This window comes from Boleophthalmus pectinirostris, unplaced genomic scaffold (genome assembly GCF_026225935.1).
Source record: "Boleophthalmus pectinirostris isolate CB_2022bp ecotype Guang Dong unplaced genomic scaffold, ASM2622593v1 HiC_scaffold_8, whole genome shotgun sequence".
Classification (NCBI taxonomy): Eukaryota; Metazoa; Chordata; class Actinopteri; order Gobiiformes; family Gobiidae; genus Boleophthalmus; species Boleophthalmus pectinirostris.
In genome coordinates this window covers 27,584,657-27,728,835 of record NW_026571515.1, presented here as the reverse complement: position 1 = coordinate 27,728,835, position 144,179 = coordinate 27,584,657, and the positions used below count along the sequence as shown (strand labels likewise).

The 144,179-nt window shown below is 38.3% G+C and overlaps 6 protein-coding genes across 7 annotated transcripts in view; 1 reads left to right on the top strand and 5 right to left on the bottom strand.

Annotated features, from left to right (window-relative positions):
• clstn1 (calsyntenin 1) overlaps positions 1-18,686 on the bottom strand; it is a 41,166-nt gene extending 22,480 nt beyond the window's left edge. Inside the window, exons 1-2 of the mRNA XM_020929483.2 lie at positions 18,438-18,686; positions 564-686 (exon numbers count right to left, since the gene is read on the bottom strand). Of these exons, the coding sequence (XP_020785142.1) occupies positions 564-686; positions 18,438-18,519 (205 nt within the window). The 5' untranslated portion in view covers positions 18,520-18,686. The remainder of the gene's footprint in view (positions 1-563; positions 687-18,437) is intronic.
• Positions 18,687-49,210: 30,524 nt separating this feature from the next.
• ctnnbip1 (catenin, beta interacting protein 1) lies at positions 49,211-74,234 on the bottom strand. The gene is made up of 4 exons (XM_020929994.2): positions 74,077-74,234; positions 64,695-64,809; positions 63,643-63,733; positions 49,211-51,543 (listed from the first exon to the last, which is right to left on the bottom strand). Exons 2-4 carry the CDS (start codon positions 64,788-64,790, stop codon positions 51,485-51,487), a joined length of 246 nt encoding a protein of 81 aa, XP_020785653.1. The 5' UTR covers positions 64,791-64,809; positions 74,077-74,234; the 3' UTR covers positions 49,211-51,484.
• Positions 74,235-74,440: 206 nt separating this feature from the next.
• On the bottom strand, positions 74,441-93,507 carry pik3cd (phosphatidylinositol-4,5-bisphosphate 3-kinase, catalytic subunit delta). Its single transcript, XM_055165501.1, has 22 exons — positions 92,507-93,507; positions 90,395-90,623; positions 89,600-89,835; positions 88,945-89,121; positions 87,504-87,659; positions 86,550-86,639; positions 84,021-84,242; positions 81,613-81,709; positions 81,202-81,332; positions 80,891-80,941; positions 80,641-80,808; positions 80,391-80,512; positions 80,133-80,276; positions 78,917-79,016; positions 78,603-78,769; positions 78,123-78,232; positions 77,795-77,873; positions 77,533-77,700; positions 76,447-76,570; positions 76,102-76,247; positions 75,883-76,015; positions 74,441-75,604 (listed from the first exon to the last, which is right to left on the bottom strand). Exons 1-22 carry the CDS (start codon positions 92,651-92,653, stop codon positions 75,467-75,469), a joined length of 3,135 nt encoding a protein of 1,044 aa, XP_055021476.1. The 5' UTR covers positions 92,654-93,507; the 3' UTR covers positions 74,441-75,466.
• A 1,617-nt stretch (positions 93,508-95,124) lies between these two features.
• On the bottom strand, positions 95,125-101,699 carry tmem201 (transmembrane protein 201). Its single transcript, XM_020929730.2, is given in 12 exon segments — positions 95,125-96,272; positions 96,820-96,942; positions 97,257-97,559; positions 97,680-97,742; positions 97,908-98,104; positions 99,814-100,014; positions 100,089-100,359; positions 100,362-100,419; positions 100,504-100,683; positions 100,763-100,957; positions 101,024-101,144; positions 101,490-101,699. Coding segments are annotated over 12 exon segments (1,920 nt in total). The 5' UTR covers positions 101,600-101,699; the 3' UTR covers positions 95,125-96,174.
• Positions 101,700-102,318: 619 nt separating this feature from the next.
• Positions 102,319-108,320, bottom strand: foxl2l (forkhead box L2-like). The gene is made up of 3 exons (XM_055165916.1): positions 108,208-108,320; positions 103,923-103,944; positions 102,319-103,346 (listed from the first exon to the last, which is right to left on the bottom strand). The coding sequence occupies exons 1-3, from the start codon at positions 108,318-108,320 to the stop codon at positions 102,465-102,467; spliced, it is 1,017 nt and encodes a 338-aa protein (XP_055021891.1). The 3' UTR covers positions 102,319-102,464.
• Positions 108,321-138,128: 29,808 nt separating this feature from the next.
• On the top strand, positions 138,129-141,069 carry her9 (hairy-related 9). 2 transcript variants are annotated; one of them, XM_020929764.2, is made up of 4 exons: positions 138,129-139,702; positions 139,812-139,907; positions 140,000-140,087; positions 140,195-141,069. In XM_020929764.2, the coding sequence occupies exons 1-4, from the start codon at positions 139,592-139,594 to the stop codon at positions 140,731-140,733; spliced, it is 834 nt and encodes a 277-aa protein (XP_020785423.1). In that variant the 5' UTR covers positions 138,129-139,591; the 3' UTR covers positions 140,734-141,069. The 2 variants fall into 2 exon arrangements, with proteins under 2 accessions (XP_020785423.1, XP_020785424.1); XM_020929765.2 differs by having other exon boundaries at positions 138,130-139,702; positions 140,198-141,069.
• The last annotated feature ends 3,110 nt before the right edge of the window (positions 141,070-144,179 follow it).

Sequence of the window (144,179 nt, the reverse complement as noted above, 5' to 3'; positions counted from 1 at the left end):
AGCATACTAACTGTGCCACTCCACTAGGAGTCCCACAGATGAAACAAGATTTTGATCTGAATTTCAGATCAGAGCTAAATCCTAATAAAAATTGAATGTGGGGAATGTGTTGGAGGTTCATTAACACAATTGTAGCCCAAGAGTGAAAAGAGTGAAAGTTCAAGATTTTATAATGCAGCAATTCTCAGAAGATAGTCATCAGCACAACTTCAGTTAGGAGAAATAAACAGGACCAAAGCCATAGACTGTGTGGGATTATATTCAAATCATAAAATCACCTGCTTGTCTGGAATATTTAACAATATGGCATTAAGCTTCTATCTTACTTGAATGTATTATATAAGGAGATTTTATTGCTAATAAAAATAAGCACTCTTAACACTTGGCCTGATGGTGAGATCTTATGTATTCAATAGTCCTTTACCAATTAGTACCCATTACGCAATTTATCTGTTTTTGAGATGAGATCAAAACGACCCTCTATAAGAATTGTCACCTTCTAACCTGTCAAAACTCAGAACCATTTCAGGTCATCTTTAATTGCCTTGACCACCATCTCTCACCTGCGTAGCGGAGTGGAGCATCCTTGTCGAGAGCAATAAGAGGGGGGTCCAGGAGCACTTTGTCATCATTCTCTGTTACGATCCCGTGGTACGTCGTTTCGATCCAGGGTTTGTGCTTATTGACTGTAAAAAACAACAGGAAAGGGGAGAAAGAGTCAGCATCTGTGTAAGAAGGCTTCACTAATTACCCATGTCCTGAGGAAAAATGTCTGTATCGGCAAAGTGCTTCCCTCACTAATGAGCAATTCAACAGCGCTTCATAGACTTTCAAACCTTAGACTGGGGGGTATGAAAAAGTCACAGCCACTTTATCAATGTTATTGTCAATTTGCACGATATCTCAACTCGATTACACTGCACATGAGATAGGATTGTCAAAAAAATCTATACACAGATGCTAATCGATTTCAAAACGAGATACTTATTTGAATTATATGTATCAAATGAATGTATGAATAAATTACAGAAATAGGACAACATTAAACCTATCCTTAATGTTTTCTAGAATGATCTTCATATATCAGACATAGTATAAATTATAAAATATACTATTACTTTATGTTGAAAATAGTTAAATGCTCCTTTTAAACATAAAACTGAGTACTGAAAATCAACTTTTAAATTCAGTTAAAGGTGCACTGCTCAACTTTTCTTGTCTCCATGGAGATGTTATTGCTTTGCCTGGAATGTTCCATTGTATGACATTAAATATATCCATCTAGCATTTATTCATAAAGGATGTTTAAAAAGCTCAAAATTGAAGAATTCCTTCTGTGAATGAAACTCTCAGGTGATGGACCCTCCCCTAGAAATGTGACAGTACCATTTTTAACTATTTTGACAGGTATGAATATGAAAACAGTGTACAATCTAATCAAATCCAGTTTTAGCACTCCCAGATCAATTTCTTCAAACAAATGCATTTTTTGGATTTTCATTTTGAATGTGGGGTTTAATTTTGACCATTACCACTTCAACACAATGTGCTCCAATACTTATGAGCCATTCCTTCCTCGTGTAAACAGTCTTTACAATCCCAACAAAAACATTAGAAACAGAGGGAGGTTGCTGAGAAAATCACTAGTCATCTTAATGTCTCTTCTCATTACTCTTCAATTTAAATCTTGCCTCGTAGTGAAACGTTAATTACAAAAGGCACATTTTTCAAGTTGATTCATTGCCCCAGCAAGAGTTTCAGGCGACAATCTGTGAATATATTTTAAAGTTAAGTATCAAAAGGATGAAGACAGTCTGTGGATATGGCTTTCAGGCTGATTTATGGAGTGGAAGCCGGATTATTTGCGGCACTGTTTACTCCTTAAAAAAACATGGTACAATCTGCAGAGCTGAGCAGTGGCCTGCGGTGAAGATACAGAAAGCATTGGTGAGTGACACATCTGGGCTGGCTCAGGGAAACAGCAGAGGCAAAGAGAGAGATGGCGGCTCTGAATGTGGTTTGAGAGACAACACACATTGAAGACTGGAGGACTTGCAGACAGCAGGTGGGAGAAGACACTAGGACCTCACAAAATGTAAAAGCCACACAAGGGGAGGATATAAAAGAGTGTGAATTATTATATTTAAAAAGTGCATAGTATAACTTTCCTGGTGAAGAGTCTATCACCTGTAGGCCTGTCACCAATGATTACTATATCAGCTTATTGTACAGTATATGAAAGCTAGAACACTATATTTTGAGCCTCAGTATTTATTGTGAGTAAAATTTCTTTGCAAAAGTGGGAAGATTGTTGCCATTTCTATGTGAGAAAGGTAAGATCTGAGCTGTAGAGAGTAGAATAATTCTGCTGTTTGTTGTAGTAGCTCATGTTTTTTTTTTTTTTTTTTTTAAGCGGTTTACTGGGATTACTGGCCTAAAGTAGTTTCAAATTATCGTTTATCGCAAAATTTTTCTGTAGCTATATCTTGTGCTTTAAAATTTGTTATGGGGACTATGGAGACAGGCCTAGCAACCTTCTTGTTTCCATGCAAATGTTGTTGTTTTGTTTGGCATTTTTAAGAAAACAAGCAGATTGAATAAATTAATAAATGCAAGAAAATGTGAAATTCCATCCAGAACAATATCATTTCAAAGAAAATATATGTTCATTTGGCAAAATGGCAAAATGGCCTATAATTGTCTTTTTTCTTTGTGAATGATGGAATGTAAATGACCAATTCAGGGCGTTACAGTAAATCAAATTCTATTCATGACAAGGCACATTGTGATTTGCATTGACAATTTTACTCTAATTATTGCTGGATTACAGTTTGTGGACTTTAACAGCACAGCCTAAGGACAAAAGCATGACATAACTTACAACTCAGCAAAAAATAAATATCAGATCTATCAAAAGCGGTAAATAAATGGCTCATTAATGTTACAGAGGGGGCATTAGTTCATAATTTATAGTTTTGCCATTTTAGAGAAAGCTCAATTTAAAACTTCCTGTTGCCTTCAGCTCATCATTACTGTAAAGAGAAGAGACATACAGTTTTCAAAGGCACCCTACTGACATAACAGAGATAAAACAGGACTGAACAACAACTGCGGATGCATTGCTTTGAAACTTCAGATTCATGATTATTTAATGTTGGGATGACTCTACTGGCACATGCTGTAGACGGCACTGTACTGTACGTGCGGTTATATTCAGTAGTGTAGAGAAATAAAGGTGTGAACAAACCACTGCAGGGACTGTGTGCACGTAATTAACACTTATATAAGAGTCCAGATGGAGCATAATACAAGTTCAACAAATCAAATAGAGGCTTTTGTCAGTATATTCTTGATTAGCTTGGACTGGAGCATGCTGTATGTAATATACTGCTAACAAGCTATTAGTGTTGTTACAATACAGAAAATTCAAGAGTTGATTTCTATACTCAGGAAAAGGCTTCATATGTGATATCAATTTTGATATCACATAAATAATAAAAAAAATACTCTTTTTATACAAGGTCTAGTGTCATTTTCAGCCTAAAAATGTTAGTATATGGTCTTATGGTCCATTCTAAAACCATTCAGGAAAGATCCAATTCTGTCATATTTAAGTCTCGAAAGCTGCAAGATCTAGTTTCAGTATGAGCTTCATTATCAGCTAGAGGCCATTTGGGTTTCAGTTTGACAACCCCAGAAGTTATCAAACTAAACGGTAAATGGTTGCATTTTTATATAGTGCTTTTCCACCTTCAAGGCTCTCAAAGCACCTTGACAATAAAACAGTTTCAAATCATTGGTGACATTTTTTGTTTCAGTGCATTTGGCCCTGCCTGGTTTCTGGCACATATTTACTCCATTACATAACCTGCAATCAGTGCTATACACAGAACCAAAACATTATGACCCCTGAGAGGTAAAACAATATTTCTATGGCAACTGCATCTGTGGGTGGGACACTGTACACAACAAGAGAATTATTTTTACAGAAGAGAATAGGTGAACCAAATATTTACAGTTTGGTTAACAAATTAGCAAACCCATTGAACTATTATCATGACTTTTCCTCAACTTACATCATTCCATTAAAACATCTATTGTGATTGCTTTTGTCACTAGTGCAAAACCAGTTGAAAATAGCAGACTACAATTTAATGTCTGTTTGCCAAATCCAATTTCACCAGAGCAAATGACTCGTGACGCCTCATTACTTAATTTAGAGTAATTCATTATGATTATATGATCAATGGAAATTAATTACAAGCTATTTGCTCTGGATTGGTATAATATGATCTCCATGTAATTAAACAGCACATGCATCTTCTCTAGTGGTTTATTTTTAACCACAGAAATTAAATGATGATAAGTGTCTACAGTTCAATATGGCTGCAACAATTAATAAGCTAATTGTGACAGAGCATAGGCGTATTTTGAGAATCATAATTGTTATTCTAAAACAATATGAAAATACCATTTCTGTTTTTCATCAATAGTGCGCTTAAATAACCATATTTTGATCTTAATATGGTCGATAATGTAATAAAAAATGTGAATGTACAACAGGAAAAAAATTGAAAAAAAAATTATAGTTGACTAATCAACTGCTAAAATAATCATTAGATACAGCCCTACAGTGTGTCTTGAAAATCATTTAGTCCTGTAAGTGAGGCTAAGTGTGGCGCAGCTGCTGTGGTTGCCATTTGCAAATTGATCAGGTCATAAATCTAAGTCTTTGCTGAGCCTCGTCTTGTGAGCGGAAACCTTTAGACAGATTGCCAGCAGCACAGACAACTACAGTAATCTGCTTTAGAGTCTGGCACAGTCTGAGCCTGGTCACATGTAGGCATCAAACCACCAGCAGAAACAGGGGCACCCAAGCAGCACCATCCTGAGACAGCATTTTCACAAGCCCCATAGGAATAACACTGCGCCAATAGTCACTGCTTGCCATAAATTACTGTCATATTAATCAAATACTGGGACTACATTATACATTTTTCATGATGAGGATAATAAATATTGTACTACCTATTCTAATTCTGCAGAATTTGAACTGAACTTGTTTTGACAACTCTAATGGAAATTCTCGGGTTACAATACACATTAAATAGGACTAAATATTTTAATACAGTTTCAATTTCAGTACAATTTTCGATGACAATCTGTTATCAATGTGCTAAAACATGTCCTTAAATGTATTAATCGAGGCTTAAGTATCAGACAAATGTGAAATGACTTTAAATGTATCCACATATGACACTTGATTTTCTAATTTTGCATATCTTCAAAACAACATTCACAATATTCTGTATTTTTCGTTAATCAGCCCACCTCTACCTATAAAATGCAATCATAGTATAAATGTTATACTACTGAGGAAAAAGACTCTTATTGAAAATGTATATTCAGTTTCAGCCAAGATCAAATAAAGCCAAACGCTGATAGGTTTAAACTTGAAAAGTAGTCTGAGAAATGTGGGGCAGGTGTGCGTAAGGATGAAGAGAGCCAGGCCCTGAAGGTCTGTGGTGGATTCAAAGTGAACTCCACTGCTCTGGAAATCAAAGCCTCTTTGAGCCGAGCGTACTTCTGTTCAAATCCAAATCTAAAACACGACTTTATACAAAGCACCACATTTTCACAGACACACTGTGAAATCGCCAACAAGAGCTTTCTGACAAGACAGCTTCATCCTCCTCCTACAAACCTGTAAAGACCAGGAAAACAACCAGAAACTTTGTAGATAGACAAACAAGAACTCTCATCAGATTCTATATTTGCTAAATTTCTTGTAATTTTCAATTTTCTAAACATTTAACATTTTGTGGTGAGGGAGCTACAAGATTAGAACTAAAATATGGTGGGATTTAGGTTTAAAGTAATCCATACAAACATCTCAGCAGAATGGAGGGCTTAACGATATTCAAACACTGGTAAAGCAATTCATTAAGACCAAACTGCAAGCATTAAAGACTCAATTATAAACCAGACACACTTAAGACTTTTACATAAAAGCAGTTATTCAAAGAAAACCTAAAAAGCAACCACTGCAAAACTAATTATACCCTGTTAGCAAACAAGGACAGCCTCCTATCATGCCTTTGTGGATGAGTACTCACTATCTCAAAGCTGTGCCAAAACAAGTAATCTTATGTCTGCAGTCAATACAATGTGTGTGAACTCAAAAACCCTGTCATTTCTGTTTGAGAAAAGAAACTGTCAAAAGCGACCACCCCATTCTTGATAACAAGCATGAAGCAGACACTTCCACACTTTGCTTTAAAAGTGTAACCTCACATGAACTTTCAACAAAATAATATAATAATAAAAACAGCTTTTAAGAGAGTAAAGATGACACTCATACAAGATATAAAATGTCTCATACAAGATACAGCTCTAAAAATGTGCACCGCCACTATGGGCCACCCAGACCCAAATGTAAAGTAACTGTTTTGTGGTTTATTCTCAATACTTGTCAGAAAGTTGAAATTAGATTTTTGTTGTTGTTTTGTTTTGCTGTCTACAATTTTGCAGCCCTAAATGAAAGTAAATGCATATTTGCCCAGCTGTGTCAATATATTCTTTCAACACAGTATTCAACAGAGGTGCCGCATCAGAAAACATTAAAAAATGATACAAAATTTTATTTTAAACTCCCATGTGAACAGTAAGGAATGTGATTTTCTCCTCATTCAATCATTCAAACCTGTCCTCAGGGGACATAAGAATGATGACTTATTAATCAGCTTCACCTTCCATCACACCTGAGGGGAGAAAGAATATACTAAAAAAGCAGACCTGAGGTTAAAATAAAATTGATTCAAGAGACCTGTAAATCAAACTGGCTACATAAAAAATACATCAACAGAACATGGGTGGATAATGGACATTGCTACCTTGATAAATACACTGCTGCTATGTGGTATAAAATTGGTATTGTAAAATAGGCGTCAATAGCTCAGTTGGTATAGCGTATATCCACTAACCCACAGGTTGGTGGTGCACTTTCAGCTCTCACAGATGAATTGTGGTGTTGTTGTTGTGTCCTTGGGCAGCCCACCTTGCCCCTAGTGTCTGAGTACAATGGTGTGTGAATGGTTGAGTGGTTCCTTGAAGGATTGAAGTGCCTTGGAGGTGGAAAAAGGCTATATAAAAATGTGACCATTTAATATTGTGTACTACATCCTATATGCTCAGAAACAATAGCTACAGATGGTAACCTTCTTAGACCTCGAAACAACAGAGGAGCTGATTTTCAATCCTGTTACAGCAAATAAAGCCAATGCAATTTAATCTGATAATGGGATGCACTGATTTCATTCACTGACAACAAGGTCGAGTGCAGAGAAAACTAAAGGAGGGCTGCCAGGAGCATGGATCTTTTCACAGTAAGCAGACTGTACCAGACCACAATAAGGAGCACTGTAAGCAACGGATCATAAGTTTGAATTAAGTCATGAATCTCAAATGAAAAATGTCTACAGGCTGTATATTTCAAAGACAGAAGTGGGTTGAAGGGTTCACGCACAAGTGGATCTCTAAAATAAAACATGTTTTACAGCTATTTCAATAGAACCTTATGCACTTTATGAAAACTGATGTATACTTAAAAGGACTAGCAACTAGAGACTAACAGAAAAGGAACATACAAAAACATAACATCAGCGTGTAAGCCAATGTGGGCTAATTTATTCAAAACGCATAATTTGCCACATAAAACCCAAAAATATTAAAATTATGGACAAAAATACAACTACACCATTAAAAATCACCTGCTAGGGCTCATGTTACAGTGTCATCACTCTTTTATTTTCCCATAACTATTTTGCATTTACCAAATGAATCCAGATCTGAAAGCATCTATTCACAAGAAACCCTAAAAGCAATCACTGCAAAACTAATTATGTCCCATTAGTAAACAAAGACAGCCTCCTATAATGCATGTGTGGACATGTACTCACTATCTCAATAATGTGCCAAAACAAATCATCTGATATCTGCAGTCAAAACAATAGATATGAACTTAAAAACCCTGTTATGAATGCCCTGTTAGAATCATGTTACAATATCACACTTTTTTCTCATATTTACTTTGCGTTTGCCAAAGTTCTCCCAGTAGCATCCCTCATGCTCCTGTGGGACTTGTAAATTGTCTGGTACATTGGACAATGCTCTGCCAACGCTGTCAGAGGGTTGCCAGCTCCTTTCATGTAGCCCCAAAAGCCCATGGTAACATATTGACCAGTGAATGGCACACAGAAACAAAAGAGCTTTGTAGTATCTTTTATGGAAGCTTAACCTATACAGTTTGACCTATTAACCGTGATAGAGAACTTCCTGCGGGAATGTAAGGCCCACAATAGTCCAGTTAATCCTGAGATCCAACACGACAACAGACACTAAACACCGTATTCACCACTTTACACAAACAGTGACTCACCTTTAGAGTATGTTAAACAGCACCTACTGAACAGGACTAACAGCTACACATGTGGTTATGTTATACGTAAAAAGACATGAGGATTCCTGTATAAAGACTTTTTATATAAACTGAACACAAGGTATGTTTTGTAGGGCTCTTGATCTTTAGTCATTCAGTCAAGTTAATCAGTTGATGGTGACATGGTCGACCAAAATGCATAATAATTGACCAATAATTTTCTTTAAATTTTAAGGCTTTACATGGGTCAACAGCAGGGTCTGTAGCAAGTTGGCTGAAAATCTGCAAGTGAATTGTGAGTTTAGGCTGCATTTTCTCAGGTAAACACAAATTTTAAGGTGTTTTTCCATCATAGATTAACATTTTTACCATGCTTCTGTTTTGTAATTTTCTGTACTCAATTTACAGAAATAAATGTCACAACTGAACCTATGGAGATGGAAATGGAGATAATGGAGTTATTTCCCAGTCAACAGCACAGATACACTGATTGCAAAGACAGTACAAGTGTTATGGTAGGGTTAGCTCCAGGTCAGGAGGCAGAGCAGGTCGATAGCACTGGCAATCAGCGCTTAATTGCAAAACTGACAAGATGAGATAAACCAACAAGTGACATTCAGAGCCATTAGGTCATCTATAAACTGTGTTCTTTTAAAGAAAGCTATTTAGTTTCTCAATGCTTTTCACTGACAAACAAGACTAAAATCTCTACTGAACAATCAAAGCAAAGGCAAAGGCAATGTCAAAGTAACTTAAAACAATGGTCAATGAGAATGTTAATGCCATGTATTATAACCCTACACCAGGATTTATCCTAAAAACATTCTTAATTGTTTTTAAAAATAGCAAAAGGAAACACTTTACTAGTTAGTTTAGATCTATAATGAGTTGTAGAAATTATTCAGTCAACCCTCTACAGTTCAAATCTTTTTATTGTACATAAAATAGCAAAAGGTTTAATAGTACAAAGAAAAAGTAGCCACGAAAAAAAAACTGAGACCCCAAAAAAGGTAAGTCAGTATAGTAATTATCAGACAGGCCTAAGCTTAACTGCTTTGAGTCTAGACTGTAGGGACTATAGCTTCAAACAAAACCCACGGAAATGACTAATAACGCATATTTTGCACGGACAGTAACGCTTGGCTCCTTGTTGTTTAATGCTTACATAACGTATTGAAAGATTTAATGACTTTATTGAGATAGAAGGTGACATTGTATTTTTTTCTCCAGAATATTATGGGGAAACATGGATTACTTTTGTCATAAGTGGGTCAAAATCCCACTAAACAACTTGTACACTTTGAAGACCTGCCATCCTCTCTCATGTAACTGTATGCTTGTAACTGTAGTCCAGCATTGAGTGAGTTTTTGTGGTCTGCCTCATTATTGTAGGGGCCTAAATAAAGGCTTTGTGTTGCCAGGTTGGCTCTTAGAATGCTCCTATTTGCTGCCACAGTACAGTGAGGAGGAGAGGGACAGAAGAAGGGAGTGTCACAGCTCCAATGGCACACTGCAGACCGCGAGGTGTTTCCACGGAGACGAGGAGAAGAGCTGAACAATCTGAGCCACTCAAGCCTCTGCAAAAAGAGCCACTTCTGTACAGCAATTCAAGACAATTTCTACTGTCTGTGGACACTGGATATTTTGATCATTTAAGATGTGATTCTAGTGTAGTTTGGGGATAGTAAATGATGCTTTGCACAAAAGTAGTATAAATATAGAGTACAGCATAGGAGTAGAACATTTTCAAAGTTTTCAGGGCAGGACCATACAAGACAATTTTTAAGTGAAAACAAGACAATATTTAGACATGAATAAATAAGATACATTTTGATTAATTTATTTTTTATTTATTTTCCTTTTTTATCAGAAAATGCTGTATATCTTATGCATTATTTTCTGTAGTTGAAAATCAGATATTAATCAATACTAAAACTAGTACTGAAACTAGATACTCATTTAAGTATCAATACTGCAAAAAAAGACCACATGGTATAATACATTAATACTATTATTTTGTGTTGAAAATTACCATTTTGTCTAAAACACTTTTAGAATGAGGTATCTAAATTGATATCAAGTATCAAATCTATTCTATTCTATTAGTATCAAAAAATAGTATTGAGATTAACATTTTAATATCATGACAACATTATCCTAAGATACAGTATATTTTTGGCCACATACATTTTAGATTTCCCTTGTGAATCAATACAGTTTGTGTAAGTGTTCTTTTTTCCTCTCAAATTAACTTTTAATTATTTTTTTATTTTATTATTTATACTATTATTTGACACACTACCCAAATGCTTATCACCATTTTCTAATCCAAACTGGGCACATTATAAGTCCAAACTGCAAATAATCTTAAGCAACTGTGACTAGGCACCATATGCTACCTCCTTATATAAGAAAAGTTGGAGTCAACACATTACACAGGTCTGTTTCTAAACACACAGACCCTTCACAGGGCTTTAGCTCAAAATATCCTACTTGGACAAACAAAGTGCAGCCTGATCTGTGAAGGTATGTAAATCCCAGTTTGGGTCTGGCTCAGAAGCACAGCTGACCTCCTCTTCTCTTGGTGAGATCTTGGTCAAATCATTTTCTGACACCATACTTTTATTCTTGATTGAGTCATTTTACAGTGTAACCATGCTCTTCCTTGAGGAAAGGTTTTGGCTACTCTTCCACTGTGTATAGTTCTACAAGTGACAAAAGCTTTATGTCAGCAATCTTAGATATCTGATAACTGTTGTTTCTTGCAACACCCCTTCAGGTATGGTTTAGTTTTTCTCATTTTTGAGGTATATCCTTTGAAAATACCATCATTTGTGCAAAAGTTCATGTTTTGTCATTCCAATTAAACTTTAAATTATAAATCAGAAGTTAGGTCTGGATGATGATGATGATGATGATGCAATGAGTTTTGAGTAGTAGTTTACCCAAATACTGTTTTACCTTTACTTGAGTAATTTCTTGGACCACTGAAGTAATATAAATTTTAAGTAATGATATTTTAACTTGGTTATAATTTTGGCTACTTTGCGTACCTCTGACTAAAGCCCCCAGAGGCAGGCACACTTCCCTGTTTGTCTATCATTTACAGAGCTTGTTTCGGCACAGGCAGATCAGACTTGGGGCAGTTCAAACTTGTGGCCCTTAAAAGAAAAAAAATAGCCCTCGAGGCCCCTCTCAGCACTCAAACAGGAGGGCCTCTCAGTTTCTCTGCCAAGTAGCAACATTTGTTTGTCCTCCACGGCAGCTCAGCAGCAGACACACCCTCCACGTCCCGAGACGCGTCTGAGGGGGTTGGGAGAGCTGCTGTGGTGTAGTGCAACTGAATCAGGTCTCTGTGAAGCACACAAAGGGCCACAGTAAGGGCCAGGCTCCAGCTGACCTGCACATTTAGGGGCAGGTAGCGCAATCTCCAATTACTCATTTAAAAATGTTTTCTCAAATTCAAGCAAAAATGCCTTAACTGTTACCTTTTTGGGGCCACTACAGAAACATTGTCTTGTTTACTTTTAGTTTGTACTTTTGCACCAGATCAACTAATAACATTTTATTCTCATATAACTTTTTTCCAGATGCTCAAAGTCAAGTGTTTTCTTGCTGATATTTTTTAAATATGCTTTTTTTTTTTTTTTTTTCAATGTAATGTCAATGTAAATGTTTAGCTAATGGCGATTTCCAAAACAGAAAATCTAATATTTAGCCCAGCCTGTGAGCAAAAATATGATTATATTTGTCTAACCTTGTTTAAAACACGGTATGTCCTATTAGGCATTCATCTGTGGCTGACCTGCGGCTCTGGTCTGCAGGTAACGGCCTGCTGTTACCCATTCCTCAAGCTAATGTCCTTTTTCTCACATTAGCACAGAGGCAGCAGCAAAGCAAGGCTTTGCACTGTCTCCTCTGGAAACAAAAGGACTCATGGGAAAACACAGAGGCCACATAGGTTTGACTTTATAAATCCTGTGGGATGTGTTTAAACTGCACTGAAGCATGAGTCTACATCACTTCATCACTACTACTGCAATATTATGAGGTTGCAAAATATTACCTGTGGCCAACACAAGCCTGTCATTATGTATATGAGTGGGAGGAAGTGTAAGCTGCATTCAGTTGCAGTTCAAAACTACTAATAAATATTCATAAATTATTCATAGTTGAGCTATTTTCAAACCACAAACGTATGCAAATGAGAAATACAGCCTAGATTTATGATCAGTGTTTACAATGCAAAGCCAGAGCAGAGATTTCTGTCTTAATGAATGTGTCTTGATAACTACAATACCAATTGTTCATGAAGATGTATTTAATATTTCTTTGAACACTGTGGCCCATAGGCTTTATTAGACAGGGCAATAAAGAGTGGCAGACATTCAGCCAATTGTTGCTTGCTAAAAACATTATAAATTCATTCTTATTGTGAGGCTCTGTTCTGGGCTGGTAGTGTCTCTTTGGGACTAGATAACCTTAATGACACACTGTGGAACATTTCAGGCCAAGAGCACCTTTAAGTAAGGATTTTAGCTCTGAAGTGAAGTCAGTATCTGGGCATTTTATCTTCACCCAGGCAGCAGAAATCTACTGTTTTTAAGGGACATTATTATTCCTTGTAATAGTATTTGCATAAAACGTAAATGTGATTCTTCTGAACTTTCTCATCATCTGGCAGCACGACCCATTCTTGACAGTTCACTGCCTCCTTTCAGACCTCAAAGGCACAAATGAGCACAGAGTCAGGGCCGACCCCAATCCAGCACAGTCTTCTCAGGCCACAAAAATCACTGTGCATCAACTTCAACAACCTCTTTCCACCAATTCACAAAGATTAGTCCAGATCCTTAAGAGGCTTGCGAATTGTGATCCTTCAAACAGGGAGCACATTGTGATCTGCTCAGTCAAGAACCCAAGCCCAAAGTGTGGACCCTTTGTTCTGATGACTAATCTGACTATAAATATGGAAACTAATGCAACTGCGAACTTATAAGAATCGTAGTGATAAAGGAGTTTTTCACACCACAGCCTCTAAAATATGTAGAAAATGTTTTCTTTGCCTCAGTAGCAAGTCAGTGAAACAGCTGGGTCAAGACAAGTTAAAATTCATTTCCAAGCATGCTTTGACTGTCAAAACGTTATAGTCAGCTAATGTCACACTATGATGTAGTAGTCTGCCAGAGTAATACTGTACTAAACCATAAATATAAACTGAAAATGTGCTTTAATTAATCTTTTTCTTAAAGAGGGCTATTTTACTTCTCTGGGCTAACACAACATATTTAGATCACCATGTTACATTTTGTTGTTTGGAAAATCCTATATTCCCCGAAAAGAATATACTAACATGTTTTATAAGTTTCACTTTCATTTTTGATACTTTGATTCTCCCCTCCTTTGCTCTCTATACTAACATACAAGTTAATGATTGGAAAGAGGTAGTTTGGGACCAATGGCTCTTTGGATACTGAAAAACATCAACTTTTCATGTAGCTTTTTATTGACTTATCTCTTATTTATTGGTCTATCTGTATTCTGTATTCTGAATCATCTTTGCATTCTCTAACACAAGCTGTCTCACCTTATTATTACGCATTATTCTTTCAGTAAATATTGCCCCATGCTACTGTGACATGCGGCTTTACCTGCTGAGGAGTTAATAACGCCGCTCTTATCTTTAACTACACATAGCTGCACGACATTTTCTATAAAAACACAATTTAGCTGTGGACTCTGAAGGAAATTATGGCTTCAAAACTGCAGTCTGGTCTTGTGGAAGATAAATACAGCAATTATTGGAAATTTCATGTCTGACTTCTTTTATCCAATTCAAATAGACTTATGCATTAGGCTCACTCACTGCTGGCGCCTTTGTTTTCAGATAAAAACAAAGCGCTTTTTAGCATTTTTACACTACATGTCACTAGTCGCTTTCCACAAAAATACATAACAAATAATCAATAAAAGCATTAACTCACTAGTGTTGTAACAAAACTCACTTCTAATTACCAAGATGATAATTAAAAAAAAACACTACACAATAGAATGTAATTTTCAGCATTAAATCATAGTACTTTCTTTATATTTGGTCTGTAGCTGTGTAATCCCTCAGTCGTCCAGGCAGGTTCCATAGTGGTCCATGGGCGTATCCTACTCGATACCAAAAATACAATACCCAAATTCTGTTCAATGCTACAACTAGTATTGAAATATATATATTTACTCTATATACTTATTTGAAAAATTATCAGTAATGAAAACATAACTTAAATAGCCTGTTTCCTGAATAGTTTTGTTGCCTTGATCTATGAAAAACTACAAAATAAAAGAAGCAACAATAACTTCAGTATTGCGAACTCAACCTTGTTCTTAGTAGGAAAATCAAGTTTTAGTATTGTTCCATCATTATGTAGAAAAACAACTGATTGTGAATGGTGGTATGCAGATATGCAGAGAGCCGCCTGGGAACAAAGCAGTTATTGTCAGCTGTGAGAACTCGCATAGTTTAGAGTTTGTCATAACATACAAGCTGCATGACATGGGCCACAATGACCGCCAACAGACTGACGGATAGAAATGCAATGGTGACAAAAGGCTCAGGTTACTGCATCGTGGTGGTTTACAGGTTTGCATGCAAGCTATAATCACACAAAAACTTATGGGCAAAGCAAAAGTTAAAATCTGATGCATTTTTAAACTTTAAATTAACTTTCATTCCCCTGTTCTACTGTTAAGTCTACAATGTACAGTCAAAAGGTTGGACACACCCTCTCAATCAATGTTTTTTTTTCTTTATTTTCACTACTATCTACATTTTATATACAGAAGAAATCAAATATATCCTAATACTACTATTTTTTTTTTATTTTATATTCAAATCCTCAAGGTATCTGCCCTACCTTTTTTTTACTACATAACTTCATATATCTTGTTTCATATATTTGATGTCTTCTGTATGTATTTAAATGTAGAAAGTAGTAAAAAAAATTAATTTAACGAGAAGGTGTGTCCAAACTTTTGACTGGAACTGTAGTTAAAATAGCACTGTGTGTGTTATACTCCAACATAAACTAACCAATGTAACAGTGAGATCAAACATGATTCTTGGCCATTTCCTGGGGTACAACAACCAATTAGCATATGCCTCTGATTATGTAACTGGGACAAAACACAAAACAAAACAGCCATGTGATGTTTATGAGAACTATTGTTGAGGGCTGTCAATGGAACAGTGTGGGGTTTAGTTTAAATGCGTGGGAATGGCCAGGCTTATTTACCTCAAATTAAAGCAGCTGCATTACCTGTTTTACAAAAAGGAGTAAGTACGTTAATCTAACTACAAGCTCTCTTTGGCACATTGCTTGTAGGCTATTAATACAAATTTTTGGCTATGCGCACAGCTTTAGAAGAGCTTTTTTTACTCAGCAGGGTGGACAGCCAATGTGGTATCAATCCTACACTGCTTATGGCTCCAGCTTCCTGGTTTGGAATAGATAAAATCGTTCTACCCCAGTTTCAATAATAGTTAATGAACATAATGCTGCCAATGCAATATATGAAAACTTTCAAGAGGCTACAAGGAAGGTACTATATTGTCTATTAAACAACAGTTCTTTTTATGCTTTTCTCTTTTGTTTATACCTGCTTAACATGTTTCAGCAGCTTCCTGTACAGTACACCGACTCAAAAAGGAAAAATCTGACCTTTCACAACCTTTCTCTTGCAGTGTCCACCTGTTTTAATAGCATTTCAAATGGTGCAGTAATCCAAGTGAACTTGTGTGTAGGCTGAATATACCATGCATATGTTAAATAAACCCCAACAAAGGAAGCAGGGCCCCCAATTTGCTCTAGTTGGATCAGTTAATGCGATGATGAATGAGCCACGAAACTTCCAGGCTGCCTGCGTCTCTTTGTGTGAGTCTGTGTACACACAAGAAGCCAATGCAAAACTAAAGGCCTGGAGTTAGACTGGTCAAAACAGGGCATCCGCCAGCTGCCTTAACAGGGCAGGGAGGTCAAAATGTGGACAGTGGTGGGACAATAGACAGCAAGGGTAGAAATCAATAAAGAACAGGAATTGATTGGGAACATTTAGTGGAGGAATGAAGGATGAGGCGTGCCACTGGTGATGTATGGCTGCTCTAGTTCTCAGCAATGACAGAGAGAGGCACTGAAGAAGTCATGAATCAAACAAAGCAAACTATATGACACTAATCCTTCCTTATGTAAATGTTTTTAAGAAGAATAACTGTATAGTGAATTTACAATATGATAAGTATGTTTACATATTTTAGTGTATGTTTCCTTGGGTTTTTCTTGAAGACATTAAAGCAAATACCATTTTTAGAAAGCAGTGATTTCACTTTTTTGTGCCCTCTCATGCAACCCTCTTCAGTCAATCTATGAATACTTAACCTCACAAGCAAAACAGATCATTAACTACAATAAATACAATCTACAATGCTGCCATAAGATGATTAGAAAGAAGCCAAAGACAAACTGATATGATAAATCAATGTGAATTAGCTTTGCAATACAAATTTCAATATTGTGTGGAACCCTGGACACAATTTAAGAAGATAATATCTTGAAAGACATAAAAAGAACTTCAAATGGTTTCCTCAATAATTGCACGTGGTGACCTTTGGATGATTGAAGATAAGCTGCCACCAACCTGGCAATTTCTCATGCCTTTGCAGATAAGAACGTAAAGCCCAGCAGGTGCACAATCAACGCACACAAATTGTTACAGGATAAAAAAGAGGACCTGAAACACTGCTAGCATTAATAAAAAAGAGACATAAACCATTGCACTAACAACACAGTGGCTCTAAGGTGCATTCTCTGCTTCTGGACTTAGCAACGGGGAAAAATATATGGATGAAACCTAGAGAGTCTCATTTTTCACAGGAACCATATAAGTTTCACGGTGTTATTTCATTCAAGGGGTGTGACAGAAATACTGAAAAGCACCACAGTAAATCGCCTGCAGCATGGGGCATGCTGAAATGACCAGTGACTCAATACTCACTCACCTGCCTCTCCACTCCCTGAATAATGATATTAACAAACAGACTACATCAGGTATAGTTTCTATAAAATTTACTATATATAGGTGAAGAATGACTATAATAACCAATAGCCTACAATAGTGTTTAAAGTGTACTCTGCAGCAAGTAAATCCCCGGTTTTGATCATTTCAGTACTGTCCACTTATAGCTACAGTACAATGTATAGAAATAGCAGGAGGGTCCCTCAGAAAATAGTGGTTTATGTGGTCATGTAAGCCCAGACATGACCTGCCACTGATGCATTATGCTTAAGCCGGTGGTGATCACATCATATATTTTTAATCCAGCGACAAAAAACAGAGGCTTTTGAAGGGGATCATCTGCAATGCGTAGCCAACCAGCGCTGCCAAGCCAAAGCATTATAGGCCTATGCCTCTACTACTGTTTATAAAAATAACCATACGTAAAGAAGTAGGAAATAATGGAGAATATAAACATTTGTATAAAGGCATTTAATAATACAGAATACTGCTACAGAGTTTTTATAAATTATTTCAACTGGTGGAATAGAGAGAACGATCTGGAACCAAGAATAGACTGGATGATACGAGAGGTCATTTGGTGAGCTTGAATTATTTTTAACGTGAAGAATTAACAGTTCCAAAATAAATGTGGCCCTCGTATAATATAGTGTATGTAACCTCCTATTTATGTGCTTAGCCTGATGATAAATTAAAATGTTAAATTGCAGCGAGATGCACTTGCTGCGGACTGGCCACTCTGCCACATCCTTGCGCAGCGGACCATCCCTGAACAGGTTCCTGAACACGCATCCCAGTTTCGACCCAATAATACCAGCGCCAAGGTCATAATAACGCAGTTTATATCACTGTTATAGCAGAAATGTCCTCCGCGCTGCTATCCCACAGGACAACAGGCTAACCCAAGAGACAAGGCTATACAAATCTCCAGCTTAGTTACCTTTAGCCGCCTGCGCCGCGCATAACAACAGTCCGAGGACCAGTCCAGCGGATGCAAAATGTTTATTCCCTCGGAACCGCATCCCGACTTCGAGTTTGAACCGCGGCGAAGTGGAAACCGATGCCTCCTTCTCTCTTCTCCCCCTTCAGTCAGGATAGATGTGCCGTTTATAAACCAGAAGAATAAATCCGGGAGGTGCGTGTGCCTAAGATGGCCGTCGTGCTCAGTGCCGCTCTCCTCTCTGGTCTGTGCTCCAGCTTCAATCTGCGCTTCTCACAGGTTTGCAGGCTGATGCATTCAGGGACTGGGGGAAACGTGGGTGGCTTTGAGTAGGCTCCCTCCAGAGGCTATCCCCGGCATGTAGTGGCAGTGACGTATGACCCAATCCAAACAGACATATTGGCTTGCAGTGGATAGAATGAGGGAGACTTTAAGGAGAGGAACTTAGGTAAATAATGTCTGACTATTATTAGGCTATTATTATTCCCTCTTAGGTGTAATTGCATAGGCCACATTTGCTACATTGTATGGAAACAATAGCAACCATGGACTAAATAAGGGCACTATATTAATCGAGAATATAATAACCCTGTTACATTTGATTTAATAGAGAGGCTGCGTTCTTCAGAGGTCTGTGGCAGAAGCCTATTTTAGTAGCGAAAAACAATTAGACTATAATAGAAAGTGCAGTTTGGCTTTAGCAGTGACAGTAGGCCTGTATCGCTGGGTCTAAATTACCCTAGTTATACTGAAGTGCCTTAAATGCAAAAATAACAACACTTCAAGTTAAGCATTTTGTATGTATCTTCTTTCATTCCTTCAACACTTTATTCAGAGCTATAATACAAACAGACGCTCCAAATTCTGACACCAACACTGGCACTTGAAAGCAGCGTGTGTCCAACGATGGCTCGTGACGTCAATAGTGTTATTGTGGGAGCGCGCGCGCACAGCTCGTGCAGACTGGGGGGTATTTCTGAGACGGGGGCGAGGCTGGGGCTGACATGCTGCTGCTGAGGCTGAGGGAAGAGCTGTTCACCCATCTCTAATGTGAGGCGGATTGACATGCGTAATGTTGGACTGTGGTTTGAACTGAGATGGACCATTAATAAACAATTTTTATATGAGGTCATTTACAGCTGGGCTGTCACCTTCTAAATTACAGTCATTTACCTTCTCATTGTGGCCCCAGGGACATTACATTGCATTGGCCACACTGCAATGATAATAATCCGTGCATAGCTTTCAGCTTTATTTGGTTTGTCTCTTTGGTGATTACAATAGTAAATGTGGGCACTGTAGAAATCTGCATAATTTGGCTAAATAAAGCAACTTGTGCAACTGGGAATGAAAGTACAACAAAACAAAGAAAGTATTCTATTGAACACTTAGTAACTGTTCATTTAATCGTTCAACACTCTGACTCATCTATAGGTAATTTCTGAGTTAGATTCAGAACATTTAATTTAAGATATAAAGTAATAATTAAAATAGGAAATTGATTCATCACTCTCTCTGCAGAGTGCACCACAACAATAACAGATGCGTAGCGGTGTAGTGAGGCTGTGCATTCTAAGCAGACAGCAGGTTGTTATAATCAGGCCTCACCCGGATAGCAGCGCCCTGAAGGGAGCACGGCTGGTTGTGTCTGCATCATGTTTTTTGCATAACCACGAGTCAGCCTTGATATGGTGATCCCACTGCTTCACTATCAGCAGAGTAAAATGCATCCAGGTCACACTGTGTGGAGGCAAGAGGAGGAACATTGAGAAGAAGACTCCCAATAATAGCATTTATTTTCATAACAGGTAGAGGCGAGGAGAAAATTCAGTTTGTCGATTGGACAAAAGTTAGTTTGGTTGAAGACGTTTCGCAGCTCATCCAAGCTGCTTCTTCAGTTCTGGTCAGATGCTGGTGGACACTTCCTTATATCTGCAGGGAGGAGCTAACTAACTGAAACTAACACACCTACTTGTTTACAGTTTCAGTTTGTTAGTTCGGCCTATTGACCTGTACAGGGTGTGGGGTCTAATTAGCAGAACAATTCATGGCCATAATGGAGTTTCACACCTCTGGACCTGACCTAGCTACACCTACTGTTCTCTTGTTTGTTTTGATTTAGTTTTGAGGATGGAGTTGTAAATAGGAGATAGATGGTGTCTGAGGCCTCCATTTCTGTTTAGAGAAGGATTCTCTTTATAACAAACTCCATGGTATGGTATACCCAGTGATGGTAAGTATACACTGAAAATGTAATTAGTTACAGAATACTGAATATCTGTATTAAAATGTATTCTCATGCATGGTCCAGTTAGAGTAGTGTATTTTGAATACTTAGAATATTTTTACATCAATTTACTTTATACTATAGAGTAAAAACATGACATACAATTACAAACACCTTTATTTTTGTTGTTATGTCTAATTAGAGACAAAAAAGTCACCCATGCACACACTGCAAGAGCTGTGAGTACAGTTCAAAGCCAAAATTGCATGATGGAGTACCATTATGTATTTCTTTTAATTTAGGAAAGTAACTGTAACCTGTGGTAACAGTAACCTAGTTATCACTAACATACAAATATATCATAAAACAAAGTTTTAATTTAGATTATTTTTGTAATTTTGTTAATCTGGGCCTATTTGAGATCCATTGTCCAATATCCTGAATTAATCTGACGTCTAACTGGTGGCTGGTTGGCATCCCAGCAACTCATCCCACAATGTGTTCCAGTGCTGAGTTGTGAAATGCATGACTTTGAATTAAATTTAGCACAGTATATTGTGGCTACTAAAAGCCTCTTACCTCAGACTTACTGTTGCAGTCATTAACTACAAACCACACTGTATGGCTGCACTTACAGTATGTATGCCACAATGAAGTGACCAGTCTATAAACAGTGAGAGTATCCAAGCTGTAGCTGATCTCAAATACAATGTCTGTTTGTTCCCCTTTGGCAGGACATGAAGTGAATGGTGAAAGCCCCTAACACCACCAGCTGAAGTCTATGGGACGGAACTGTCATTATCCCTTGAATGGGACACAAAAACAGGTCCAAGACGATTCAACGAAGAGGTGAGAGACGTCACAGGACAATTAGAAGGGTGTTACTTCCACTGGAGCATTCTTCCCTGCTCTGAGTGGCAGATGTCTTCAGTAGTTTTACAAGCTGGTCCCATTGTACAGATGTGCTAAAAATTTATGGGCTATAGATGTTCGCAGGTGTTTTGTTTTCAGTTTGTTTAGCTGTCAGTGTTAACACTTTCTCGCAAGGTTTTGGGGTATTATACACTATTTATTCTTTATTTATAATTCATTCACTTTTTAGTATATGCAGCATATTTTATAGCATGTCCAAGTTTATTTCTTTTCTGAAAAGCAACCGGAATGGTTACGGTGTCCCCTCTGCTTATTGGCTAAATAACTCAAAATTCAGCATACAAGAATTCATTGTAATTGTAAATGTACCAGACTTCTAATTGTTATTAAAAAAATATATATTTTATTTGAACATTTTACATCTTAAAGGTGCACTGTGTAACTTTTCTGGTGGAGGGGCTTTGCTCACTATGTGTCTCCATGGAAATGTTATTGCTTTGCATGGAATGTACCACAATATGTTATTAGATTTGGTCATTTACATGAAAACAAGCATGTGACACCACCACGCTAAGTTACAGGCCAGATCTATGGAAAGGTGACTCACAGTAAGAATGCATGTATTTCAAGGTGAACAATAAAAGCAACTTTAACTGAATGAATGCAAGACGAATACTTTTAATGGCGAACTGTGGAATCTTCCAGACAAAGCAATAACATCATGACAGAGACAAGCAGGTGGCGGAGCCTTCCCCCAGAAAGTTACACAGTTACACAGCACAGCACAGTTACACAGCATCTTTAAGAAAAAAATCCTTTCTATTTATTCTTACATTATACAACACACTCAAATAAAAAGCATGCACAAATCACCAACCAAAATGGCAAGGAATCTGGAAATACTGAAAACTGTTGTGTCTAGTGAACACATTTGAAGACTTACAGAGGATTTTGTGAGCTTACTCATGTAACTTCCCACCTGCCCAGCTCCTTTCTCAGCAGCCACCCACAGATGGGGCTGGGAGCAGACAAGGTGGGGGTGCGGGACTGTGATTTTGGGACTTTCTCTGGGGGCTCCTGCAGTCTGTGGGTGGCTGCACCAGACGGACCATGACGAGGGGACATTATGCTAAATTAACATGACTGACCACTGCTCAAGACGCACTCTTAATCAACCCCTATTTCCCCTATATGTCTAGACTAAAATTGCTTCCTTATCTTACACAGTTGGATTTAAGATCTTTGTTAGCTGCAAATTGCATCTTAGGAAATGACCTTATTCTTAATAGCCCACTTCTTTTGATTTTGTCCCTTTCTCATTTATCTAACGAGGAAAAGCACACCATTTGAAACCTGTCTTATAAATCTCGTAAGCCCCAATTTTCTATAGACATTTGTGCTGAAAGATTAATTTTACAGAGGGCCAGCTTCAATCTTTTTCGCCTGGCTGCTGCTGTCTGCGCTCATGAATACATATTTTAGAATCCTTTGGCGACTAGAGGGAAATTAAATCTCTTTTCAGAACTTGTGGATGCTATCAGACCATTTTAAACTGGGCGGTTGGTCTGTGTGCATTTGGCTATATTCACAAATGAACCGTGAGTGGTGAAGTCAGCAGTGGCGCACGGTTTAGCCGGTTTAAAACTTGATTGATTTCCTTACTCTTAACTTGCTCTAACTCATCCAACTCCCTCCCTCCTGTAGTTTCTAGAAATGTTAAATCTTCACAATGCAGCTTGCATACTTACTCATTGTGATATGATTCCTTATTTTGAAAAGCTTAACTCATTTGTCTTAATTAGTGCTTCCTGACAATTTCCGCAGGTTAACCGCACAAGACAAGAATTTATCATTTTGAGACTGTTTTAAAGCTGTGTCCATAATGAATAATGAAATGACTCATCTATCTAACTCTCAATGTTATCTTTACGTGACTAAAGTTAGCACCATTCAAGGAATTGGAATTGGACCGACACAGGAAGTGAAGCAAGTTCCCCACTTTCTACAAGGTTAGGTGTTACATTTCTTCTTGAATTCATACATATTGTAAGATACCTCGCCTACAGTCTGTTCAGTCAAATTAGAAGATGGCGCAGGAATGACATCTGACTTTAAAAACTTAAAGGGGCAGTCCGGGATTTTGGACATAGGACCTCATTTCCTAGCTAGCCAGAGTGTTGGAGGCATGTGGAGACACTTTTTAAAATATTCCATGCAGTCCTTGTATTTGTAGAAGTTGCTGGTACTAGGCTAGTGCATGTCAATGGCCATAGTTAACTTGCCACTAAAAACAGTCCACTCCGCACAGCACCCGAAGGAATAATTTTAGAAGTAAAACCAACCTTGCATTTGAAGGATTTATGTCTGAGCAGCAGCAGCGAGTTGTACTTCCTGATAGAAAGACTGACAGCCGCAGACTGATATCACCTAGCACCTACCTTAATAAAACTCCACTGTCTCTCAACATGCGACGATTCATGCAATGCAAGGTTAGTTTTATTTCAAACATTGATAGTCTGGCGTAATAATTGTTTTGCTTCAGGTGCTTTGTGGAGTGTGTGAGACTGTTTTTAGTGGCAGGCTAACTATGGCCATTGGCATGAGCTAGCCTAGTACCAGTGACCTCTGCAAAGGCATGGACTGGATGGAATTTTTTAAAAGTGTCTCCACGCATCTCCATCCCTTTAAAGGTGCACTGCTCAACTTATAATGGAAGCTGCTTGTCTCCATGGAGATATTATTGCTTTGCATGTAATGTTGCATGAAATTAAACATATCTATTTAGCATTTATTCAGTACAGATGTTTCTATTGCTCAAGAACACAATAAAATCCTTCTGTGAATAGGGTCTCCCTTGTGATAGATATGTTTAATCTATACTGTGGAACAGTCTAGACAAAATAATACCATTTCCATGGAGACAAGCAGGTGGCGGACCCTACACTAGAAATGTTATGCAGTGCACTTTTAAGGAGCAGTTATTAACAGAGAATGTATTTCACCTCTTTGTTGTTGATAGCATCTTTGCAATGTCTCGTTTAGTTTTTCATAATTAATAACCAAACCCATGCTTGCTCTTATTGCTTATTCCCAAATAAGCACACATATGAATCATTTTGAAGTTGACAGATGGAGCTTTGGAGCTTTGTTCATCACAAAAACCCCACAATGCATCAGGGCACATGAACAACACAGATTATGTCCCATTCAACACGATCACATCAATCAAGGTTGCTGAAAACAAAATCAAATATCAGTGCTTGGAAATTCGCTCATAGAACCACTTTGTATTCATTTTTCCCCATTTCCTGCATGACCAAATAATATGAAGAATGTGCATGATCTAAAATTAAGGTTGGGGTCCACATTAAACCATGGAAAACTATGCAGAGAAGTGAGTAGAAGGCCCCACACTGTCTGGGAATGTAACCTGGAATCTTCTTGCTGTGAGCTGGAAATGCTAACCCTACAATCCCCTCACTAGAGCCCATTAATTGAGTCCTAGATTTCAGTTCTGAATTCCTGCAGATGGCTTCAAGTTGCCACGATGGGCTCCTTCATTTTGAGATTCGTGTTTTAAGACTTTGACCTTTGACCCCTCCAGAAGGTCACCTCTGACACGGCGCAGGGAGGGGTCACGTGGGGGTCACACAGGGGTCACACTCTCTTCTGCTCGTCTTTATTTGTCTGTGAGAGTTTGGGGCTGGGCCTGTCACCTCCAGTCTAATCACTCATGTTTGACGAGCGGCACCAGATTCCCAGAGACTTTTATTTTGAAAGGGTGAGAGCTGGCAGCTGCATATAGACATCCCACTCTCTGAAAGTTCATCATGATAGAAGTTTGTCAGTTTTTCTTTAATTTCTATTTGAATTAAAGTTAGTTAAAGGTCATTGTGTTGTATATTTTCCTTACTGAAGTGAGAAATGTCATTGTATAAATTAGCAAGTTTTGTGAAAATACTATCTGGAGAATCATCAGATATGTACCTTTGTTTTGATCCCAAATAATTCTGGTGGAGGGTCTGGCATCTGATTTTTTTCCTTAAAGATGTTATTGCTTTGCCTGAAATGTTCCATAGTAGCATTATATGTATCTGTCTTGCATTTATTCAATTACAGGTGCTTTTATTAATGCTTAAAAAACATGGGCAGGGTTGTCTCTCCACAGATTTGATGTGTAACTTGGCTTGATGGCGTCACTTTTTTGTCACCATGGAGACAGATATATTTAATGCAATAATATGGAGCATTCTGGACAAATCAACAGCATTTCTATGGAGACAAGGAGATTAGGAATGCAGTAATTGCATGAATGAATTTTCAGGAAATTATTAATTTTGTGTGTATTGTGTTATTTTTTTATTTTCTTATTATCCTGTTAATGTATGTGTTGATAAATGCATTGGACAGATGCAAAAAAAGATTCATATTTTCAAGTTGAGTTTGACGTGGAACATATAAAAACGTGCTTTCATCTCAGCATATAAAGATAATAGCATACATCCCCCACTCACCACCCACGGCCTAAAGTAACAGCCCCCATGTCACTATTAAATGTGTTCCTTGTGTTTGTAATTGAAATGTGCTTGCCGTATGCTTGCTTCAGAGGAAATGTGGTGTCCAGACTGCGGATGTGAGACTCCCTCCTCATTCACTTTGGCTCGAGAGTGGGCTGACAACAGACAGATCAGAGGTGGTCTCAAATACAGAGTCAGGGAGGTGAGTGTTTGGAGCATTTGACTCAGAGGAGCAGGCCGACCCGCAGGAGAAGCTGCATAAGAGTGTGTTACATCAGAACGTCATTACATGGCACTATTCATAGCAGTTGGGTGTGATGTTTATGTAACTATGTAGCTATTGTGAGGACTGTACTGCACTTCAATGGGGAATACTAGTACTGTACTTCATATACTAATCATTATTAATCTAGATACTCGTTTGAATCATTGTATCAATACTGAATAAAAAGGCCAAACTTTGGCATGTCCTAAATTGGTTTAGATTAGCCTTGATCTAGTACTCTACGATAATTTTAAAGAATACATGTAAATGGTCATATTTTTGTAAAGCACTTTACATCAAGGAACCCACACAGACATTCATATATCAGTGTACACAGACAAGGGTTAAGTGTCTTGCCTAAGGACACAAGGGCAGTATTCAACTGTGGGAGCTTGAATTGCACCGCCAGTCAGTGGCTCTGACCGCTCAACCAATGATGTTTATGTCGAGAGCAGGATTACAAACATTCTGACAACACAAGAAAATGTCTCTTGACTTGTGCTGAAAACTATTGTATAAAAAAGTAGTGCCTTTAAAGGGACAGTTCGGAATTTTGGACACTGTGAGCCTCATTTCCTAGTTAGCCAGAGTGTTGGAGACGTGTGGAGACACTTTTTTAAATATTCCATCCAGTCCTTGTATTTGCAGAGGTCACTGGTGCTAGGCTGGTGCATGTCAATGGCCATAGTTAACCTGCCACTAAAAACAGTCTCACCCACTCCACAAAACACCCGAAACAAATAAATTATTACACCAGACTGTCGATGTAAATGTCTGTGTTGATAGAATAATGTTTGAAGTAAAACTAACCTTGCATCGCATGAATCGTTGCATGTTGAGGGACTATTTTCTCAACAGTAGTGGAATTTTACTTCGCTGATAAGGTAGGTGCTAGGTGATATCAGTCCTCCGCTGCCAAGCTTTCTATCAGGAAGTACAACTCGCTACTGCTGCTCAGACAAATCTTTCAAATGCAAGGTTGGTTTTACTTCAAACATTATTCTGTCAACACAGACATTTACATCAACAGTCTGGTGTAATAATAGATTTGCTTTGGGTGCTTTGTGGAATGGGTAAGACTGTTTTTTAGTGGCAGGCTAACTATGCCCATTGACATGCGCTAGCCTAGCACCAGTGACCTCTGCAAATACAAGGACTGGATGGAATATTTAAAGAAGTGTCTCCACACGTCTCCAACACTCTGGCTAAGTAGGAAATGAGGACCTATGTCCAAAATTCTGGACTGTCCCTTTAATCATCATTGTGATATAAACATCACTGAGAGGAGAAAGCCTTTTTTACTGACACTGAAATAGTTTTAAAGTTGTATACTGTGACAACACTAATATGGACTAATAGGGAACAACATTTTGGGTAACAAGAAATGCTCTCTGATCTGCGCTCTCAGTTCATCATGTTTCCAGTGGTTCATCCTTGGGCAAGTTTTCTCTAAGCTTTTAGTGAATCTTGTGGAAATTGGTAAAGTCATTTTCTACACATTCAGGTTTCAATGCGGTTACACTGGATACAATTACATCTATGCTGCCCCTTATCCACCAAAACCCCCTATACACCCACTGCAATACACCCTTAATGATACTTATTTGTCCACTTCCTCTTTCCTGATCTCTCCCCTGGTATAATTTAACAGTTTAACCTCAGCCTGTGGGACATAAACAGCACCAGAAATCACTGTAAGTCTTATTGGAGTAAATCACTTGCACCTATTAGCTTTAGCTTGCTGATTATGGCTCCATTACACTGCCTGTGTCGCTCCCTGGTTGGATATCATTATGTTGTTATCCCAGTGTTAACCCTCCATCGTTTACAATGGTATACAGCAGACAGGAGGTGGAAATACCCAGGTCATGTGTAATTAGGGTTCATGATCCCACAGAGGTAACATGATATGAGCGCCATAAAAACAAAATGCACTGCAGGAACGGGGCAGGGCCCAGGGTCAACACTGTTCCCACTGGGTCTGAATAGGTAGTGATTTACAGTAAACTGTCAGGATTAAGGTGCTTTGGGAGAATTTGCCAATGTAATTCAATAACATAGTGGAGTCTTTGCAATAAGTCCTTTGAGATCTAGCTACTTCATTTCCAAAGGTTGTTTGCACACTGTTTACATTGCATTATGGACCACCTCTTATTATTGATATTCATGGGTTTCAGCGTCCTGTTATATACTACATTTTTCTACATTTTTAATTCTCTCCATTCAAAAATGTTAAGGTTTTGTTTTAAATTGTTGTGAATTGTGTTATGACTGTTTGAGATTGACTTGTTTAACAGCACAAATCATTTCCCATTTTGTAGTTCCAGGTAGTCAGTACTTTCTGGTCAGAATGTGTTAAAACAAAGTTCAGATTAAGTCTAACTTGAGTAACAGAGCTTCTGACACAGTAGGGCTTTCAGTTAGCTTCACACCCCCAGGAATTTTTGATGACATCAGTTGCAAAGTGTCAGTAGTCAAAATCTTCCTCACTTTTGACACAGAAGACAGGAAACAGCCAACATGAGCTGTAGTTTTTGCTTACGATTTTTCCATTGGAAAATAAACCTTTCCTGCTTATAATCAATCTACAAGACACATTTTAAGGGATGCCTATTTTTCACCTGTCAGTGGTCATAATGTTATGGCTTATTTGTGTATATTAAAATCTTCTTCAGAAAGCATGGCTCATCTAATTTAAAATAAAATTCATATCATGGTGTTTAGAGGTGTGCAAAAATATTGAAGTATCGATGTATCGTATTGTTTAATTTGATGATACAGTATCGATATTGTGGGCTGCTGTATCGATATATTGCCAAGAGTATTTTTTGATAGATTTTACTGAATTATTTTGTTACAGTGCTACAGTTTTGTCATTTGTTCAAAGGAAGGAAACTCGCTGATGTGACACATTTGACATTTTCACTGTTTTGATGATTAAAATGTTTGTGTTTCATATTCACTTTGCATAAGAACTGGTTTAACAAAGACTTTTAGTATCACATCCACAATTTAGCCTTTATTTTTTATTGAACCGTATCGAATCAATTTGAAATATAATGTATCGAAATGAAAGGGCACTGTATCAAGATATGTATCATATCATGGCTCATGTATCGAGACAACTTCTCAGTGATAGCCAGCCCTAATGGTGTTACTTTTAATATACTGTTTTCAATGACAGATAAACACATCCATATCCAAGACATTATGCCTGCAATTTAGTGACTCCCAATGGCCATAATTGAGTTGCTCTTTGATCCGTCAAGGCTTGAGGTCATAGTGTTGCCATAGAAACAAGTTAAAATCTCTGTTGACCTTAGCTGTAAGAAAAGTCAATTCATTTACACAAACTATTGAGCAGTTACACGTTCTAAAGCTGTCTTATAAAATATTGTTTGGTAAAGCTAACGAAATGGTATGAAGATGGCATCCATTAACCAAGGATTTTTACAGTCAAATTTCAAATGACATCCTATAATTAATGGAAAAATGCATGTAAAAAGCACATTTCTGTTGTAATTTAAAAATAAATTAATAATAATCCAAGTCAGTATAATTTTCTTTTTTATAATTCCTGTGAAAGTACCAATGTGTGTCTTGACATTTTTGATGTTATAGATTCTGAATACAGACTGTAAATATGTATGCATGTATGTAACTGAGACCAAAATAAAAAAAATATATAAAAAATAAGACTAAGAATTATATCAAAAAGGCATATATGGGGAGCACAAAATGTATCAACCAAAAGATTTCAGACCTTTCAAATCTCATCTTCATTTTTTGACAACAGTCTAATGGAGGATTTGGCATTGACCACATTTCACACCATATCATGTTTTAGCTTCGACTTTATTATATAACTAGCAGAAACGCTCTGGTCACGTACACATCCCCAGGTGTGTGAGGCGTGTTTGAAGAAAGCAGCAGATCTGGTGCAGTGCATGTTAATGTCGGATTAAGATCATATTTAGCGAGCAAAGACAAACTCTCTCTCATCTCTCCATCTCTGCCTCTCACTGCTTTTCTCTGACCTTTAATTATTGATTCTCCATCCTCCTCTCCTCCAACTCTCCGCAACCACTCCCCATTTTCAGGATTCTGCAGCTGCTCATGCAAACCTTTTAATCAGACTGGTGGGATGTGCATAGTAATATAGCGTGGATCACAGGGATTTCCATACCTATAGGGGAGTGAGTCATATTATGCAGCTTTAAGGCCACAGTAAAGCAATATGTGACGGTGTAATGCAATACACACACACAGTTTTGGGAAGTGATGTCATTGAGATGCACAATCGATGGTGCAAGACGATCCTGAACAGAAACACCATCACACTGGGGTAGAACGAGAGTAGCCCGAAGCATGACTTGGACAACAATTGTGTATTAGCATGCAAATGTAAAGCAGTCAGTCCACCTTTGAAACTGTCAACGACTGAGGCTTAATTTTTTGTTAGACTTTTAATCAGAATAAAATTTACAGTTTATAGATACAATAGTTTTGTAAAAGATCCACAGTAAAGACAAACAGATAAAACCAGTTCTATGTATTTAAATTTGATCCTTAAAGGTGCATTATGTTAACCAGGCTGGCGCCACCTCATTTCTCTCCATCGACTAGGTCAAGAATCAGAATATATTAGATGGTTTGCAAGAACCCCTGAAGTTATAGACCACACACTGGTCAATCAGTGAAGAGCTGTGAAGCCATGACATCAAACTCATTGCGCCTGTCTGGGTCCCTTTTTTGGTATAGCACAACAGTAAACAAAGCGGTCGAGATGGATGTAGACAAAGCCATACATTCTGTTTTAGCAGCAATTCCCAAGATCGAGGATTTAAAGCCAGAACAAAGAGAATGTTTGGTGAATTTTATCAAGTGGAAAGACATTATTGCCCTTCTTCCTACGGGATTTGGAGCGTTACATATGTCACGACCAAACAGGAAGCGATTGGTTAAATTAAAAATGTACCCGCCTACCATTGAGCGAACAATTCTAATGCTGCGAGGTCAGACGGTTTCCACAAAGTGAATCTGATATATGATCCACTTGCTTGTATCCATGGAGATAATACAAGATGATGTTCCACGGCATTAAGCTGATCTATCTCCAAAAACCAGGTGACACCAAAAGATATAAACCATATTTTTCAATTCATTTATAACAGTAGAACATCTTTAACTAAATAAATGCATGCAAGATAGATTGATGCCATACTGAGAAACATTCCTGGCAAATCATCTCCATGAAAACAAGCAGGTGGCTCATACATCAGAATTTACATAGTGCACCTTTAATAATCAAATTTAAATATATATAGAACTGATTTTGTCTGCTTGTCTTCATGGAGACATAAAAGTCACATTGTACACCCTTGACAAACAAATTATGCAATGTCATATTTGTTTTGTTTTGTTTTATTAAACCGTGTACATCCCACCAGAATATGAGAAAATTAACTTAGCATCTTGAACCACCACCTGTGTACTTCCACAACTCAATTTCAGCCTGTCTTCCTGAGTCTATTTTTCGTCCTTCTCCACTTGCCTCCATATTAAAATTGCCAGTGGCCAATAGCTGCAGTGTCAGCAGGGGGGGACTGGGGAATGTAATTCATATCCACTGTCACACCTCTCCCCCCGCCTTCACTCCAACCCCCACCCCTCCACACTCAGCCCTCAGAGGAGACAGGCAACTCTGAGCCCAGCAGCACAGCACCTCCCGGGCATCAATAATCCAACGCTCATTAAACGCCTCACACTGACGGTTTTATGCAGCTGCACCACTCTCATTGGGAAATCACTGACTTCTCTGCAGTAGAAGTGAGAGAATTACAATATTTAGCTTTAAGTATTACCCAGAATGAGAGTGTAGATGCTTAGAGATGTGTGTTCCAGCCATCAGTGATTTGGGATATTTTCCATAGCAGCAGTAGCAGTAGCAGCAGCAGCCCGATGGGACCCAACTGTAAATAGACTGTCACCGCACTGTTAGGAGGTCTGCAGGGAGACCGAGGAGGCACTCCAGTCAGTTCTGTGGGTTGGAGACAATATAATATATTCCCGGTGGTTTCTTCTGCAAAGCTACATACAAAGATTGGTTTAAAAATGAGGGCAAGAGCAAAACTACATACCTAGAAATAGCAGTGCAAGTATCTTAAAAAATACATAAGCAAGAATTCAAATTAATGAAGAGGGTATTGTGGGAATCAGCGTTTCAGTTTTATGTAGCTAAGACCTGGAATAGTCTTCCTGAAAATGTGACAATTCTGACAACGATTAAACCCAAGCTCAAAACAGTTCTAAACCAGCAGTATATGAAACTGCGCTCTTCTCTTTTAATGTTAATTTCATGATGATTATTTATGTTTTAATATGTTTGTATTGTAACTTTTGATGTGTTTCTTCTTCTGTAAAGCACTTTGAATTAATTTGTGTACGATCTGTGCTGTACAAATCCTTACCTATGCTGTTTGTGCCATATAGTAATTCTTAACATTTTTATGAACAACATAACCATTGGAGGTTTTCAGATTCTAGAATCAGGTAATCTTATATTCCCAGATGGGGTGGAAGTGGGGGAATGGGGTATCTAAAAGGTAAATATAGGTACCCATATTAGGTCCATTTCTAGTGACTAAATCCTATAACTCACTATATTTCAACAAAAATGTGCATTTTAACTACTCATTTTAACTTTTAACTTAATATGATTGGCCTGTAGAATATTGTGATCTGAAACCCATAAACATGTTCATTATTTGAAGTAATGGTCATCAGCAACAAACCTGCAGCCATTTCTGCTCTTACTAATTTTACTCCTAAAGCTAAAACAGGACGGTGACTCCTGTTAGTTACTAGTAAACACACACTGATGATGTCTTCCGATTACTGCCAGTTCAAAATAGCTGTTTGCGTAGACCTGACCCCAAAATGGCTCCCTGCATACCCCATGTCTCCATTAGTGTAATTCTGTCCTGCTATAAGCGGCAACTGTCTCAGTACAGGACAGTCCTGGGATAGTCCCTGGACAGCTGCTACTCACTGAATGCAAGGATAGTGGCTGAAGGCAGGCTGATTTTACAGTAAAAACACAAAATTCTACCTCACATTACATAACATGACTGCTTTGGTACAGTCCTTGTCATACACATTATTATTAGGCTGAAATAAATGTATGACTATTGCTACCAAAACACTGACCCTCAAAAACATAGACACTTTTAAGGTTTAGAGTAATGATAGAGTAATGTTTAAACCAGTGAAAACTTTTAGTAACTCACTTGCTTCTCCTGTATTTTGTGTTTCAGAGACAGACCAAACTAAAATGGTCTTATTCTAATTAAGATATAAAGCTATTTTAATATTCCTTAAAATATTGTAACACCTTCACAAGTGTAAGAAATAGGTACAGCAGGTCTTATCAGTGTATATCCTTGCCTGACCTGTGCTGTTATCAGTGTAGATTTATCAACACTGTATGATATGTGTAAGGGGAGCTCCCTGAGTCATTGTTCCCATGGGTCCTGAAGAGGTTGGGCTTTGATCTCCATTCATGATTCACTTTGGACAATTTCATCTGCTGTTACCGTGGCAACAATGCCTGGAGTTGGACGTCGAGCCCGCATCGGCATCAGCACCGCCACCTCCACCTCCTGTGTGAGCATAATAAGAAAATCCATCATTCATAATTCTACAAACACATTTACTCGGCTCTGTCTCTGTCAGTCATCACTCTTCATTTAAAGTTTGAGATAGTTTTGCTGTATTTTACTGATGATCAAGTCAGACTGCATGTTTTTTTCCATATTTTTATTGACATTGTTTTAGATGAATGCAAGCAATATCAGAGAACTGTCTAATGTATGTAAATGTAATGAGTGTATATATATATATATATATATATATATATATACAGGGTGCCACTTGGAGATGTGGAGTCAGAGACCATTAACATAATTTTGCCATAGGCTGATCTGAAATGGAAATTTTTCACAATAAAAGTGCAATATTTCCATTACTAGTATAAAAATCGAGAAACAAAATAACTTTGGTTGGGCCACATAATTATCCAAGATCCATAATCACAACTAATGCATATTACAGGAGTCAGTTTCTGAGTTAAACCAATAGTAAAATAGGCACTACTTTAATCACTATAATCTGTATTTGTTTGTATGTTTGCTAAGAGTTTTAACTACATGCTGGTTTGTCCGAAATCAAGCTCTAATCTCACCGGTGTATTTGAACACAACAATGTTGTGCCACTCATCAATTCAACTGTTGCATAAGAGCCACTGGTTCATTACAGATGATCAGCTCCATCGACCTGCTCAGATGTTTGGGAAGTGACAAAGGCATGAGTAACAGCCGAAATTAGAATGAATAAGTAAGATATTATATTATTAGTAGATTATTTAGTCTGGTCACAATATAACAATGAAAAAAAGAGGCAAGGCTTTAGGCAACTTGGTGCACTGTAAACCTATAACTTGGGGAGTTGTCCAAAACAAATTAAAGTTAGAAAGAATAATAATTACATTTTTCAATTTTGCAACAAGTCTTTTATCTTTGGCACAAAGCTAAAAATTCAAATTAACATTCAAAATATTTTCAGCGAGGTTCAGAAAAAGAACAACAAAAACACCTCAGATCCCTTTAAACATGAATCTATTTTCTCAACATCACAGTAAGCTTCATTCTTGTTTATTTTGGATGACTCCTTCATTGCATTTCCCCCTTGAGGATAGTTATATCACTTTTGCTATTATCCAGGAGATTGTGTTCACTATTGAGTTGTTTCTGACCCGGGCAGAGCAGGGAAAGGTCACTGATGTGGCCATAGTCAGCAGCTCTCTCTGGGACCTGTAGCGACCTGTAGGACAGTGCAGATTTCATGATAAAACACTTCACTTCAGCTTCAGTGAAAATGCTGAAAACATTTTTATCCAGGGTATCAGTTGAATAATGAATAAATCTCTTAACAGATCAAAAACTGAGTTTATTTGGTTGGAATATGAGTTTGTTGACCACGATTCAATAGTTTTCGTCTCCTAGTGCTTTGAATGTGCTTTGGAACCGGACTGTACATATTACAGTTTATTGTTAGGGTTATGGTACAGCACTATACAAGAATGACATTTATGGTTAACCCTAAAATTAATTTTGAACTTTTTCTAGTGAGTGTAACATTGCATGAAATATTATGTTTATCTTATGTACTTCTGTTATGAAGACACTATTCCTTACCCACTTCTCTTATCGGGGTATCACTGTCATCCTGAGTGAGTGAGCAAGTCTTAGTAGAACCATTTTGTTTTATTTATGTCTTAGAGGCATAGTGTGCATGAATTATGATAAAACAAAAATAGTGATCTAACCTTGTTATACATGATTTTTTGGGTAATTCACCCAGCCATAGACAAGACGTTTACCACCATCATTCATAGAGAAAACACTGTATAGCTGTAATGATGTGGCGTATTTGAAAAGGCATGCCTTTGCCCGTCTGTGGTAACATATTGAAGAGTTTATATTTGTGGTTTTTACAGTTTATCGACTTTTAAAGAGACGTCATAAATTCTGCTTTGAACTGGAGAGCTTCAAGTGTGTGCTCATGGATCAATGCCAGACAGATGCTGCTGCGGTGCAAACTCCGCTGGGAAACTACTTATCACTTCATGCTTTTTAAAGCCATGATAACCCACTGTGCTCCTGCAGCGGCTACTATGGAGAAAAAGTTTGCTTAAAGATCTAAACATTAAATCAACTTTGTTTGCAACTAGACTGTGTGCATGGTGTTTTAATAGCATTGTCTGTTGTTCATAGTCTTTTTAAAAAAAATTTTTTTTTACTAATTTTAGTGCAAACTAGACATATTTGCTGCTTTCTAGTCAAACATTCAAAAACTGAGTGGGTGTTGCGTCTAGTGGCCACTGCAAGTTCAAGTACTATGTGACATCACACTGTACTGGCCTGGTTTCCTTTTACAAACACCTGGCTGGAGTGGTGGATTTGAAGTGTGGATACCTGTTAGACCAATTGAGCTGTTCCTTATACCTCCAGACCCCATCCATCACCCTCTTACTCCCCCTTTTAGTCCTCCAGGTACTTCCACTGTTCACCTCCTCTGTTTAAAATTATTGTGAGCTGAGTTTAAGTGTTTAGTCCCGCTTTAATTCACTCATGTGCCTTCCAGTTCTATTTGGGGTAAAACTCCCAATCCCCGGTTGAGTCTTCAGAGTGCAGCAGAAGTGTATAGTCCCAGAGTGATCCGGCGCTGTAGACTCAGACTGTACAGTTGGCTACACCACCTGGACCAGTGCTACTGCTCCATCTCCACAAACACTGTCTGAGTCCTTGTCTCACAGCTCAGACAACAGCTTCAGTTATTCTAGTCACTCAGCACCAACCCTTTAGATGCACTATAGTCTAATGTCTGGTGCTATAATTTATAACATACATTAAAAAGGCAAAATATGGATCTCTAATTATTCAAGCATTTATAAAGCAGCACCTGCAAGTACTGTGATTTCATTTATTTAGATGGATAGGTCTTGCAGTACTTTAAAATTAAAGACATGTACCAATTTTGTTCTTAAAACATCTTACCATTCCGGCCTATTTTTTCCTAAAATGTCTGACTAAAATGACCCTCAATTCAAACTGAATCTGTTCCTGAACCCTTTGGAGCACAAACAAATGGCTGGACTCTATGTGAAGCTGAGACCCTGTAGTTTTGCCCTCTGCTGTTAGATCTATTCTAATTTTAAGTGGAAACGAGGTCTACACAAGGTAATTCAGTTCTCAGATCCTGCCTGAATTGTTAATGGGTAAATATAAGAAGAGGTATAGCTGGTGTCCCTGGGGATGATCTGATAGACATTAGACAGAGCATTTGTTGGGATTTTGACAGTTCTCATATCAGAGCTGAAGAGTATCTCATTAAAAAAAAATATTAAGAACTTGTAATTAGGCAAAAAAAAAAAGTCAAAGTCCAGGTGGAATTAACATAAAAGTCTTTAAATTTTTGTGATTTTTTTGGGTTATTTTTTATGTGTGGGTTTGGAGTACAAACAGGGAGTACAAACTGGTCCAGATTTTTCACAGAATGTTTGATTTAACTGAAAATAAGTTGGTTACAGAATTCTGTTAATGTTTTACATGTCCATGAGACTGAGAGGTCCCTTTTATCAAAAGATGAACAAACAGAAATTAAAAAAGAAAATGATCAGGGCCCACGCATGTTCTCTCACATCACGATCTCAAACCAGTTGAATATTTCGTTTTGACTGACCTCTACTGAGATGGCCATTACAAAGTGTATTATTTCCCACAGTAACAAGATTACCATGCCTTTTCAACCAGGAAAGTGATTTCATATACAGTAGCCATGTTGTCTCCAGCGCAGATGCGGATCACAGGTGACTGCTGCTGTCTTCTTCAGTAGGCCATCTCTCACTTTACCGCCCAGTTCAGAACATAATACTATAAGGCAGACCTCCTGTATTTACAATTAGGGAGGATTTGGTTGGTTTGTTCCCACGACGACCTAATCATCAAAAGTTAAATACAAAAACAGACATTTTCTTACAGTTATCCTACGCACTGTGCTGTAAACCCATTCTCTCACAGTAGCAGTATAGAGGGGGTGGACGTGTTGATCTGAAAAGCATTGCGGAAGTAATATTCTGTCAGTCGTCTATGCGCAGTAGACAGTTGTAGCAGATGTGTCTCTTGGAGCTCAATGTTATAAATACAATGGCAGAAGCATGTCTTATTTTCTATACCTGACTGGTTTAAAATGGGATGTGCTTTACAGATGACAGCTGAGAACAGTCCACTGAAACTGCTGCAGCAATCTGCTTTAGTGAACAACTGTCTTCCCGTAGTGATTTCACTTGAAAATGATACCTATAGGGTTTAAAGGGCTCATATTATGCCATTTTCTGATCTACGCTACATGAACTAAATATGATTAAAAAGCTGAAGAAAATTGTAAGTTGAGAAAGTGATTCATGCATGTCTGAGCAATCTTTACTCACTTATTTTCCAGAGGCTATGTTGCCGATCAACTCCCGTTTTCACTGGCATCAGTATATGCTCACTTCTCTGTACTTACTTCGTTCTCCAATTTTGTTTTCTTAATATTCGTAGGACTTGGCAGCATCGCGTAGTCAGAATGAAAAATTATGATGCATTATCTGCAGCTATCCATAGGAGGGACTACCAACTTCTCAGCTCTTTAATGTGATGATGTTTATTGCAATTTCTGCTCTCACTGGGCACTGTAGTTTTCTAAAGTGGAAGTCAGTGGGTTTGCTTCTTTTATTGTGCTGTTTTACATGAATATTATGATTTAAAATGTGCAAACTGGAACATATGGATTCATAGGTGTCAGAGACTGTAACTATATAGCAAGGTTAAGCACAACATGCCTTCTTGAAACAAATTCAATCTTTTTTTTTTTTTTTTGGCACAGGATCATTGGTCCAAATCACCCCCACCACAAAAAGTTACAGAGTGCCATTTGAAATGCCTTTGCTATGTATTAGAAAAGGCAGTTATATCCTGATTATTGCCTTACATTATGTACAGCAAGGTGTTTTCACAAGTTTTTTTTTTTTCACTTTTGTTTTGCAGCAAATGTGATAAGTGCCATTGCAGGTGTTGAATAATTGTCAGAAGTGGTATTCAGGTGTAATCACAGGTGAGATAAAAGTTGTTTTTGTTCATGAAGATGAGTCTTCATATAAAATGTCATTCGCTGTTGGAGTTAGAGGAAGTTCAGTGTATTGTTAGTGTCTTTATATGCATCAGTAAACTGTATAAAGTATTGTGGATTACTGGCAGCACCTGTGTTTATTTAGTCTGGTCTATTGGTTAGAAGCCAGAAGGCAAACACAAGCACAAGCAGAACCTGGATGAACCTGTCCACATTATTGCCTGCACAAGGGGATGTGGTCACTTAGAGCCATTTCATCTCAAATAATAGAACTAATTCAGGGGAAGGATGTGGTGAACTTTTTTCACAAATTGAATGCACATAAATCAGGTATTAAAGCTATCTTTAACAAACTTGTCAGTTATAGTTTAGTTTAGTAAGAAAATACAGTTATTACAAACAAATGAAGATGTGACTGACACAAAATAGGCTGAGACATATTTTGTCCTTAATACAATAACTGCACATACTGACAATAGGAGAGAACATTTTCAAATGTATTTTCAAATTTATAGAAACAATTTTGCACCAAGTAATTTGTTTAAGAAAGATTCTTAGCAGTGGTGGAAGAAATGCTCATTTTTGTTGTGAGTAAAAGTACAGCTACAGCAGCAAAAAAAAAAACAAAAAAAACTCAAGTCAAAGTATCACAATAAAAAATTAAACATTTAAAAATGTATTTAAATACTAAAAAGTATTTGGTGCAGATTCTCAGATCTAACAAGTTTCAAATGTAGTGATTTTGATACATATATATATTTTCTTTGTTCAGAGCCTTTTCAGCAGATCTCAAACTATAATAAAAATACTTCAGTTCTGTTTAAAAATGTAGTGTTGTATAAAGTACAGATACCCTCGCTCAAATGTAGTAAAGTAAAAGTAAATAGTTCAAATCTATTTAAGTAAAATACAGCTAAAATGTATACGCAGCACTTTACTATTTTTACTTCATTACTTTCTTCCACTTATTATTAGTAAACTGGCTGTCAATAAAACACATTGTATAAGAGCAGACATTGCATCTGAGGCTCTCTCATCTCTCCACACCAGCACTGGTCCACTGCTGAGCCTCATTACTAATACATGACAGCATCAGCAGCAGTGCTATAGACGAGAATACCCCCCTTTAAAGTCTGCTCTGCTCTGTCTGTCTTATCTGCCAATACAAAACACACAATACACACTACAGCAATGTACATCTGAAGGCGTCACTCTCTTTATTTGGCAGCGAACACAAACAAACTTCACTTGTGTTGTCTACAGCTGAAGAACTGAGTCTGTCCTCCGTTTCATTGTAGATCTGAGCCTGAGCAGATAAACAGAAAAGTCTGATTTGGACATTTTGAGACAGCTTTGAGTTAGTTTGCATATTATAGCTAACACTAAAGACTACATTGTGAAAATGGATAAAATATATAGAGATTTACATGTGTACTATCAAGCCTTTTCAAGCAAGGTAAACTGAAGTCTGTACATTTTTAATTGTAGTGTTCTATATAGTATACTAAAAATGCTGTATAAGAGTAATTTCGTCTAGGGGTGTCAAGATTATTCAGTTATTTTTTTAAAAAGTGAAAAATATTACAAAAATCATAAATAATTTCATTGCAATATTGTCCTAAATATAAAGTGCTTTTACTCGAGCTCTCAGATAACGTTGTTTCACAATACTGGTTACCTACTAGTACCTGGGCAGACACACCCACCTCCTTTATTGATAAATACAAAGAGAGGAGAGGCAAACCTGCTTGAGGAATGTTATATTAGTCTCTTAGAAAATGGCAGAGAAATTAAATGAATAATTTCAGTGTTGTTTGATGTCAATAATTGGGAGTAATCGTTATTCTCTGATGTTCCTTCTCACAAAAATTGTAAAACCAAAATTTGATATCCCTTTAGACATATTTTGGCAGCTGTTTTTAAAATTTGTTGTAGACTCAAAAATATGTAAATACCATCCTGAATGTTAGTATTTGTATTATAGCTCTGTCCTTTCCTGCTCCTGCCTCTTCTGCCCTGTCCCAGCTCAAATATAAAACTATGGTTGAGTCATATAAAGATGTAGGCGGGACTGTTCTCTGGCTCCTGGTGTTCCTTCTCTGTGCTCTGAGCTGTTTCGGCCTTTGAAGATTAAAGGTGCAGATATTTCTTTGACTTGATCCATTACAAAAACCCTTATGTCAGTTTGAAGAGAAGGAGTTGTTCCATTTCGTGGTTAATGAGCATCAAGAGATATGGAGCTCCTTCAAGATAATAAAGTAATCCATTGAAATGAGTATAAATTATAATAAGAAACACTTGGAAATTACTGAACAAAAAATTTGACAAAGGAGCTTCCTATTTTCCCATTTTGAGTAGCAGACCACTTCAGTTTGAAAAATGTGTTATCTTATCCAAAATATCTTGCAGGTCAGTCTGTTTCTTTTCCTAGTCTAATTTTCTTTCAACTAAGGATGTGCACGTAGTCCAATTTTAATCAAATCAATATCTAGTCATTTCTGCAGCAGATCCTGAGGGAGAAAAAGTGTTGTTTTTTAAAAGTATAAAATAAGTTGTATCTAAAATTGTGATCTGTCAATAAAAAGAACATAATCAATGATGATCCATATATATATTCAGACAGCGCAAATTGTCCCTCCTCCAACTGAGTTTGAGAGCCCTGGACTAGAGGGTAACTTTCTTCTTAAATTCAAAGTATTCTTACGTGCATAGGGATATGGGAATACTAAACACACACAAACCTTTAGTATTCATCATCACCAATTATGTCAAAATGAAATAGTGTCAGTCACCAAAATGTAGTTATTTTAAAACCAATGATAGTGATTTTTCAGTTGCTTATCCTAAAATAATTATTTTTTAAATTATGTTTAGTAATATGTACGCTGTACGCACATACAACACACACGTTTTCCACACACATGAATGCAGATGATCATTAATGCTGACCTAACCCTAACAGATGCATAGTGATGTTTTTTGTTTGTTTTTTTTAAATGCAAAACCCACAAGAAACAAAAGACCTAAATGCCATTAATCATGAAAATAGAATGAGATGAAGGCAAAAATTACAACTACTTAGCACATATATAAAATTCAATTAGTCAATTATGAAATTATTGGTGAGGTTATATTTCAGTTCTACATTTAACCATTTCATGACATACCTGCAAATCTCTGACGAGATGGTTAATGGCTTTGAGTCTTCATCTTTCCACTGCAGCTTTAGGAGATGCATGTGAACCAGCAGCAAGACACTCACCCTAAAGAAAATACAAAAAAAGAATGTATCATTACTCTTTTTGACTAAATGGCAATAGCATCTTAAGACATTGTATTGGTATGACGTCATACTTGAAGATATTTCATTTTTCCAGAATGCTACTAACCTTTTGACTAAAATTATTTTAATAATTCTCCACTTGATACAACATTCTACCTCAACACACCACACAAAGGTGTGCACGTTTATAAGCTATTACTAAAAGAAATGTGAATACAGCAAATGAATGCAGCCCCAAAAAGTGAAAAACACAGTGAAAACTCAGAAGAGCTAAGCTAACGAACGCTAACCTGCCCTTCACCTCAGTATAGACCGTGGGTGCCTGTCACGGCCATTAGATTTTCATTTGGAAATGGGGAATCAGTACCGGGTGCAGGCAGAGATAGGGCTGTGTGAGATCATGGACCCACTGTTTGTGGTCCACTCGAGATGGAGCAGAGGCAGAGCGGGGTTACACCCTTATCATCAGAAGGCCCCCTAGTCAGAAAGCCCACTAGTCAGAAAGCCCACTAGTCAGAAAGCCCACTAGTCAGAAGGCCCTGTAGTGAGAAGGCCCACTAGTCAGAAAATCATTACCTCTTCTATTGGTTTGTCAGCAACATTTCTCTTGAACAATTGAATGTATATTTGATGAAAGCAACAGGGAATAATCCCTGGATATCAGGGAAGAATTTGTAAACTTTTGGATGTATACCAATTAAAAATGGCTGCAACATCAACATTTTTAGAGATATTGACAGGAAAATGCATAATCATGCATAACAGCATTAGCTAAGGCCAGCATTACTTAATTTGTTGGTTTACAAACCCACCATTGCTATATTAAAAGAAAAAGATTTAAAATAAAATTGAAATGAAGGTTGTAGAGCTTGAATTACTGAACATTTTGCAAGTTGATGCCTGAAAATCAGACAATTATTAACCCTGTTACACTTAAGACGCCATTTCCACCCAAATCATTATTTCCTCAAACATTTTTGCTATATTTTAAGGGTTTAATATATTTATTACTTTTAATATTTACTTTTTAAAATATTTAAAACTTGTAATACAATTTCATTTGTAACAATTTGTAACACTACCTGAACATGGATATTTCTGACTAGAGGCTCTTCTGATGATAAGGCTGACCCTAACTTGGACAACAGGTGACAACAATGAAATAATTGTAGGAGACATTATTTTACCACCAACATTTTTGTATTTATCACTTGAAATACCTCATCAGTACCTCATAAATAGCTCAAAACTGTCCTAAATAATCGTGTTACATACAGTGAGTGTAGGGTAGGTGTCACTAGCATTACAATGACCTCATATATTATGACCTAATACAGTTACTTGAGTCACTATTTACAGATATTGTACTTTCTTCCCACTGTGAAAATACCAGACAGGTGTACTATTTCATATTTCATCTTCGCAATTGCATGAACTTTCATGTTGCATGTTCATGTTGCATTTCCCTAAGTTTCACTGTGAAAGTTAAAGGTCACAGTTATCCAGCCGCTCAAAAGCAGCTGTAGTGGAGCAGCAGAGGAGGGGGCCCAGGCGTCATCAGTGCTAAGCACGTCCAACCTTTACCCTTTATAAGCATTAATTTAAAAAACAATTACAAAAAGTATTTTAAATGTGTGCTTTGGCCTTTATTTAGTGTATTTTCATGTTTATTCATTTTTTTCCCATTGTTTAATTCACAAGCTAGACACATAGTATACTGCGGTGGCTTGTTATTTATGCAGAAATGTGTTAAGTGAATGTACAAAAAATAATATAATACATGCAAACGATTAAAATCACAATGTGAAGGTTAGTTTTTTCCCCTATAAATTTTGATTTATTGCTTGTTGGAAGCAAATATAATGAGAGAGAGCTAGGGCTGAACAATATATCTTAACCATATGGACATTACAAATAATCAATAATGACAAAAATAAAAATACAATACAATACAAAGTTCTCCATATGAAAAGAAACGAGAGTTTTGAAAATAAATACAAAAACTGCAAATTTTATTCATAATTTCCTTATTGTGTACTCCTTTAACCCAGTTGGTATTGGAATAAGTTTTAATTTTGCTTCATGTATTGTGTCAAAAAAAGTACTGGTATTGCTATGATATAGTTTGCGATACAACATATAGTTATCAAATATCTTTATCTTATATCATGCGGCCCTTATAAAATGTATCAGCTAACATTGCATTCAGGTTTCTTCTATGTGAGGCTGCATGATAGTTTGGTTGTCATATACAGTACGTTATATAATATATTGCCCCTGACCAACACTGATTTTATAACTGCTCCAATTGAGTTTGAGGCCCCTGTTTTACACTATTTAGTCTGGCATGTCAGTCACATACATTGAAATAAGTAGTTTTAATATGGTAGCCCTACCTGACCGGCATTAAGCGAATATTTAACATTATGATAACTTAAACATTATTAGGCACATTTAGAAACACAATTTAGCAGGACAGGGATGAGACGAATTAACAGAAATGTCCTTAATTGGCAGAACTTCCTTCAGCTCTTCTGAAACCTGAGAGTAGTGAAACTGATCTCCAGGCCAATAACATAGAGCAATCTCTCTCTGTACCTCTGTCAGAAGACACCAGTAAAGTAGCCAAAGTTGAGATGGTCACTAACAGTCTAGTTCTGCCAAATGACTGTGTAGATTTGATGCTCAAGAGTCTGAGGAGCCTGCAGTTGCAGTCAAGTAGGAACATGAATCAACAGTGACCTCAGATGATGTTCCAGGTGATTCCAACTGCATTACACCTGCCCAAAATTATCTCCATAGCAACATCCTAGCAGATAAGGCAGATGGAATAACCCCCAGAGTTAAAGAGGAACTAGAAATTCTCATTTGTAATACTGAAGATGTCTCTCCACCAGATGGAACATCACTACCACCTAAAATAAATGAAGACAATTCAAAACAGACACAAATTACTGAATGAGAACTGTTAATTTGTTTTATTTGTTTGTTTAATTCTTGCACTTTGACGGAGCAGCTCTGAATTTCATTATACTGTATAATGACAATAAAGGCTTTCTATTGTATTCTAAATTAAAAGAAAAACACGTAAAAGTAAAAGCAAAAGGCTAAAAAGAAGCAATCTAAAAAGGTGGCTGAAAGTGAGATGATCATTAAAATCATAGATCCTCCAAATGACCATGATCTAATTGACAATAAACATACTCAAGAGACCAAGGAACCTATAGTTGTAATCAAAGAAGAATCTAAATCACCAGAGTCCACAGACAATTCCAACTGTGTTAGTCCTGCGCAAAATGATCTGACCAACCCTAACAAAGCTGATGGGAAGAAGCAAAGTAACACAAATTGAAGTCATGGAAGAAGAGGCTGCGGTAGAGGTGACACACACTGAAACTGATGAGCCTCAAACTGAACAGAGAGACCTGAAGGGCAAGACCCATAAAAAGACTGAGGAACCTTCAGTTAAAGTCCAGAATCAGTCACTAAAGACTAAAAATAATATCCAACAGAAGTCTTCCCACCCCTTTCCTGTAGAAGAGACAAAACCGCCTTAGAAGACAGAGGTCAAGCCCAACCTCACCGGAAAGACACAAACTAACAAGCATGGGGGACCTTCAGTTAGAGCCAAGATGGGAGCTCAACCAACAACATCATAAAGTAATGACACAAAACTAGCAAAGAAATCACAAGTAATAACCAAAGCCAAAGAACCAGTGATGAGCAGATGTAAGAAGCAGGACAACTTTGAACTTCCTGCACATTTGAGAAATACTGAGGAACCTGAGGAAAGGCAAATTTTGGAGACACACATTTTCAAGGGATTTTCGGGATTTTCAGGCCTTCCTTGCAGTTTGAACAAGAGCAATGAGCAATTGATGCTTTTTTGAACCTGCCCAAAGCCGGAGAAAAAAAGATAAAGAATCTCCGGCTTACATGTTTAATGACAAAATATGATTGCTGAGTGGTGTTTGCATCTAAAAATAATGTATTTAAATCCTGCCCGATTCACTTCTCTATTTAAAAAAAACAAAAAAAACGTTTAAAGCCATGAATGCACCAAAACGCATTCATTTTAATACTGAGAAATCACATGTTTTGGCCTGTAGGCAACCTTGAAATGCATATGGTAGGATTTCATGTCTTTCTAATTATTACTTGGTTTGGTTGGATGAAAATTTGAAAAGAAAAATAAATAAATAAAAAATACAGGAAGTCGTGTAGAGTTTTAAAACTGAATGTCTATCTTTCTATTTATGTATTTAATGCCAAAAATTCTATCCAAAATGCAGGGACAATTTACACATAAGGGAGGCATTGTTGCAATTTATTTGTATTAGGCTGATCATGGTTTGTAGGTCATAGCTATGGAATTACCTTTATTTAAATCATATTTGCCATGTATAAAAGTAAAATGTTTTATTTTAGCAAAATATGGTTTAATGAAATGTAAAAAGCATAAACCATAACAAAACGTCTTTATATTTCCATTCTTAAAAATTGAAATGAAATACTACCAAAAAATTCAAGTCCTTCCCTCTTCTAATTTGACCACGTTTTGACACGTTCTCACGCCACACTTTTGATATATTGCATTACATTTCCGACTAAATATTGGAGACATAACATTTGTAATCTTAAACCCTAAGTGAGTAGACATAAAAACTCTTATGACCTTTTTATTGCTACTCTGATCAAGTATGGTGAATTGTAGACATCAGAAAATTAAAAACTGGTTCACATTTACCATGCAGCAGTTTATGGCTCAAAAAACTAAATGAAAAAATCATGTGGTTTTTGTAATGGAGAAGATGGAGGCTGCATAAAGACTGATTGAAAGACCAGAAATTACAATAACATTCAAACCATTCAAAGTGTAATGAGCATCTTGTTCAGATTAAAATATGGACTTGTTGATTAGAAAATTATCTTTGCTTCAGTAGTTAAGAACACTCACTCATTATCAGACATGTCAGCGAACTGTGAAGAAACAAAGCAAACTTAATCAGGATTCATTCTTTGTCATATTGTCAATTTTCTCTTTTGAACAGCTAATGTTAATAATAACCACATCTCACACTGAAAAACATATATTTAAAAAAAAACAATACATAAAAAAGAAGTTCAAGACATGCTAAAAACATTTGAAGCTATCAATAAATTGAATGATGAAAAAGTAGGACACTTGTCATAGAAATTAACAATTTAAAGGTCCAAGATTACACAAAATTTACTCTTGTTAGCTTTTCACCATGTTAGAATATTATTTCCTCCAAAAAACATACCTGGAATTGTGTTTTGTTTGTTTCAGACATTTTTGAGTCATCCTTTATTATTAGTCTGTCTACATCTCCGAAGCTCAAAATGCTTTTCCACTACATGATATCATGAATGAAGTGGTAGTTTTCTAATTAGCAGCTACTTTTTACCTTCTTTCAGTAGAGATGAGCAATTCCAGGGCTGAAATTATCCCAGTGATTCCAGAGAAGGGGTATGGAGTTTAAAAACACAGTGGAGCATTTCCTGTATTACTACATGACATCATAAGGTGGAGTATTTTCAGTTTGAGAGAACTAAATGTGCAGGATTTGTGTGTTCATCATGTGAGAATGAAACAAAACGAAACTCTAGGCATGTTGATGAGGAAACATTATAACACAGATCTGAAAAAAGCACTTAAGAAATATTCTAAGAAAATATATTCGCTTTTGAAAATAAATATAAATTATAATCTTGAAAACAAAAGCTGGTGTGGTCTAATTACTCTGCAGTGCTTTCTGTTGTACCTAACTTGTGTAACATGGCGAGTCTGTGGTGCTCTGTGTTTAATGTGGGAGCAGATGTTGATCATTAGAAGAAAACCAGACTCACATTTGAAACTACATCAGCACCATCCTTAGCACCAGACATATGCGAAGACCTGACAGCAGCTAATTGTGCGCTAATGAGGAAGGCTATATTAAGAGGTTACTGTCGGTGCTGTTTGTGTCATGATATAAGAAAATACTGTAATTAAAAATGCCATTTGTAATTTACAGGTTATTTGCTTATAGCTCAACTTAACTTATAGTCAACTCCACTTTTATATAGGAATAGATGTTGGTCAAGTGTAACGTGCAAGCCAAAACAATAGAAGCACAGTGTTTAGTGTCATGTGGATATTGCTCCAAAACTAATTTTTCAAGGTGCACTGTCTGGCTTGTCTGGTGGAGCCATCTGCTTGTTTCTACAGATGTGTTATTGCTTTGTCTGGAATGTTCCACCGTATGGTATTAAATGTATTTTCCTAAAAGAAACGCCTTAAATGAAGACATGCATTCTTACTGTGGGACGCCTCTCCACAGATCAGATATGAACTTGACCTGGTGAAGTCACCTGATGTCTCCATGGAGATAGATATATTTAATGTCATCCTGTGGAACATTTATAGGTAAAGTAGTGACATCTAACATCATCATCATAACATATGTAAACATAACAGTTTACATAGTTCTCCTTTTTGGTGATTTAAAAACAAATCAATAGGAATAAAGTACTAAACTCAAAAATAATCTACTTCTTTCATGTTTTCTCAGTTTTCATGTTATGTTTGAAGTTTTTATAAACCAAAACAGATAAATTTTCAAACACAAGGCGCTCTGTGAGGCTTTGATGTTTATCTTGTCAAGATATAGCAAGGGTTTTATCATGTTGTGTTTGTTTAGCTCTAAACCGGTTTTACAGTAGGCTGATGCTGGTTCTTTATGCCATCCTGACTGAACACAAGGTCAAATAAAACCAAGTAAACCATAATTTCACTGCATGCAATTGTCCCGTGCAGTGTGGATATGCAAAAATGTCTTGATTTGGGAAAAAGGAAAAAAAAACAACAACAAACATTTCACGTTTAAAATCTGTTTAATGGTTCAGTTGGTATAGGATTTGGAAGCATTAAGTCACAACATGTTCAGCAGCTGTACAAAAATGAACCAACTATTCCAAAAATAAAAAACAAAGGCAACACAGATCAACCAAAAATGTTTTAGACGGGCCAAAACAGTAAAAACACACAGTCCACAGCATGCCAAAAATCTAAACAACTCATGATCAAAAATACCACATTCTCACATTCGTTCATACACAAATTGAACAAGGCTGAAACAACCCTGATAAAATATACAATAAGACACATTTTAAAGAAATATGCATAGACAAATAAAGAATGTTTTAACACAGAGTAAACAAAATCGTATGAGGAGCAGTTGGCGTTTACTTTGCCACAACAATGACATTCAGTAAGGAGTTATTGCCAACCATACATGACACTTTTACGAAATTATTTTTAAAGATACAGCGTCCACAAAAACATACAAATAATGGTAATGGATTTTAATTAACAAGCAGGGAGACATGCTTTGAAACAATTATTTTAAGTTATACAAGTTAACAAACTGCACATTGGTAGCATGTCACTAGGAAATAAAAGGCAAAGTCTATATTTAATAACTGCAGTTGGGTCAAACTTAATAACTTGAAATTGCATGAGTTACAATTACTGCTAGAAGTTGAATCAAACATAAAATCTGTGTGCTTAATGTCAAAATGTATGTCCAAGAATATGAATATCCCATTGATAATAGTGCAAGAGATACAGTACAGCACATATTTGTATGTTTGAACTCAGGTTAAGTTAAAAGGTAGTACTTAAAAACGACGATTTAAATGACTGTAAAAACCACTGCTGATGAACTGCCACTATCTACAAAAGGGAAAAACAATAAATTACAAAAACTCAAAACGTTTTGCGCAATTTTGAGTTTCGTCTTTACAGATATAAAAAAGAATCAATGTTGGCACAATCAATTCAATGTTGTATTCTCTAATCATTTATACAGATGAAAAGAATTCACAAAACACAAAGCGTTTAAATTATAGGGGAGATTTTGTTTCGGTGATTATGTCGGATAGTGTTCACTTCTTGTGCTTCTCAAATGAAAAGCTTTGTTGCACTTGAAATAAAGCAGCAGAAGAATTAGGGGCCTCATTTACAAAACTACAATTGTCGTGAGTCAAATCACATCTTCTGCAAAAACATATTGAATTTGCAGAAGGAACACAATAAATAGAAAAGATCCTTCCTGTAGTGTGGATTTTGTGATAAAATGTGTGATTAATTAATTAGACTAGTAAAACAGGTACATTGGTCAATATTCTTAAAAGACTATAGACCTATTTATTCAAGGTATGTCAAGTAGGAATAACGTGCGGCAACTTCCATTCATAAAATACGAGTTGATGATTTTGATAAGACGATTTTCAAATGTATGCAAACCTCTCTGGGCACAGGTGAGTCTGAGGGAGAGTACTAGTCACTTTATCAATTGGGAAATCAACGAAACTAGGCCACTGTTACCATGGAAACAGTGGTTTATCACAATTAGTACGTGACCCTAAACCCTTTCTACACATTCTAGTTTAAATTAAATATGACTTAATACATTACAAAGTCTTATTTTAATGTTGCCGTTTTAAGGAGCTGTAGAAAGTATTGAATCAGGTGACACCTGATATCCAGCCAAATCAATATGCAAACCAATGTAATCCAGGAGACACACAACAGCAGTGGTAAACCAAAAAAGAAAGGCCAGACATTTACTAGTCAAGTACTCATCCCTTCTCGTGTGCAGTATTTACAAATGAGGCCCCAATATGATAGAAAACAAATTAAGAATAAATGACACAGAAAATAGTTGAAAATCTCTCCCCTGACCTTTTTGATCATTGCTTTAATCTGGCCAATTGTTTCTCCAGTGACCAGTAATTAACACTGTCTCAACACACACAAAAAAAATAAAAAAAAAAAAAAAAACTCGTCCCACCCCACACAAAATTAAAAAACACTAAAAACAGACTTAAACCAGCAGACGCCCATCACCCCACAGTGTCCCGTGTGAGTGCATGTCCTGTACTTGTGTGTCCCGTGTGAGGAGGCCTATGGAGGGGGCTGGGGAGGAGTCTGATCCCACCCTCTTCTGCTCCCCCATGGGCTTCTCCTGGTTCTCTCCTGAGCTCATGGTGTGGTGTTGGTGGAATTTGGTGTGAGTAGACCACTAGGGGGCAGAGTGGGGCAGGGCGCAGTGTGGTGCAGTGCAGCTCATCAAGGAGGGCCTGGGTCACTGCCGGCGATCCTCTGTCTCTGACCGCGAGAACGCCATTACCACATCCTCCGCACCTGGAAACACAAAACACAGGTGAGGTCAGTTCATTCAAAGGATATATCACATTAATATTATATATCTGATCACATTAAATATTAAAACATATATGTGTTGTAAAAGTATTGTTGTTACACCAACTACAAAGCTGTTTTTGCTTAGTAGGCTATAATCATTAGGACTGGGAATCACAGGATCCTACATGATTTGATACGATAAACGATGCATGGCTCATGAGAACATATTATCAGAATATGGTGATATAGTTCATGCAATAATCGATATAATGCACATGATACACTGTGATATATTGCAGTTTTTAAAAACCAAATACATTTTAGCAACAATATTTCTTTGTTAAACCACAACTTATGCAAAGTTAATATGAAATACATCTGTTTTTAAGTGTATTGCATAAACAACGTAAATACGTGCAATACACTAAATAAGTAACAAAATTGTCATGTGGTCACAAAAAAAAAAAAGAATTGTTAAATGATACCAAAAAATACTTGATATACTGATACTACATCTTACACCAATGATGCTGTATCATTCAATTTAGTATCATGATATAATAATATTTAGATATTTTTGCACAATCCTAACCTAATCCAATGGCACAGCTGTCCAGTTGTCAATTTACTCCACAACCAAAAATCGGTTAAAAATTCAAATAGAACACAATTTTTGCCCTTGACTACAGCATAAGTGAAACCTGAGGTTTACAGTCTAGATACGAGTTGATATCAGATGTTTTTATTCTTAATTCTGCCAGTAAAAAAAACAACAAAAGTGTTTGTACGATAACATGTGCTTACATATACAGTGGTTCAGGCTGGCAGCAGTGTGTGCCTATAACAGCGTAGACACAAAATCCCTCTTTTCTCTTTTGCCTGTGACTCATTGTGGATAATCTGATTTCCTCTAATTCTAGGTGTGAACCAAACCTCCCACAACAATTAACATTTGTCCTTTTGCGTGCATATCTGAAAAGCCTCTTGCAGATAAACTAAAACCACCAATGACTAATAAACTTTTGCAACCCTGCTTTAAAGGCTTAAAAATGTGACTCAACAAACTGATTGCAGGTCAGTTTTTGTCTGGTGGAAACTCCTGTCCCTTATGAAACACTAACTTATTTCCATATTTGTAAAATAAATAAAAGCCCCTACAGCTCCACTCAAACAGTGAGAGTTACAGGACTGCATTCACACTATACTTCACACAACTGTAAACCCTATGTCCTGTCAACCATAATATCATCTTTGCACTGTTTTTCCTTGCAATCTCTTCTGTAACTGTGACATACTGTATTTATATTACTATATTTCTATTTTTTGCTTTTCTCATACATATACATTTATATAATTATGCCTAATACCAGTCTCTTATTTAAAATGTATTATTAGCATTTCTATTTTTTTCTCTTTGTTTTCATATCATATTACAATATGTGAGCTACTGTGTCCAAATAATTTCCCTTGTGGATCAATAAATTTGTCTAAGTTTAAAGGGTATAATCTGGGTATCACAATAGGGAGATTCTGGTATTTTGGATTATTTTGGTAGTCATCCAATTCACAATCCAGAGTTTTCCACTTGTCATCCCCCAAAACTAAATTTATCTCAAAGTGCAAAGTGGGCAGAGCTCTCTATGGGGGATCCTCACTCAGCTCGTTAAATCCTGTCTTGTGTGACGGTCGGACAAAAGGCACGGCGCTAAACGGCTGTGAAAATCCAATCTGAGCATGCAGGTGGATTTATGTACAGCCATGTTCAGCCAGCACCTGCCAGCACCTGCCATCAAGAAAAGTGTTGACGGGAGACACCGCAGTGCACTGTGTGACCTGCTGACAACTGCGTTCTGTTTGGAAAAGATTAGGATTCACAGAGCTGCAGAGAACAAGAGCAATCAGGCAAAACATTATAACCAACTACCAACTGTTTAATCATACACAACAATTTGGTATCTGACCATCCATAGGGTTGGGCAATTCAAATCTTAATTGAGATCAAGATTCAGTCATTTCTAATTGTCAATAATCAGCTTGGATTTTTTAAATTGAGAGGTTCAGAGTTCAGTCTTTGGTGGATGTATTGTTTATGTAGTTAATACTGAAATCATAAAACCAAACTGAAAATTGTGATTGACTGTGATTGACAAGAGAAAAAAAGCCGCAGCCTAACCATCACCATTCACACAAGTTTGTTTAGACAGATATTGACCACCACTTTAGACTGGAAGCTAATGCACATGAACATTCACAGACAGTGGCTTCCTCTTTTCTGCATCACTTGAGGAAAAACAAAACTCTGCCCATGCCAGTCCATCTTTGCCATAATCAGGGAATAATTCAGCTCCATAAAATGTGTCTTTATAAAAGAAAAATAGATATAATAACTATACACAGTATATATACATAACATTACAGGGGAAACATTTAAAATATGTTCTTAAATATACCAAATATTGAAAGTTAAATAATAAGTGGGCATTTTATAAAACCATGTATTTTTTTCTATGAATTTTGCCAAGTTGATTAGTACTAACTAATTTGAACAGATCCCATGTATAATCTTTGCCAGAACCCACCAGGAGGCTGCAGAGGCTTTTGTTTAACAAGACTTCATTAGTGTAGAGCCAAATGATTCTGCGGCTTGGGTCCAGGCCCACACTGTGAGGAGCTCTGTACTGCTGCTGCTGTAACACACTCTACTATGGGCTCATTTTGGAACAAGGAAGAGGTCTATTTAATGAAACACTTTACATTGTTCTTATTCACAATCATTTACTATTCTGTTTAATTAAGTGACCATTCAGAAACTAACAAAAAAGCTTGATTCTTAACCTTAAAATCCCACAAAAACTCTTTTTGAAATAAGTTCTAGAAAATGGTTGCTATGAAAGCAATTTTAATAGCAAAAATCAGCTTATTTTAAGGCATCTAATAAGGTGCAAAATAATAATTTACAACACTTTACCAGCTGTAGTTTCTTTCTTTGGACAAATCTGGTTTTGCCCTTATAATACTTATTTTATTGTACTTGTAATAAAATAAATTTGCTCTTGCTCTTCTTTAATAACTTGTTTAATATCTCAGTATCAGACCAGCAAAAATCTCCTACAACGATGACTCACTCCTTTGCATTTTTGTCATGTTCATCTCTAATAAAGAAACCTCTATATAAGCAGAAAGTTTCATCTTTCTCAGCAGTGAAACACATTTGACAAGTCCTTCTCACATAAATATCATTAACACTTCCTCCAAACATCTTCACAGAGACGAGAACCTTTCCTACACCTTCTGCGTGGCTGCTATAAAAAGCCCCCCTCCGCCACAGCCCTCAAGAGCTTGTTACATTTAATTATTATGGAGATATGAAAGTAGGCCAAGAGTTTGAGCTCCTTCTAGTCGAGTATTCAGCACAATGGCAGACCTTCTTGTCTCAAGTCCAAAAACACAGAGTATTGGTTCAGGTTTGGCTTTGTTTATGCAGAGATTAATGAGGGTGGGAGGCTGCTGTAAGTCTTATCATAGCTTACAGCAAAAAAGAAGGGGAGAGAGATTTTCAATTTGAAAATTGAACTTCTCATTCTTAAGTGAGATTACTGGTCTACCAAACGAGGTTATAGTGAGTAATGAGACAAGAGTAAGATAAAACCACTTTGTTGTCCAGATTCCATTACGTGCATGAAATCAGTGCAGTACAAAGGCAGTTATGTAACTTCACACAATGGTGACTGCATAACTTTGCAGCTCAAAGTTGTGGCAGTATTTCTCAAAATTTTAGACTAAGCTAATGCTATTCAAAGTTTTATGGTAATATTTTTTGGGGAAGTTTTGTCACATTTTTTGCTCTAGCTCAATTAGCACAGAAAATATATTACACAATGATTCTACAGTTCAAACAATATAAAAATAAGAAAATTAAACATTTCTACTTTGGGGACAAAATTGTCTAGATTCTACAGCAGTACTTCGGGGGTTGGAGTGTGCAACGCAAGTCACCCAAAAATAAATCTGAAAATACATTAGCACCTAAGGGACCCTAGGGTAACTGTTTGGGCTATATCCGTCTTACTGGGCCACTTTGCCGTGAGCCGTTTTTGGCTCTGCTTTAACCATAAACACATTTAGACAAGCACTAGCTGCTGGGATGGAGATGGTCCCACAAAGCTGTTGCCTAGCTACAGATAAGGCAGCATCAGTGGACAGCAGAGAGTCGACCAATCAGAAAGCAGATTGTGTTATGCTCCCCTCCTCCCCCCGCACTGATCCCTTCAGTGGACATCATGAGAGGGGGCTGCCCCGGACACTGGATTACATAAGAACAACAGTCCTGTTATCACATTTGTTCTCCATAAATACTCTCGAAGGAAGAGAGTCCATCTGCATTGGAAAACATGATTCATATCACACTTACTAACAAGACTATTATAGCACCATAAACATAGCTCAAATGTCTGTACTCAAAAATGTATATTAGTCCGGATGCCAGGCTATTGAGGAAGATGTCCTTTATAGAGCCCTGTACAGTTTTGCATATAACATTGCATATAGGATAACTTGTATGCAATCTTTTAATCCTTTTTGATGAGTTGAAGGGGGAAAAAAAGAAACAGCATAGTATCTAAATGAGGTATGATCAAATCGAATCAGAGGTATAATTATTAATGTCAGTGCTCATAGATATATTTGGGAGAAAAAAATTGCAGATGTATAAATTTAGGCAAAACATTGTCTGTAAACATCAAATAACAATCTGGACAATAGAGTATTATTTAGTTTTGTATTAAAATATCACCTGACCAGCTTTGATTAGACAGCTGTTAATTTGAGAAAAAATGACATTATACATTAAGAAATAAATAACTGAACCGTGGAATTAACAGATGTTGCTGCTGAGATTCACTCAGCACAAACAAACCAGTGAGGGTTTTTCATGTGGTTTCTTGCTTTGCCAAAATAACATTGTGTCTAGCTTTGACAACATGGTCTGTGACGATCGATGTGCTGTGGAGAAGGTAAAGCTAAAATTAGAAATAAAAGCAGAATGTTCCAGAGACAGCTCTTGATGTGCAAGAACTGTTAGATCCACTCAAAAGGAAAGTGTTTGAAGTTAAAAGTCTTCTCCCAAAAATTGCCCCGGGGCCACGGTGCAGAGCAGAGGTGGGCTAGGAGGAGAGGGTGGGCTTAGATATGGAGAGAGGAGAGACAGAGGCGTTAAAGCTTCAGAGAGATTTGGTCTTAAGGTCTGCGCAGGGTCAACCCACAGGAGATGGCCACAGGACCCCTCACTACACAACAGTGGGATAGGGTCTTGATCAGCCAACATCAAAAAACACATGATGGCAACCTGGGCCAAGCAATGCAATAAAATCTCCAGTAAGAAAATCTGCCACCAGAAAACTTGTTGGTTGGGCTTCCGTCACCATCTTATTGCTCTACCTGGAATGTTCCACAGTATAACATTAAATTGTTCTACCTTACATTTATTCAATTACAAATGTAGCTCAAAAATACCAAGAAATACCAAGAAAAACAGGCATTCTGACTGAGCGGGGTCACCTCTACACAGATCTGACCTGGAACTTGGTCTGGTTTGGTTTCCATGAAGATATAAAGGCTTAAACCATACTGTGAAACATGCCAGAGAAAACAAGACAATATTTGATGGACCCTCGACCAGAAAAGTTACACAATACACCTTTAATGTCAATATGTTATTTTAAAATCAAACAACCAGTAGAATTTTTACAATTTTTACAACTCCTGCATAGACATACAGCATTGAGTAAAGTATACATTTTAACTCATCAGACTGAGGTTGTGTTTATGTTTTTGTGCTGTTTTTTTTACAGCAAAAACTGCACAACAACAAACAGTCCACAGTAATAACTCAGTAACAGAATAATTCAAGACACCAAGTAAAGAAGTGTTATATCTGTGTGAATGGTTGTTGTGTCTGTGTTAAGAACAAAGTAAAACAGGAATCGATACTTGGTAAAAGCAGTTAAACAAAAGAGAAGCATCCTGATGTCTCACCGGGCGTTAGTTCAAATGACAGGTCTGAAGAGAAAACACTGGAGCAGACAAAAAGGAACAAGATTGTGTACTGAATGCTTGGGGCAAATGTTATCTGAAACCGGGGTGGCAATTTTTTTCTTAGCGTACTGTACCTGATTTTTATGGTCTGAAAAATGTGAAAAACAGAACTAGGTCATTTTAAAAGGTTAGCAGAGGTAAGTCTCACTTGCCTTATGCATTCAGAGCACCCTAATTATTCAGTGATGACTTTATAAGTGCTATTCACAACTTTCAGAGACCAGGGTGGAGGTTTGCTTTTAATAGTAATGCTAACAACTAGCATGCTAATTAGAAACTTCCTAATTTTCAGACAATAAAACACTTTATAATTAGAAGCAGACAGTACTCAGCTGACTTTAACCTCAAGAGCTGCTTAGACAACGCATATCTGTATTGGGTATTGTCAAAAGTATCGTATTCAAACTAGATATTCATTTGAGTATCTTATTTGAGTATAAATACTAAAAAAAGTCACTTTCAGGGGACAAAAATTAAGCTTTCCTGGATAGCTTTAGAAAGATCTTGAGCTGTATCAGAACAAGTTTAAGACCAGTACTATGATTTAATGTTGAAAATTACATATTATTGTGTGTGTGTATATGTGTGTGTATATACATACACATATAAAAAAAAAAAAGAGTATTTATTATTATTATTAGCCATGTTGTTGTGATTTGCAGCCCAGCCTGCCCCAGGCCTATAAAAGCACCTGCCCCAACGCGCCGCAACAACATCCTATAGCCCACAGAGAGGATGCAGTTTTCCCAGGACGTCAAGATCACCATGGTAACCCACTCTCATCCGCTTTCAACAAGCCATCCTCCCAAGGGGCGTAAACTCCTCATCAAGTTAGACAAGATAACAAGTGCTCCGATTGTTAGCCTTGAGTGGGTACATTGCTGAATAAATGAAATATCAAAAAGAAAATGTTGAATTAAAAAAATTCAAAATAAAATGCAATTCTATTTTTAAGTGATGTGTTGCAGTTTTAATTTCATACATTTTTACAAAGGTTATCATTACCTCTGACAAGACGGATGAAGTATGTGTTATTCTTAAAAAAAACATGAGAAAAGCTACCAACTTCAACCACAAGAGGTCACTAACAAGCAGATGACTAATAAAGCAACCAATTACCATAGTACTAGAACATGTTGACTCCTCTGTATTTGGCATTGTGGGATAGTGCCAACATTGACATTCCAAATTCCACAAGCTAAAACTACATTTGTCTAACATTTGATGGATTCCTGTGTTTTATTATTATTATTATTTATTTATTTTTCCAAATTCTCTTAATTAAGACAAGAGTCAATGAATGCATTTCTCCAGTGCAGGGCTTTTGGGGGTGAATCCCACTTTGCCCTGATTAAAATTTCACAACAAAATATAGATTTGCATGTATGCTAATAAGCCAATTAAAACCATTTGAAATGTAAATCTAGTGACCCTCGACTTGAGCGGCAGCCCCCAAAGTTTCATTTCTCAAAGTAGAGATCCAAAATAATATTTGATAAGAAAGTGAAATCTGTGAGAATAATTTAAGATGGAGCCCAGTTTCTGTCAGTAAAATGCAAATGAATCAAGTGCTAAAATATTCTGGGTGAACTCAGCACAGCACAACTAAAATATATCATTACTACAGAGATCCTCCATTATCTTATCTGGTTCTTACAATGCCTTAAGTGTGTTCTTGTAATGACCTTTGAATGAAAGACTTCCTGAAACAGCCAGGCCATGACCTAATCAATATAACTACCACAAGAGATGCCCTCAGTGTCCTCTGACGACCATCTTTAATTTGCATTAACTGCTTGAAATGCTATAGCAAAATGCACAATGATCTAGTGTTACTGTGAGGCTTGAGCAAAAGGTCTCAAAACTCTTTCTATAATATGACCATATATGAAATAAGGTGCACTGACAGACAAAGAAAAGTACCAGTAAACTGCAGGCTGAATAAATTCACAATTTGCTACCAAAACATCCTAGCTATCTCCTGCCATGCCTTTGGTTTTTTTCCATATACATTTTAAATGAAGCAATTGGTCAACTAATAAAATCGACCACAGTGACCAATTAATTGACTAAACAACTATAGATCCCCAAACGTTGAATTTATCTTCTATTGTATATTAACTTCTTGGGTTCTTTTTAAAGATAATTCTGAAAATGGCTTGCAGTTACATTGCGAAACATAGAAGGTAAATAAATCTCCTGTAATGTCTTTAAAAAGAACCAAAAAAGTTAATAAACTACAGCTTTTGAACATACATCCACAATTTTTCCATGTCACTTACAAAGTTAGCTAAACTTTGATATTGCCATTTGTTTACATTATAACGTTTATGCAAAGCCCAATCCATGTGTATACAGTACGTTCCAAAAAAAATTTAAAATAAGACTAAAAACAGACTTCAAAATACAAATCAAAAGGAAGATTTTTTTTTTTTAGGTCAGAACTAAGGTCAAGACGTGTATGAATTTAAAATACTCTTATCTTGCCTCCAGAAATGATTTTACAACTCAAACTGAAGTTAGAATACAACAGCAGCCTGGAAAAATAAACAGTGTTTTTGTATTCAGCTACTGAGATGGAGCAGACAGGTCAGAGCCGCAGTAATGACCTGGATCAGACTCAAACAAACAGAGTGTGAATGGAAACCGCTGTGTTTGAGAAGAGCAGGGGCACACAGCTTCACAGCAAAAAACAATACTGAGCAAGACTTTGGATTCACAATGGTAAAGTTACATTCAAGAGCAGACAAGGATAAGCTGAAACTGAGCCATGACTGGAGGGTTTGTGCTACCCAATATGCAAATCCACACATTTTAGCCAGGGGGAAAGAAATGTTCGAGCTAAACATGAAAGAGGTTGCATACTTTTGGAATATAGTTTATACTTTTTAATCAAGAGGTCCACTGTCAGTAAAAGCAGGTTTGGACAGAAATCAAACTTGAGGATTAAACTGACCTCTTTAGTGCAGACATCCCAAGCCTGGGTTGAACTTTAGCAATCTTGAACTAAAGCCTCACGCATTAAAAGCAATATGCAACAACACACAGGTATAGGCTATAAATAACAGAAGATTGTAAGTTGCAATTGCCAAGAAGATCTATGCATCTCGGTGAAAGGACAGAATCTAGTGTATATCTGTTGGTCTCTAGTTAAGATAGAAGTAAAGGTTGCAGCTGGAAGAACGTTTGAAATAAAGCCTTGGCAAAAATCAATATGCAAAACAGCACACATTAAGATTGAACACACACACATTGGCACATGAATTGTAATATCTATTGTGCTGGGTTGTTTGCATGTTTTGTTTCAGATGTTGACAAAAGAGAACTATGTCTTGCATAAATTGTTGTGCTTTTATTCTGTGTATTCAAAAGTAGAGTCACTTTGCCTCTCTCATATTTCACCACTCTGGTCCATAGTTTTATGGTGATTCAAATGCAAAACAAGCCTGTATTCTGCACAAGACTATGATAAAAAAAAGTCTGCTTTCATCTTAAGCTGTAAATGGGATCAAACAGTAGCCTGTTCTTTATTTCCCACCTCAGAGCCTCCTCATCGTGCTGAAGCCGTTTCCCATTTCCACGATGCATATTAAGAACGATTAACACCCTGGTCACAGAGCCTAATCACAGTGCTTTGGGAAAGATGCAAGAACACTAATAATTCATGGGAGTGGTGTGGAGGTGGCACGCAGCCAAATGACACTAAATGTGGCATTTTTTGATGTATAATACATTGGCCCAGCACCTTCTCCAGTCAGCATCCATTATTAACAAGGCTCTTCTTCGCAGTATTGACGGCACATGCCCGGAGCTGTAGGCTTACACTGAAGAGCAGAGGGCCCATAGCATTTAAGTGGGAGGTAGTATCTGCTGTAAAACATACTACTAATCAGAACAACTAAAGAAAAGACTATTGTGTTCGACAAAATACTTGGATATAGCAGTGTACTTTGATATTTGAAAATGTCAACTTTTTTTTCCAATCACAATCTGTGTTTATCCATGTCCTATCCTCTTATTTACAGCTATGAGCCAATTAACACAGACAACTATCATTTGTCCAGCTTAAGTCAAACAGTGTACTGACAGAGCAATCCTGGCATGGCCAAGAAAAGAAAGTCATTTAGCTCATTGGCTCCTTGAATCACTGCAGGTGACTATTATTCTATTATGAGTAATGTAAATGTGCATGTGATTGTATACGGTATCAATTATTTCCTATTACAATAATTTGATCTTCTTTCTCTTTTGTGAACTTTTTTGACAGTAACATGCTCTCCATTATGAATTGATTAGTTTAATAAAGCAGATTAAAAAAAAAAAAACTGGAAAAGGGATATGTGATAATTCCACTGGAATTCAATTTTAAAAATCATTTCTCAAATGAGGATCTTGGTGATTAGCCATTGACACGTTCTTTTTAATCTCTTAGCCCAAATTGTATGAATTATTCTGCTTTTGGCAAAACACTGTGATTCAGCTGATTGCTACTTGTAACCAAAATCCTCCAGTTGTAACATTTGTCTAGGAAAAATAAAATTATTTGATTTATCTATCTTTTGAAAATATGTCAAAAGTCAAAGTGCCTAGAAAACATCCCCGACAGTGCAAATCTGACATCTATAATTTCAAACAACTGCGGCTGCCTCTCCTCTGAGTAAGGACACGATCAAGGAGACAGGGGCATCATTGCAGGGCAAGCTGGTGGGCAATTTTCCCAACTCTAAGCCTCCCCAAAGGGCTGAATCTCATTATGGACTCACAGTGAGGGCCAGGACCCAGCAGGAGGACAGCACGCTCCATCTGACAGCACTGTTCAGACTGAGCCTGGGAGAAACTGATAATCCACACACAAAAACATCATCTGAATTCACCACTGCTTTGAGGCAACTGCAGTGGATGCGGGAGGGATTTCTATTCATCTTGTGCCCTCTAGTGGTCTAAACAGGTTACTAAAAACCCTCAGAGTAGACTAGCCAGGAGTTTTTGAGAAAATATTTTTTGAACATCATAGAGAGCAACTAATGATAAAAAAACACTCTTATAAACAATACAATAAGTAATAATTACAGTTATACATTGAGGTTATTAGTTGTGGTGTTAGACTAGCTGCATTCTTTTCATGACATCTTTTAGGAATTTGTCACAATTTGACATTTTGATACTTAAAATTTGAATCAGTACCTTTCAAAAATCCATTTAAATACCATCTAAAGATCCACCTGCCTACAATAGGGACTCATCTGTCTCAAAAGCACTATATTGCCCTCTGGTGGTAAAATGAGCATTATAACATGCAGAGAGCTGTAGATGGTCTATCACACACGCAAGCAAGCACACACACACACACACACACACACAATGAGTCAGTGGTTTTCAGTAGACTGCTGTTAGCTCTATGACTAATGAGGGGATTGAGGGGGTCTTGTTTGTAGTCAGGAGCTACTGGGGTCTGCAGAGGACTAGAGTGTGTGCAGGGACTTTATCTTGTTTTAAATCTGCGAACACTGAAAACTTAAAAGATTGGAGGAGGATCGTAACAAGGAAAAACACCAAGTTCATGAATTTAAGTTTGATTAAAACGTTTTGTATTATTTATTGCCTTTTAAAAAAAATCTTGGTTAATCTTTTATAGAGAAATGAATGAAAACTGTGAAGCTCTACAAGGCTACTGCTGTCGTGATTTTGGGCTATACAAAAATAAATTGAATAGAATATTGGTACACTATTTAATTTTCAATGACCAACTATAAATAATAGGCATTTAAGGTACACATTGCACATTACAAATCATATCTTCCGTATACATGTCTCCACATATTTATCTTCTAATGTTAATCTAAGAAACAGACATCATGCTTCATTTAAATACAGGGCATGTTCAAGGTCAATGTTAAGGTTGTCTAGTGTCTGGAAAATTAAATATTTATGCAATCCAAGTGCTGCTTCATCTGCTTACAGGCCTACATGGAAAATAATTTGTGGTAAAATAATCAAGTTCTTTACCTTGGTCGATGTTGTGCTGCGGTAGTTGACTCATCTGACTGTGGACCACCCCGGCATAGTTTCGGAGGAAAGCCTCTTCATTCGGCGTGAGCTGAAACAAAGATATGAATCACATCAAACAGGACAGAAAAACAGACAGAATCAATACCAGGTTATTAGGGTGGATGAGGTTTTTCAAAGAAGTGTCACATTTCAGGAAACCAACATCAATGTTTAAGTCAATAGTGCGTGAGGGGTTGTGATTTCATTATAGTCAGTAGGTGCTGCATAGTGGATGGCTTATGTATTATGCACCTGACAAGAGTGTAGAGCTCTGAAACAATTCCAATTATTGCATCAAACTGGGGCAGCATAATATCTTGAGATCACTATTGGAGTTGATGCCTAAAATTGCAAAGGCAGCAATTACTAAGATTAAAAACAGAAAGACTCTCAGACTCTTAACTTGCAAAAAAAAAAAAAAAGAAGAAAAAAAAAAGGAGCTTATTTATACTGGAGAAACATTTCAGCAAGTACTGGTAGGCCTTCATCAGGCAAATGGTTTGTTTGCCATTTTAAATAGGTGTGGCTGGAGTAACCCCCATTCACCCAGAATGCACGATGAAAAAAATATACAGTCAATAGGTGGCACATATAGCTGTTCAACATCTAATGAAGACATCATTCTAATTAATGATTTTGATGAGCATTACGCGCGTCCTCTACTACACACCTGGATTCAGGAATACGATATGCAAACTAAAGCAACCTCTATCTTTTTTAAGCAATTCTTAAGATAAACTGATGTCCTCTGTGAAGAACTAAATATTCTGTTTTGTTCTACCCATAGTATAGACCTGTACAAACAATTTATGAAATGTATGGGATTCTTAGATTAGTGTGTATTATTTTAGTCCTCTCTCAAATGTTGATGCTCCTGTACTTTTTTACAATGTGCATTTTGAGCTGAATCCTACTGAATTGCAGACATTACTATTGGATGATATTAATTGTCTTCTTCCTCTCAGATCATAAAAGAAATCACAGTTTTAGAGTCTAAGAGCTTTACGTACATTTGATCCCATTTTCTTGAGCATGAGAAGGACCCGCACTTTCTGTTGGATGTACATGTCTTCAGGAGACTTCCCCGGGGCCTCCTCGCGGTTCATCCCCTCTGCTCCTGTGGCTCTGCAAACACACAATACATCCACTGTTTAAACAACACAACCAAAACAACAACAACACATTTATGATGATGTGATATTATCAGCATGATAAAATAGAATTAATAGCCAAGCCTGATCAGACCAACATCAATCATAAACTGACTACTAAGAATTACCTACTTTCTAATTGACTTTTATGATTTCTGGTTGAAAAGTCTTGTTAGTAAAAAATGTCAACTAAAAAATAAACATGAAATTATGTAAAAGTAATAACTACTAATTTTAACTACTAATACTTACTAATTCTACATTGAATAAATCATAATATTTTATATATATTATAATACTCTGCTGTGAGTGAAACCAGATTTTGTTTAATGAAGGTCCATCAAAATGTACATGTAAACAATTGTGATAAACTGTATAGAATCCATATGGAAAATATCAGCGCAGGTCAGCCACTTCACAGCTTGAACCACTGTCATTAATATTGCATGACTGTTTTCACACTGATCTCGCCGCTGTCTGCACCCTCTCTCTCCCCTCCATCTAACTAATGACCTATTTTCACTGTCAGTCTGCCCCATGCAAAATATAGGAAGAAAAAGTGAAAAGTAGGGAGAGGGGAGGGGGTGCTGGCGATAAAAGGAACAGCCGGAGCTAATGTGGGCGACAGCTACCAAGGCATATACATCAAGGTCTAGTGTTGTCAGTGGCGTTGACGTTCCCTCGATATAAAGACTGACAAGCTGCTAAATGAATGTTGAAATATTTAGAGGAAAACCATAGACAGCCTTTAGAAAACCAATCTTCTAATGAATTAATATCGGGCAGGTTTTATAACATTAGTATGCATGGTGAATTGTCCTCCCTTCAAAAAAATCTTTAGGCAACAGCCGCAATAGTTCTAGCAATTTATTTTGGCCTCTTATCTATACAAAAGCGCGCTAATGCATGTTGACAGGCTGTTTGATGTGGGGTTATATTTAATTGAGGAGCTAGCCCAATGCTCCCCTTACCCCCTCCCTGTCCTGTCCCAAATGCCCAGGGGGAGGGGGGTGAGCCGGGCACAGTGGGCTGGTCATTGGTCCCTGTTCGGTGGCATAAGGAGGTACAGCGGACTCAAGTCTAAGCACCTGGAAAGGCTTCAAACATAACATTCTTTATTTTCACAATATACACTGGATACTAAAATCTGGAAAGCTAGCATGCATTGTTACAACAATAAAAACTGAATATAAGCAAATTGTCTATGTCTATGTTCAGTGTCTGACATTTCAGACAAAGCAGGTGGCTAACACTAACTAAGCAGAAGCCCTTTAATGAAAGTGTTGAAGGTTGGGTACTGAAAGTTTGGGCAATGAGTCTTTTATGAGCTGCATGGAGGAGTCTTACTTCTTCAGCTGAACTGCAGTGGTTTAATTTGAGGAGTCATGGAGCAAAGTGCACCTTCAGGGATGAGGCAGCCCCCACAGCAGACCAGTGCTGTGTGTATTATGTATTAAAGGCTGAATCTGTGGAGGAGGGGGCCGTTTGATCGCATCTACCAGCTTCAGACAAACGAGGAGCGCACAGAGCAAGAGCAGAGACCAAACTCAAAACAAGTGACTGGGATCTGGGAGCACACAGTATAGAGTCAATACAGCATCAGCTAACATCTGCTTTTTACTTAGGCAGATTGAAATATGTTATTTGAAAACTCAAATGCATCCAGCGCTGTATGCAAATATGGCTGCAAGTTTAATCAACATTGCAATTGGAATGGCTGCAATTACAGACTTTAATGTCCAGTCTTCCCTCATCTGTTCTTGTACGTGACTGCAATGTGAAGTGCATCTTGCTTTAAAAATAAATTATTAGTCCAAAATCTGGAAATTTTATTATGGTGACACACACACAGATGCACGCACGCGCATTACTGTAAAAAAAGCAACAGACTTGAACAACACCTATGTAATATGTTCAGTGTTGGGAAGGTTACTTTTAAAATGTATTCCCCTACAGATTACAGATTACACACCCCAAAATGTAGTTTGTAACGTAATCCATTAAATTACTTAAAGTGAGTAACGTAATCTGATTACTTTGGATTACTTGATATTGTCATGTTTTTTAAAATGACATGAATGTAGCAACCACATCCTGAAAATTCTTGCTTGTTGTCTTCAAATTGTCTGAGCCCAAGTCTCCATGAATAAGCAACTGTTTACTGTAGAAAAACAAAGACCACGAGATCTTAATATAAGAGGTTTTGTCTGTTAAAAGACAGTAACAAGATAAGCCTTTCCTTCACCATATTAAAAAATATTATTGAGAAATTATTTTTTATATGAGATCACCTTAAATTATGTCAACCTACTGTTAGGTGTCATGTTGTTTAGACCTGGTTTAGTCCTGGTTTAGTCCTGATTTTTAGACCTGGTTTACTCCTGATTTTAGACCAGGTCTTTAGTTCTGGTTTAATCGTGGTTTAGTCCTAGTTTAAACCTGGTTCAGTCCTGCTTTAGTCCTGGGTTAGTCCTGGTTTAGTCCTGGTTTAGTCCTGGTGTTAGTTCTGGTTTAGAGGGGCACAGGAGGAGGTTTACGCGAGAAAACACGGTCCACACGCGGCGCACGAGACGGCGGTGTCCGCGCTGTAACTACGGAAGGAGACGTGGTCCGCGCGTTCTCAGGTTGATGATGATGATGAAGGTGTTTGTGTGTGTTTGTGTTTGTGTGTGTTTGTGTGCGCGTCCACTCATGTGGCAGGTCACTATAGGACAGTAGTGCAGATATTATGAGTCTATGCAGGTTGTTTTCACCAGTGCCAGTAGCTCCTGTTTCACATTTAAGTTGTAGGCGATTTTATATTTGTTTTTTTTATATATATATATCTCACATCGGGAGAAGAATTTCCAAGACACAAATGCGTTTTTACCAATGCACTGCTGCTTCCATTGTGTGACTGACACCGCCAACTTTAACATGACGTTTACATCGCTCTTACTGTCGCGTTCTGTTTGGGTTTCCGGCAATGAGTGGAATTACCGAAATAAAAAAAATAAATAAATGGGATGTAGCACAAAATGTGAAAACAGGAAAATACCGCCTTGTAATCCACTTATTTCAGCAAAGTAACTATAATCCAATTACCACTCATTGAAACAGTAACTGTAACTGAATACAGTTACTCATAATTTGTACTCTGATTACGTAACGGCGGTACATGTAATCCGTTACTCCCCAACACTGAATATGTTGTTTCATGTGTGTGAATCTTTCATTAATATTCCCTGACATAAGCATCTCCTGATGGTAGAAAAGGCCATAATCCTCACTCCCTTCTGCAGAAATAGGACGAGTGCTTTCATGATGGAGGCATCTCTGATTCTCTGATGTTCACGTTTGAAGTTTGAAAACTGGCCACATTTAGTATCAGCTTTAGACAGCTTAGAGGACATTTTATATGATGTGTCATCACTGTCATTAAATATATTTTCAACTCATGTTCTTCATTTAAAAGAGCAAGTTGTGTGACAAAGACACAAGAATGAAATGCAGAAGATGCATTGTTCTAAAGAGTTTTTTTTCTTTCCCAGCTTTTAAAAAGGAACTTGCTATGCAATGTTTCAATTTCTACATGAAAACAAAATCAGCGCAGTAGCATCAGGTTTACCATTATAGGTTTACTATTATAGAATTACATAATGCTGGAGCAGGCTGCTGTACAAACTTGTCTTTTCCAACAGCATCTATAATTACTACAGGAGTCCAGATGGTATCTTGCTAAAACACTATCCAATTTTCAGTGCCATCCACTCACAATAATCTTCCCTGAATGCTGTACAGACATCGAGCACACATTGGCACACATGCTTGGCTTGTTTACGGACTAATTAGGACTGGCAATACAGGGAAGATTTGGGCCCACTTGTCTATAATAATCCACAATATTATATGCCTTAATTAGGCACCATCAAGCTATCCAGGCTTTGTAAATATATTGCATTTTGCTATAACTTACAGATACATTTTAAAATAAATGTACTAAATGACCTCTGCTTATTCTATTGAGTCATAAAAACTTTAAAAGGCACAAGCAAAAAATTATTTCCTGGACACAGATTTTGTAATTCTTCCTTGGACCATCTGTCTCTGTTGTCTCACTGTCGACTGCAGAGCCAACGATGTCAAAAATACTTAAACAACTGGAGCTTCAGAGGAATATGCAAATGCTTTATTAGGCCGGGTTCAACATAAAAGAGACGCTGGATCTACAGGAGCTGCATTCATTTATGATATTTTGTTATGCAACTCACCAATTAAATATGGCTCTGTCTCTGTGCGTTGGAGAAGATACATGATAAAAAGTAGCCTGCACACTGGGATATAAATATATGCACTATGCTATTCATGTTTTTTGATAAAAGATTAGCAGCACTGTCATAGTAGTTATCTCTCTGAAACCTATGGATATCTCATAATAGCATAACCATTATTCATCAACTTGTCAACTTGAAAGACTGCATAGTCAAATTCTGTTATTTAAATTTTTTGTAAATTTATACAAGAATAAGATATATGATGTATAAAATCAAAATCATAATTTATATCTGAACCGTGAACATGTCTTTTTTATTGTATTATCCTCATAAACATCCCTCTCTCTCTTAAATGATTTGGAAGTCTCTCTGTATGGAGCTTCTCTCTGTGCTGAGCTTGTTAGGTTTGAGGTGGGTTGGCGCAGCATTGGTCCCTGGGGTATAGTCTGTCGCCTCTCACGACTTGTGTCCCAGACCTAATCAAAGGCTTTCTTTAATGCTGATCTAGGACTAAAGCCCCGTCACAGTGCGCTATAGGGCTCCTGTCTGCGGGCCCATATCAAGCTGCTCAAATGGGGCAGTGTGAATAGGAGTGGGCAAAAATCACAGACTTGAATTTTATCGTGATCTTACTCCATCCAGTCTGGAGATTGCTAAATTGTGATTACGTTTTTTATTGTTGAATAGTGGCAATGAAAAACCAGACTGATGTGTGTCAGGTTGTACATATCATTATCAGTCTAAGATTAGTCTTGTTGAAAGCAATCGAAAATATTTCAAGCTGATTGGTTGAAGTATCACAACAACAGAGAAAGCAGAGGAATGACACTTTGCCAAATCTAGGGAAAGCATAGAGTTTCCCATTACAAAGGCCATGTTTTTTGTATTTGTGTGTGTTTTTTGCGTGCTTTTTGGCTTGCTTTTTTTTGTTCTAGTGTGCTGGGTGTTTTGCACTGAGGAAAGCTTATTAATAAAAAGAGGAGCAATACCGTGACATTCCTCTAGACAAATAATAATTACTTGTATAACAGAAATAAAAATAAAATAAATTGTACAGCTTAACTGAATCAAAAATAACATATTATTACATTATATAATTCAAATAGCTTTAGCAAAATATTCCAATAGTCATATTAATCTAGACCTACAGCAACTGCTATGCAAATAATTTATCAAGTTGAAGTTAGAGGCCTCATTCCAAATAAGTGACCAGGCCAGCAGTCTGTGACGGGCTGGTGCCAGGAGTCCAATGCAACAGGATAGGTCCAGAATCTGGCCAAGGGCAGGGCTCAGGAGGGGCACAGAAAACCACCATCAACAAGTCCACTGCACCTGGTTCTGGATTTTTACATCAGATATTCTTCAGTCGAGGCAAACTAGAGTAGGTTTATAAAAGGGATGTCTAGTCATTCGTTATTATTTTTACATATAAAATGTGAGGTCAAAAAAGGTCATAAACCATTGGGCCAAAGCAAATGTGTGAGAAACCCAAGCTCCAGGACTGAAAAGCAGCCAGTGCATCTGCCAACGGCCGGGTCAGGAGCAGCTGGGGGAAACGCCATTAACAAAGATGACTAATGCAACAGGCAACTTAAGAGCACAAGTCAGTCTCATATTATAGGATGTCCTCAATCTAATCACAGGAGTAAGGGGCTCTGAAACTGTGGGCTAAACCATATTTTAGAACTTGCTTGCCCTTGTCCTTCCTTTGTGAAAACTAATGCTGGAAATATGCTGAAATATTGCTATTTGCTGCTAATGTTGAATACAATTTTAGCAGGTTAGTAAAGCCTTTTGAACTGTATTGTGAAGAAAAATATTATCTACAATAGTAAAATAGCGCATATAAATATATAATTCTACCCTCTGCAGCTCAAATGTTACAAAAATTAAGAAAAAGTGAGCCACTACATAGATATACAGATTGAGTATCCAAAAGCATTGTGTATTCTTTATTTATTTATTAATTAACTGTCAATAACATTAGTCGAATGATGCCCGGCAGCAACTATTTGTTAAATCCCCTTTCTCACTCTTCAACCCTATTTTATGACTTTATCTCAAATAAAGCCTGCAGGCAGTTTCCTAAAATTATGTATTTTTTAATCAGACTCTGAAAGTACTTGGTTGGCATGACAATGATTCTTAGGGGGTTAGCTGAGGCCACACCATCAAGAGTGTGTCAAAAGAAGGCCATCTTAACAGTACAATATAATCATGTGCATCATTTCATCATGAACATTCGGTGCTCTTTCTCTTACCAATATATTTGCCTCCTGTGCATTACTGGCAGCCCAGTGATGCCCAGCGTGCTAGCAGCCAAATGGACATCACCAGCAGACTGGCCTCCTGAGGGTCTGGGGGCAGTCCGGGTTCCCGGAGCAGTGGGGGGCACACCAACCTGGATGGGGATTTACCGAATGCCTGCTGCCCTGCTGTCTCTATTGCCCAGACACACATATGGGTTGTGCCTCCAACAAAGGCTACAGTATCTGGGGACAATGGAGATGAAGAGGACTACCACTGATAAGTAGGTCATGTCTTGTTGTCACCACGTGAGGCATGAACTCCAGCTCTCCCCCTTCTCCGGGCGTTTGGGGTGAATTCAGACGTTTTTCGCCAACATACTGGAAGGCTGAGATTAAAGTATCACTCTGTAGCATTTGGACAAAAAAACAATGCTTTGATGGTTGGTAAACCAGGGGTGCGACAATGCTGATATCGGTATCATCTCTGATACTGGACAATCAAAAGTCAATCGAAGATCCCCAATACTGATTCAGCAATGTAGGGTACAAACTAATTTCTACCGGAAATGTAAACTTGAAGCAAAATGCAAAAGACAGCAGTTAACACTAGCTCTAAGCAGTAATTGTGGACAGGACAGACACAATTTAACAACTTTTGGCAATGTATGGTCATGTTATACCTCTAAGGAAAGCTTTCAGATTCAGTCGTTGAGTTTATTTCAATGCAGATCTTTATTTTTGATTTCCCATCCAAAAACAGGTGCTTATTACTATTCAATATTAATAAACCCCTTAGCATTTTCAAACTGTTTTAATGCCTGTTAACCTTTTAAGGAATGGATAATAGAGACTTCTTGAACCTTGAAGGATTGTATAGAGGTCAGCAATAACTTGTCAAGTCCAAGTCCAAGTCCAAGTCTGTGTCCTTGGTTCACATGTCGAGTAATGACTGCCCCTTGGAAACTCCCAACACAGAGTCAAGTCTCAATCATCAGTAATCACATTGGAAGAGGCAGAAGTGACATGGATAACAAGCAATCAGTGTGAAACTCTTTTTTCTGGTGTCGTGCTATGGGACTATGCAATATATTATGATTTACATTTTAAATTTAATTTCACAAAGCCAGTTTTCCAGAAACTAGACTATAGATCACAATTAAGTCTGGACTGTGATCTTGGTGTATAGCTGCTTGCTCCCCAGGGGTCTCTCGTAGGAATTATAACAGAAGCTGAAGTGCCTGCCTTAAGCTGGTCCCCTGGGGCTGTTGCTGCCAGATTTCAAAGGCGCCAGCGTCAAAGCACAGGATAAAATTCAAATTTGAGAATAGTTATATAGTCTTTGTGCATGAGATAACAATGCAATTCAAATGTGTAAGATACTATGTATGAAAGATATAAAATATGTAGTGATATAAAATTACTGAAATCTTATGTTACATATCTGAAGCGCAAACTGGCAGATACCACATCCATGATAATAGGTAATAGTAAATAGGAAACATTTAATTTGATCATGAGGGCAGGTGTGCTTATCAGTATTCTAAGGGCAGTTTTTCTGCTTAAGAGGTGAATGAGACTGACATAGTCAGCACCAAATATATTGCTAAACATTTAACAATTAACTAAATATAACAGTGACATGACAAGAGCCGTGCCAAAGCACAGCCTGAGACCCGTGCGGATTTGCTCACAGCTCCTGCTGCACCTGCCCCTGTGTGTGACGAACTGAGGGGCAGGGGGTCTCTCTCTGATATCTGCAGCTCAGAGAATGTGCAGTGAGAGGTGGGCCTGTCATGTGCTGAAGACCACTGTGGAGCTGCCAGAGGAGTGAGAGCACTTAGCCCTGGGCCAGAGCCCCACACTCAGCTTGTGTCTGCCATCACTGCCCACAGAGGCCACGTGCCAGCTTCACCACCTCACCCTCTCTGCTGTCAGCATCTGACAGAGAAAAGCCAGGCACTATGTAAACCAGCAGAAAGAGCCAAAGATAGACAACTGTTCAGGAGATGTGTCCAAGCACTGCTCAGAAAATAAACTGCCTTACTGAGAAAGAAAGGAGCCACACTTGAATGAATTAAACATGCAGTATCTGATCATAGTAAGTTTAACCTTCAGAGCCTTGACAAATATGTGACATTACAAATCATTTGAATCCTACCAGATTGGTTCTTCTACCTGTGGAGACATGGGTATAACGTTTCATATGACCAGGTTGGCTGTCAACTCTCAGGAAGTTATTGAGCAGAGATTGTTTTGACCATAAGTACAATAAACAACACATTGTCAGTGAACACATCACCATGTTCCACAGAGGGAGCAGAAACAGTGGGGTCTGGGGACACATGTGAAACAAGGTGTCTCATTTGCAGGAGCAGTTCAAGCTGCAGTAAGCAGCAGCAGCTGCTGCTAGCCTCAGCCGTGACTCGAAAACACGACTTAAAGCAAATCAGGCATGAAAAGAACCGGTAGAGAGCGTTTACAGAGGGATCCATATGCCGGCTGTATTTCCACAAACTCACTCGCCTCTGTTCGGTTGTAAAGACTGAGGGTACACCAGTGAAGCTGCTGCTGCTAATAGCAGAGCTAGCTGCTAGCCGCCGAGACAAAGCCTGAATGAAGTTGCTCAGTGAGAAGCGTCCAGGTGCCGCTGCGCTCCAGAAGCGCACACGCACGATTCATTCACGTTTAAAACACATGACAAAGTACACGTTTATTCTACGATAAGCGGCACGTACTTACCCCTCCTGGTCCAGCTTTTCTTTCTTGTGTGCGTGTTTGAATGGTGTGTTGTTGAAGAAGGCGTCCTGTTCCGGGGTCACATCCCTCCAGCGGCAGCGCTACAGCGGACTGAGCCCGAGCCACAGGGAGAGCCTCCTGTGTGCTGTGGCGGAGCGGCCGCTGGGGGCGCCACACACTGCACAACACATTCAGATCCTGCTCTAACAGAGCCTCACACTGAAATAAAGTGCAAATCCTAGACTATATCTATATAGACTGCAATTTAACAGAGATAAAAATTAAAACAACCCATTTATACTGAACTAAATGTACTGTCCATGGAATATTTTCATGCAAAGGGACAGACCAATTGAGTCAGCCAAGATTACAATGACAATGTTTATAGCCTATGGATAGAATAGCTGCACAAGATCAGGCAATGTTTTACATTCACATTTATGTACCATATGACATAATAATTTGGGGACTACCCTTCATTAGATGTCAACATTTGAGTATGTGTGTTCCAGTTTTAAACAGTGGCACTTTTTAATGGCAGACAATGCATACATTTAATTCAAGTTGTCCTTCCAGGACTACAAGGTTACACCCTGTTTAATATAATATGGCTGCTATACTTCAAAAAAAAAAAAAACCTAAAACACTTAAGTAGGCCATGGTTGGGTGAGCTTGTTAAAGTTAAATGGCACTGTACATCACTGGCACTGGCTCCCTCTAAACTGAATACTTAAAAATACAATGAAATCACAGTGTTCGCATAAAACAACATTGCACTCCATCATATTAAGTGATTCACTTGAATGTTCATGATAAAGGTCTCAATGCACAATCCTTATTGTGGAGGCACAGACATGAGTCTAGGGTTCAAACTAAGATTGTCTTGGACTAATAAGATCATTAGCTGCAGTAACATCTGTCTCCTGAGACATTTCTGTTCAACAAGTAGCTATTTCATATATAGGCCTTTTGGTATGCACAGCAATGGCATCTCTTCCAGGCAGGATTTTAACTGAATACAATCTGTGTACAAACCATGAAGATTAAATAAAATACAACAAAAATACATAACATCAAGGAGAAATCAGGTTCAAATTAGAACCATCAACACTTTGTAAACCCATAAAACCTTCAACTGAGTTTTGTAATAAATCAGCTCATAATAATAATAATACATATCTCATGAATACCCAATGTGGCATTCACTGCCTCCTGGAGAATGTAAAGACGGACCTCCAGTCTTTATGGAGCTGTGGCTGCAGACTGCTCTGTTGTGATGCTCACTGGCCAGTCAGATGTAAACATTTGAGTTTCCAGAAATGCCCTTATTTAAAATAACTTTAAATTTACACTTATATAAGTTAAAATACTTTGTTTGCTTGGTCCTGTGTGATCAAGGTCTATTGTCTTTGGCCAAAGAGTGCATCATCCAGTTCACCTTGGTCTTCCAACTTTCTCGTAGAGCTTCATTAAATTTCACTTTGAAATTCTTGAGAGCGTCGTCCTCAGATTTGCCCAAAGCTAAAGAATCCTAAAATAAAATCAAATGATTATTAAAGTAGCAAAAATATATAATAATAATAATAATAATAATAATAATAATAATAATAATAATAATAATAATAATAATAATAATAATAATTACCATGGTGCATTGTAGAGTTGCTTTACAAATGAATTTGATTGTTCAATGTGTGATTTTTGTCTGTCAATCTACTCTTTGTGTGTATGTGGGCAGGCCAAGTAAGCTTCCACAGCTTCATGCTATCTGTGTGTGCTTTGTTCACATTCTTAAACAGAGGCAAATACCTTAAGATATTGAATGTCTTTGAATGAGGTGAGCTCGGGCAGTCCCGCCGCCTTCATCATGGCGAAGAGGTTCACAAACAGTGTCCCATTACGACATAGGATCTTATAGGCCCATTCACAGTATTCTCTGAACCTGAAAACGGTGAAATAAATGACTGAACTGTTTATCTTGAGTCAGAAGCTGTGAGCTAAAATGAACCATGAACCGTGATGAAGTACCTCTCAAACTTCTCGCTGTTGTTGGTGCGTCCTTGTTGAATTACATGGACAAAGTCGTATGTCAGAATGAAAGGCACTCGCTCTCTGTTGATACCCAGCTTGCGTTTGAAGTTCCCCAAGAAATGTCCAAAGTCAATGTGAAAGAGCTGTAGAGGAACAGAAAGAGATAGTCAGATTCATATTCAAATAATTAAGGGATTTAGGGATCATTGCCTTATTAATATTGTTGTGAATTGTTAATTTAGTAAAAAAAGTTTGAAATTTCAATTTGTGATAAACTGAACTATAACAAATGGAGCTCAGTAAAGACTGGCTAACAGAAACATTTTGAATGACATACTGTACCTGTCCAGTTTCTCTGATCATGATGTTGTCATTGTGACGATCTCCAATCCCCAGGACATAGGTAGCTACACAGTAGCCAGCACATGACAGAGTAAACTCCTCTATCGCTTGATCTAGTTTATCCCTGTGAAGATGTGAAAAGGCCAGAAATGTGTTATTATTTATAAAATATGAACAAAATGATTTACTTTGCAGCAGATTGTAGATTAAGTGTGGTTCATTGATGACAATATGTTGTATTAGTGCTTTGATTTCTAACAAAAATGCATTACATCATAATTTCCGTAGTAATCCTAGATCTATTCTTTATCTGAATAATAATGAACTGTTTTATCCTTTCATGGTTTTGACGTGTGTGGGGTTCAACTGCTCTGACAAGATCTCTCTGGCTTCATTTTGGGTGCTTCAGCATTTCAAGCTAATTACTGTGCTGTTGTGTTGTACAGTCAGCTGGCTCTGTTCTGCCAATGTGACGTACAAAGGCTGATTCATTACATTCAATGGTTCACTCTTCAAGGAGCTTTGTGAATGGATAAGACCTTCAGACTGCCTGGCACCAAAGAAAACTCTCCTCGTCTTTGGTGTTATACAAAATGGGATGTGGAGTGTTTAGTCCTGCTCTAGTAAATAATTATTATAAATATTACTCAACATAGATATCATGCATTAGCAAATCCTCAAGAAACATTTTTATTTCCAGCTCTAGTTTAATTAAAAGCGGAACCACTTAGTTAACATATTAACAAAGTTTAGCCTTTGACCATTCCCTCCTGTGATTATGAATGACCTAAACATTTTGTAAATATTTTTCTAAGTCTCAGTTTGATTCCTCTTTAGTCTGTTTTTCTTTCTTGGACAGCTGTCTTTCAGTCAGCAAAAACAGAAACCTTTACAGTTTCACAAGTAGTATTTTAAAGAAATTCAAAGTTTCAGCTTCCTTTTTAAATGACATTTTGAAGACTTTTGGCCATTTAAAGTATATAATATGTTCTTTAATAATAAGCTATATTTAATTTCAATTCAAAAACTTGATTTGATTTCTATTTAGAAAAAAAAAAAAAAACTCAAATATTAGCTAAAACTCACCCGGGATTTTTGGATTTGAGCCAGTTGAGTAGGGCGTCCTTGTTGAAGGCAGCTGTGGCTGCACTGTTACTGTTGTTGCGTTGAATATTAGCAATAGTGTCTGAGTTTTTCACAACTTCAATTAAACCCATTTTGTTCCCGGTGGATAGGCAACCATACGGGATCATCCTGAGAAATAGGGGGAAAAACAAGCCTTTTAGATTAATTTCATAATTAATTTATTTTATTTCACAGCTATTTATTTTTATTTCACAGCTGTTACCTGAGATCTAATCCCTCTTTCTTCCACAGATTTTCCATCAAGTGGATCATCTGAAGGGTTAACATGTCTTGCCGTAAATCTGTTGAGTTACAATTTCAAGTGTGAGGATTTAGATGACAATGCACAAACAATAACCAGAAATACATGCAAGCAATAAAACCCCAATTTACTATGTGATCATAAAGTAACAAGCTTTTAGACATATAATCTGGAGGCACTTTTTGGCTAGGATGGGGATTTAGGATGGGAACCTTAAACCAATTTCAGTCCCATAAACAAAAGGGATTGAAATTGCAATGACTAAAAACATTCACTCTAATCTGCTCACCATCTCCATTCTTGAATATGATTCCCACCATTTCCCCTTGAATACATGGATTCCTGTACATCATCCACAAAGGCTTCATTTTGGAGTCCATGAACCTGCATTTATCTGCACTGCAATACCAAAAACACAATTCATATATTAGTGTACTAATATAAATTATTGTACTATCACTTATATGTAGGGCTGCACAATATATCGTAATCACACAGAAATCACAATTCGAGGTGGTGCAGTTATCAAATTGCAAAGGCTGCAATTATTTAAGCAATAAAATGTCTCTCCCTCTGCAAAGAACAAAATTTCCTCTTTTTATAGCAAAATCTTATTGCTTGTAAGACCCCTAAAGTTTCTGAAATTCTTGTATTAGTGTATCAATTCATATTTCAGTCTTCTCTCAGATGTTAATGCTCCTAGAGTTTTTTACAATGTGCAGTCCTATTAATAATCCTGTTTACCGTGTTGTAGGCATGCCTTACTCACCATATCTCTGTGAGGATGATGCTGGGATTAAGGGGGCATAACAGGTCGGACAGAGCCTCCACATAAGACTCCTGTTTAATGCACAGCTTTAGGTCCTCTGCTGTCATCTTCTGTGAACCGGACTTCACAAAGTCACTGAGCGCCTTCATTTTACTCAGAGCTTCATTCTGTGTGACGAAAAATTTTAAATAAATACAAACTTCTATTCACCCACTTCATATGAGCTAAACATTCACCTTCCCCCACTCTCACCCACTATGAGGTCCTGACCTGTTTATAAGGACAAATACACAGTATTATTATTTGAACATTACCTGTTTTGTTAGAAGTTTGATGTGGTGGATGTTTCCCCTGCAATAGGCTTCCAGAATAAGGCCAAACCTCAAACCAACTGAGGACACATGAATCTCTGACCTTCAGACATATGAATGAAAAAGTTGTAGACATAAAATGTATTTCTTTGTTCAAAAAGGCACCCTGTTAGTTAGCATCAATAGTTGCTAAATTATTTAAAAAGACCAACAGTGTAACATGCAAATAAAACAACAATAAGACACTCATATAACTGAAGTGAAATCTTTGTAAATAATTTCAAATATAATCTAAAATAGCTTGATTTGACTGCCATGGAAAACTATTCCACTAAATAGCCTTTCTGGATTGTTTCTGCATTGCACATGTTTCAGCCACCACTTTGCTGTGTAGCTGAGTGACAGTACCTATTGTGGACAAAATCATTTCTGGAATACAATGCACTAGGCTTCTTTATTACAAAAACAGTTATCACTAGTACACAGTGAGCACTTTATGAATTTGTGAATATATCACAATAATACTAATAATAAAGTCCAGTATTGTACATGTTCCCATAGAGACATGTAGCTCATACCTCATGTGGACACAAACAAAAACTAAAGCAGACACAAGGAAAACATCTGTGCAGCTGCAGGAAGTGACCAGGAGATGACCTGTCATCTGTCAGACATGGACTCGGTGTAAGCAAGGGTAAAAATAACTCAAAACTGATGACATTCAAACTTATAAATAGGATCTACTGTAAGCTTCTATTGTCTGCAGTACACTGTTTCAATTGAAATTTTTAGTTTAGAAATTCAATTAAATGAATTTGTTTTGCTGCCTAAAATGTCCCGGGGCTGTGTCCAACAATGTGCTCTGATGATAATGTCCTTATCAGATGTGCATAAAAGCTGTACATAAGATGTTGTTTTTCCAGGAGAAAAATGTGTAGAACAGAAAACACACAGGAATGCCTAAATGTCTGCATGTCTCTGGGAAGAGGATTTAAGATACGCTTCTTCCAAAGGCAAAATAAGAGAAAGGGGATGCATTGTTATGTAAAGTGAAATTTTAAAAAGTAATACACTGAAAAATGTTTACCAATAGTGGCTGGCCTTAAATGCAAACAAGCTAATTCAAATGTTCCTGTCCTGTTTTCACACACAGTCATTTGCAAAATTTACAGCAACAGAATTTAAGATGTAAGCTGAAGTGTGGCTGAGAATGTCTCACCTGAGATGCCAAAACAGGAAGTGTCCAATCTTGCGGTTAGATAGAGCGCGCTCCAGGAGAAACATTGTGAGGTCACAGTCGAGATAAGACTCGTACTTCAGGACTTGTACCAGCTGGATGAGGTACTGCAACAGCTCACGGTCACTATCGAAAAAACAATAGCAAAATATAACAACAAATATAGCACCATCGAAACAAAAAGAAACCAAACAATAGAGCAAAATATAAATAAAACACTACTTGTGACGATGTGGTTACCTGAGTTTTTTGAGGCATCGTATTGTGAAAGAGCGGACAGCTGGATCTGGAAAACTGTAGTCCAGGAGCTCCAGGGCATGGATAGCTGGAAGGTCGGGCCAGTGTTTCAGCAAGCTCACCATCTGATAAGAGACACAATATGACACTAACATTTTTAGAATAAACAGCAGAATACAATAGTACAATATTACTATATCATGTACTAGTACTTAATCCTGTGGTAATACCATATATTGAGAGTGCTACATACCTGGACTACATCCTCTCGTTTGTTCCACTTGGTGATGAGCAGCAGTTTGGACAGACTTTCAGAATAATGATCTCGGACTTCATATCTCAGCTTCCATAGCAATTCCTTCTCATCCTCAAAAAACTCAGTGTAGTTTTTGTTGTCCATTATTTCTTTCAGCCTCAATAACTTCAGAAAGAGAACCAAGCAAAATCACTGTTATGGTCACTTTGATGTGACCATCTGTGAGTGAGTTTGTGAAGACTTTTACCTCATCTTTAGAGACAGCTGAAGCATCACCATTCTTTTCCATATCCGTGATCTGAAAGGATTCACAAATGAGTATAGAGCTTACTCCGTGTAGAATCACTAAGGTGTGTATGTTAAAAATAAGATGTAAATCAAAATAAATCTTGGAAATATGGATAAAGCAATTTTGAAAATATAACAATTTTAGGAAAATTTCAATGATTTATTTTACTTTGTACTTTGTAGTTGTTACTGACAGGATATTTTTTCATCTACTGCATCAGAATTTAGTTGGAAAAGATTTTAATTAGCAAACAATTTAGTGTAAATTACCTTGTCAAGTGGTGGGTAATAGAGAGGATGTGGTCTGATGTTGGGGAAGCGAATGAGCAGCCCAGCGGCACTGTCTACATTGGGATTCTTCTCAACTGTCCCCATTGGATTCAATAGGTCACTTTTGTCATCTGTGACATAAAGACACAAAAATGGGGACACAAAAATATTCTAAAAGTTCAAACCAAACCTTGTGTAGGTTGTATTTATGCATATTTCAAACCAATAGCAGGAAAGTTAGAGCAGCTGTTTTTCAGTCTGGTTTAACGTGAAATTCAAAGATCCCTAATTGATGTAATGTAATGTGGTTTAGTGGCTCATACCACATTGAGTTGTTTGCTCACAGATGCTTTGGAGGAGGCTGCGAACATGTTGAGACACTTTTAGACTAAATAAAAAGTCTGTTCATACCGGGAACCGAGGGCCAAGTGGACAGAAGGAACTCTCCAGTCTTTAGTTGATCCTTGTAGTCAAAAACCATGGTGTTGACCCAGGCAATAGGGCAGTCCTGAGGAGATCACACATCACAAGGTTGTGAATTAGAATTGTATAGTTAGATATGTAGACATATTGGGGGGGGTCAAGATTCTTCATGAAACTAGGTTTTACATGGTATGTGGCCATACCAGCTTATCCAAGCCTGATCCCGCCAGATCTCAAAAGCTAAGCAAGGCCGGGCCTGGTTAGTACTTGGATGGGAGACAACTGGGAAAATCAGGTGCCACAATGGGGCACCAGTCATAAAAACTGTTGATGTGTCCTTAGGCAAGACACTTCACCTACCTTGACTAGTATGAAAGTGGTGTGTGCGTGAGTGCTTGTGGTGGTCAGAGGGACCGATAGCGTAGATTGGCAGCCGCACTTCCATCAGCCTGCCCCAGGGTAGCTGTGGCTACAATAGTACCTTACCCCCACCGGGTATGGAGTGAATGAATAATGCTCTATAAAGTGTTTTTGTGACATATATCTGTGAAAAGAGCTATATAAATAAAAAACTTACTTTATTATGATTTTTTTTTTTAAAGAGAGTATATGTGTCAAAATAACTACCTCAAATAACCTACATCTATTAAATTGTCAATTCAATAAAAAATGTTATTAAAAATATTCAAAACCAGAGTTAAAATTTGAACAAACAGAAGCTGGCAGTGATATTGTCTAGAAAATACCCCAATAATAAAAACATTTAGGTCACTATAGTTTAAAATAGCTGAAGTCTGTCATGTCTGGAACGTTCTTGCGTTCCGGGCAGAGAAATAGAGAAGTTTAAGTGAAAGCAGAAGTGTTCTAACAAACACCTGGAGGGGGTGGGGGGCTGTTTACATTTTGTCATAGACCCATGGTTCAACACGACCAGACCACGGGTACAGAAAAGAGGAAGCTGATTACTGTACTTCATACTACACACTGTAGACACTTAATGTAGGCGTGCCAGCTGTAGCAACATTTATAGTAACTACTGCCACTTCTACAAAAGTAAAGATAAGAGAAACATCCGGTTAGATGCAAGTGGCAAATGAGGTTACTAGTCCATATGTCATATTAAAAGGTAAGTGAGTGAATCTATTCAAAATATAAAATGATAGCTGCATATCTGGCAATGATTTAAAATATTTTAAGTTGGGTTTGTGCTACCATTGTTGGCCACTATTAAAATATATCACTACAAATACCTTAGATCATTTCACAATACATAAAAAAGTGTTCCCTAGATTAAATAAGTAATTAAGAAAGTAAGTTAAAGCTGTTGAAAATCTATCACTGGAAAATGTTTTAATTTGCATCGAAACCCACACACCTAAACAGTCATGTTATATTAGTCAGAAAAGTTCAACACATAACAAAACCATCCACTCCGCTGAGCAGACTCGAGACGATGAAAACTCCAGACAAACTGACTACTATCATATTGAGTGACTGAGCGACATTTCTATCTGAAGAGACAAATTTAAAATTCCTTGAAATTGTTGCCGATTCCTTCCTGATGCTTAGATTAAAGCGTAGAAGCGGATGAGACTGTGACCACAGCTTTGCCACTGAACATACTTGCACAACCAGATATTACACATTTACACACTACGCTGTTTAGTGCAGTAAATAACGCACATGCAACACACATGCAACACACACAAACCTGCAGCTACAAACAAACAGTGCTCTAGAATGCTCTAAGTACCACAACAGTTCCCAAATCATCAGTCTACCTTTCACTGTGTATATTCAGTTAGAAATAAAACAAATTTATCACTGTAAAATACAATATTGAAAAGCTGATAACATTGCAACTATAGTTTTGGAAATATGCTATCTTAGAATACTCTGCAATAAAAACTGCATTTTTGTATTTACATTTACGGCTCATTCATTTTTGTGCAATACTTTCTGATGAACTGCCATAGTATTGGCTAAATATTAACATTAGGGAAAAAATAGATCATATTTTTCTGTTAAGATTGCACATCTCTACTGGATCCTTGCCTTTTTGCCATGATGTTCTGCTCTTATTACAATAGTTAAACATTTACTTGAAAATTAACTTTGCTATTTTTGTTTATTTGTCTTAAATTTACTCAACCCTTCCATGTTTGATTAAAAAACACAAAAAGTATAGTGTGAGACATGTGGCCTAATCATATTAGAAGTGTTAAGAAATATTTTTTGTTTTTTTATGATACGTCTGCTTACTCCTTTTGAGCTTTGTATGACATGATATCTGTCTACAGCTGCTGTTTATTTAACATATAGCACAAATAAAGATAAAAATTAGTTAAGTGTTTTTACTTTTCTTTTAAATGCATCTTGTTGCATAGGCTACTTACTGCCTTCTTGTTCTTCTTCTTGGTACCACGGGGCTTCTTGGTCTTCTCGATGACTGCGTACAGAGCGAAGCAGAGGCGGCTCATTCGGGGCAGGTCGCAAACGTTGATGTCAAACTCCAGTTTTTGGTCCCAGAGTGGCTCCGAACACACCGTGACCTCTGAACTTGTCACCACTTTACACAAGAGCTCACTGCCATGGAACAGACCCGCCTGGACCACCAGCTGTACAGTCAAAAGTACACATTACATTACATAAAAGGTAAAACTAACTACTTTACAGTTAGAGAAATGCAACATGTATCAGTCAGTTCAATAGACAAGAGGATAGCAACTAGAAGTGTAAGATATATCAAAATGGATACTACTTCAATTGAAAAAGAAATATGGAAGATTGCATTAAACTTCTAAACATGCACAGACGATATTTCTGTACATTTGTAAGTACCTTTACAGTTTTTGTGATACTTGAACCTCAACCAAGGCATTTATAAGCACATTTTAGCACAATTTCAATGAACTGTAACACTATATAAAATAAAAATATTGGCCACCACCAACAAGACCAATCAAAGGCATATGTTTGACAGAATAAATGCAGAGTTGGTCAGGAGGAATCATTACTGGGGTACAATTGGAAAAATGGTACATCACAAATAAATAAAGGATGTTTGCTATCAAGACATCATACTGTATCTCTTCATTTTCCAGCTGTTGCAAGTGACAAAAAAATTACATAAAATAAGCACTACTACACAATTAGGGCACACGATCACCAAAGACAATAAACATGCCAGAACAATCTGAATTGCCAGACTATAGGCTCAAATCACGAGCAACACTCTACAGAAATAAGCGGAAGAAGGCTGATGTATGAACACGAATACCCTTCACATGCATATTATATCTCGTCCAGACATTGCGTGACTGGTTTTGAATCATGTTGACACATTGCCCAGCTCTATGTGTTGACAAGCTGGCATGAAATGTGGTTTGGAAGATGAGCATGTCAGTGTGAAGAGTCTTGTTTGTCAAATGTTTAAGTTTTCAGGATGATTCAGAGTTTCCTGTGTTATTTATGCAATGAGTCTGAGGTCACAAAATCTAATGAAAAAAAAAGCCCCCCAAAACAGCTAAACCAGGACTGATTTTAGGGAGTGTAAAATGATTTTATGAGTCGCCCGTATCATTTAGGTCATCAGTATCAATCTATTATGGACTTGTGATTAGACTTCCTGAAATTTTTTAAACATGTAATTTACAATCTGTCCTATCCAGAACCCCACACAGGAAGCCCCACATTTTCAAGTTTATTAATATGAATTTTTAAAATTTGTATTATTAATATAAATATATTTATAGAAAAAATATGATTCACTTTTTTCATTTCACTGCTTGTATGCGACTAAAGAAATTCTTGATCGACTAAAGACAAGCCCTGCCAATTGATTAGTCGACTAAAAATGATCCGTGGCTAAAGCTCTTAAAACTATTGCATATCTCTGGATATCTGAGCCAAACTGCTCTCTCAAGACTACATCCATGGGAGTTCATGTAAAACAATTAATGCAGAAAAGAATACTAGGATGTATATAAAGATTAAATTTAGGAATCATAGTTTATTTAATCTGTATTTTTACATATAAACACAAAACAATACCAAATCTTCAGCTAACTCACTCACTAAGATCTCCTTTCTGCTGTTGTCCCATATAAATCCTTATAATCTAAATAAAAGGAGCCAACAATACAAATTTTCGGTCGACTAAGACTCCATCGACTGATTAAATGACTACACAACTAAAGGTCTACAGCTACAGTTGTTTGCATGTATTAGCATTATGCATGAATAAGTACAAATGCCTAACATGTACTTTTCTAGACAGCTATAGTATCTATAAGTGTCCACTTTCTGTTAGGGTGTGAGTTAACCCGTGGCCAGTTGTAGATTAAGTGATAGAACACTTTCTCCTGAGTCACGCTGCTTTGGAAGCAGCAGCCGGAAGTACATCTGAACCTAATGACCCAACTAAACAGTAACGTGGTGAATTATGAAACTGAATTTTAGAGACAAACATTGACAGAATTCCACACATGTGCTCTCAAAGTCTTTCCTGTTTGTCTAAGCGTCTGCAAAAACACTTACTTAGCAAAATGAGACTTGTGAATGTGAATGCACTGGACACATACACATAATATAGCACAACACAGCTAGGCTATAGTAACAGAAAGTCTGCATTGTTTTTAAAAAGAAGCGTAACGTGAGACGTGCATTGCAAGATAAAGTGTTTTTCTTAGAAGCCAGAGCTAAGAATGAGACGTGTAAACCAGATAGGCCCTCCCCACTTCCTGTTTTGATGTTTTAAGCCAACCGACTAGTTGAATTATGGGAAACGTGTGGTCTGGACCATGTGACCCCTGTCATTTACATGTCAAAGTCGGATGCGTTTCTACAACTGAAAACGAGATATTGGTAAACAGCAGATTTCCACATTTCATTGAGTGAAACGGGTCCCGCCAAACCACACCAACCTTCATGCCTTCATCTGCGTTCACGCGGCTCCCCTGCAGTAGCTGAATGTGGAACGGCTCACTTATGGACCATAGAGACGACGTATTTTGCTGAAAAGGAAATATTTGAAAAATTACTTACTAATTAGTATCATGCTAAGAAAAATTGAACTCATCATATCAACAAGTTCTATTTTGTGGTAAATTCAATATAACAATAATGTGAACCAGTTATACAAACATTTATTTTTGGTGAAAATAAGTAAAGAGAAGCACAGACAATAAAAATTTAATAAATGTAAATAAAAGTGATAATTTCCCCCAATTTCAATCTATAAAAAATATTATAAATAAATAAAGTTTTAGGACACTGCATTGTTTTATTAGTTAATTTCTTTGTGACAATTTTACTATCACTATAATACTGTAACACAACTGAACTCAGCAAAAGTCTCAAGTAAGCATTAAATGAGTAAGCAAAATCTGAGAGGTTCCATTGCTGCTCTCCTCTTCATTTTCCATTAAGTGGTCAAGTTACTGCCGTTTGCTAATGATGTAAATCAGAACAAATCAGTGGTTTTATCCAATCAAAAACCAACCCAATCAGATTTTTCATAATGCGTGAACATGCCAAATAGTCTAGCCTTTTTATTTGAACAAAGGAAGCAGTCTGGTCCTTGTAGATTAGAAAAGTTTCTGGCAGCAGTTGAGAACATTCAGGTCTACAAATAAATTTAAATTAGAAAGTAGGCCGTTTATGGCAAGCGCAAAGACTGTTAAAATTAAAATAAGCTCTTTTAATAAACCTAAACAGAATGAACACACTACAAATATGTACATTTATAGAAGAATTTTGATGAATGGAATTCTATACACACTTTCATGATGGTACCACATACACACTGGTATATTCAGGGCACAAATAAACCAATGATGGCTCATACTACTATTCCCAGAAACTGACTGACGTCTTACTTTCTTAAGAGGCAGTGGAGGGGGTCTGGACACAGAGCGGCTTTTAAAAACCTGGTTGCACATTCGACCCTGCTCCTCCTGGTATTTCGTGATGGTCGAGTGGTGGACCACAGTAAGCTGAGGGTTCTGGCCATTTCTTAGACAGTTAAAGATATACTGAAAGACACAAAGAAAATGGCATAGGAGTTTATTAGAGTTTATTAGAGTCCTGTGTGACGTGTGTGATGTGGCAGCCTTGGTTAGCTCCTCCAGGCTGTTCATTTGCAGTAGCTTAATGTAGCCCTGATCTCATTATATGTCAATAAATGGAGTTCCCAGGGCACAGCTGCTGCACTGACTGATATGAGTCAGTCTTACAGGTACAAGGGGTTTCAAAATCAACATGGAAGACTCCTGCCACTAATGCCTTTATCCCACCCACTTTTGATATGACAATGATTTAAAATTACAAATGAGATGTTTTCAGAAAATGCAAATCAAAAGCTGAAAAACTATCAAATTGCATTTTTTGCTTTAGTCTTTACTCAACAACTTAATTCATGTGTGACAAAGTGGGTTACAGTTACATATTGAAACTTTTTTTCTCACAATGGGAATTTGCTGAGTTTAGAGAAATAAAAAATACCAGCAGGGGAACTGTCAAAAATAGGTTTTCACATGAGGACGTTTACAAGAAACATAAGGACATTGCATATGCATAGTAAGTACAGTAAGGTTCTCTTAAAAGGGGAAATGGAAAAGGTCTTAGTGAAGTGAATCTTATGTGGGGCACTAGGGTTCAGTTCACAGTTCACAGGTGTCAGATGAATGGATATTATCAAGAAATTTACAAAAAGGGATTTTCCTAGAATACACACTCAAAACTTCATACAAAAAATATAGTGAACCAAGGCTGCAGAGAGACAACATTAAATTAGAATTACAAAATATATGTACTATTTATGTGTTGGGCATATATGTGCATACAGAGACTCGTTTCCTCTATGGCCAGTGATTATAAGCACTGTGCATCATAATAATTGTAAAGATGATCTTAAGTAAGCAAAACATTTAATTTGGTATGAATATCATTATAGTTATGCAGTGCTCTTTACTGAATCTGCCCTTATATTTAAGTTACTAATTTAAATCTAATGTTCACCATTCATTGTTTTAACTCTTAAAGAAATATTGGTACATTGTGTCCAGACATAAAACCACAACAAATTTGGCAAGTGTCACTGACACAACCACAGACACACAGCAAAGCCCCTCGGTCACCTTAAATAAGACTATTATACAACATCACTGTCAGCTGTGTTTTAAAATGGTGTCATCTGCTATACTTGTTTTCTTTTCAACAATTTTTCAAGCTATATAATAAGAAAAGAGACAACATTTGAAAGAATGTTTTAACGTTTGTGATTATTTGAAAAAAAAGTGAATTATTAAGCGAACTTACTTTAAACTGGCAGAGAGGGTGGTCCCCGTAGATGAAGTCCCACCTGCCGTTGACCTGGAGGGTGTAGTCCCCTGGCTCCTGTCGAATTGAGCGGAAAACTGTGGCCTTTTTCTTCAGAGCACTCTTCACCAGAGACACTGGCATGTCCTGGGGATCCTGCTGCAGCATGAAGCTCTCCTGTGATTGGCAAGTTCAGGTCATTTTCATACTGGCAAAGTTTAAAGGTTAACGCTAAAGGTTAAGGTAAAAAAGGAATTTCCAGATATTTACATTGAAAACACAATTCAGATTTTTATTTCTACGGTGTAGCAGTGTTTGGGATTCCCAACCCTGCAGTAGAAAACATCGAAGGATGACCACAAATGTGTATGGGGACAACAGTACACACTTTAAGATGTTTTTTTTTTCTTGCCCGCTTTACACAAAGTCACATTTCTAAGTAAATTTAAGTAGGGAATAGCTCTTACATTCTTCAAGCACAAAAAATATAAAGTTTGAGATTTTTACAACTCAAATGATTTGGAATACGTTTGTGATGTTTTACAGTGAATGGGCATTAAACACTTTTGACCAAAATGTCACTTTGCCCCTCAGATTCAAACTCCACTAACTAATGTGCAAACACTCGGAGCTCAATCCAAAGACATGCACTCACATCTGATGACTCAAACTTTATGTTGACAAAGATTTTTTTGGTGTTTTTGATCTTGCTGTTGCTCCCTTCGTCAGGCGGGTAGCAGCAGGGCTCCAGGTCACATGGGAAACTGTACTCCATCCATTGGTGCCATGGCAACAGCTGCCGGTCCAAAGCCTTCTCCTCACAAAACGCTCGCATCTTTGTCCGAAACTCATTCACCTCATGGTTCTTCTGGGCTTCAAACTCATGCAGACCTGGGGTAATGCAGGGTAGTGTAAAAATTTTTGTTTTAAAGATACTTTTTTTTTAGAGTAAAACTTTGAAAGATGTAGATTTCTGAATGAACAGTATATGCTAAGCAGCTTGACAAAAACATTATTCTTTTGTGACCATTTGTAACTGATTGACTGTTTTGTTTTAGCCTATTTACACAATATGACAATTTGCCATTTTAACCCTTATTTAAACAGTTTTAACTTATTGCAGTGTTGCTGCAACACTAAAATTCAAATTAAATACTAAGGAAAAGGCTTGATGTCCGATAAGTATTTTGATACCACAAATGTAATCAAAAACTAATTTTTTTACACAAAACAATGGAATTGCCAGTACAACATAAAAGTGGTTTCAGTGTTATTAATATGTGGCCTTATACTTGCTCAAACAAGAACACTTGAGATCTCTGATCACTTGGGGACTCGCTTATCTAATCTTAAACTTAGTCAATTGCACAAGAAGCTTCCACTAAAAGCACAAACCCATCATAATACTTGATGCATGACTTCAATGTATGATTTAGAAGGTGCTGCTGACCTTTTCCGATTAAAAGGCTGATTTGAGCATTGGTGAGTTTCTCCACACGGTCTCCCTCTCTGGCTACTAGTCTGAGGACACACATGAAGGGGCGTACGTCACTGATGCGGCGGGACTCCTCCTCTAGCTCCTCTCGCTCAGCTGTCTGGTTAATGCAGGTGAAGACATAAGCATCAGGGTCGCCCAGAGCTGAGAACAAGGCCTCGCTTCTGGCATTCTTCCAAACCATCTGAAACACAAGGCAACTGTGAGAAAAGCATGCACTCTGCCAAACCCTGTGTTCAATGAACTCACTACAACTTTATCCACACATAAAGTGAAATCAGTCTAATATAAAACAGCAGCTTCAAGAATTACTGCTCAACACTACTAGGCACTAGCCGGTAAAAATAAATAAGAGTTTGAATGTTTATTTATTAAATATGGGACAGAGTACATTAATTAACATGTAAGTGTTAATTAATGAGTTAGCCATACATGCAAATTTTCATCTGTTGGCAGGAATAACAAGCTACACTTTATAATAACTACACTTTAATTAAGCTTAATAAAGCATGAACAATTACGTACTTCACGGTGAACAAGTATTTTCTAAAGAAAATTCAACTTTAGAAAATACTTTTAATAATTAATGGTAATGGTTAGGGTACTACAGTAAGTAGTTATTACATCTGAATTATTCTAAATAAACAATTTCTTCATTATGAATTCATGCAGTTACTCAAAGTGAAGTGAAATGTTGCTAAACAACAAATACTGATTTTAATGCAGCAAAAATAGGAGGCTGATTTGAGAAGTGATCATCTTCTGTATGAAATAATACACTTCTTTCATACATGATATTTCCAAGAAAACAATTCATGTTTAAGTTGAGTAAATGCACATTTTCAACAGTTTTCCATTTCTATACAAATGCTAATTTTTAGGTGTTTATGTCACAATCATAATTAAAAAAATAATAATCAACACAATATAAAACCATAGGAAGAGATCCGTTTTACACTTCACATCACCAAGCACTTGGGGCTATACAAGGCAAAGCAATAGCTTTCTCTCTTTAAAAGCAAAAAAATTAATTTCTATAATTTACTCCATTTGCAAAATGGGGACATCCTGGAGTAGCTCTGTCACTTTTTGGACATTTTTATACATTCCTTGTGAAAGCCTGACGACATCTAATCTCTTAATCATCTTAACAGCCTCCTCTTCGCGTATCAGCCCTTAACACAGCAAAATCAAACAGGCTGGAGCACAGAACTGTTGGCATAGAAACTAGCACTTTCAATGGCACATCCCCATCAGACAGCAGACCCATTTGGCTGCTTACAAAAAGATGCACTGAGCTCCCTTTGCTTTAAACTTTTTCACAGAAAGCAACAACCAACAATTTAATGTTTTGATATAATAAGACAGACAAAAATCATATGACAAAGGCTATATAAACATGTATTGTTTTAAATTACTTTGAGGGCTGCACCATACGGAAACAAATATTGTTATTTGAATGGTAATATTTTGGTATACTTACAAATTAACAAATGAAGGCAAAAAGAGTCCCTATATGCATTACTCTAGACTTTCAAAATAACAAATGACTAGGGATGTCAACATTATTCAGTTAATCAATCATTGTAACATTTAAGTCAAAATAAGTAAAACAAACTTTAAAATACATATTGGGAATTCAATTTTCACTACAAACGTAGACAATATGAATGAAAGTGAATTTGACAGTTCTTATAATTGCAAATAATAATAGAGTGATATTTTTACTTGAGGTAACACTACAATTTAATATTGAAACACCCCTGGCAATGTCTTCTTGATTTTACTTGTTTTTAAGACAAAATAATTTATGCTCTAATAAATAACGCAGATATTTTAAATCATGCTTATTTTCTTTTAAAACGCTGAGCTTGCTTATAGCTTCTATATTTGCTAGTATTTGTATTGCCCTACAAAGTAAGACTTTTGTCATCTTTTCAGAGCCATACTGCCTGACTACAGCAGATTCGTGACAGGGACAGTTCCTATAGCAGATGCATAGGGGATCATATAACCCATTGCCGGTGTCTGTTGTCAGTTCTATAGGATGAGGAATCACATCTGTACCTTTTTGATGGTTTTAATGGTGTCGTTCCGAGACACTGGGAATTTGAGGAAGATCCCAGTGGGCAGCAGGAAGTCCATCATGATCTTTTGGTCCCCCGCCTCCTCCTTCTCCCACTCCTCCTGCATCCCATACTTCCCTGGGGGCATGGTGACGGCTATGCATTTACCGTCAGCGCCCAAGCACCACCACTGCTGCTACTGCTGCTGCTCACTGAAACAAGAGGAAACACACGTGAGGTTAATGTGTCCAGTATTAACAGGGGTACTAGTGCAGTTTGTGTGTCTGCATGGTACCACATTGGTTTATAGTAACTTTGTGTTTTTTCTTTGTTGATATTAGGCCAATAAACTTGAGTAGCTAGAAACAAGTATTATGTCATGAGCATTGTTCACATGACGAGACATGCAAGTAGGGATGTGGCTTCCAATGTTTTGATAGCTTATGACAGAGGTTACAATATGCACTTTTTGATTACAATATTCACAAGTAAAAAGGTAGCTATAAAAGGATAACACATCTACATGGTTAAGTGAAAACAAGAGATTAAAAAAAAATGATTTGGCTCTTCAGAGATAAAGTTTAAAAGGGGCTATTCTTAAGCAGACTACAGATGGGTTTATCAAGGTCATAGCAGGTGAACATGGAGTATGATGACTAAAATAACAACAACATTTAGTTATATCCGGCTGTCTGTAACCGTATACCTCAGATATGTTGGCTATAGGCTACAGTGTCTACAGTGCAAGTTGTGTGCTGTATGTTGGGTGAATGTAGGCTATGCAGCAGCACTTGCCCAACTATTCCCCCTATGAGAGACAATAAAGTAGGCTATATATAGGCTATTGCCTTAATTAACTATCTTACAACATAGGCTACGCATAGGTTTAGTTGCACTCTATCTAGCTATGTGTTCACAGACATTGTAGGCGATTTACAAAGCAAATTAGTCCTGAATTAGTTTTGAAATTGAAACCCTGGTATATCTCTTTAAATTGATACAATAGATTTTTTGCAGGTTGTTGCAATGCGTAAAATGATGAAATTCCAGCGTCGCTCCATATCCGAAATGACAAGACGTTTCGCTGCCAACCTGTTACTGCAGACACTTGCCTGTCAGCGCCCGCCGGTCACCTTTTCTTCATGTTTTTAGTGCAGTAAAAAGATGGAGGCTGTATTTCTGTAACGTCGCAGTAGCATTCTTAATAATCCGCAGTTTGGCGCTGGTTCCCAGGTAAAAGCTCCGGTTCATACGCTGTGGCTCTCCCCGTGGCTGGTTCATGTGCGCTGCGGGCTGTCATCCATCCTCATGTGATGTTGCACTGAGGCGGACTGAGCACCACGTCCTGCCTACAGCTCTCAGAGGGCGCAGGGACCCTGCTGAAGTTCAGCTGTGACGGCTGAAAACGCCACCTACCGCCTGCTGCCTTTATAGAACGGAACATATTCGGGTAAACGCCAAGGTTGAAATTTAAACACTATTAAATATTATCCTCAGAGAAAAAGGAGTCACACACTGAAACAAAAAGAATGGGTCTAATAAAGTAAATGATTAAAGGGACGAAGATGTTATTGCTTTGCCCAGAATGTTCATTAAATCTGACTATCTTGCATTATTCAATGACACGCTTTTTATGGCTGAAAAAAATAAAAGACAGAAAGATAAACAGTTGAGGTTATTCTTTCTTCTCTCAACAGATCTGACTTATAACTTGGGCTGGTGGGGTGACATGCTTGTCACCATGGAGACAGTTTACTTTAATGTCATACTGTGGAACACTCCAGGCAAAGAAAAAAATATCTCCAAGTAGGTGGCAGATCCTCCATTTGAAAAAGTTACATAATCAGCCTTAGATACAAATTTGTTCTTAACTGAACTGAATTTAACTGAATTTCCACGACAGGAGGAATGTTACAAATTTATACAGAAGAGGTGGAGATATCAACAATGTCCAAGCACTGGAGGAACATTACATTACACATCCATCTAAAACACATTTTAGATTTACTTAGAATATTTGCCTTCAATAACTCTTTGACAAATCAGCCCCAAAATAGTTTCTCTTCTTGTAATACAGGCAGTGGTCAAGTGCAGTTCCAGGTACTGTAACTGAGCACTGCTTCTGTTTTCAGAGGAAGCAGACTTCTGCTTATGTACATAACACTTCACCAGCAAAAAGTCATTCACAACAAACCAAAGAGAAAAGATTGTTACTGTGAATGTTAAAACTGTATAAACTGTATTGTATTTTCCAAAAAAAGTGGAAGAACTCTCACAATAGTACAATAAAGAGGAAATTGCAGGGATAAATATTCACATTGTTCTTTTAAAAAAAGAGATGTTATTTGATAAACAAGGCTTGAGAGCTGTTGGTGAAAACAAAGTGATTAATAAAAAGGAAGAAGAGAAACTGAGCTGGCAACCACCCCTCGCCCAGCACAGCACAGCCACAAACAACTTGACTTTGATTCCTGATGAAGTGTGAACAAAAATCATAGATAAGTGGTAACAATAAGCTATCCAGGTACAAATGCAAATGTACTTTTTGCAAGTTATGAAATTCACAAATTGAACAAAATTATCCAAAATTAAAAAAGGAAAGTCAATTGTCAAGAATGATTATGATACAAATAATTTATTAAAATGTTTTCAGGCATCAGACAAAACAAAACATCAAGACAAATGTTGTCATTGTAATTGCAACCTTTCAAATCAAATAAACTACTATTTGATTCAGTAGGCACCACTATATGCATAAGAACTTATGTGTCCACACCCTTATTTACAATTGAACACTTGCACAAACTTTGTTCAGAAAAAGTGTAAAACACTTCATTTATACAGTACAAATGGAGAAGTAGTCACTTTATTTCAGTAGCATCTTTGATTCTTCTCAGACATGTTATTTTTGGCTCAAAAAAAGAAAAAAAAGATAGAAAATGCAAGCACACTTGAAAAAAATGCGTGCCATTCCATATTCCAAAAGTGTCTACAAGCACTACAGCTTCTGCCAAATACTTAAATTTGACATTCATTTTATCATTTATATAACACACTTAAATACAGTCAAATATATAGTTGATACATAACTTTACTTCAAAATCAATACACCAAATTATGTGAATAAGTGATACTTCAAATGTGGATGAAATGTTTGACCCACAGCTAGCCTCTACTAACATGTATTTGGATCCTAACTCTCCATATGCCTAACAAAACTGTTGGTTATAGAAACCCAATTCCATAACACATTTACTGTTTTGGCATCAAGAAAATACTGCCAAACTGATTACTCTACAAGTAGAAAAGAAAAGAAAAAGTTTTAAGAGTTAATAGAAAACAAGCTGCATAATATGGCTAGGTTTTGCTACTTTATCAGATCGTTAACCTAAAGTACAATCAGTGTCGGTAATTAAGACAATCGCGTCAATGGCAGCATGAAAAAAACAGTACTTTGTCATTGCACATTTCACAGCATGTTTTAAAAGCCACAATAGTAGTGTCTAAAGTAAATGTGCATGCAACTTAGGCCTTGGAAAAGGAGAAGCCTTTTCAATCCTAAATCAAATATGACCTAATGGAGCACATACACAACATCATCAGACCCAGCCTTCTAAGGACCACTCACTGCATTTAGGTCATTGCAGCAGCAGAAGCAGTAGTTGAAGTTCATCTCCAGTTACTGTACACATAAATGGAGCCAAACACTAAGTTAGCGCTAAGGCTGGCTAGTAACAGTCCTGGCCAAATGACATGCCTCCAAACACCTAGGCAGAAAAAAAAAAGAGATGACGTTATAATGTTCAAACATCATGACATAAACATAGTCATATCCAATTAAAGTTATTGTACAGATAGTAGCCTTACAGTGGCTGCAGTTGCATACACACTTAAAATCAGATTATTGACAGATTTTTGGAGCTATATGATTAAAATAACATGTAAACTGCAGATTCATCTGATTTCTTTTTGATAGTAGTCCCTAGTAATTACTTACATCAGATTTGGTAAGTAAGATTTTTAATGTGCATCTAAACATAGTCAAGGTTGCGTTTTATTTTAGTTTACAACTTTTTGTCTATTAATTACTCAAAATTATCTAACCATTTAACAGTATTTTTTGATTGCATGCATTTTAATCTGCTGCTATTCTAGACATTTTTGTGGGATAAATAAAAGGTACTCTTATCATTCTTTTCAATAGAGCACCACTATTCTGGATTGCCTTGTATAGGTGGCATAGGCAAGTGGTAAGACTAATTTAACTGAAAGAGCAATTCTTAATTTCTCATTTTAAAACTGCAATAGACTCACTTTTTGCTGTAGAACTCGTGTCTGGCCCTTGCGTTGTAGTGTCGACCAAACAGGCAGAGGAATCAGAAGAGCTTCCTTTCTTCTCCTCCTCTATTATGCTGCCATCTCGGATAAATGAAAAATCTGCACAAAAACCAAGAACTTAATTATCATAAAGAAGAGCTTTGTGAGCGTAGCTTAGAGCTATGTTTTTATCATTTTATACAGCAGATTGACAAGTTATTCAGATTTAATGGCCCTCAAATGGCCCCACCTAGTGGTAGATGTGTTACATTAACTAGCATTACGTATAAATTAATATCCACGTTTCAGAATGATGAAAAATTCAGACCATTCACATCATGAAAACAAAACAACAAAATATGTTTTAACAGTTAAGTCTTCAAAATGTCACCTATAACAGGAAGCTGAAACCCATGAATAGGGGAAACACTGACCATTTTGACTGTGCAGGGGGAATATGTCTGAAGAAAAGCAGGTGTTATAGACTGAAGATGCTGGCTCATGACCCAGGTGTGAGGGGGACACAGGCGGGGACACAGGCGGGGTTCTGAGGGTCGACTCCTTCTCAGTGGAAAAAAGTCTCAGTTTCTGACCGCTAATGTTGAGCCGAGCTGGGCTGATGAGGGGTCTACGGAACCGGGCTGACCCAGAGCTGGAGGTGACAGACCCAGCCACAGAGGGGGTCGGGGAGGGACCAGGGGACGAGGGCCGGCTTCCAGATTTGAGCGAAAAATAATCTGTATAGACAATGAATGGTATTAATATACAGACATTTTTTAAAGATAGCAAGTAAATTATATAATATACACATATACGTATATACATATATATACATACACATACATATACACACACACCTGAAGATTGGGAGTCCTTGTAAACAGATGTTGGCCTGCTTCCACTGAACAGATAACCCGAATCTGAAAAATCACAACATTTTAAGTATCCCTTATTTTAATTTTAATAATAAGCTTATAACATCCATTGTCTACACATTGTGGTACTAAATTTGGCAATCAAATGTCCCCAGAGGTAATTAAACACTAGCTGATCAAAACAAAACTAGAAGAAAAAAGACAAATTACCAGTACGTGTGAGGGTTGGAATAGTCCCAAGTCTGAGTGCTCTGTTGAGGCGTCCCGGGAGTGATGTGGGGGAGGCCTTGCGCTCCTGTGGACTCTGTTGCTTTATGAGTTTGCAAAGATTGGGTGGAGGAGACAGAACAATGGAGTCTGTCAGGTCAGAAACAGACAACGGAGGCTGGAAACCACTGGAAAAATGTCTGCAAAACAAAATGCAAAGAGTCTACAATATGTCTTTATTATTTAAAGTTATCCTTTTCTTTATATGCAAATACTTTAGGCATTTGTGTAGATACAGGGATGAGTTCAGCAGAAAAAACATGGCAAGTATGTCGCAAACTGTAGAACAGTGTGGAAAGACATGGCAGCATCTGACATTTGGCTGCTGCAGTTGTCATTTATTTGGCAGCTGCACACAAAAGCTTCAAGCAAAAGACAGTTTGAGCTTTCAATCTCCATGCCTGCATAGGCTTGTAAAGTGTACATTTAATAATATATAAAAGAGGTTACAACCCCTGCAACATTGTTTGACAAGTACAGAAAAAATTACCAGAGAAGAAAAAATGCATTTTTCTACACGTTTATTATGAATATTTGTTTACATAAAACAATGTTAAATTCAAAGAGGAAAGTCCAAACCATTATTCCTTCATTACTAAAGTAATTTAGTACATTGTACATAAAGAATTGTTGGTTAAAGCTATTTAAACTTTGAATACTAAACGCTGATTAAATACTGTAAATTGTAGTGTCATAATCCTTGCAGACGCAAATACCAAAGTGATAACTTCCTAAATACCTCAACTTGTTCTATACTATGGCACTATCACATTTAAAAAGGTTACTCACATATAAAAGGAGGTTAATACATTCAGCAATAGGTAGTTAAAATTTGTGGCACCAATACATACCATAATGTTTATGCTAGCATACAGCTAATGTTTATCTAGCTCTTAGCTAGATTCTAGCTTATTAATTATCATACAGACGATTACTTTAACATAAAAATCACAGCATAACAACGTTGGCAACGACAAAACAAACAATGCCATTTTTGTCAAGTTCCAAGATGCAGTTTGTCACGTAGAAACATTTTCGAATGAATTTTATTGAAAACAATCAACTACTTAATTTTACCAGACTAGAATAATCAGAATCTTTGCATTTTTTTTGTCTTAAACAACTGGACAAACTGCACCAACACACTTCCACAAAAAACAACTCCATTTACAGGAGGACACACAGTACTTTGTGAAAATACAGTAGGTATAAAAATGAATCAATTTCACATAACTATCAAACAGTCTTCACCACCCTTAAAGAAAAGGTTAGTGGGCGCATGCAAGACATTAGTAGTGAGCTGGGCACAATATTAGTCAGGAAGTCAAATTTTTCAGTACAGTTTAATCAAGAGAAGATCAAAATGGCCAACCAAAGTTAGTTCTGTCTATACCAAAACAGTAGCCCTACAAGATGACAAACTAAGTTAGTCTCTGGTCATAACATTCACAACAGGTTAATTTGGAAATCATCAATTTCATGCTGTCAAAAAATAATGTTAAAATGAGCATGTGAAGTGTTTGGCAAAAAAACCTCTTAAACTAGTTAAAAGGTAAAATTATTAAAACCTGATGTAATCACCATACTGTTGGAGATTCCAAATAGTAACACACAATAACTGGACAAGTTTCTCAGATTTGCCTCAAGCTATGAATGAGTCTAACATGATTATATCATGATGTAATGTAAAGAAGAAAGTCTTGGATCACCTCAGCTCTCAGAGCTGTCACACAGGTGTGGCACTTTCAGTACTAATGTAGCTTTTGCAAAGTATATATATACAGATGTGATATCCAATAGCCACTAACCCAAAGTCACCTGTGAAACCCATTAGTGCTCAGATTCTGACCTTCGGTATCTGCCTCTTCTTGAAACCAGCGGTTTGCGAGTGGCCACAGCAGCACCAAAGCTGACCAGACAACAGGTGGACATGGCGCAGACCTTGGCTGTATCTGTCCAGTCTGAGACACCAGGCCTGAAACCTTCAGCCATGTGAAGACAAAGGATCAGAAACCACAAAACTGACGCCACCGCATCAATTCTCCTCAACCTGAAAAGAAATACACAGGTCATCTAAGAGAGGTAAGTTCTTCTCATGTGTTTTGTCTAGAAAAAAAATCTTACCTTGTGGGTCCTGCTAGGAAAATACCGGTGAGACAAGTCAACAAGCCAAGAGACGCTACAGCCATCTGACTGTCTTTCCCATACTGCAACACTGCCTTGGACTTTTCAATGGTCTGTTCTGGGAGCAGCTGAAGAATGCCTTGCCAAACGTGCACAGTGCTTTGATTTTTAGAAGCAGATTCGTTGAGAGCAGACTGTGGAGGACTGACACTGGGTGAGGTGGACGGGTCGGCCAAATCAACATAACAGGATGCAAACAAAAAAACACAATAAGAAAGGCCAGGACTCGCAGAAGGATTACTGCTGTAGGACATGATGCACTATAAGGGCTCTATAAAAAGAAAAGAGAGAAATAATTAATACTATAGATTTGTTATTAAAATTACACTTGATTTAACTTGATTTTTACAAAGACCTTTATAAAACCCTTGTCCGTGTCACGACTGCGTCGAAGCTGATGGTTCAGCAACACAGACCTAAGTTGACGATTTTGATATTTAATGTAGTACTCCACAGCAGCTTGACATGGCCTACACAGCTTGTATGTCTGTTCAAGATGATGTTTGTAGGCTTCAATCTCTTCATCATAATTTTCCTATTACATAAAATAAAACAAACTTTAAAACATAATCCATACACTTCATCTAAATTAACAGTAAGAGACCAGGTCATACATCATCTCTTGGTATAAATGACGCTAGTTGCTTAATCTTTGATGTTTGGTTATTATTGCACTTTCTGCACAGCAGCATCTGACAGTTCACCCACTGCAGGGTTTTTGGAGGATCTGGAGATGGATGGCTCCCAGAAACACCATGGTTCAGGTGCTCCATGTACTGGGCAGGGATAGGTTTGTTGTAATCTCCATTCTAAAAAAAAATAAATAAGTTGTTCTCCAAAACAAATGAAAGTGAACACTTAAATATGAAATGTACCTCCTGAAAGCCATTATACTGATCACAGTTCGGACAGTCCCAGCAATTCCTGTTCCCATAGGGCACCACAGTGTTCTGATTACAGAACCAGCAGTTCACACTGGCATGGGACGGTTTCTTTCTGTGAAGACAGAAGGGTTGTGGAAAAAAATTATCGCAGGTAAATAATAAAAGTGTAAGTATTATATAGCCTTACAACTTTACATAAGCCTATATAGGTCGCAAGAAGGTTACAACTTTAGGTCACTGACTACAATGGTGCTGTAGAGGTAATTGATGGCGTTTAGCATCGAGGCTAGCACAAGAAATACAATACAAAGCTATAATAGATTGCACATATGCATTATTAATTTGTAAATTGACACATGATCCTTTAGAGGATGGAACACTATAATCATCGGACAACTTATTAAATCACTCCCACAAACATAGTAAAAAGCTACTGCAACGAGTCCTGTGAAGTTACCTGGAGGACAGTTTGTAGATGAGCGCCCCTCCAGCCACCACTGCTGTGGCGCCCATCCCACTGAACATTAACTCCGGATACTCCACCAGAAGCTGATTTAACGCCTCCATATCAAAAGCAAACACACTCGATTTAGTAAACTGCAAAAGTGTGGTGATACAGACGCTAATCAGCGCGAGCGCGCACGCGGCAAAATGAGCTCTTCTTTGTTCCGCCCCACACTCGGAAACGGAAACACGTCACCGTTTTCCTTGACAACGGAGCCCTCGTGAACCCGCCGCATGGCCTCGTGTGGTCATGTCACTTTTTTTTTTTTTTTGCATGTTTACTCAAAGCACAATTACTATATCAAGGTAATGTATTATTCATTAGAATTGACGTTTTGAGATGCACTTAAGCGTTATATTTACTGTTAATGAAACAACTTACGCAAGCACTCACTGCGCTCAAAATAATAAATGTGCACTCAAATAAGAATCCCAAACTTTTTAGCTAACAATTTGCATTTGAATGTTAACTTAAAGCTACACATTGTTGGTCTGTGTTTATCAATGGCATGCGTTTAAAGTCTAAAAGGAAGAGTTTAGCTCAAATTAAAAAAAAACTTTTATTTCAACAGTGATAATACGAATAACAATTTACTTGAGGTAAACATTAATTCACTAACTTCTAGTGCTTTAGTATGGTCGAAGTATTGCATAGCAGCTCTAGAAATGGGAATAACAAAAACATTGAAATAATAAATTACTTTGCAAAACCAGTAGGCTACGAATGCAAGAATAAATGAAATACAATTGAATTTCTTTTTTTTAAACTTAATTATGGTGATTGTATTTTCTGAGACGAGTCTTAACTGTGTCACATGAACACAAAACAAATAGTGAACAAATTTCATAAACACATTTTTTTAACCAGTCAACTGTGGCCTACATTACAACAGTCTCTGAACAAAAGGCTATAGTCCATGGGCTTATTTTACTTGTAAAGTGGCGCATCTGGGTAAGCGGGGAAAGATGTGAACTGATGGTAGCTGCATGCAACGGAGACGCTGGCTGCCTCTGGGCTTGCGGGCTGCGTCACTCCGCCATAAGGACAACTGCTGTGGTGCACCAGGGCGACTGGGTGGTGCTTAAAGGTCCCGTAGTTCGCGTGGTGCCACTGGGGCGAGGGGCAGAAAGAGTTGAGCGCTCCGCTGGTGGTTAGACTGGGTGATGTTTGGTACCCGGGCGTCTGGCTCCAGTGACTACTCACGCAAGAGTGCAGGTACCGCGGATCGTAGTCCACTGTGGTCCCAGGCAGGTATGGCACTCCAGGGTTGAAGTAGGGTCTCCTCACTCTGCGCCTCCGTCTATAGTTTCCTTTCTCAAACATGTCTTCAAACGCGGGGTCCAGCATCCAGTAATGTCCCTTCTTATCCCGAGCGTTCTCTCTCGGGACCTTTACAAAGCACTCATTCAGAGACAAGTTGTGCCTGATGCTGTTCTGCCATCCCTTCTTGTTCTTTTCGTAGTAGGGGAACCGGCACGAGATGTAGTCGTAAATCTCACTCAGAGTCATTCTCCTTTCTCGACTGTCCTTTATGGCCATGGTGATGAGAGCCACGTAGGAGTAGGGCGGCTTCTTCAGCGCACCCGGGTCCTCCTCTGAACCGCTGGGCTCCTCCGGGGGCGAGTTGGAGCTGATGTCCAAAAGTTGCGCTCCCTCCTCGGCTGGGCACTTCTCCATCGCGTTCTTGGCTAAGGTGCGTAATTCACGGTGCCTCTGTGTCAATGAAGTCAGTATCTGCAGGTGCACACTCCTCCCACAAACACCGTGCGCTTTGAACTTTGATGTCCTCCAGTTTCTCACACTTTTTCGCTACAAGTATCAGGTTGAAGATGAGGATAACGGACTGGGAATGCAATGTTATCAAATATTCCCTTACAATCAAAGATCCATCTCCAAGTGCGCCCGTTTCAAGTCCAAGTTGTATTGAGCACACCTGGCTATATTTACCAACACACGTCTAACGCTGCCAACTTCAGAGCAGAGAGACTTTTTATCTCTGCTTTTTCATTAAACTTAAAATGAAAAAATGAATAGGTTACCAGAAACATGTTTAAATATATTGCTGGTATTAAGATTAATTTTTAATGAGATATAGAACTGACATTATTAGTGTGCATGCATATGAACACACTATTTCCAATATTGTTCAATTAAACAAGGTATAATGCACAATAACATATAAATCATTTGTGTGCTTTTTGTTACAGCTGGAACATGGTGATGGTGTCAAAACACAAGTGATGAGTGGGGGTTTCCAGTGCCCACAGGCGAGTGGAGTATTGAAGCTTACAGATATCACAGCTCATGCCACCCACATACAGAAAAACCACCAACAGCAGTGAGCTCTGTCCACTGAGCAGCTAGATAATGATCACCTGAACTCACCAGACAGCCTGTCTCCTCTGAGCTGACAGGGACACATTGCAACATTGGAGATACATGTGGAACAAATGAGGCACGATCTGATATAGATTTACACAAATACTAATATTTTTAGGTGACAATGATGTCTTGTACATAGGGTTCATTTGGAATAAATTACAGAAAAAGTTAAGGTGACTGAACAAGTTTGCTTTAAATAGTCCACAGCCCTTCACAAACCGGGCACACAACTCACCAGTCAAACTTTTATGGCTGAAGACATGACTCCTATTGGCTGCCAGGCGTATCACTTCATATCACTCTGTGTCCCCATTGGACGACTTAACATTTTTTAGGTATTTATGCACAGTTCACTCAGCACAAAAATATTAAGTTAATCCGGGAAATGCATAGTGAGGAATTAAAAAGACAATATTGATGTTGGAGTTGTTTCAGTAAGAAACTTACAGTCTTGCGTAATGACAAACACAGTTGATGGCTGCCATTATCTCTTTCTCAGTTCAGGTTTGAAAGATTGATATCTTACATCTGATCATGTTTGCCATATGAACAATACTTGTGTTTTTGCAATTCTAAATTATTATGTATCAAAATCATTAATTAAATTGTCTTGGTCTTTATTTTTATTTTACTGTTTACAGTAAAATAAGTAAAGTGTTTCTTATTTACAATAATACGCTAAACAAAGTAAAATGGGTTCACTGTAAGACTAAATTTAACCACTGACCAAGTAAGAAAAGAGGACAATGACATACGCAAAACATATACACGACATATCTAAAAATGGGATAAAAATAAACAAACCAAAAAAATTACACATATAGATAAAGAACTAAAACTCTTCACGTTCAAGGTGTGGTAAAGTTCCCTGTTATTGTCATAATGCCATTGACCCATGATGTGTATTTCACAGTTCATCCAAGTGCTGTCAACACTTCTGAACAGCCCTTGCCAGTTCCTCTCAGGTAAACGCTCCCACAACACCTACCTCTTCCTCCACAAACATTTCCAAGCTTATTATTATCATTATGCTTATTTCATTATTGTGTGAGCTGACAAGAATCTAATCCTGACACTAATAACAAGCAGCAGCACATACTAATAAATCATGGAAAGGAAATGAAAGACACAACAAAAATATCAAACGTTTAAAATGTTAACAAGCCCCTCTTTTTGTTTTAAAAGTAAAATATTTGTATTATTTCTATTTGCCTTCATAACATTTTTGAATGCTAGACAAAGTGAGTAAGAGTAACTTCCTGATTGACTTGATGTTGCCACAGGTGTCCTTGCAGTTAAAGCGTCATGCATTGGTTTTTCTGTGGTATGCTCTTGACTTTTAGCACAGAGCTGGCACCATGGGCTGATGGTGCAGAGATAACAGTGAGGCTTTGACACATCGATGACAAATTATATTCATAAAAATTTCTTGGGACAAAACTACCCACATGAGTTTTTATTGTAGCAAAACAGATTCCAGTGGATGGTCTTAAATATTAGTTGCCAAAATAATGTTGTTGATGTTGCTGTTTTGTGATTATAGTCTAATTTTGTGATTTGGAAATTGTAATTGTAATTGTTGGCTTGCGTTTAACTTCTAGGATTACTTCAGAAGTTTGTTGTGACATGCTTTGCACAGTGAATCTTTTTGTTACATGTGTGCATTGAAATTCAAAGTTTTCACATGCAGGCAGATGTGGTACAAATGAGCTTCATATAGTAGTTATTTATACTTAAAGGTGCACTATGTAACTTTTCTGGTGGTTTGCCTACATTTTATGTCTCCATGACAATGTATTTGCTTTGCTTGGAATGAGTAACAGTATGGCATTATTTTCATGTAGGCTTAAGTCAACATGCAGATTTTCAGCGTCTATGGTCTCCTAATTTCATGTGCAGTTCCAACACCACATTTAATGCACGTCTGCGCCATTTAGTTGTTACATCCTAGTGGTCATTGAAGATAAGGGTTAGGGTTAGCGTTATATGTCCATTATTTTATGAGCACAAAGAGGAAAAAATGCTATATACATACAACTGACACAATTTAATGTTCCGCTGACTCCAGCGCTTCTACATAGTTAAACAGGCCTAACAAGATTTAGAATTAATTTTTTTTACAGTAGTACCCCATCCTGTCAGAAGAGGTCAGCAAAAGTCAGTTAGCATTGCACACCCACACTTGCCCAAACTTTGGGGCTCCAATGCTTACTACATGGACTTGCATTCATTTCCTGGAGACTGACCCTAACCTTAATCATAGAAACTACCAGTTTAACCTTAACCAGGCCATAACCTATGTTGACCTATATCTGAACTTGATGTTATTTATCTAATAATAGTATAAAGGATTTACGTGGGGAACATGGGGACCTGCTGGTCTTTGTTCCCTTAATTGAGGCATTGAGGCAGGTCCCCATTAATTGTGTATACAAATGAGTCCATACAATCTGATAAATACGTGTCCAGAAAAGCAAACGTGTATTCAATTCAATATGTGTTGTGCACAATAAGTAATTCATAATTCAACTTTTGTCATAAGAGTAAACTTTGGCTTTGATTTTTACTGTCTATCGTTATTGTTTGGAGCCTATAGGTCAGCTGCTTACTTTAATTCCCAGAGTCTGCTCTTTAATGGATTTTTACCTGGTACGTTGTTTTAGAGTGGTGTGACAGGGTGCGCTTTCTACATTTCAGAATTCTGAATAAATCAATTAACTAGGCACCTTGCTTTAAATTGCTGAAAATGGACAGCCAAAATGATGTTGTGACATTATGATGTGTTAATTAATTGTGTATTAAAGAAAACATTATCTGATAAAACAGAAAACCTGGACAGAGGCAACACACATAGTTAGATGGTTGTGTTAACTTTTTTAATTTTAAAGATGTTTTAAGAAGTCTGAATCTTACTTAAAAAGTCCATTATCTTTTTTACAGAAAATAATGCTTAGTTATTTAGGCCTGTTATTAAAACTGACAACCGCAACCATAACCATCAGTGACAGAAGAGGGCAGCAGTGGAACACTCCTAAAGAGTGGGCATACTTTCTTCTCTACAGTTAATTGTTAAATGTAGACAAGTAATATAAGTAATATCTTTTGACAAAAATAATATGTTAATGATAATAATTTCTTATTGAGTTGTACAAACAGCAATAGCCATTTTATTTTATTTACATAATAATTAGTAAGTTTTTTATCTGTTAACCAATGCTATTTTTGCTATTTTTCGTAGCTATAACTGTGTAAAATTGTGTTAACTTTAATTATTATTACAAATTCATGTCTTTAAGTTGAACTGCAGTGTTCTCATGAAATGCAAACTTGTCATTGAATGAACTGCGTGACCCTATAGATGTTATCCATTATAAGCTGCAATCACAATGCATGACTGCAGACAAAAACAGGATGATCATATATGTTAATGCCCGGTGGGGTGTGCCTCATAACCTAAAGCAGAGGGGCCCTGTCTCCACTGAAACAAAAGTTAGAGAAATGTTTGTCCCATTACAAGGAGTCTGGGTTGAAAACAAGCTTCATGCCTGAAAAATGCTTTATGTTCCACCCCATGGTGACCGCATAGTTGATGCTGATTGACTTGGTAAACAACATCCATTTGAACAGAGTTTCTTTACCCTGACATGTCCTTTTGCAGATAACTTTGAAGTGAAAGACAAAAAGAGGAAAATGTATCCCTGGGGCTTTTGGTATTCCAGTCAAAAACAACACTTCATCAGGGGCACCATTCAAAAGGCTGATCACCAATATATAGGCCACATTCAAATGAGAAGCATTGTTCAGCTAAAAAGCCAAAGAGATTTGTCTCATCCGTGGCCCCCTTCCTATTTTTTACCATCCACTCATGAGTGACTTTGATGTGGAGAAGATGATCGCAAGACAAAACGCACTAGCTCGGGTCTAATCCGGTGTGGCAGAGGCTTGAATGGACAAGTGTGAAGATGAGGAGGCCACGAATAGCATCAAGTTTCATACAAGAAGTCAAGGAGATCACGTATGAACTAGTGTATCAATCTGACATGGTTTGGAGGGGGACTTGGGTGCATGAGGAGGAGTTACAGAGCAGTTAAAGCGAGCCGGCTGTGAGAAAAGCAGCCCTAGTTGATCACTCTTTAGAAAGCATACCCCTCCCTCCTGCTGCGTCCTGCTCAGCCCTTGTCTTGCCCTTTACAATACTAGACCACTGTCCCTCCTCCCTCCCTCCACCACTCCACAAACTCATACAGAGACCCCCGGCCGCCCTCCCATGTGCTGCAGCCGCGCTCACAGCCTGGACCCAGGACCCCGGCATATGGAGGACAGAGCAGAGGGGCTGCCCCGCCATGTGCTCCACAGCTGGGGAGCTGCTAGAGTGGGCAAGTAGGTCCCATACTGCCACATGGTTGCCCGAGGGGGTGTACAGAATTAGGGGAAATCATCCAAAGTATTAGGAAAGAATAGAGTATGTTTTTATTTCACACATCCCTCCACTCTGCTCCACCGGCTCCTTGTCTGCTAACACTTGGCCTTATAACAAAATAACACATTTTGATTGATTGAGATCAGTGATGCGCAAGTACGGGCGTATGGATCACAACCAGTGGCTGTCTCACATACAGTAAATCTTCTAAATTTTTACCACTTATTATGCAACTAAATCAGTTAAGAAGCCATGTCTATATATTACAACTTTGCAAGTAGAGATTACATTGGACATACAGTATTCAATAATTGGCACGGTGGTCAGTGTTAGAGCACCAAATGTATTACCCAATGACATTGCTTTATATTGTGTCTCATTGTTGAATTTTGATCACTGCCAATGGCAATAAAACATACTCTGATTCAGATTTTAATGGAATCATATTTTTTGGATTGCTTACTCACTGTAAAGAAATGTTTATGACTCTAGAATCCTAATTACTTCCATATTGCTTCACTTACATAATAATTTTATCTTGCTTGCTGACAGATGAGTTGAATAAGCTGTCTAATACTTGACAGTAATGCAATATTTTCTTGAGAAAGTTAATGCCAAATGGACCATGCAAAGTCACTTCATTTACAGAATATAAACATTAAAGCAAGACTTGTGTAGCTGTGCTCCTGTCTTGTGTAAGAGAGAGAAAGTTCAATTCAACATGAACTAATGTTGACTCTCGACACAAATATGAGGCCATTCTGATGCTAATTGCAGTTTTAACCACCTACTTAACCACCCAGCCCTGGCCCTCTATACAAGCCCACTCAGCCTCATCCTGGTCCCTGTTTGTGAAGGAGAGAGGGAGGGAGGAATGGAGAGAAGGAGAGAGTTAAGGAGGGATAGACAGAGGGAGAGACAGGGAGGGATAGACAGAAGGAGATGGAGAAAGCATACAAAATAATGAGTGGATGAGTGGTCTGAGGAAGCACTGCTGAAACAAATCACTTTTCAGTTGCTTGCCCTTAAAAATAGAAAAGTTAACAGGAATTGTGAAAATATATCAATACAAATATCCTAGACTGTGCTGTTAACTGGATTTGTCAACATCTTAATTTTTGACACATCAGCGAGTAATTGAAACTTAGAAAGATTGTTTATTGATTGGATGAATTAATATTATCATATAAAATTGGGCTTGTCTGTGTGCATGCAGCAAATTCATTTGGCAAATTGTTTTCTATGAGATCACTTGAGCTGTGAAGGTTTGAGAAATGTAAGTTAAGAATCTAATTGACTTGAAGTAAGAATGAGATATTCGGCATAAGAAGGGGTCCACTAGTGATGGGTGGATCAGTACCAAAATATCAATACACTGATTAAAAATATTGAAAAAAAATATTAATGGTCATGCAAAAATATGTTAAAATGTCAAATTATCTAATTTTCAAATGCATTTTTAATTTTAGTATCTGCACAAATATTTGTTAGATCAGTTCAAGTGGAGTGGCGCAAAGATAACAATATTGCGCTTTCTGCGGCAAGGTAAAATTCTTTATAGTAGGGGATTTACAAGTATTTAACTCAAAAAACATCAATATTGATATCAGATTGATATTGCAATACTTGCAAAAGTATTAGCCTAATTTGTATAGGATTGAAACAAAAATGTTGAATAAATAATAAAACAACCAGTGTTTATTTGTCAGAATCGCCTGTGGTGCTTGTTTGGACTGTCAGCTGTGTGTTTGTGAAGACAGGGGTCAGTAGTTAGCACTGTGACCCTCCTAATACCAGGAAGATGCTTGCTGCTCGGCTTGGCATGACACAACAGCGCAGCAGTGAGAACAGGTGGTCATTAAAAGTGTTGTAATCCGCTTCATGAATAGCTCATGTGCAGGAGGACAGAGGGATGTGGAGATCAGGAGAAATAAGCAAAGAAATGAGAAGAGAGGTGAAAGTGCCGTGGGTGCTCCTCTGGGTAGCTCCAATGAAAAAGTAAAGATTAAAATCAGTTTTGCAATTTACTTGGAAGAATTATTAATACTGTTACTGATATAATTATAATTTTATTGAATAAAAAAATTATTTTAATATATATTAAAATCACACATACCTTCAGTCACTGTTGCACTATAACACTACTCACAATATACCATATATGATAAAAAGTATACAGCCCAATTAAAACTTTGATTATTTATTAATATTAATATTTTGTGTACATGATCAGAATTAGAATATTTGTTTATATTAAGAAGAAAGTATAAAAAATAGGTATAAATGTATCCATGTAATCCAAGGCACTGACCAAACCAAATTCACCATATTTCTTGATGTAAATAATGTTCTTTTTCCTCAGTAGAATGCCCTAAAATACAATTTAAAGCTGTGCTTTTAAAATGTGTCACTTTCACTTCTGGATAAAAAAATTTAAAAAGACAGAAAAACAGATTTTCAAATGCCAAAATTGGGAGCTATAGGTGCTGTCTGCAGCCGTGCCCCAGAAGAGCGGATGTGTTAACAGTTTCAGGCTCAATGGAGGGAGAAATCCTCACAAAGGGAGGTGTACAAATATTGTGGGAAATCCGTGCGCTCTTTAATATTTCATGAAGGGCCGCAATCTATTCATGGGACCTCATTCCTTTGGAGGGGCCCATATTCAGTCTCACTCTGCAGGCTCAATGGGCAGCTCTTAATTGAGTGCCCGGGCTTTCTTCGTCTCCCTGGCAGATTGTTCACCACTCAAAGCCACAGCCTCTCCTTCGTCCTCCGCCTCTCCTTTCTCCGCCTCTCCTCTGTGAGTGCTGGGCATGCCTTGCTGGTGGTGCATGCGGGAGGGTAAGAAAAAAGGAGTTGAGTTTAGGAGGGGTGAGCAGTTGTGGATCAAATATGATAATAGGGCAAGAGGGGTAGTAGTTTGGAACAAGTGGGGGCAGGGGGCTAATCTGTGGGGTAGTGGAAGAGAGAGGGGAGTATGATGTCTATAAGTATGGAGAACTACAGTATTTATGGATGGGCGGATACATATGTAAAACTGGTTTGTAAATTTACACTATATGTTGAATAAGTTAACATGTCGTAATATAGAAGCTGTATGTCTTGGGAGAAATCTGCCATAGTTTGCCCTCTATTGGTGAACTTCTGAACTAACAGGGCCACAAATGCAGTGAAAACATGGTTTTACTTTATGTTTTAATCAACCTAATTATGATCTAAAACACTTTTTGTCTGTTTCTTTTTGTATCTTTGCAAACTGAATCCCCCACTAGCTTAAAAAGACACATTATATTTGTATACAAAACTTTCACTTGACTGTCAATTCTTTAGGAAGAGCTTTGGCTCCTTCTTGGTGGAATATGAAGCTGAAATTCCTCTAATACTGTTTTGTAAAACTGAAATTGAGACCGGTGACCAAGCAAGTTCTTGTGGCATACTGAGATGGACAAAGACCAGCTAAGACCAGTTCAGTCCAAAAGGATGAAGATTTCAGGAGCACCATAAATGTTCACTCCATGCTAGCACTCAGCTTCATCCTTCCAAGCCCCCCTGTGTGCCTGTCCGTGCTGCAGGAGGAGAGCCAGCTGGTGGGTGACCCATGGACCTGGTCTCCTGTGGGCTCCAGAATCATCCAGACCTATGATCCCATATTAAAGGTCATCCAGTCCCTTCTAAGGGCCTGTAATACCCTGGGACCTGCACTGGCTCCCTTCAGCGCCTGATGTGTGTCCAACAGGCTTATGCAGGCTGGAGGAGGCCTGCCGAGAGGAGTCCTGGAGAGAAGAAAAGTGCGCTGAGATTTAGCCACACGGGGATGGAGGAGTGAGGTGGAGTCACGGTCCCCGTGAAGGAGCAGGGCAGAGCATGCTAAATGGATTCACAGAGGAAGAGATTTAGGGCTTTGATAGGCCTTGGTGTGTTCCGGACGGCCAAACCTCTCTGCTTTGAAGGATTGTTCTGAGGCTCATTTCTGGATTATCTCCCTGATTGTGTTAATGTATCTTGGAGGTGACTCCATGCTGCACTGGTTTTCTGAGGGTTTTGTAGCAAGACATTTGGTTCTCTATAGCACCTGTGGTTCAGCTAAAGTCTACTTCATTTACTGACCAAGATTAAAGCCTTTGAGACCAACTTTGAACAGGTGTAAAACCAGTCTCAAAATGAAAGAGTCGAAAAACTAATTTGTTTTAAATTATACATAGTTGGCAGAAATACCAATTCCTTTTTAAAATGAAATGTAATGTTTCAGGAAAACACTGGGCAGTACATGTTAAAAGCATTTACCAAACCAGATCTATAGTTTTTCTCTTCATTTACTTGAACATCTGTTCCTTGTTGTTGGCCAATACTTGCATATCTTAAGAAATGTATATTGAGGCAATAGAGTTTACACATACAGTGCATGTATTAGAGTACTATTAAAACTGGAGTGGTGCAAGTTTATGGAACTAATATCAGAACAATGATGTGGTTTGTTTGCTCAAATAAATACATGTTTGTCATATATTTGTGTCGTAAACCATTTTTTCTTGCTTCAAAATATTCTGTATTATGTTTTATTCTTGTTGAGCAGTGCATTAGAGAACTGTCCTTCTAAGATGAGTTCTTTCATTCTAAGAAATACAATTTATTGACCCTTCTGCACTGTATTGATTTCAAAGGTGGAGATTTTCTTGCACAATGCTTCTCTGTGCATCAACATAGCACAAACTTTGCTTCATCATCATGGTTCAAAAACTTTGTATGTTGCACTTTGCTGGTTAACAAGTGCAGATGATTAAATTCACTGACCTAATCCTCGGCGGCCCATGGCTTTAGGAGGAAGTGATTGAGGACCAGTCTAATCCAGCCCTATCCGGATATGGGACACTCTGTCGGGCCTTTGTATCGGCAGGTATTAACACCACAAGTGCCGCCTCAGACCGAGATGGGCACTTGATTGGGCAAGCAACTGGGCGATTTGATAAAACTGGAAGTGGGAGTTACTGAGCGGATTTATTCATTTGCACATAACTTGGGACAACTTGAGTTTTCCATGACTGCATCAAAGGCTAGATTATTGCTTACTTCGACAGTGCTGTTTGCTACCAGGAAGGAGGCATAATTACCTGCTCCATTGCTTTGACCTGATGTAGGCCTGGTCTATAAATTAATTCCGCTAAGTGGCTACACACAACCCCCATATTATTATACTTCGGCGGTTGGTTGGGTGTCACTTAGATAAACACGGCGGAGGTTCATCTCATCTGGACCACAATAAGACAAAGTGTGCCGCTCCCAATGGCTCTGCTGAACTTAACCTGGCCGGGGCACAGGGAGCATTTGTCCTGCCATAATTGGACAGAAGGGCCCTTTCGCTCTTCATTTAACCTTTAGGGTGCAAAAACTTTCTGCTGTGGCTACCCCAAAGCCCCTGGTCCTGACCCAGTGTTTTCAAGCCTATCTTTACCACCCCCATCTCAGTGCTTTGAAAGTGGGAGAAAAGCTGAAGTGTGCTCTCCCCGTCAGACACAATGGTAGAGTTAGTGACCCCTGACCCCTGAGCTGAGGCCTTTCTTCCAGGATCAGGACGGGCCTTTTGCTACGCTCAGTTATTGCTCCACAGCTTGGCAACAGAAAGAGAGTAAACACTTGTTAAGATACTACTTCTTCAGTGCTGCCCCCAGCTCTTTTCTCTGCACTGGCTTCGGTATTTCTTACCTTGGGGATGAGGTCTGCATTTTTAACAACAGACATCAGTTAAGATATGTCTTTTGTGAAAGTTTAGCTGTAGCTCCACAATCAATCTTCCTGACAGCTTTTTGTCATTGGTCTAAACAAGACACAAGTTACTGGAGTAAGATGAAGTAGTATCACAATCTAGCAAAACTGATTAGCTAAGTAGAAAGTATTTGTTGTGTACAATAAACTATGTACACTCTCTCCATGAAAAAAGTAATGTTTAAATTTGATTCCCATTTTACAATGGCTTGTACAAAATAAGCTTCACTAGCTCAGGTTTGACTTTTTAATTTATGTCAGGGAGGTCGCATCACTCTTCACCGAGGCCCTAAACCCAACACAATTGTGATTTTACTTCCTTTTTTAATCTTTCAAGTGCTGCCTGGAATCTATGAGTATATTATGAGTGTTACCGTGGAGACCCGCCCCCTCATGGTTTGGACAGTGGTCACTGAGGGGTTTCACTTGAACTGCATGTGTCCAGATGCTGAGCATGCGGCATGATAAGTGCAGCATCCTGTGTCTGAGCCACAAGCATATGGGCTTAAAGAAGAACTTTCTGAGCTTCTCCTTTGGGATGGAGGGCTATTGTCCTGGTCCTGCCCTCCACACCACTTAATGGTGCAGAGCAGCATTGTACAGTATTGTAAACTGCTCCCTGCTCCTTTGGGGCTGTGGCTCTCAATAGCTGGGCCCTCTCACTCAGTGGGTGTTTTAGTGCCCTCTGCTTTCATGCCTTTCTTCTGCTGCCTCATCCCTTTTGCCACTTTTGCAGTGCTGCTCAGTCTTGTGTTGAGTGATGGTCTAATTGTCATGGAACAATTAAGCCATCTGATTTCTCCTCTCTCCTCTTGTCGAGTCTGCTTTGTTTTAAGGAGGAGTTGCCTGCGTACATGAAAGGGCTGGAGGTCACTTCAATATCTGTCTGGCCCTAAATGTAAAGCCCTCCCCATGTGGCACTAAATAACATAAAACCTCCCAGATGGGACTTCCTCCAAAACATACAACTCTTGCATTTCCTTTTCAGAACAAACACTTTGCAAATGCTGTAACGCTACAGTCCCTCTGCTGCCATGTGCCAAGATGCATGTGGATGGTTCAGCCTCACAGTAGCAGAGGAAGTGATTTACAGCTTCAGACTAATAATCAAACCACTCCAGGACCTCCTCCTTGTAGCCCTAATAAATCTGTCTCTTTTTCTGAAGCCACAAAGAATTATGTTCCCTTTTAATAGACAGGTGACCTAAACAGCTGGGCCACAGCTTTCACCAAGATGGCATGTCTGCACACTTTAGTCCTGCCGCTGCCTTTGTCAGTGTAATGTCACATCTGCACCCCTGTCTGCTCCCTACTCCGTTGGCCTTTTCATCCTCTTCTTTGCTCATACCTTCCGCTCCATTTCATACTGTCTGGATCCCTCCCAACACGTGGAGACATAGCTGAGTGGCGTAGTGGTGACTGCAATAACAGTGCAAGTCCTTTGACTAATCCTAATTTAATTTGATCTGACACTTAACCAATAACTCAGAAACTACAGAAGTTATAATGGAAAAGCATCTACTTTGTATATAGCAAGTGTCTGGACATGAGTGTGCAAAAGGCCTAGATAGAAAGTCAGAGACCTGCAGGGTAATTCTGCAGGGGTCATGTAATGATTTCCAAACCTTAGTTTTCACAGTTTCACCAATATAAAAACAAGCCTTTTTTATTTGAGTAAGTGCCACCAGTGTTTATGCTCACACTATGCAACAATTTTTTTGTGTGTGTAGTTTTTATCAACATTTTTTCATGCAAGTTTGCAAATTCAAATGACCCGCTATATGACAAAAAAGATTTAAAGATATTTTAATCCTTTGCCTCCGTTGGCAGACTTGTAATGAGAAGTGGACTTGAAAAAAATATTAGCTGGTTTTAGTGAATATGCACATTTAAGTGTGAAGAGATGCAAATGAGACAGGTTACATAGCAATCCATGCAGACCATGTGCATGGTTTGGTTAATTAAATTGTTTTCAGTTCAGTTGTTCAACTGAAAATTTTGATGAATTAAATGCTTTCTTTGGCTTCATATTTATAAAATCTGTCTTAAACTCATCCTTTGTCTTTTGGTTTCTGATATTTTGCAGCAGTGTTTAATAGTCTGCCTGTGCGGCCTGGTTGTGACAGTGGTGTGGGCCACTGTGGTGCTAATGAGCGGAGAGGACGGCCGGGCCTCGCCTCCCACACACACTGGTCTTTGTCTTTCTCTCTGCCCCCCATCATTACCCTAATGTGGCCCTTGCCTAAAAGGGCCGCTGCCAGTTTGGCAATAGGTTCACAGATGCAAATCCCTGCCCAGTGCTAATGGAGGTAAATGAAAATTAATTGATTCTCATTCAAAGAGCCTTTCAGTCGCCTGTTCTCCCTCCGTGTTTTCTTAATATGCAGACCCAGCCTCTGCAACAATACACACCCTTCACCTTGACGATTCTTGCTCATTGCAGTGTTCTACCATTGCTATGCAGAACAAACTTTACAAAGACCACAAAGTTTCTACAGTGTTCACACCTAGATATGTATGAGACATGCTCCAGTGAGACTCCTGCTCATGGGTGTGGTGGCAACTTAATCAGTTAGACAGTTTCTTAGTGTAAAGGCTAGTCAGTCTCAACTTTATTTGCATTGGGATGAATAGACTTTCCATGTGGTAACTGGGAAGAGACCATGCATAATACATTATTTAAATTGATGTTATCACAAATGTTATCTTTAGGATGTTCTTTGCATGAGCCTTTGGACTGTCAAAAGAAAGCCTTCTAATTTGCTTTAAACACAAGTAAACTAAACTATTATGATGATGATTATTATTATGATTAATAATAATAATAATAATAATAATAATAATAATAATGATAATAATAATAATACGTATGATGATGATGATGATTATTATTATTATTATTATTGTGTGATGGTACTTGTATTTTTTCATATTTTCTCAAGGTTTGAGAATGTTTGAGAAAGTTATGTTTTCTTTGCATAAAAATTTAAAAGGTGTGTGTATATGTGCTGGTGTGGGTGCATATGTATATTCAAAATATATGAAACTGAAACACAAGTAAACAAACTTATTTCTTCCAGTTTCAACAGTCTTTGGCCCAAAAAGGCAACAAAAGAAGTGCAAAGTATCATGCAATCACTCTGATATTGCTGGGCAATATGGAAAGGAACTATCACTATTTATCAATGCTGTGTTTCAGTTCCGTTCTTTTTTTCTTATTAAACATAAATGAATGTAGTAGCTCAAGAAACAATTGAATATAACAAGCCATCATAAACAATAAATGAATGTTATTTCCAAACACAAATGTTTTACAGAATCTGATCCAAAAAATATAATTTTATTGCTTGTAAATCCTTGTGTCTCTTAAATGTACATTGATCTAACCGTAGAACACAATGGGCTCCTGCTCTCAATTACCCCCTCATACATGCACTTAAGGTCACTGATTTCCAGTAGCATACATAAGTTTTATAAAATTCATAATTAATGATTAAGCATCCCTTCAAAAGAAAACTCACCTTCATTGCTGCATGTTGTCATGTAAATTAGGATAAAGGTGAATACTTTGGCAATGTGTTATATTTTGTGAATTACTCATAATTAAAATGGAACAGTGTTTATATTTCTTGATTTAGTTTTAAAGTGAAGAGTCTAAACATTCAAAGGTAATTTTTAGCACACTTTGGCAAACATGGGGAACATAATTTCAAATGCTTTCATCATCATTTCACCTCCATCACTTCACATAGAAGAAGTCAGATTAAAAGCTCAGACTACTGAACATGTCCTCAGCTCAGACTTCATGACACCTGTCATCATTTTTATTTGATGCTTATACAAAACAAAAGATGGCTCTGATTAGAATTCCTAAAGCTTCACACCCAGCGATCTTAAGTGCTAAAGTGAGATTTGATATGAAGCAGGTAGAAGGCCCCTGTCATCACCTCCTGATAGGCTGTAATGAACTCTGATGGATGGAAGTGTCACCTGGCTCTGATAGGGAGTTCCGGCTCTCGCTTGCTCCGCTCCTTCTTGGCTTCTGTAGCTTTGGGATGTCCATCCTGTTTGTTTACCAATTCATCGATCAAACCTTTGTTGTGCTTTTGTGATTTACCAAACCTCCTGTGCTCTTCTATTCCCCAGTTTAGTGGTCCAGAAATAGAGGCGTAGTGAAACATTAACCACACGCAAGAGAAGTGACAGTGATTGAGTGCGACTAGAGGGAAGACACTGCTGTTACTTACCAATGGGACGATTGTTTGTGGCCTGTAAACTGCTCCAGAGTGAGGTCAAGCCAGAGGTCAGAGCGGACTCTGAGCACGGCTTTATCTGCAGGAAGAGACAGGGGCTCATTATGCTGATATACGAGCTGATATTAGCAAATATACAACCGGAGAGCAAGCTCAAAAATACAGTCAAAGGGACTTTTGTGATCCAATGGAAGTTCTGACAAGGCATTGCAACGCTGATCTAATTAACATAATCCATCCACAAGTTTTTTATTTGTCAATATTTATGACAGTTTTTGTATAATAGTGGCCTGTAAGTTTATGATTCGGCTCTACGTCTAGACAAAATCAAGGAAGAGTGTCTTTGAGCCTCAAATATTTGTTAAATAATGTTCCCATTTAACAAATTTCCACTTGCTGCAATTCAAACAAACGTTTTCGGTGGTCATGGTCTTGTCTGTATAATAATCAAGTGTGATTGGCCTTGCTATACAGTACAATATACAGTCAAATATAGCTCTTGAAATTTTGGTGATTGTTCAAATTATTGTCAACTAATTTTGTTTTGTAACTGATAAAACAGTAGTTGATATTCACTTCCCAGTGCAATGTTTTCAAGGCCCCTGAAATCTTGCCAAACACGACATTGCTGTTAATGGACTTGCAGTAGAAGTAGTCACGTTCACCTCTTGAACTTCAGGTCTATTTTCTCAAACTGTCACGAACCATTGCTTTGTGTTATAGAAATTGTGGGAATCTTGTCTATGTTTGCCACTTGTTGCTTTATACTGGAAAAGAGGCCTTGAAGGTATGTTGTAAAATTTATTGCAGGCAGTGAAAATTGTGCACATGTTGTTTATCTCACGAGTGAAAAACATCCCGACCTCCCAGGAAGTGCCTTTCATATAAAACTGAGCCACATTCACCAGCTTTAGCCAATGACAGATAGCTTTACATCATTCGACCGACCATACCGTGAGACCACTCAATTTAACAAGCAAAAATGTACAAAAATGCACCCCTCCCTGACCCCATTCTCTAAATATCCAGCGCCAAAGTTCACAAATACAAAATGGCACAAAACCCGACACGTTTCAGAATTGCAAACCAATCAAACCCAATAAAACGAAACAAAGCCGGGCCAGGTTTTTGAGTAGGCTATGAAAGAGGACGAGAGATGGCCCTACAATGAAAGCCGGTGAAAAGAGGGCCATTTGCTAAGCTATCATTCATGAGCTATGGGTCCCATGCCTGTACAAGCTTGCTCCCAGCTCCCAACACTTGTTGCCATTGTGACACACTGGCAGAGAGAAGCCTCTGTAGTCCCGGGGATCAATTCAGCCCCTGACAACACCACACTGAACCAGGGTGCACCCCCCCAGAGCCGCTCTCCCCATCTGTCAGGGGGCCCCCGAAGTGTGAATGCGAGTGGGTGGGGAAGGGGGAGTGAGCGAGGAGGTTAATCAAGATTTGGATGCAGACTTTTTTGGGGTAGTGGGAGGAGGTCCTGCGTAGAAGAGGAGTGAGTGAATGTGTGGCAGGGGAGTCATTATGCTGATTTCCCTTTTTCTCTTTAAGACATTAGAAGAATACCTCCTTTTTTAGGTGCCGCGCAGCCTCTGCCACCTAAGCTGCCAACTTTTATACAGCGGCAAGGGTGGTCAGCGCGGCAGAAATCTGGGAATCAGGTCAATTATGGTTGGTGGCTTGCTGATAAGACAGAAAGAGAACGAGCTGGAGAAAGAGGGGAAAGACACAGGAGTGCAATTTTTTTTAAACCATTTGCCTGAACACTGCTGGGTGACCACAGTTAGCATGGCCTGACCTGACCGTTGTTTTGTCAGCTTCTCTGTTGATGTTCTTAACTAGATCTGTTCTCACACAGACCTCCTCCTCGAGAGCCACAGTCATGGGTGTGTTCCCCTGGCTAGCTTCACACGCATCCCTGCACACCTGCAAATTCTCCAATCATCTTTGTTTTCTGTCTGCCATTGAGGCCAACAAAGCTCTACATCTATTTGCCCCTTTCCTTAACGAAGCAACCTGAAGGGTCCCTTTCAAATGCTTCCGCCCGTGAGCCGCCTCAAAGCCTGGCTCCTGCTCAGTTCACACATCCGCGGTTCTAAAAACCAAGCAGGCTGTATGTCCTGCTGACCGCTGCCTTTACATTGGGGTTCATGTTGGTTCTAGCACACAATGGCACAAGTGCTGACCTCTGCTCTTGGCACTGACGTGTTTTCTTCCAGGGGTTAAGGCCTAAGACAGATGTGGGTAAACTTCCTCACAGAACAACAGAGAGGGGCCCGCTCGTTAAAAGACCTACATCGTCTTCAAGAACCCAAACCATCACAATCAGAATGCAAGGTGCTTCTAATTGGAGAAATGTATATGCTGTTTAAATAGTCCCTGGACAACTTTAAAAAGCACAATGGATATCAGCGAAGAGGTGGAAGAAACCTCAAAAGATAGTGGCACTCATACCTTCTAATTGGAGGTATGAATGTGTAATGATCCACAGCATGGTTGCTAATTGGGTCAACTAAGTACACCCATGATTTGAATGGGAAAATGCATTTGCATTAAAATGATCACAACCAAGGTGTAAATGTAAATACACATTTTAAATGTTGTTACAAATTACTTATGCAATGTACAAATTATTTGATTTCATTACAGTAGCAGTAGCAATAGTATTATGCATCTGCTACTGATGAGACTCAGTGCTGTTTGTGCATTCCTCCAGTAGGTGGTAGTAATGGCTTGAGGGTTTGAAGTATAGCGTTATTTCACTTGAATGTCCTCCCAGATGGTGGGTACAAACCAAATAAAAATGTATTTCATATATATGACTGCTCTTCAGTTGAAACTGTATTTCACTTGCATATTTTATTATTATAACATAGAATGTTAAATGTTAAAAGAACACACACAGTAAACATATGATATTATTTTCACTGCACACATAAAAGTAATATTATAATTATGTTTTTCGTATTCCTTGTCATTTAAGATTATACTGATAAATACATGCAGTTTGTTCTGTTTTTATTATGTTGCCTAGGGTTTCAGCTGTAATTTTTACAATCTAATGAAGTGCTGCTCCGCAGTCAGCTGGCACCAGTCTCATTTGATGTGTGGTAGGAGATAATTGAAAAGTTCATCAAGCTGAAATACCAGAGGACAGACAGTGTCTGGGAAAGGTAATAACAGTCTGTTTAAATCAGCTCACAGGACAGAGGCTTTCTCTGGCCTCAGCTCACTGATGTGTTCTGTCTGCCTCTCTGACACTGGGGCTGTGAGACTGTCCCACTAGTGAACCTTCATCTTCCTCCTTGGGCCAAAAGTCATAAATGTCTTGTTCCTATTGTGTGAGAGCCCTGGTGGACATTGTCCCTGCAGCTCTGCTCCCCAGTCGCCAATAAGAGGAACATGCTCTCCTATCGAGTAGCAGTCTAGCATTCCTCACATTTCAGTCGGCCGTCTGCCGTAAGGTTAAAGACACAGAGACTCTCGTTCCTGCTCCACCAGGAGCCTGTGGATGTCTCCAAACAGGAATGTCATTGTCCTCTGCTCTTGCCTGACAGATAAGGTCTTTTTGGTCAGATGTTTGGGCCACTTTCACAAATGTACAGTGACTGTGATATAGTTGTGCCAGTTAAATTGTACTGGTAAATGTATCAGGTAATGATAAAATCATACCAAGGGCCAGATTAGGCACGAAGAGTGTATTTTCATTTCTACTTCAGCTTCACAAAAAACAAATCATGTGTGATTGTCATTGAAAACTCTCTTTATCCTTTATCCTAAAATAACTTCACTACAGACATGGGATGATAAACAATAAATAATTGTTTATTGTGATAAAAAAGATAGACAATAATAGTTTATGAGCCATTTTATACTATCATTATAAACAGCAACAAAGATGATCACTTTTATATCACCAGAATGGGCAGAAAAACATTCTTATCTGAGATTATCTCCTCTAGATCATTGCTATTTTTACTTATAACAACACAGTTATTTAAATATGGAACTTATTCATAATATTCAAATTGTACTTATTCATATCTATAACATTTTGAAACTGCCAGCAACTTTAATGATTGTGATATAATCAGTGATCCCAATTATTTTGACACAAAATTTTAATATGATCACCATGCCTACTTCACAAAAAGATGTGGGCACTAATTCATGGAACGTCTATTTTTGACTGTGGCTAAAATTCCCATCTTCACATTTCTCTCCCTCTCAAATTGCGTTTCAGGATTTAATATCTTCCATCACTGGGGTTCCTTCCTGCCTCCGCTTCAGACTAAATTAGAACACAGAGAGGGCACGGTCTCTGTGTGTTACAGCGGCTGTAGGCCGTGGGACCTGAGGCTGTAGACAGGGGGCTGTGCGCTGGGGGATCTGCCTCAGCAGCAGTCCAGTGGGAGTCCAGCAGCAGTTATGAAGGGACATTTTTTCACAGACACCTGGGGCACTCTGGACTCTAACATCCAGACCACTCTCACTGTCATGGCTTTAGTTTTTATGAAACTAAGTTCACACAAGTCTGACATATTTACTTTTTTCTTCTGAGTAGAAATTATTAATAGATTTATTTATTGTGCTGTAACATCATATGATGACATAATGTGCAAGTACTCTTTGCAAGAGAAAGTTGATGAGCAGCATTAACTCTTACTTGTGGCCATAAAATTAAATGTTAAGGGGGGCAAACAACAGGCCCTGTGTGTTAGTGATCCCTGGGGCCTGGTGTTTTAGCACTCTTGATTTAAAGTCTCGTTATTGGCAGATTATTAGACTTAATCTAGTAAAGAGGAGCGTGACGTGCCGATCACCCTGCAGCCCTGTAAGACAGTGGGGGAATTCATCCTGCAAGCAGCCATATGCTCTCTCTCTTACTGCCCCTCTCTGTTCCCCAGAGGAGCTCATTCAGATATCACCTGAGGCACTTGGCTGGCAGGTATACCCAGGCTACTGATGTCAGAGAGGAATGTCCCTGCAATGACAGAACACCCAGTTACCCGCTGAGTTAAAGGGTAACAGGGAGAACAAGATGCCCTGGGGCCAGTGGGATGGAAGTTTGGAGGAGTGGACAGGAGTGGTGAGGTGCAGGCTGTGGAGTGAAGCCCCACACGGAGGGCTTTGAACTGGAGGCTGCAGGTGGAATGTGCTTAGTCAGCAGGTCATGATTTTGTTCACTAAAGGGGTAAAAGCCTAGAGAGTCTAACTAATGCTAATTATACTTGATTTGGTGGTCTGTGACTGAGATTTATCAGTAATCTTGACCAGCCCATTGCTCAAGCCCATTCACTTTGATGTGAGAAATCAAGTGCAGGAGCACCACAGGATCTGTTTTCAAAGTAATACTAAATCACAATTTAAGAGCAGAAAAGACAGGTAAAGGGTGGACTGGGCGTAGCCATTGAGTGGTACAGGTGCAGAGCTTTGTCTCAATGGCTCTTGATATCTTTTAAGTTCGTAGAGCTCCTGGGGTCTGAACTCAAAACAAAGTATTGATGATTAATTAGAAATAAGAACTCTTTGATGTTTCTTTTAAAACAACAACAAAAAGTTTGTTTATTTTATTTAGGCATAGAGACAGGGTTTGATTTAGTAAGCAAAAGAAGAAAAAGAAAAGGAAATCATTTGTTTATTGTTTACATCACATAGCTATTTAAAGTCATTCTCAAAATATTGTATGGCTTGATGTACACCCCTGTGAAGCAACCTTACAAAATGAGAGTTCTTCACCAAAAGAATAGTGTGAGGAATTGAAACTTTTTGAACTATGCTTGTTTGCAGTTCACTTGATGCATATTTCTCTGTGAATGCTGTTGTGTAGATACAGAGAGGTTAAATAGGAACGTGGCTCCCCGGGTCCTGTTGTGGTGCATGTCAGACTGCAGTGTGTGTATGTGTGTGTGTGTGTGTGTGTATGGGGAGCACAGAGGCACCAGCCCAGTGTGAGCCTGAGACACAGCGACGTACCTCAGCATTTCACAAATACCAACAAGAGATCCCAAACACAGGACACAAAAAATGAACATAACAATCACAGTATACATCAATTTGTTATAGAAGTGAATAATGAATACTAACCTGTGCCTTTGGGCAACACACTGACCACTCAGTGGTTTGTGTGGCTGCATGTTCCAAAAAGGGAGCGGAACAAATTTATGCTAAAAAGTTCAGCTACACTATTATCAGAATCAGAATGCCTTTATTATTTGCTGTTATTGCACAAACAGCACTACATATTTAAGAAGCCACTCCACAGAGGTTCTTAATTAAATTGCACATACAAGGCATAATAAATTAGTAGGATACACTTATTGTTGTAAGTCTCAACTAGTGGGTCTTGAGAGCGTTGTCCCTTACACAAAAACATTATAACATTAACCTTAATAACATTAATAACATGAATTTGCAATTTGTGACTATGTGCCCTTACACTTAAATACAACACTTGATCTCTTTTCTGATAAGAGGCTCATTTGCATCCACTTATATCATTTGCATAAAGTAGCAGGGCATTAAAAGCAAAAGACTGCCCAGTCTCTCCATAATTGTTTTACTCCCTGTTTTCTCTGCAGTGATAGCATCAGCTCAGACACTCATAAAGCTGTAATCTTACCTACAGGGGGCGTGCAGACAGTGGTGGGCTTTTGTCAGGCAATTAAACACTTAGGCCTGATCAAGTCATGTTTGTCTTTACAGCAAATGATTTAAAAGTTTGAATATTCGCCTGTAATCTGACCACTGCCTCGCCCTGACTGGCTGCATGACCCACTCAGTGGCCCCAGATGAAGGTCCCTGGCCCCGTACTGTCCCTCCATTACAGCGCGCCTCAAGCCTCCAGGTGGGCGCTGTTAATGAGCCCCAGCCGCAGCTCCGGTGTTGGGCCTCTTCTTCCCAGGGTTGGAGGGGGCCACGGTGGGGGCACGAAGGGTCTGCCGGCTGGGTCAGGACCAGGCAGGGGGCATGGTGGTTGGGATGCATAGGACAAGGAGGAGAGAGACCTATATAGAGGCTTAATCGCACTGTTCTTGGGCTTATTAATGGACTGCGAGTGTGGGAAGAGGGAGTGAGGAGAAAGGTGGTGCCACATGGCCTATACTAGGAGTCTTTGATACTTGTGTTTATTGTAATTACACAGTAGTCCACTTGTGTAGGCCTAGCTTGAATAGCCAGGCGGTAGGTATACTGTCAGATATGCCCATGTAAACAGAGCCTCCTTCATGTACAATGCAGTGACTAATGGGAGTGTTTGTCTGATGCTGCCAGCCTCTGCTTTTGTTTCCTTGGCCTTTTGAAGTGATTGATACACAATGTTTTCAAAGACACAAATAGTCTCCTCTGCAATGTTTGCCCCAAAATAAAATCTATGAAAGAAGCGGTAGAGACAGAGCACATCTCCACATCAGAGGCAGCAGGAAGGTCGACCATGTTTGGGGTTTGGGCCAGACTTTGATCATGGGATGACGATCAGCGTAACCACAAACATGTCGTAAACTCAGCTTCATTAGCCTATCTGATCCCAGTGCTGCTGCCAAACACATTCACCTGCTTTCATGCACTTGGGCTGAGAGCAGCCTGGGTTTACGTCTGATCTAAAGCAACATATCTCAAAATGAAATGAATGTTTAAAACAAATTCTGATGACAAGCTTGATGAAGAGCTATTTGCATTTCATGATTCAAACATGTAGAATAATTGCTTAACTGTGATTAGAGATGGAGCGATTCAGGTTTTTCAGTTCTGATATCAGTGTCTGTACTTTGATTTGCCGAAACCCGATATCGTTACCAAGCACTAAAAACATAATTTATTTCCTTTAAACACAAACGGTGTATGTTAAAAAAATATCAAAATGTGTTTTATAACTTTTATTGATCATCTTAAGTAACTACAACACAGCTTTGTAAAAAATAATATTGTTATTTTAATATTATGAGAAGTTTTGGGCGAACACTGGCCAGTAAATCGTCCTATTACACCAATTTAAAGATCAAAATCGACCGAACAGATATATAAGACCGATATCCGATTCACCAAAATCTTCAATATTGGTGCTGAAATCCGACACCAGTATCATAGTGGTGAATCCCTAATCACATTCAGTTGTTCAACATTAAAAATACACTGTTTGATATTGTTTTCTAAGTTTTATAGTTGTTTCACTAACATTCAGACAATACGCGTTGCATATTATTGACAGATTTATATAGTTTGAGTTATGACTAATCCAATAAACTGAATAATATGCTTTTTAAAAGAAAACAATTGCCCCCATTTTTAATAGAAACAAATCCTTAACAAGACACTTTTATGTGCTAAAAATTTACAACTGGGATTATTTTATTACACTTAAAATTTGTGATCTATATTCATAACCCTATAGTATGTGACGGTGAACTTCAGAGCCACTGTGGTGCACTGAAGTCCATTATCTTCTGCAGTCGGTGGTTGGCCATCTGCCAGAGCCGGCTCATCCCCAGAATGAGCTGTGTGAATGGGGCAGATTACAGCTCTGGGCTGCCTAACCTCCTTTAACGCACTGAAAAAGGGAGTTGGTTTTAGTGGTTTTGCGCGTGTTGGGACTCCCGCAGTGCTGGTCACTCAGACTTCTTCATGAGTTCACGCCAATGCTATAATGGCCTCTTTGTGAGCGCTTCAACAGGGTCATCCCGCTCCTCCACCGGCCAATAAACCTCAGCATTCTCCACCTTTTCTTATGATTTTGTTTAGCTCGTGGGCCCCAAACAAAAGTGCCAAGGCGCCTATTCTTCACTGGAAAATGGAGAAAGGATTAATTTGCATTGATTTTGGGCCTTATATAAAAGCAGTCATTTTTTGTGAGGAAAGAACCAAAAAGCAGTGCATTTCTCTATGAAGAATGGGATCAATGGTGCTATTAAATATGGCTATCAAGGTGGCAGATCTCAAATGCTAGCTTTTGTGTTGTATTAGGTTGAAGAATTTTCCACATGGTCGCCAGACATATAGACTGACATTTGTGTAGCTCTGCCAAATTGAGACGCATCAGTCTAGATTAAACTAATTTGTGGAGATGTGTGAGTCTTCTTATCAATCAAACCTGCTTCACGATTGTTAGGAATGAGTCTATTGCGCCTTTCTCAGCCTTGTGTTCTCGTTTAGGTTGAATTCAACAGCAGTGACTAAAGCGTGTGAAAAAACAAGTCTGCTTCTAAATTGCTGTTTGCAATAGATTAGACACAAGCTCAATTTAAGCCAAAAAGAGGAAAGAGGCTGATTTTCTGCCTAGTTTTTCGGTTGGAGTGGCCGATTATTTACAACAACCTGAACAGTTCACAAACAGAACGCAGGAGTTAAAGAGGACAAGAGATGATTTGGAAATGTCAACTGTGTGCTTGTTTGAAATGTAATGGATGTGGTCAGTTGGAGCTGCATAGGCTGTACAGGAAATGTGTAGGAATCTATTGATACTTTGCAGTGACTTCAAGCTGGGGGTGTTCTACATGTATCTTTACTCCCTGAATGTTCAGCAGTTACCCTGGTGACACAATGCACACATAAGCAAAAATTGCCAAAAATGTTTTAATACAGTCTTAAAACTTAAAGGAAAAAAATTAAACAAAACGTTTTCAGGGGAGTGTGTCTATGTTCCCGCAGCCCTATGTTCCCTTATTTTCCTTATTTCTAAGTTTTTTTTTGTTTTTTTTTTCCAAAATTAGGCCCTATGTTTCCACATTTCCTTTATCTTCAGTTTACATCAGAATTTATCCCCATTTCTTCCAATTTGGTCGTCAATTACACCCAACTTATTATCCAGCAACAGTTGACGACAGATATAATGTAGAGGTTATGGTGCAAAGGATCCTAGGTTGAAATTACTCTGAGTCATCCCTTTAAAAATTAAAATGACCTGACTTAGAGTTTAATTTTGAGAAAAATCTTAGAAATAAGAAAAATCTTAGAAATGAGGGAACATACAGCAAAGGGAACATAGGGCTGACCCTGTTTTCAGAAGCCTATGATCAATATGAATTCATGGTCCTGTTTAGATGTTTGATTTTCAGCAAAAATGGTGATAGTGACTAACAGAAAAACTGCTGGTTAATGTTTGCTGGCTTGTGACTGTTATTTTGTGTATGAGAGACTTGTTTAAGCGCACAAATCATCTCACCTGTTATAGTTCTAATCAAGACAGCTCTTTCTGGTCAGCTTGTGTTAAAGTAAAGCTCAGAATAAGTCTAACTTGAGTCACCATGCTCATAACAGAGCCGTGCTTTCAGTTAGCGTCACACCTCAGGGAATGTTGATGGTATCAGCTGAAAAGTATCAACAGGATCACAAATTGCTTAATGAAAGAAAATATAATATGTACGTTAAAGGCAGTCTGAAAAGATGTAGTTTTGCGACATTAAAGGGCCATGCAGTGGAATGGGTCAAATGCATAATACAGATTTTCCTGTGGATAAAGTATACCTTACCTTAAACTTCATTCTTATTGTGAGGGGGTCTCCTTTTCATAGATCTGACCTGGTGGAATACTATATCTGCAGTGAAAATTAAATACTATAAGGATATTTGTCTGTATGTTCTTGCATCTGACTGTATTATTTATAGGCAATATTCTGATCACACGGAGATTAGTTAGATAATTTATTGATCCTAAGGGAAATTCGAGTTTTGCTGCAGCAATATTTACGTCGCCTCTGTGTCTCATTCAAAGGTCTCAGTGCAGTTTAACGGGAGGACTGGTCAGATCTGGGCAGTTTGAGGAGAGGAAGAGCCAAAAGTGTCCCTTGATGACTGAAAATGACTCACTGTCTGTGGAGGTGCTGACCCTAATGTAATGACAGAATCCAGTTAATAAATGTGTCTGAGACCTTTACTGTAACAAATCTTGCTAAGCGCACGTTTTTTATATTGACTTTATTACCTCGCGTGCCAGACAGAGTACGTGCCTGCGGTCAGTTACACACACAAAATCAAAGTGTCTGTGATAGATTCATTGAGCTTCTCTTCAACGCTAAGTCAATTTTACATTCCTGCACGTTTGATCTTTTGTCTTGTAGTGGCCACCCTCTGTTTTCAGATGTGGCCGGGCTGCAGTGAGACCGGGGGGCTGTCCCGGGTGTGCGAGGGGCTCATATCTGTCACTGTGCATTCCTCTGTGCCGCTATGATATGAATGAAGGGCTGTGGTGTGCTGGAGTGTGTGGAACTCAAAGGGCCTGCATGGTCAATCTGTGTAATGTAATTATGTGGACAGTCTTTCAGATCTATTAGTTTGAACTGTTTCTCCTGCACCCCCTCCCAAAGCAAAACCCATTGAATGCAACCCAGAATGGGGGGGGGGGGTCTCTGGAGTCATCTGAAAGGGCCTCCTCTGTATTCATTGTGGTCTTTGTCTTTGCAGGGCTGTTATTAGTGCAGGAATCGGGTTACAGCGAACCGACAATGATGAAAAGCAACAAGATTTTACAGTTTCAGGTAGAGAGTGTATTTTACGTCGGGGAAAACAAATCAAATTTAATGACAAGAGCCAACTTAGCTGTCTATTCGGAGCAGGCTTTGATGATGCCTTGTAGGTATTAAGACCTTTTCAACGGATTATGTGGGTTTAAATACTCATTAATCATCAGGCCACTGTATTGTGAAAGAACAGTACCACACATCCGTCTTGTCCTATAGGTCTATTATAGGGAGGACAGTTCATCAACTTTTACATGATTGAAAATGTTGCATTGTGAGCGTAATTATTTCATGGTTACAATAGGAGGTTTACTACATTGTTATCGAAACAAGGCATTTGGATAATATGCTTAAATAAGAGCATTTCTATCACAATGACTGCTGGTAATGTTTTGCATCTGTGTTATGTATTGAAGCTGTGCGTTCTGTGTTTTTGCCAGTGGTGAATGAAGTATGCTCAGTTTTGTTGCAGGAGTAGAAGTACATATACAGTGACAAAAATTTTAAGTATTAAATGAAAAAAATCTGCCTCTTAAAATCATGAAAAGTGCTTTTTACTTTTCAGTGTTGTCAAAAAATCTAGTGGAGTAGAAATAAATTAACCTGCTCTCAAATGTAGTGAAGTAAAAGTAAAAAGTATCCACTGTAAAAATGACTGAAGTAAAGTACAGAGACCTAAAAATGTTACTTAAGTACAGTACTTTACTACTTGTCTTTGTTACCTTTCACCACTGTTTTTGCATTAGCCATATATAACGACAGTGTTTATCTTAATTTGCATTCAAAATTATTTTGTTTTTGTAACAACAAAACATAGTTAAATGTAATTAATTTATTGGAGAATTGAGCTGAAACCACATCACACAGAAGAAGAACTAAAGATTGAAGTATTTTCAGTTTAAGGCTTTATTATAGCAAACAACACTTGTCCTTTTTTGACTTGTGATAAGCATATTCTTACCCAAGTTTCCAAATGTGGCTTGAGTGAAATCAGCAGTTTTAGACATGATGATAATTGAGCACAATCTAAAGAGTTAAATAATTTCACTTAAAAACTACTTAACAAGCTGGCCATGAAAACACTCTAGTGCCAAACTCCGGATGAAAGTGCAGATTGCATTAGTCTTGTAGTTTAAATCACATCGCTCAGAGATTTACCCAGGAATCAAATTAAGGGTTCCAGCAATTTCCCCAAATTCGATTTAGCTCTTTGTGTTTACCTAATCTCTGGCACTCACAGAGACACCAGTGAAAACGTCCCGATGCGTCAGTGCACAACTTTAAAAGCCTTTCCCGTGCCATTGCCGTCTAGTGACCCATTCTAACTAACCTATATCATTGGGGAACTGCGCTTTATAATGGAGTCCATTGGACCCTACACTCAAAGGGATGAAAAGTGCAAAAAGGAGGATAAAAAAACAAAAAAAGTATAGGAGATGTCAGGACGCCTTTGGGAAGAAAACAAACTGCAGAGACCAATGCGAGTTGACTTAATCTGATTAGACTAACCTCATCAACAGCCCGCTTTAAAGGCACAAGAAAGAGCTGAATTGGGGCGAGAAGCATGAGAAAGGCCTCTGTCTCCACTGAATACACCACATTGTACTGGACATGCTGGTCCACAGATGGCAAAGTGACAACAAGGCCTTGCAAAAGTGAGGCAAAAATAATTGATCTCAGTTTTTTTTGCAGGTATGAAAACAGCCAGAGGAGTAATCAGATTATAGAAGAATATATGAATAGAAAAATACCACTTCAGTCACGTTTTGGGTGCAAACATTTGGGCTTTGATGCTTTTGAAGCCATTGACTCATTGGCCCCTTGCCTTCCAGAAAACCATGAGAAATATTTCCTGATTCATAATAATTAATTTAACTTTTTATTACTGCCCCCTGCTGTCTCACCAATACATCAAACGACAAATAATTGAACATAGCGTGAAGATTTTTAATACCACAATTTAATACATCTAGCCACTCCCATTTTTACGACAATCCCTAGCAACAATGCACGCAAAATATTTCAACTTGGCACAAAAGAACAGCCCTTTGAACTCAATGTGAAAAAGTGCACATGTTTTACCCCAATATTTGTTCCCTCAATATTTAGTTTAATTAGTGCGAGCATCAAGGCAGTGTTTTGGGAGTCTGAATCCCTTTGCGGAGAGTGGGGGGTGAATGGGAGCCACAGGTGTCCTTTCAAACAGGAGCTTAGGGCCGTGGCTGTTGGGATTGTGGCTTTGCTTGTTTCAAAGGGCCAGGCACAAACCTCAGCTAACTGCAGCTTTGAAGTCCTGTTGTCAGCTCTGATTTGGAAACTCGGGACAGAGTGGTCATCTTTATCATCAGCATGGATCTTGTCTAGGGTCACTTTGGGTTTACTGGACGTTAGGCTTACAGTGTAGAACAAGAAGAAAAGTTGTTGTTGCATAATACGGAAGTTGTTGTACCATGAAACATTTTCTTTTTATATAAATGTAAATTGTTCTTTTACTTGGCTATGCACTGTTTACTAAGTATTTTACTAAGTATTCAAGTTGTAAAACATTGTGTGAGTTCATTCTTTATGAGGCCTATGTTACTTTAATTTCTAATCTTTGTTATAATGTCATTTCCTCATCAGAATCATACCTGGAGATGTGTTTTGTTTCATTCACACTTGCTTAACATACAAACCCACCAAATTTAGGCTTAATGCTTCTCTCAAATGGAAAACACTTAGTTCCAGCTTGTGATGTCATGGGGTAATACAGAAAATACTCCACTGTGTTTCTAAACTCCATACACCTTCACTAAAATCATTTGGATGATTTCAGACCAGGAGCTGCCAATCTCTACTGAAAAAAAGTAAAAGATAGCTGTTAAAACTACCACTTCATGACATCACAAGGTGGAACAGGGCATTATGAGCTGTGAAAATGTAGACAGACAAATAATAAAGGGTTACTCAGACGTGTGAATGAAATAAAACACAACTCTGGTTATGTTTTTGATGAGGCAACAGCATTATAACATGACTTAAAGTTTACAAGAGTCAATGTTGCATAATATAGGACCTTTAAATGTACTTTTGTGGAAAGAACAGACGTCTCTGTAAAATAAGAAAATTCCAACTTGGAGAGCTATATGAGCACAAGTGATTAAGGATTTGAAATGTAAACTTTTTTCAAATACTATTGGACCCCCACTGCTACTACTACTGGTACTGGCACCAGACAACTAAATGTTATTTCTATTTCAATGTCCACCATAGTGCTACACATCATGATGTAGAGCAGGTATGTCCAAACTATGGCCCGGGGGCCAAATGCGGCCCTCAGACAAATTTTTCTTGGCTCTCAGACTTCCAGGTGAATTGGCCCAAACTACCTTGCATCAATTAAAAAAATATTTTTTACTGGAAGTTTTTTGAAAATCTGCCTTGATAAAGCTCATATTTCATATTTAGTGTGTGGTTTTAAGGATCTTACCATGAATAAAGACTGATGGTTCATTCTAACATGTTAAACATGCAGACATTTCAATTATTCCCTGCATTGAGCATAAGTCTACGGCCCTCGATCGGCTCTCTGCTTCGTCTGTGTTTAGATATGTGGCTCTTGATGAAAAAAGTTTGGACACCCCTGGTGTAGAGTGTTCCTTTTCACCTTCACTTTTTTGCAATTACAATTTCTGATCGATTTGAAGTCCGAAGTTCAGCCACAACAAAACCACACTTGTGTTTTAAGCCCTTTGTATCTGTTCACGCCAACATTCCTGCATTTAGCCTGTGTTTGATCCCAACTTTCATGTATTGCCACAGTGTTCATAATGAGTCGCCCAAACATCCTTTAGGCGCGGGATGTTAAGGATTCATGGCAGTAAACACACTGTGCAGACTGGGGACTGTGTATAAAGGGATTGTCCAGCCAACACCAGCTAATTCACATATAATTGACTGTGCTCCTGCATTCTCCACGTGGATTTGGAGTGTACGCCTCATTGTACAACAACAAATTAAGCAAGCGGTGCTCAAAGGAAACTCTGCCTCATTCACCACAGGGCTACCCAAGTCTAAACCAAATCACCAAACACAACTCGAACCCTTTCATCCTCCCGACATCTCCGCCCTTCTGGGTCCTTCTTGTAAAACTTAAGTCAAAAAGCAAAGCACTCCTGGCTCTTGTCTGGTGAATGCTGATCGTCCTTTAAAAACATTCCGGCGACGCTAGCATCGACTTTAATGATGCTCTCACCACACAATCATTTGCAACTTTTCTTTCAGGTGGAGAGGAATTCCTGTTTCGTTGTGTGGTTGGAGGAGACTACTTTTGAAATGCAGGAATGACAAGAGTTACGAATGTTGGCATAACTTCAAATAACTGGATTGTGAATTGAATTAACGTCACATGTTTTTCTTCTCACAAATAAAAAAGTGTGTTGCAACATCCTTTCAAGTGAGATGAGGATTAGAGGGGTACCTACTATAACTGAATGCAGGACTCAACTTGATCAAGAATAAACTTAATAGAGAGATTTTGGCCATCGTAAAGGTGCACTGTGCATCTTTTCTGGTTGATGATACACCACCTGCTCGTCTTTTTATAGATGTTAATTTACTGTTTGTGTGGTATGACATTATACCGACTGTATGTGGCATTTACTGTATTTTTCTGACGATAAGGCACCCCGGATTATAAAGCGCAATATCAATAATGTTGAATTATCTCGTCTATTTTCATACATAAAATGCACCGGATTATAAGGCGCATTAAGTGAAACAAAACAGCCAGATAAGTCAAACTTTATTTTATTGGGCCATTGTGGTCCAATAAGTCTCGCCGCTGTTACTTAGGTGTTCAGTGATGATTCCGGCCTTTGTGAAAACTTGGAGCACAATTCAGACTGATCCCTTAGCCTAGGCATCCACGATCCATAGGCGTGTAACTCGCCCGGCGTTGCCTCCCTGTCTTGGTGAATGTGTATTACTCCGCAAGGCTCCTGACTATGTTAACTGTACCTCCGAAGCTTACCGAAGCGGCTTCGTAATTTACCAAGTCATATTAAAACATTTTGACAGATTTTTGAGCGCAGTTTACCACATAAAATCAGGTTAGATGTCAACAAGCACAACCAGAATTAATACATAAGGCGCACTGGATTATAAGGCACACTGTCGATTTTTAAGAAAATTTAAGGGTTTTAAGTGCTCCTTATAGTCAGAAAAATATGGTATTCAATTAAGATGTTTCATAACTAGAAATCCCTTGAAAAACATGCTTTCTTACTGTGAGCGTGGCACCCCTCTATAGATCTGACTTTTTACTTAGATAGTATGAACAAAACAATAACATCCATGGAGAGGAACAGGTAGTAGAACCTCCGCCAGAGGTTATACTGCTCTTTAAAGGTTAAAACTAAAACTAGAATAAACCAAAAGGACTGCACTAGATGCAAACAACAAGATAACAATATTTTACAGTAATGCATTAATTTCTGGCTCACTGTCATCTCATTAACTTAATTGCGTCTTCATCTTTCTTACACAGGAAGCTGCCATGCTGAAACAAGAGGCCCTTAACTTACTCCTTATACGTGGAATACAACTCTTGGTCTGCACTGGAGGTACTGAATCAGATTTGATTTACTATTATTTACCTCTTCTCTGTCATGCCATGATTCTTTAGAGGATACGCCTTTCAGTGGTTCACCTTTTTGTTTGATGCTGTGTCCAAGGGCATAGGGTATTGTCTTCCACAGTTTGTGAAGTGCTTTGAAGATACAGCTGCAGTGAAAATATTTTAAAATTAACATCTTATAATATACAAAAATACATATATTGGGCTAGTTTTAATGCAACAAAGAAACCAATATTTACAGGGCAAAATCCGAGGTCCTGATTTCACTCCAAAACTATATCAACTAATTTAATCAGTTTTGTTAGAGTTGTCCACAGAATATACCAGGACTAAATTTGACCACACAACCTAACCCAGGACTCAAAGGTAATGAAAAATACACACTGCATGAACAAACTGAACTTAAAAAGGATGAAATCAGCACCAAACCAGAACTGTGTGTGTCATCACTAATCCAAGACAAATGATAACTAACCCAGAATTGATCCAGGAGCAAACCAGACTTAATCTAGAATCTTAATGAAGCAACACTACACCAGGACCACCAGGGTATAAGAAACTAAAACTACCCCAGCCATCTTAAACTAACCCTTTGAAACACTAGTCTTATCACTCCGTTCTTAGATCGGGTTCAACAGGTGCCTCTCCTCCACCTCTCCTCCAAACATCGATCCCCCCATAGGCCAGTCTATCTGAGCAGCATTAGACCAGTATGATTTGGAAAGACCCTGAAGACAAATAAGAGAGTGAAGCCAAGCACACACAGCTGGTCCTTGAGGCAGCTCAGATCCTGGGTAAACAAGTGTCCGGCATGCCTGAGCCTCTGCTGCATGAGCTCCACAACAATAGCTAATACTTGACTACACACTGGACTATAGCCCGGCTTAGCAAATTTTTATTACATTTGGACTCTTTCAATGGACTGTCAGCCCAAAAGAGGATCACAGACTTTGACATCCGTTTTGAGATTATGCTGAATGTAGGTCTCCTTACACTGAGTAATGAGTGCATTGTGGAAGAACACCCACGGGTTTAACATGGAAAATGCAGGTCATGTTAAAGGTGGGGTATCACTGTTGCAAATGGTCAGTGGTGGAATATAACTGCCTTAACTGTACTTAAAGGTGCATTGTGTAGTCTTTTGGTTGGGTGTCCATCACCTCCTTGTTTCTATGGATATGTCATTGCTCTGTCTGGAATGTACCACAGTACAACATTAAACAGTTCTACCTTACATTAATTCAATTACAGGTGGGGGTTTTTTTTAGCTCAAAAAGCTAGAAAAGTAGGCCTTCTGACTGTGAGCAGGGTTGCCTCTCCACAGATCTGACCTGTAACTTGGTTTGGTTTGGTCTCCATGAAGATAGAAAGATTTAATACCATACAGTGAAACATACCAGACAAAGCAATACCATCTCCATGGAGAAAAGTATTTGACCGACCACTACATTTTCGAACTGGACTGAAAAGTAAAAGTACTGTTCATGTGACTGGAGGGATTATTTTCACCATGTACATGGTAACATCCTCAAGTTTTTGAGCTCAAGCTTCAGCTTTCAGCAAACAAAAATAAATATACAAAATGTATAAGAAAAAATAAGAAATTGATTTGTATTGATACTGTTGACTAAAATATTTTTTAATAAATTTCTTAAATACTTTAACTTAAGCAGATATTTTCATGTGATATTTTTCCTTGAGTAACCTTTTACCTCTGTAATTGTAGTTTTTTATTTTTATTATTAATATTGTGTACTTCATCTACCACTGCAAAAGATACTAAAATGTGAAGCTGTTAATTTGTTATATACTAAATACTTACACATCTATATTTAAAGCATCATGTCATCTAGCCAATAATTGTGAAGGCTTAAATGACAACAATGACTTATTATTTGCGGGCACCAAAATGATTTCATACAGTTTATCGAATATCCTGTTGATTTATAGCAAAGAAACTTACAGAGCACATACATAACAAAAACTCCAGGTGTTTGGTATCTTTATTCAGCTAAGACACACACACACACAAAAAAAATTAATGAAATGCTTTAAAACTAAAGGTGGGATCATTTTATCGCTGCTTAACTTGACACCACTGGATCAGAATGACAGAAAATTATTCAAATATATCCACTCACTTGGTTTAGTCTCAGGTTGTTGTGATTACTTAGGTGATTACTACACTATATAACTGTTAGTCCTGTAAGTAAGTGTCATTTCAGTTTATGTCTATACATTAGAGTTTCAAATGATCATTTACTATTATAAACTCGATTAAAATAAAGGTATGGAGATTACTTTGACACAATTTTGAATTAGGTTTACATGCAACTTATCTTATTGCAAGTAACAACAGCATTATAAACACTTGTGCCACCTGGTGGTCTCAAATGTGCATGGTCATAATTATTCACGTTACAGTTTTTATTCTCAATGGTGTCTGTCTGGATTTATAGTTTAATGAGTGGGAAAGTGTTGTAAAATGTATATTTATGAAATCTTTTTAAGCCGTAGAATATTTGTATTGGCCTACACTTAGCTATTATTTGTCCATTTGCTTGTCTTTTCATCGACAAAATTACATTGGCCGGCAGGCGGTGCTCTTTACCTGCTGTCAGCACTAAGGCCACTCACACCTTATGTATTATCGCCTCCCAAAGTACTGGTAAAAATCTAAAAAAAATTATTTCATTTGGTGGCTGTCCGTTTATGAATTTGTGTATGACAGAGCAAAAACCTATGTGCAGTATAGGTCTACCTATTTATTGTTAGTAAATGACTGTTAGTTAGTTAGGTCTAGTTAGTTTAACCAAGTTTAGTTTAGCTGTTTCTATTTTATTCGCCATTATGTGGGTTCTTCGTACAATGCCCAATGACATATGTTGGTAACCACTCCCAGGAGAAATCTCGCTCTCATTTCTGTAATGTAGTTTCGCTGTCGGCACGTGCTAGACTGAGAACGGGGAAGGTAGTGTGCGCGAGTGGCACGCGGACAGATGTGGCCCCGCCCTCGTGGTGCTCGCGCTGGAGTACACAGGGCCGGTCGCTCAGCCAATCACAAGTTGCAGCGCCTCTTTTGCATTGAAGCGGTGTCTCGCCATTGGCCCGGAGCGTGCCGCTGCAAACCGCCTCGCGTGCCATCAGATGTCTGCTCCTGGGAAGCGCGAGCAGGATAAAAATAGTGTGAAGTGTGTTTGTTTAAGGCGCGTAGGGACAAGACTCTACTGCGGTTAATAAATATGGAGTGACGTTATAAAAATGATGAGCTGCTACTGATGTGGTGGCTTAAGGTTAATGCGGATCAGCACAAACTGCAGTAAAAGAATAAAAGAAAGAGTATGGTGTGGTGTGGCATATAGGATCTGAGTTGGGCATATTTGTTATAGGCTTTTTAACTATTATTTCAAAATACTGTAAATACGTTATTTTCGTTGCATAGCCATTCAATGGCAAACTTTTGATCCACTCATCTTTTCAACTCTTAACGCTAATTCCAAAATCCAAGGATTTAGACCTACTCAAAATATCAAGTTCATAAATGTTAACTCGTTCCCATCTATAACATGAATCCGAGTTGTTTTTTTCCTGCGTGTTTCCGACTTTGTATTGTAACACATTTTACTAAAAACTCTCGTGGCTCCTGTTCGGTTACACCGTAGACAGCGCACCAGTGTTCACTGGACTCGGTGTGGAGTCCACATTCTTCCACAGCACGCACCAAACAGCTACATTTCTCGAGGAGCAAGGCGCATTCCCCTGTTATCGCTTCACAGCCGCCGCCGTGCACCTCGCTCGCTTTGTTGTTTGTCCCTGCAGGGCTGATTGCGCAGCGCGTGACTGACGGCCCGCGGGGGTGTTGTCCAATCAGCAGCCTGCCCCGCGCCCAATGGGTGAGTCCTTGCTGCCATTGGCTGAGGCGAGTGTGGGAAAGAATGCAGAGAGGGTTTCACACGAACTGGGAGCACGCAGGCCGGCTATAAGTAGCTCCACGGCGCGTGTCAGTGGCAGAAGCGTATCACGCTCCGAGACGCGCAGATAAACACATCGTGAGCCACTCCTGGATGTTCTAGCGGGACACGCGGAGACTCTCCTCCAACTTTTTTCCTAACTTCGCCTTCTATTGCCAAAGGGATATTATTTTTTGCTTGTTCTTGGTTTGGTTAATGATGCCTGCCGATACAATGGAGAAGCAGACCGCATCACCAATTGCCGGTGCCCCTGCGTCCGGATCACACACTCCGGACAAACCTAAAAATGCCAGTGAGCACAGAAAGGTAAGGACTTGCCCCATCCCTGTGCTGACATTACGGTTTTTATGATGCGGGATACACGCGTCTGTGAAAGTACTTCAACTACTAATGTCAAACTTTTTGCTGTTTATAGTCGTCCAAACCCATCATGGAGAAACGGCGCAGAGCTCGTATCAACGAAAGTCTGGGTCAGCTCAAGACCCTCATCCTGGACGCTCTCAAAAAAGATGTAAGTTCAGTATGTTTTACGCACATTGCGGGTTTACGCATTACTTGCTTAATTAAAAGACAGTGATTAACTATTCCTGTCTCCTTTTGCAGAGCTCCAGACACTCTAAATTGGAGAAAGCAGATATCCTGGAGATGACTGTCAAGCACCTGCGGAACCTGCAGCGCGTGCAGATGAGCGGTAAGTTCATATCCAGTTTTACCAGACCAAAAAAAAAAAAAAAAAAACACTCCCATTGTGCACTTCTATTTTCATGTTACTTATATTTCCCCTCTTCCTTCTCCCAGCAGCTCTCTCTGCTGATGCCACGGTTCTGAGCAAGTACCGTGCTGGTTTTAACGAGTGTATGAACGAGGTGACGCGCTTCTTGTCCACCTCTGAGGGGGTAAACGCCGAGGTGCGCTCTCGGCTTCTGAGCCACCTGTCCGGCTGCATGGGCCAGATGATGTATCCGCAGCAGGCCCCATCCCAGCAGCACATCGCGCAGCCTCTCCACGTGCAGCTGCCCTCCACTCTGCCTCTCAACGCCTCTAAACTCAGCCCCGCCGAGACCGCCTGCCCTAAGGTCCTGGGTGGTTTCCAGCTTGTGCCTGCCACTGATGGACAGTTTGCCTTCCTCATCCCAAGTCCGTCCCCCGTCATCCCTCTGTACGCCAATGCAGGGCCCGTGGCTGTTAACGCTAATCCGGTTCATGGCAGCTCCGTGCCACCAGCTGCTTCCCCTGTCCATGGCATGACATCTTTTTCTGGGGCTCCTCAAGCGGTCAGCCCTGTGAGCATAAGCACTGGCTCTGAGAGCAGTGAGCCAGTATGGCGGCCCTGGTGATGCCACCACCGGGGTCTGGACTGTAACACATGGGTGTACCCGTGCTTTGGGACGTAGTTGTCCCACTAGTTGTTCCGTTTTAAGGGACGAGCCTGTTTTGGCTATGGTAATTAATTTATGGTCCACTCCAACATTTGGATGTGGATGATAAAGAGTTGTAAATGCATTTGGACATTAGTGACACTGTTTAAAGTACTTAGTCTAGTTTTGTACAGACTTGTAATTGTTTGTCAAACCAAAGTGTTTTATATTCTTTTCTTTGTTGTTTGTGTTGAACACGAAATATAAAAAGTGGGCTTGACCCATTGTTTAAATAAAAGATATTTTTAAACATTACTTTTTTTGTCTTCACACTCATCTGTCATGTGCTACTTTAAACTAAGGCCATGCGTAATAGTTGCACACAGCTGCACACAGCGTAAAAGTCAGCCATGGTGCGTAAAGTAAGACATAGCTTTAGATCAACTTATTTAAAAAAGTTACACTGTACTAAACTGATAGTGTGTTAACATTTCACTTATAAATCAGAAATCTGGTCTCCGTTTTTTTCATTGCCCAGAAAGGGAATGAGGCAAATGTGTCTAACAATATGGACGAGCAATGCTCTACATTTTATTGCTATAAAGGTAATTAAACGTTTGAAAGGGTCTCATCCTGTATGCAGCGGGAGCTTTAAAAGCCTTAAAGCCTATTCATGAGCCTGGGAAATGCGCGCAGAGGTTAATGTCACTAACAGATTGCCTCAGTGAAAAGAGAATATGGAAGGATCCTCACTTCCTTTTGTGTATCAATTGTTCAGTGGCACTCTCAATAGGTCTTCACCTCCATAAAAGAAAAAGCGAGGGAACTTTGAGAGCGAGAGTGAATGGTAACCACATTTTCAGACACTTTCACGCACAGATATGGCCACAGTCCGTTTCTTTCGTGGTTAGTGTAAAGTCAGTGTAGGCTGCAGGATCGTGGCGTGGCGCAGGCCGTGTGCCCGCCACTTGCTGCTCGCGGCCCCCTGAGCCTCGGATTAGGTTTCAGACTGGAGACCGCCGCTCAGACATCCACAGCATTTAATACCGCTTCAGCCTGTAGACACACCAGACGCAAAGCACGGGAAAAACGCGTCCAGTGTGCGTCAAAGGGTTGGACTGGCTGCTTGTCAATTTATATGGCCTATGCCTGTAAGACCTTAAAGTAGACGCGCATTAATTTGTCAAACATCAAAGCTGATGTAAAGTAGAAGTGCAGGTGAAATAAGAACTGGTTTCGGTGTGGATCCTCCCCAGGGCTGTGTGTTTTTACTGACTTCACACAGAGCGTTATAAGAGATCGAAACTCACCACTGCGCACAGTCTTATATCCAACAAAACAACAAACCCTTCTTCAATTTGTCACAGGTAGGACATTTTGTAGAGCGGTTTAGACTGTAATAATGAAAGAAAGCTATTTGACCTGGAGTTATTCTAGGTAGGCTTGGAGTAATAATAAAGTTATAATAACCTACATTTAACAGAAACGTTGCCAAAAGGACACGAGACAAAACAATAACTTATTTGAAGGAAAGGCATTTAATTTCTGTAAGATCAGGGCTATTCAAGCCCATATACTGAACTCTGTCTCCATCATTTTATCATTTTACATCCGTATCACGTTTTTTTCAATAAGGTGAACATATAAAATTTGAAAGTTTAATTTGCCTACGTGACAACCGAATTTTCCCTTGCAGTTGGACATTGTTCATCTGTGTAGTTGCGCTCTAGCTCTAACCCCGCGCTGTGCCAATGCCCTGCGCATGACACTGCTTCCTCCTGCGCACAGACACACTGAAACACCAGTTGGCAGCGCGTGTGGCTTCTGCGGTCTCTACTACTGCCTTCGTGTCTGAGTTAATAGTTCAGAGATGCCTTTGTGCAGCTGAGGTCGTGAGAACCGAGCGAACTAGTCCGCCTGCGGCCGGGCACGGTGCCAGGCAGTAAATCCCCGCTCGCTGAGCGGAGGTGAAGAGGCGAGTACACGCGTGAAGTCGCCGAGAGGCCTGTAAACACGGCCGACATGTAGCAAGCAAAATATGTCATTGGACTTTTGATATGCATTGCATAAAGTTGTATGAATTGGTTCACTGTGGATTTATAAATAATAATAGCTTATAGGCCTGCCAATAATTCAAACTAAACCACCCACAAGAGCTATGTTCCTAAATAATAACGAATCAAACATGCGTCTTTACGTACAGATTGCGTCTGCATTGATGATGGTTTATGTTTTATTGCCAAACTGGAACAACTGTCAAACTACAGCTTTTGACCACTGGTTAAATCAGGCGGGAACCCACTTCTCCAATGAAAGAGATTCCCACAGAGGGCACACAGACTCCCGAGAGGCAGTGCGTCGTGCGTCCCCAGGGAGAAGTCACCAATTGAGGGGGGTAGGGGTCATCAGTGCGGCCACAAATTACCATTCTCATTAGCGACTGAATGGAGTGGTCGCGCGCTCAAACCTACCGCCAAACTTTGGATAACTTTTCCCTCCAAAATAGTAGCTTTTGTTGCCACCAGGTTTTGTTTACCCCGTAAACATAAAAGTATTTATAAGGTATCTATACAGTGGAGTACATTTGATGGAACACATGGGGATTTCCGTATGGCATTCGTCTGCGCTGATCCACAATACACATAAGGCTTCTCTGTGCTCTAAGTTTATAGGTTCACAAGGGGACACGTCTGTGGCTTCAGCATAGACAGTATATGGGCTAAAGGCTGCACGCAGGTGTTTTTAGAAATCAAGTTGTGGTTTGAACCTCTGTGCATTTTAACAATATTTGAAATGCATTAAATATGTACGGCTTACATCAATGTACGGTAATCTCATTTTGGGCCGTATTCTTTAAGTAACGTATTGGCTTACTCATAATTCACCAATTCGGTAGAAAATAACGAGAAACGCACATTTAGTTACTATTAGTCTAGTAGCTATAGTGTAGTATCTCCAAAACCAAAACCATAACGTTTGCTTTTACGTGAGCGAGAGCTACAGTTCTAACAAAACTGTCGTCAGAATTTGTGGAAATTAGTCTATAAAACAATGCTGCAAGTCTTAAGCATTAGCCTAACACATCATATTTGACCGAAGTGTGTAGGTTAGTAGTTTGTTTTTGCTGTTTTTATTATTGACTATAGGGTCCATACTTGACTGAACCATTTAATAATACATACAGAACTGTGCATTGTCCTTTTACTTTTACATTGAGCACATGAGTATACAGGTTTATTTTTATCCTTGGATCTTAAGACGCTTGAGAAGAACAGAAGGACATGTTCTGTATGCTTTGGCCACAGGTTGTGTGGAGGGGGGAAGGTGCCTTGTGTTGCTCCTTTTGCACCTGCTCTTCTAAGGTTCAGCACTGACAGGACAGCAAGGGCAAAGAGGCAGACAGCCAGCCAGACATGCAAAATGGA

Coding starts and splice junctions, on each gene's coding strand:
- ctnnbip1 (XM_020929994.2), bottom strand. CDS start 64,790: ATGAACCGCGAGGAGGCCCCGGGGAAGTCTCCTGAAGACATGTACATC. Junction 63,734..64,694: donor TCAAGAAAATGGGATCAAAT/GTACGTAAAGCT, acceptor TCTTTGTTTCAG/CTCACGCCGAATGAAGAGGC. Junction 51,544..63,642: donor GCAGCACAACATCGACCAAG/GTAAAGAACTTG, acceptor TTGTGTTTCCAG/GTGCGGAGGATGTGGTAATG.
- pik3cd (XM_055165501.1), bottom strand. CDS start 92,653: ATGCCCCCAGGGAAGTATGGGATGCAGGAGGAGTGGGAGAAGGAGGAG. Junction 79,017..80,132: donor TTCCTGTTTTGGCATCTCAG/GTGAGACATTCT, acceptor ATATGTCTGAAG/GTCAGAGATTCATGTGTCCT. Junction 76,571..77,532: donor CTCAAATCCAAAAATCCCGG/GTGAGTTTTAGC, acceptor ACATCTTCACAG/GGATAAACTAGATCAAGCGA.
- foxl2l (XM_055165916.1), bottom strand. CDS start 108,320: ATGTGGCAGTATGGGACCTACTTGCCCACTCTAGCAGCTCCCCAGCTG. Junction 103,945..108,207: donor CGGGGTCCTGGGTCCAGGCT/GTGAGCGCGGCT, acceptor TGTCCCTGTCAG/CTCAGAGGAGACAGGCTGTC. Junction 103,347..103,922: donor CAGAGGAGACAGGCTGTCTG/GTGAGTTCAGGT, acceptor TGATACTTGTAG/CGAAAAAGTGTGAGAAACTG.
- her9 (XM_020929764.2), top strand. CDS start 139,592: ATGATGCCTGCCGATACAATGGAGAAGCAGACCGCATCACCAATTGCC. Junction 139,908..139,999: donor TGGACGCTCTCAAAAAAGAT/GTAAGTTCAGTA, acceptor CTCCTTTTGCAG/AGCTCCAGACACTCTAAATT. Junction 140,088..140,194: donor GCAGCGCGTGCAGATGAGCG/GTAAGTTCATAT, acceptor TCCTTCTCCCAG/CAGCTCTCTCTGCTGATGCC.